Genomic DNA, 110,852 nt, shown 5'->3' on the forward strand with positions numbered 1-110,852 from the left:
AATATTTCATTTTTATTTATGAGATTAAACTGTTCACTCAAAGTTTAATACTGTAAAAAATTATAATAATAAAACAAGATAAAATTACTGACAATTAACAGTAACAGAAGTATTTGTTCTGTCAGTTGAACCAGACTTGTTTGTTAATTGACAAATATATTGTGTAATTACAGGAGGTTTCACAGCAAAAATGTTGAATAAATGTATTTTTGTGAATGTATAACATGTATAAGCACTGATAAACTGTCCAAATACAGTTTTTATCAGTGGATTGGACAACTGAGTCTCATTAAAAAAAAAAAAAAAAAAAAATCTATCTATCTATCTATCTATCTATCTATCTATCTATCTATCTATCTATCTATCTATATATATATATATATATATATATATATAAAATTTGATTGTTTTCGTACATGTAAATATTCTTTATTAAACATTAAAAGTAAAAAAATATGCAAAATCTCATGTAAAGTTAGGGCAAAAAACTGTATTTTAATTATGGAAAATTACCGTATTTTTATGAGATGGTTATTTTCCATTATTTAACAGTATTTTTTTTGGCACCCCTACTGCCAGAATAATACTGTTTTGTTATGTTTTTTTTTTTTTTTTTTTTTTTTTACAGTGTAGTGTAATGTGTTACCGCTAACATTCATAAAATGCATTTTGATAAAAACACAAAATATTTAAGTATTTTACAGTTTGTAATTCCAAATATGGGTTAACGTGGTCAGTTCAACACTTTCCAGTCGTGTCACCGTGTTTTTAATGCATTCAAACATGTTCCACAGATACTTGATGCATTCACTGACCCCGTATCCATGACCATATAGATCCAATAATTGTTCACTTCAGAAGTATGATAATCAGTACAGAACCAAAACAGAGCAAAAATGAAGAAATAATGCAAAAATATTAATGAACCACAGAAAAAAGGAGACAAAATACTAGTGATTAACATGGAAACATAAAAAACTACAAAAGAAAATGAAAAAGTATGTGTAAATAAATGATATCAAGAATCACAAATATATGAATGAAAACCTGTCAAATCTGGTTTAGTTTGAGGATCATCAGGTGTTTGAATCAGCTGATGTTAAAGGTTAAAGGTCATTAAACGCCTCGTTAACCACATGAGGAGTCAGTGTCACAGTTAAATACGAATGTTTAATTACTGAGTGATTTATTAACAACGACGATGAAAACATCAACACAGCTCATTAGTCAAACAGATGGAGGCCTTTTGTACAGCCTGACCCTGAACGCACCACACACTGCATTGGAGAGGTTCGACGAACAGCAGCTGAAGTCAGTACCTGTTGTAGATGGTCAATGCAGCAATGCATGATGGGAGGAGGAAGAGGAGCAGGCACAGAGGACCACTGACTTCAAGTCCATAGAGTGAATTTAATGAACACAGACTCATTTGTCACTAAACTTGACTCACATTCAAAACCAAACCTGTAGAATGACCTTTGACCCTGGTGTGTGTGACCTTTGACCTTGGTGTGTGTCCTTTGACCCTAGTGGGCATCCTTTGACCCTGGTGTGTGTGACCTTTGACCCTAGTGTGTGACCTTTGAACCTAGTGGGCATCCTTTGACCCTGGTGTGTGACCTTTGACCCTAGTGGGCATCCTTTGACCCTGGTGTGTGTGACCTTTGACCCTAGTGTGTGACCTTTGACCCTAGTGGGCATCCTTTGACCCTGGTGTGTGTCCTTAGACCCTGGTGTGTGTCCTTTGACCCTGGTGTGTGACCTTTGACCCTAGTGGGCATCCTTTGACCCTGGTGTGTGACCTTTGACCCTGGCCTGTAGGGGGCGCTGTCGTGGCTGTAAACGGCTGCTCTTCATAATCACCACTTTCCTCTTTCTGCCGTTTCTGTGACACGGCGGCGAACGCGGCGCTCTTAAACCTCCTGACTGTGTCCTCGCCGCCGCCGTCGCCCTGAAAGGCCTCATTCAGGAAGTGGATTTTCTTTTCACGGCTAGAACTATTATTATTTTAAAGAAAAGAAAAAGAGCGAAAATAAGAAGGTCGACACGTCTCCAACCAGGTCAGAGGCGGAGAAATGGCCCATTAGCAGACGGATGACAGCTGATGGGAGGCGGTTAAAGAGCCCGCCGCCACCGCACGCTAGCGCCATGCACGCGCTAGCAACAGGCGCGCTCTAGCAACACGCACACGCTAACAGCACACACTCAGATTCATGTCACTAATTGAATTTCATGGCCCGTCATTGTGGAGCGTTCGCCACCTTCTGTTACTGTTTTCAGTGTGTGTCTGAACATGTGTGTGTGTGTGTGTGTGTGTGTGTGTGTGTTAGTGAAAGTGTGTGTCTACGGGGGGGGGGGGGGGGGGGGGGGCAGTCTTGAAATGGCTCTTTAGCAACAAATGGCTCTTTTCAGCAGCATTGTGTGTCCATGTGTGTTTTGTGTGTCTGTGCGTGCATGTGTGTCAGTAATAGACCAGCCTATATACTCCCCAACAATAACCCCCCCCATGCCCCCCCCCCCGGTGGAGGCGGTGGATCAAGGCCTCTAAAGCCCATGAATTCATTACTGCTGTTTTCTGGCCGAGGCGGCGCGCTGCCTCGTCTTTATCGCAATGAAATGAGCAATAAAAGAGGCTTAGGGAGGTGACGGGGGGGTGTGGGGGGTGCAGGAGCCCGTGGGGGGGGGCTGGTGGATTTACAGAGACAAGAGAGAAACTTTTGTGGCTTTCAGAAAGGTGGAGTGTGGAGAATGGGCAGTGACGGGTGGTGCTAATCTGAGATCCATCTGCCGCCGCCGCCGCTCGTATTCATGACGACGGCCCAGAAAGCGCACCAGAACACAACACTAAATGTTTTTGGACGGGGGGCTTTGTCAGGAACGCCCCCCCCCCCGCAGGTTCGGGGCCTGCCGAGACACAAAGAGATGAAGCCAAAAGAGTTAATAATTAGATTAAAACTTCAACTAAATGAAGTGTGTGAGTGAAAGGAGACTCCGACCACAGAAGAGCTGTGTGTGTGTGTGTGTGTGTGTGTGTGTGTGTGTTTATATTTATGTATATACGTGGATGTATATAGTGTATATGTAGCATGTGTATATTTATTTTTATGTATATTTATGTATATAGTGTATATATACTATGTGTATATATAATTGTGTGAGTGAGTGAGTGAGTGAGTATTTATATTTATGTATACATGTATATAGTGTATATGTATTGTATGTGTATATATACTTCTATGTGTGTGTGTGTATTTATATTTATATTGATGTATATACAAGTATGTATATTGTGTATATATAGTATGTGTATATATAATTGTGTGTGTGTATTTATATTTATATTGATGTATATACGTGTATGTATATAGTGCATATATAGTATGTGTATATATAAATTGTATGTGTGTATATTTATATTTATATACGTGTATGTATATAGTGTATATATAATATGTGTATATATACCTGTGTGTGTTCGTCTGTACATTTTCACTCTCATCACCTAAACGTTCAGTCGAACTAATGATCAAAGGTTTTTCATACATTTTTTTTTTTACTTTTTTTTTTCATTTCATCAACTTGATCCAGAAACAAAAATACCAAATACACACTAACTGTCATATCTGAACCCTTTAAATGACATGTTTGTAACAGAAAAAAAAAAAAAAAAACAGATTTATTGATGCAAAAACCCACAAAAAACTTTCTCTTTCTTTTCAATAAACTCCATAAAAATGTTATTCTTCATTTCTATAGTTTAAATATGTCACCACTAACACCAGCGCTGGTTAAAGGTGCATTTGTGACTCATTTCATTTGACTGCTTTAACTGTGAGTTTGGACTCCATTAAATCCTTCATTCACTCATAAATCCTGTTCTGTTCATGTTCTCAGTGGAACTATTGACTTCTGACAAAAAAAAACATTTTTCCAGTTTCACTCCTGAAAACATCACAGACATTTGAACCAAAGGGTTTGATTTGAGGACGAAGCTGTAGTTGAAGAGTCCGTCTGATTTACAGACATCAGAGTCTGTCCTCGAACGCACCTTCAGTCCACATTCCTGCTGTTTGTCTGATGCAGACAAAACTGATGTTCTAGTGCATTCTGGGAAAAACACCGTACGAGCACTGAGTCTAAACAAACCAAAAGGGGAGATGATGAAGGCGGCGGCGTGTGAGGGCCCGCCCACTGCTGATGGAGTCGTCGTGGAGACAGAATCGATCATCTGAGATAAACTGGAGGAGATTGAAAAAGAGACGCCACCGAGATGACATCGCAGGGGGCGGAGTTTATCCCAGCGGGACGCCCAATCACACGGAATGAACCTCACATCAGGAGAACACAAACACACACAGGAGAATGTTCCACCGAGCAGACGGACAGGTTCTACGGAAGGGTTCTGGGTCTACGGTCTGGTTCTTCAGTCTGGTTCTTCAGTCATGTTCTTCGGTCTGGTTCTTCGGTCTGGTTCTTTAGTCATGTTCTTCGGTCTGGTTCTTTAGACTGGTTCTTCGGTCTGGTTCTTTAGTCTGGTTCTTCAATCTGGTTCTTTGGTCTGGTTCTTCGGTCTGGTTCTTTAGTCTGGTTCTTCGGTCTGGTTCTTCAGTCTGGTTCTTTAGTCTGGTTCTTCGGTCTGGTTCTTCAGTCTGGTTCTTTAGTCATGTTCTTTGGTCTGGTTCTTCGGTCTGGTTCTTTAGTCATGTTCTTCGGTCTGGTTCTTTAGTCTGGTTCTTCGGTCTGGTTCTTTAGTCTGGTTCTTCAGTCTGGTTCTTTGGTCTGGTTCTTCAATCTGGTTCTTTGGTCTGGTTCTTCGGTCTGGTTCTTTAGTCTGGTTCTTCGGTCTGGTTCTTCAGTCTGGTTCTTTAGTCTGGTTCTTCGGTCTGGTTCTTTAGTCTGGTTCTTTAGTCATGTTCTTCGGTCTGGTTCTTCGGTCTGGTTCTTTAGTCATGTTCTTCGGTCTGGTTCTTTAGTCTGGTTCTTCGGTCTGGTTCTTTAGTCATGTTCTTCGGTCTGGTTCTTTAGTCTGGTTCTTCGGTCTGGTTCTTTAGTCATGTTCTTCGGTCTGGTTCTTTAGTCTGGTTCTTCGGTCTGGTTCTTCAGTCTGGTTCTTCAGTCTGGTTCTTTAGTCATGTTCTTCGGTCTGGTTCTTCGGTCTGGTTCTTTAGTCATGTTCTTCGGTCTGGTTCTTTAGTCTGGTTCTTCAGTCTGGTTCTTTGGTCTGGTTCTTCAATCTGGTTCTTTGGTCTGGTTCTTCGGTCTGGTTCTTTAGTCTGGTTCTTCGGTCTGGTTCTTCAGTCTGGTTCTTTAGTCTGGTTCTTCGGTCTGGTTCTTCAGTCTGGTTCTTTAGTCATGTTCTTCGGTCTGGTTCTTCGGTCTGGTTCTTTAGTCATGTTCTTCGGTCTGGTTTTTTAGTCTGGTTCTTCGGTCTGGTTCTTTAGTCATGTTCTTCGGTCTGGTTCTTTAGTTTGGTTTTTCGGTCTGGTTCTTTGGTCTGGTTCTTCAATCTGGTTCTTTGGTCTGGTTCTTCGGTCTGGTTCTTTAGTCTGGTTCTTCAGTCTGGTTCTTTAGTCTGGTTCTTCGGTCTGGTTCTTCAGTCTGGTTCTTTAGTCTGGTTCTTCAGTCACTTTCTTTGGTCTGGTTCTTCGGTCTGGTTCTTCGGTCTGGTCCTTCAGTCTGGTTCTTCGGTCTGGTTCTTCAGTCTGGTTCTTCAGTCATGTTCTTCGGTCTGGTTCTTCAGTCATGTTCTTCGGTCTGGTTCTTCAGTCTGGTTCTTCGGTCTGGTTTTTTGGTCTGGTTCTTCGGTGTGGTTCTTTGGTCTGGTTCTTCAGTCATGTTCTTCAGTCTGGTTCTTCGGTCTGGTTCCTCGGTCTGGTTCTTCGATCTGGTTCTTCAGGCTGGTTCTTCATCCCATACTAAAGGACAAAGCATTGTGGGAAATGTAGTGTACATGTTTGTTTTAAATGTTCTAGCTGAGCCCGTTCTCAGATATTTTATTTCAGTAAAAACAAGAAGAAAATTAGGAAAAAATAATGAAAATGATTCAACAAAATAAAAATGACAGAAAAGAAGCAAAAAGTCAAAGATGCAACAGGATGAAAGTGACAAATAAACTAAAAAAAACACAACATAAAACAGGCTGAAACTGAACACGATAAAAACGACCGAAAAACGCTAAAAGATACAAACGATGAAAAGGATGGAACACACCAAACAGATTCAAAGCCACAGGATAGTAGATGTTCGAGTTGAATCCAAAAGAACCGGAGGAAACTGAAAGAACATGAACCATAAAAGCAGCTGAAACGTTCTGTTCAGGTTCTGTTCGTCTCATATTCATGTGTTTTCTTTGTAGACTCAGACCCTGTCGTTCCGCTGACGTTCCGGTGGCGGCGTCGGCGTCTGTGTGCATGTGCATGTGTTGTGTGTAATGTGTAATGGATGTGGTCGGCAGGAGGTCGTGTAATGAGTCGTCTAAAAGCAGCAGCTCACAGTAAAACACACACACCGTCACCTTCATCATCTTCATCATCTTCATCCTCCGTGGGATGAGATTCAGCGATGACCACGAACACGAGGAGAACGCCGTCAGTTCACGGACGGAGGTTTTCATCAGGGTCGACGGCACGAAACCACAGAAAATAGGAAGAAAATGACTGTGGAGTTCCAGATGGAAAAAAGGATCAATACAAGAAAAAAAACAATTATTTATATGAAGACACATCCAGTCAGATTGTATTTATATAGAGACAAATCATAACAACAGGGCACTTTACATTTAGAGCTGATATACACACACACACACACATACCAAATATAGATAATAAAAGACTCTAGTAAACACAATTACAAAAAGTATTTGTACAATATCTACAACATAAATATTATCAATATGTTAATTCAAATAAATGAGGATAAATAAGTGTAACAATACATTAAGCTCTAAATATAATATATGGCAAATACATATATTAAAACATTCTCATTATGTGTGTGTGTGTGTGTGGAAAAATAGTTTGTACAATATGTACAAGATACATATTATTAATATGTTAATTCAAATAAATGTAGATAAATAAGTGTAACAATAAATTAAGCTCTAAATATAATATATGACAAATCTATATAACAAAACATTCTCATTATATGTATGTGTGTGTACATATGTGTATATGTGTGTGTGTGTGTGTAAAAAATAATTTGTACAATATGTACAAGATAAATATTATCAATGTGTTAATTCAAATAACTGTAGATAAATAAGTGTGCAAATACATTGTATTTATATTTGTTTATATTTCGTACATATATAGAAAGTGGATTATGATGTGATGTACAAAGTAATATTTCATGAAATTATGTTTTTATAGAAAATGACAGTTTTAAAAACCTTTGAATTGAAGTCAAATAGAATTATCCAGTATCTATAACTACTGACTGATATAAACACATGTATATATATTAATATAGAAGTTTGATGTATATTGTGATAAAGGGCTGAATTAAATTCACTTTTATTATTATATGATATTATTATAGATATAGAAAAAACAGTCCAACTCGATGAAGGATTGATTTAGTTTAATACATTTAGTTCTTTGTTTTTGGGCTTTTGTTGATGTTTGTTTTGTGTTTTTGATATGATGAAATGAAACATTCATTTGTTTGTTCTTTCGTCCGTTCCTTCCTTCATTTATCTGTTCATTCATTCATTCATCCGTTCCTTCATCCGTTCCTTCCTTCCTTCATTCGTTCATCCTTTCCTTCCTCCATCCACTCTCAGTCGTTCATCTCCTTGTTCGTCGTCTCTCTCCTCCTCAGATCTTCCACTTGTTGAACCCTTTAGGTCTGACCCTCCTTTAGTCTGAATACATGTGAAGTCAGTCCAGCCTCTGTTGCGTTGGGGATGGTGCGTTCAGGGACCTGAACGCAAGGGGTTAAATGCAGGCCCATATGGTCCTCCAAACAGGACTCCATTAGAACAGAGGCGCTCTGAAAACCACTTAAGGCCGTTAGTGTTTCCTGTTGACGTCCAACAGCCTCTTCAGCAGACGCTCAACAGCCACTCCAGTATTTACCCATAAGGCCGAGCATCGACCGCACACACTTATGTTTATTGGTGCATTTACGGACCACCATGGAACACATATTTAGAACTAATAGGAACCAGTATTTAAAGCCACTTAGACACGTAGAAATATAAACCTGATATTTAACACAAAAAACACTGGTACTCCATTATTTTAATAAAAAGGATGTTAATGTTAATGTTAATAATGAAAATAATGTTAATATTTATAATGTTAATAATGTTAATTGTAATAATGTTAATAACGTTAACGGTAATAATGCTAAAAATGTTAACGTAATAATGTTAATAATGTTAATTATAATAATGTCAGCGATAATATTGTTAATGATAACAATGATAATATAATAATGTTAGTGTTAATAATGTTAATGATGTTGATGTTGAAGTTAACGTGACGAATGAAAAAGTTCATGTAAAACACAAAGAACTGACATTAAATCTGAAACAATAACAGAACAGACAGGTTTATTTTTCTAGTGTTTATCGATTAAAAACACTTTATTTCTTCTGATCTGGAGTTGGTCCCAAGTGTCCTCTAATGCTAATGCTAATGCTAGGTGCTGTGTATTATGGGTAAATACAGATAATAAAGGGAATTCTCCTTTAACCTGTGGACTTTCTTCTTTCAGGTCTGACCTGGACCATCTTCAAACTCCAAACCAATGGAGTGTGTGTCTAAAACTAAACCTCAACATTATTGAATCAATCATTTCTGTTTTTTCTGTTTGAGTTTAATACAGAAATGTGCATTTATGGAAAGTCAAACCTAAACATTTACAGTGTGATGATAGTCGTTAGTGTTTCTTCTATTGTCCAAACATATCAGTTTAACTTCCTCTGAACACGGGGATGAAAATATGTGGAACTATTCCAAACTAAACATCAGAGAATGTAATAATGATGTTTGTGTTGAATTCAAACGTCCACCGCTTCAGATTTAATATTATTTCAGCCTGTTTTCTCTTTGTGATTTCTGTCCAAATGATGAACAGCAACATGAGTTCAGTTTTTTTTTTTCCATCACCTGGATCATTCAGTGTGATTATTATTATTGAGCGATGGGATCAATAAGGCGAGGACGTAACCACGGCGACCCTTTCAACACCTTCAGCTCTTTGTATCTGCAGGAAAATAAATGATCCACATGATTAGACGCCACTCGCTCTGTTTTCACTTCACGGACCATTTGACTCCAATCCTCCTCTTCATCCTCCTCCTCCTCTCTCTCTGTCTCTTATCACATCCCTGCGGCGGTGGGCGAGTGAGGCCACGCCCCCCCGCTGTGATCTGCAATAAGATGCATCGACACTCAACACCGTGTGAAGAAATGACGCCGTGTGACCAGTTTATTCCAACACTGATGTGAAAAAACACAGTTTCACTGTCAATAAACCAATAATAAACAGAATAATATAATATAATATAATGTAATATATAAACAATGAAAGAGAATCAGAATCCAAACCTATAAAAACACGTCTGTATAAATATAAAACTAATATTATCTCTGTGTTTCATCTTAACAATATGTAAACTGTATTTTTGTCTCTAAAGAGATGTTTAAGACGTTTTTGTATATATGTTTATTCATATACATTATGTATGTAGGTAGGTATGTAGGTACATAGGTATGTTTATGTATGTATGTATGTATGTATATGTGTGTGTGTGTGTATGCATGCATGTATGTATGTTGTGTGTATGTATGTATGTATGTATATGTGTATGTATATATGTGTGTGTGTATGTATGTATGTGTGTATGTATGTATGTATATGTGTGTGTATGTATGTATGTATGTATGTATGTATATATGTGTGTGTGTGTGTGTATGTATGTATGTATGTATGTATGTATGTATGTATATGTGTATGTATATGTGTGTGTATGTATGTATGTATGTGTGTATGTATGTATGTATATGTGTGTGTATGTATGTATGTATGTATGTATGTATATATGTGTGTGTGTGTGTGTGTGTGTGTGTGTGTGTATGTATGTATGTATGTATGCGTGTGTGTGTGTGTGTGTGTGTGTGTGTGTGTGTGTGTGTGTGTGTGTGTGTGTGTATGTATGTATGTATATGTATATATATAGGACCATTAGAGGAGGAGGTCCAGAACCAAGGTCCACTAAGTCCACACAGTCCTGGAGGCAGCAGCTCCAACTGTGACAGAAAGGACAACAGGAAATGCACTCCACCGCCATGGCCTCTGAGCATGCTCAGTCACCGCCATGGCCTCTGAGCATGCTCAGTCACCGCCACGGCCTCTGAGCATGCTCAGTCACGTAGAAGTACCCCGGTGTGGGCCAGTTTCTGCTCTGGTGGTACTGGCAGACTTCATATCAGTGAAGGAACCATGACTGGAGCATGTGCAGGTTCCGCAGATGAACCTGCTTCCATCCACCAGGAGGCTGACAGTGACACCTGGGTGGATCTTCCAGCAGGAGATATCCTCCACCGTGGGCCAGGGCACACCCCGATGCCCTGGCAGAGCACCCCGGGGGCCCAGAGCCCCCCCCCCATCCCCATCCTCCAACCTGATGCCTGATAGGAGTGTCCATGTGGTGCTGAGGCAGGTTCTAGGTTAGTAGTTGGATGGTACTGTTCCTTCTGGGGGTCCTTCATTCTGAGGACTGTGCGGTCCAGGGTTACCCACTCTGGGTGGACTGTGCGGTCCTGGGTTACCCACTCTGGGTGGACTGTGCGGTCCTGGGTTACCCACTCTGGGTGGACTGTGCGGTCCAGGGTTACCCACTCTGGGTGGACTGTGCGGTCCTGGGTTACCCACTCTGGGTGGACTGTGCGGTCCTGGGTTACCCACTCTGGGTGGACTGTGCGGTCCAGGGTTACCCACTCTGGGTGGACTGTGCGGTCCTGGGTTACCCACTCTGGGTGGACTGTGCGGTCCAGGGTTACCCACTCTGGGTGGACTGTGCGGTCCTGGGTTACCCACTCTGGGTGGTTCCACACATTATCAGCTGGTTCATCTGTGCTTCTAGGTGTTCATGGAGTGCACTCAGCTCCTTAGTCCAGTAGGTGTGGACCACGTCGGTCCTGGTGCTGTCCAGATCTTCATTCTGGACACTCTTGTTTGAACGTCTGTTGGGTTCTGACTACTGGTTCTGGATCTGGACGTTGGCTGTGCTCTGCCTGTAGGTCCGTCACCCATTGGGCATCAGTGTTCTGTGTTTCCTCTTTGTCCCAGATCCTCTTCAGTCTGGCTCAGTCTCAGTCCTGGGGGGGTCTGTCCTGTAGACCTGATCTGGGTTGGGGGTCTGTCCTGTAGACCTGATCTGGGTAGGTGGAGAACACCCTGTTTCTTCTCCTTGACTCTCCTTCTCTTGTAGACCTCTTTGGGGGTAGGGCTGTGAACCGGATCAGTGTGCAGGTCCTCAGCTGTGGACAGTTTGTTAGATTTCCAAGAAACCAAGAAAATAACCAAGAAAATGAACAAAAATTAACAAAATAATCCTAAAATGAATAAAATAATCAACAAACTGAACAAAACACAACAGCATAAAATTATATATAAAAATATGTATAGATATAAGCAACAACAAACCAGTCCAATGACATCTACAAACACAACAAACAACAAACAACAAACACAACAAACAACAAACACAACAGTCCATCGGAGAAATTAAGGAAACAAAGCTTCGATCCAGGAAAACTGGAATCGAATAATGTTTTTTAACTGATAAGAGGTTTCAGTTGTATGTTTTCTGTCATCGTATCTTCAGGACGTTTCATCTAAACATTAGATTTGAGACATTTTACTGTTTCAACATCTGACAAAACCAGGAAATACAAAATAAAAGCCTGTTTTAGTTGAAACTTCACTGATTATTTAATAAGAAAAGTGCAGTCGTGTTAATATTCACAGAATAAAACGATGACGCTGAGTTGCATTAATATTTGTACAATTTGAATAAATACAGCAGTGACTCATAAACGTACTGACTGATTTTTATTGAATAAACCTCTGAATCCTGTTTAAATATTTAAAGTCTTTTAGTCTTAAAACTATAATGAATGAACTGTAGAAATAATACATTTATTAATACGATTATTGACACTGACTGATCATTAGAAACCATTGATATAAAAGACCATAATGTTATAAGACTGGAACTGGAGTCCACTCATTCATTATTGTCATTTTAAAATCATTTTAATCTGGTTTTGTCTTTATTTTTTGTATTTTTGACATTATTGATGCTGTTTCTGTTGCATCTTTTACATCATTATTGTCACATATTTGATGTTTTCTGTCTTCTTCTTTTTTTTTTTTTTTTTTTACCATATTATGTTTTTTTCTGTCTTTTCCGCCACTTTTTTGACTTGTGTCTTTTAGTCTTTGTTATTTTCATCTTGTTGCTTTTATTTCATTTTGTTTTTAATAAAACTTACTGTTTTCCATTAGTTTTTAGTGTTTCGTTAAATGTCAAACTCATCTTTTCTCCATTCGTTCACTTTAATTCAATGTTCAAAGACTCAGAACAAACTGTTAAAGCTGAAGAATCCTACAGAGGTCAGAGGTCACAGGAGGCTCCGCCCCTCCTCCGCCTTCTTCTTCTTCTCAAACTTCTCCGTCCTCCACCTGTGGAGCTGGCTGGAGCACGTGACTCAACGCGGAAGCGGAAACGGAGCCGCGAGTTGCCAACAGCTGAGCCGCCGCAGAGATCATCTCATGAGAAGAAGAGTCACTCTGAGGCTGAAAACAAACATAACAAAACAAGTACAAAACCGCCGCTGGTTGTCGAGGTCAAAGGTCAAATACCGCGAAGAGTCTCTGAACTAACAAGAAAATATGATCCACCACAGTTCACATAGTCTGAAAAATGACAAAAGTAAATAAAACATTGTATTAGAAGAAAAGTCTGGACATGAAAAATGTTTAAAAAATAAAGAAAAAAGACCAAAACTAAGAAAGTAAAAGTTGTTCAATGTAGAAAATCTGCAAGTTCTGATATAAAGAGACAGAGATTACGATCAAATGAGAAGAGACTAATGAGGAAAACAAGACTTTTTGATGCAGTGGGTTAAAAAAACACTAAACTAAACTAAATCAAATGTGGAATAACTGACTCTGACAGATATAAACTACTATATATATGGTGTTAAAAGCAGGAATGTAGTGATTTTAAAATTATTGGCTGATACTGATACCAACATTTCTTCTCTGTTACTTTAATTTTTGTTGTTATAGATCCCCCTTAATCAATTCACCTTAATAATAAATATAAAATAGTTCTGTATTTGTCTATGACTTGATCGTCACATTATCTATGAACAAACAGATCAAAATGGACACATTTATTAAAATAAAATTGAAAAAAACTTGAACAAAACACAGCAGATAAACATCAGACACAAATGGGTGGAAATCCATCAGATTAGTAGAGCTTCTGTATCAGCTGATATCACTGATTATTGGCTCATGTATGGATCAATCTGATGTAAAGGACGGTTTGGATAGACCCTGACCCCGGTCTGACCCAGTCCTGACCAGAACCTGACCCGGTCCCGACCGCGGCTCCTCTTCCTCTCCGTCCCCGGTTTTGTCCGCAGAGTGAGCCCTCTTCTCGGCGGCCCGTCTCTGATTTAGCCTGCTCGGCTAATCCTGCTAACGGCTAACGGCTAACGGCGCTATGATGGCGGAGCTGGTGCAGGGACAGGCCTCGATGAACCAGCCGGGGCTGAAGTCAGACGGCCTGGCCGATGTGTTACAGAGGGCCCGGCAGGTAACAACTACAGCGGGGCTCAGCACACACCCGTTCCGAGCCGAACCGGGCCGTTTGGGTCGAGCCGAAGTACTTTTGTGCGGTTTGTCCGTGTTGAGCCGCTCGTCCAACTTGTTTCGCTCCGCGGACTCGATGCTAACTCCAACTAGCACCAAAGCCGCAAAGCAGCGCCGCGCCGCCGCTTTGGCGCACTTTACCCGGGCCGCCGCGGTCCCGGACTTAGTTTAGGGGAGTTTGGGGAGCTGTCACCCGGAGGGGAGCGCGGTGGGACCGGCGGCGGAGGTGGAGGAGGAGGAGGAGGGGGGGGGGGGTCGGACTGAAGTTTGGACACACGTGTCACTGAGGCGGCGGACAACCTGTTGACACACGGACACGCAGAAAAACGGAACCGTAACTGCATTAAGTGTCCCGAACGGGCCGAGGGGGGGCTTCATCCGCTGGAACGGCCGAGTTAGAACCCCCCCCCACACACACACACACACACACACACACACACACACACACACACAGCCCTCCCCTATAGACTCCTGTTTACTGTAAGTTAGACAGAAAGTAGGGCTGGGGTTATGCAACTGTCTATAACCTATAAGAGAGACAGACAGACAGAGAGACAGACAGAGAGTGAGAGAGACAGACAGACAGAGAGAGAGAGACAGACAGAGAGAGAGAGACAGATACACACACACACACACACACACACACAGACTGGTGTCCTGCTCTGTTGTGGTCCGGTCCAGTTGGGTCCAGTTCCCTGTTTATGGACCAGAACATCAGACTGTGGTTCATGTCATTATTTCACTAAAAACAACTGGATCCATAAAAATAAACCCAGACCACAGCCCAGATCCACCTGGGCCCTGGAGACCTGGTCCAGACCTCAGCCTGTAGACCAGGACCTGATCCCATAGACCAGGTCTGATGGTGGTTGTTATCTGCTCACTGTCTCGTCTGTGCGTTTGTGTTTATTTCATCGTCTGTGATTCCATCGTTTATTTCATGGTTCGTATTAAATGCGTTCACATCTTAAAGCCATTGATTAAAGACTCAGACCAGAACTAAACCTGGACCATGGACTGAGTCCAACAGAACCAGGTCAAAGGGTCAAACATTGATGATGTCATCAGTGTGCGTCCTTGTGTTGTTTTTTTGCTTGAAACTGGAATTGGTCCAGAATCAGATTCAACTTTTACGTCTGTTTCATCTTTTATGTTTCATTTGTAATTTTACATCATCTTTTTTATTTATTTATTTATTTTTTAAAATAATTTCTGGTCTTGTTTTGTCTTTATTTGGTTGTTTTCCTATTTTTTCTTCTACTCTTTTTTATTTTTTCTCCCATCCTTTACATCGTCACATATTTCATGTTTTTTCTTTTTTTTGGTCCATATTTCGCTGTTTTTAAGTCAGTTTCTTCATTAGTTTACATCACTTTTGCTTCGTCTTTGACTTTTTGCTGCTTTTGTTTTGTTTTGTTTTTTTTTGTGATAAATTTTTCACTTCACTTTTGTCGCGTTTCTTCTGTTGTCGTTTTGCTGCGTCTTGTGTTGTTTTTGTCTTGTCATTTTTTTGCTTTTATGTCATAGTTTTTTCCTTTTTTTGCATTATTTTCTGACTCTTTTTGTCACATTTTCTTTCTTTGTGTATCTTTTCTGTTTCTTCCATTTTGTGTTGTTTTTATTATGTAGTTTTTGTGTTTTCATCGTGTTGTCGTTTTTCCTGGTTATATTCGTCTTCGTTCACCAGGATGAAACTGACACTAATAACATTTCTTCATTATTTTCTGGTCCTGTCGTGTGTCATGCGACCGTCGCTCTTTGATGACATCATGTTTCTTCTTCTGCTGTGAATTGAGTGTAGAGCTTTGACCTGTTGTAGTTTTTCCTTCATGGTTCACTTTAATGTCCATAAATGTCCAGTTTGTGTCAGTGAAAACACTATTTGATTGTATTTATAATCGTTTGGAGGTGTTCGAACCAAACTGTGCCTGTGGTTCAGGAGGATGGAGTTGGGTGGATTTTCTTCTTTGAATTGTCCTGAAGGTTCAGCTGATGTTTTGGATGAACGTCTGAACCTGGTTGTTGGTTTGTTTTTGTTTACTCTGTTTCTGTTGGTTTTATTGGCTTTAACCTGCAGTAGGTGTTCTTATCGGTCTGTGATGAACCGCATGGTTTTTGGTTTTACATCAGATTCATGTTCCAGTTTATTCTGTCTAAATGTGTGTGTGCGTGTGTTGTCAATCAGATTTTATTTATGTCTCATCGCATCATAACAAACATGATCTCATATTTTACATTTAGAGTCAAAGCAGTTCCCAGAATCCACTGGTACTAGTAGTACTACCAACAAGTAGTACAAATACACACAACTGTTAATACTACTACTACAAATACTAGTATTAACAGTGGATATACTACTACTGCAAATACTAGTATTAACAGTGGATATACTACTACTGCAAATACTAGTATTAACAGTGGATATACTACTACTACAAATACAAGTACTAACAGTGGATATACTACTACTGCAAATACTAGTATTAACAGTGGATATACTACTACTACAAATACTAGTACTAACAGTGGATATACTACTACTGCAAATACTAGTATTAACAGTGGATATACTACTACTACAAATACAAGTACTAACAGTGGATATACTACTACTGCAAATACTAGTATTAACAGTGGATATACTACTACTACAAATACTAGTACTAACAGTGGATATACTACTACTGCAAATACTAGTATTAACAGTGGATATACTACTACTACAAATACTAGTATTAACAGTGGATATACTACTACTGCAAATACTAGTATTAACAGTGGATATACTACTACTGCAAATACTAGTATTAACAGTGGATATACTACTACTGCAAATACTAGTATTAACAGTGGATATACTACTACTACAAATACTAGTATTAACAGTGGATATACTACTACTACAAATACTAGTATTAACAGTGGATATACTACTACTACAAATACTAGTACTAACAGTGGATATACTACTACTGCAAATACTAGTATTAACAGTGGATATACTACTACTACAAATACTAGTATTAACAGTGGATATACTACTACTGCAAATACTAGTATTAACAGTGGATATACTACTACTGCAAATACTAGTATTAACAGTGGATATACTACTACTACAAATACTAGTACTACCAGTGGATATACTACTACTACAAATACTAGTACTAACAGTGGATATACTACTACTGCAAATACTAGTACTAACAGTGGATATACTACTACTACAAATACTAGTATTAACAGTGGATATACTACTACTGCAAATACTAGTATTAACAGTGGATATACTACTACTGCAAATACTAGTATTAACAGTGGATATACTACTACTACAAATACTAGTATTAACAGTGGATATACTACTACTACAAATACTAGTACTAACAGTGGATATACTACTACTACAAATACTAGTACTAACAGTGGATATACTACTACTGCAAATACTAGTATTAACAGTGGATATACTACTACTACAAATACTAGTATTAACAGTGGATATACTACTACTGCAAATACTAGTATTAACAGTGGATATACTACTACTGCAAATACTAGTATTAACAGTGGATATACTACTACTACAAATACTAGTACTACCAGTGGATATACTACTACTACAAATACTAGTACTAACAGTGGATATACTACTACTGCAAATACTAGTACTAACAGTGGATATACTACTACTACAAATACTAGTATTAACAGTGGATATACTACTACTGCAAATACTAGTATTAACAGTGGATATACTACTACTACAAATACTAGTATTAACAGTGGATATACTACTACTACAAATACTAGTATTAACAGTGGATATACTACTACTACAAATACTAGTACTAACAGTGGATATACTACTACTGCAAATACTAGTATTAACAGTGGATATACTACTACTACAAATACTAGTATTAACAGTGGATATACTACTACTGCAAATACTAGTATTAACAGTGGATATACTACTACTGCAAATACTAGTATTAACAGTGGATATACTACTACTACAAATACTAGTACTACCAGTGGATATACTACTACTACAAATACTAGTACTAACAGTGGATATACTACTACTGCAAATACTAGTACTAACAGTGGATATACTACTACTACAAATACTAGTATTAACAGTGGATATACTACTACTGCAAATACTAGTACTAACAGTGGATATACTACTACTACAAATACTAGTATTAACAGTGGATATACTACTACTGCAAATACTAGTACTAACAGTGGATATACTACTACTACAAATACTAGTATTAACAGTGGATATACTACTACTACAAATACTAGCATTAACAGTGGATATACTACTACTGCAAATACTAGTACTAACAGTGGATATGCTACTACTACAAATACTAGTATTAACAGTGGATATACTACTACTGCAAATACTAGTACTAACAGTGGATATATTGCTACTACAAATACAAGTACTAACAGTGGATATACTAAGACTGCAAATACTAGTACTAACAGTGGATATACTACTACTGCAAATACTAGTACTAACAGTGGATATACTACTACTACAAATACTAGTATTAACAGTGGATATACTACTACTACAAATACTAGTACTGACAGTGGATATACTACTACTACAAATACTAGTATTAACAGTGGATATACTACTACTGCAAATACTAGTACTAACAGTGGATATACTACTACTACAAATACTAGTATTAACAGTGGATATACTACTACTACAAATACTAGTATTAACAGTGGATATACTACTACTACAAATACTAGTATTAACAGTGGATATACTAATACTACAAATACTAGTATTAACAGTGGATATACTACTACTACAAATACTAGTATTAGCAGTGGACATACTACTACTACAAATACTAGTACTTACAGTGGATATACTAATACTACAAATACTAGTACTAACAGTGGATATACTACTACTACAAATACTAGTACTAACAGTGGATATACTATTACTACAAATACTAGCACTAACAGTGGATATACTACTACTACAAATACTAGTATTAGCAGTGGATATACTACTACTACAAATACTAGTACTAACAGTGGATATACTACGACTACAAATACTAGTACTAACAGTGGATATACTAATATTACAAATACTAGTACTAACAGTGGATATACTACTACTACAACTACTAGTATTAATGGTAGATATACTACTATTACAAATATTTGTATTAACAGTGGATATACTACGACTACAAATACTTGTACTAACAGTGGATATACTAATATTACAAATACTAGTACTAACAGTGGATATACTACTACTACAACTACCAGTATTAATGGTAGATATACTACTATTACAAATATTTGTATTAACAGTGGATATACTACGACTACAAATACTAGTACTAACAGTGGATTTACTAATATTACAAATACTAGTACTAACAGTGGATATACTAATACTAGGTGGTTGTTCCAGTGTGTTTCAGGTGTTGTTTCAGGTCGTGTTTCAGGTGTTGTTTCAGGTGTTGTTTCAGGTGTTCTTTGTGGTGTGTTTCAGGTGTGTTTCAGGTGGTGTTTCAGGTGTTGTTTCAGGTGTTCTTTGTGGTGTGTTTCAGGTGTGTTTCAGGTGGTGTTTCAGGTGTTGTTTCAGGTGTTCTTTGTGGTGTGTTTCAGGTGTTTTTTCAGGTGTTGTTTCAGGTGGTGTTTCAGGTGTGTTTCAGGTGTTCTTTCTGGTGTGTTTCAGGTGTTGTTTCAGGTGTTGTTTCAGGTGTATTTCAGGTGTATTTCAGGTGTTTCAGGTGTATTTCAGGTGTTGTTTCAGGTGTATTTCAGGTGTATTTCAGGTGTTTCAGGTGTATTTCAGGTGTTGTTTCAGGTGTATTTCAAGTGGTGTTTCAGGTGTATTTCAGGTGTTCTTTCTGGTGTGTTTCAGGTGTTGTTTCAGATGTATTTCAAGTGGTGTTTCAGATGTATTTCAGGTGTTCTTTCTGGTGTGTTTCAGGTGTATTTCAGGTGGTGTTTCAGGTGTTGTTTCTGGTGTGTTTCAGGTGTTGTTTCAGATGTATTTCAGGTGGTGCTTCAGGTGTTGTTTCTGGTGTGTTTCAGGTGTATTTCAGGTGTATTTCAGGTGTTGTTTCAGGTGTGTTTCAGGTGTTGTTTCTGGTGTGTTTCAGGTGTTGTTTCAGGTGTATTTCAGGTGGTGTTTCAGGTGTGTTTCAGGTGTTCTTTCTGGTGTGTTTCAGGTGTATTTCAGGTGGTGTTTCAGGTGTATTTCAGGTGGTGTTTCAGGTGTTTTTTCAGGTGTTGTTTCAGGTGTATTTCAGGTGGTGTTTCAGGTGTGTTTCAGGTGTTTTTTCAGGTGTTGTTTCAGGTGTATTTCAGGTGGTGTTTCAGGTGTGTTTCAGGTGTTCTTTCTGGTGTGTTTCAGGTGTTGTTTCAGGTGTTGTTTCAGATGTGTTTCAGGTGTTGTTTCAGATGTATTTCAGGTGTTGTTTCAGGTGTTGTTTCAGGTGGTGTTTCAGGTGTATTTCAGGTGTATTTCAGGTGTTGTTTCAGGTGTATTTCAGGTGTGTTTCAGGTGTTGTTTCAGGTGTATTTCAAGTGGTGTTTCAGGTGTATTTCAGTTGTTCTTTCTGGTGTGTTTCAGGTGTTGTTTCAGATGTATTTCAGGTGTTCTTTCTGGTGTATTTCAGGTGGTGTTTCAGGTGTTGTTTCTGGTGTGTTTCAGGTGGTGTTTCAGGTGTTCTTTCTGGTGTATTTCAGGTGGTGTTTCAGGTGTTCTTTCTGGTGTATTTCAGGTGGTGTTTCAGGTGTTGTTTCTGGTGTGTTTCAGGTGTATTTCAGGTGTTCTTTCTGGTGTATTTCAGGTGGTGTTTCAGGTGTTGTTTCTGGTGTGTTTCAGGTGTATTTCAGGTGTTCTTTCTGGTGTATTTCAGGTGGTGTTTCAGGTGTTGTTTCAGGTGTTCTTTGTGGTGTGTTTCAGGTGTGTTTCAGGTGTTGTTTCAGGTGTTGTTTCAGGTGTTCTTTGTGGTGTGTTTCAGGTGTTTTTCAGGTGTTGTTTCAGGTGTATTTCAGGTGGTGTTTCAGGTGTTTTTTCAGGTGTTGTTTCAGGTGTATTTCAGGTGGTGTTTCAGGTGTGTTTCAGGTGTTTTTTCAGGTGTTGTTTCAGGTGTATTTCAGGTGGTGTTTCAGGTGTGTTTCAGGTGTTCTTTCTGGTGTGTTTCAGGTGTTGTTTCAGGTGTTGTTTCAGATGTGTTTCAGGTGTTGTTTCAGATGTATTTCAGGTGTTGTTTCAGGTGTTGTTTCAGGTGGTGTTTCAGGTGTATTTCAGGTGTATTTCAGGTGTTGTTTCAGGTGTATTTCAGGTGTGTTTCAGGTGTTGTTTCAGGTGTATTTCAAGTGGTGTTTCAGGTGTATTTCAGTTGTTCTTTCTGGTGTGTTTCAGGTGTTGTTTCAGATGTATTTCAGGTGTTCTTTCTGGTGTATTTCAGGTGGTGTTTCAGGTGTTGTTTCTGGTGTGTTTCAGGTGGTGTTTCAGGTGTTCTTTCTGGTGTATTTCAGGTGGTGTTTCAGGTGTTCTTTCTGGTGTATTTCAGGTGGTGTTTCAGGTGTTGTTTCTGGTGTGTTTCAGGTGTATTTCAGGTGTTCTTTCTGGTGTATTTCAGGTGGTGTTTCAGGTGTTGTTTCTGGTGTGTTTCAGGTGTATTTCAGGTGTTCTTTCTGGTGTATTTCAGGTGGTGTTTCAGGTGTTCTTTCTTGTGTATTTCAGGTGGTGTTTCAGGTGTTCTTTCTGGTGTGTTTCAGGTGCTGTTTCAGGTGTTGTTTCTGGTGTGTTTCAGGTGTATTTCAGGTGGTGTTTCAGGTGTTGTTTCAGATGTATTTCAGGTGTTCTTTCTGGTGTGTTTCAGGTGTTGTTTCTGGTGTGTTTCAGGTGTTGTTTCAGATGTATTTCAGGTGGTGTTTCAGGTGTTGTTTCAGATTTATTTCAGGTGTTCTTTCTGGTTTGTTTCAGGTGTTGTTTCTGGTGTGTTTCAGGTGTTGTTTCTGGTGTGTTTCAGGTGTTGTTTCAGATGTATTTCAGGTGGTGTTTCAGGTGTTGTTTCAGATGTATTTCAGGTGTTCTTTCTGGTGCGTTTCAGGTGTTGTTTCTGGTGTGTTTCAGGTGTTCTTTCTGGTGTGTTTCAGGTGGTGTTTCAGGTGTGTTTCAGGTGTGTTTCAGGTGTTCTTTGTGGTCTTTTTGCAGATTGTGGGTAAGATGGGTGGTGAAGCCATGTCTCACATGAACAGCTCGTCGGCCAGTGTTGAGTCTTCGCTGTATTACACCGGACAGAAACGACCAGGAGACGACGGAGGTGAGGAGCGTGCTTTAACAGAACCAGAACCAGCCCACACAGAACACAACACAACCTTTATCCTCAGACAATAACACAAAGAACCCAGTCCATCAAACCAATAACCTGAGTCATGACCTTTGACCTCTGATGGAAAAACATCCAACCCAAGCCCAGAACCTTGACCCGGATCAGTTCTGTTCTGGACCTAGATGGGTCTAATGTGATTTCCATTTTATGATGAACCGTTTCTGTGTCCGTTTGTCTCAAGTGCATGTAAACACATCAGATCTGATCATTACAGTAATCTGATTACTAGCAGTTATTGGATTTATATCGTCATGGAAACGGGTTCATTAACATGGAGTTTTTTGTTGCATTGGATTTTATTGGTTTGTTGTCATTTTTTTTGTTCTGTTGGATATTTTCCCAGTTACTGACTCTGTTCTTCTGTCATTAAGCTCTGAGGCTCCGTTCAGATGCAGGTAAATGAGTACATATGTGACCTGGATCTGATCTGGTACCGACAGTCTGAACAGCACTAATCTGACCCAGACCACTTTCATATGCGGTCCTAAATCTGACCCGGACCACTTTCATATGTGGTCCTAAATCTGACCCAGATCTGATATTTTCCAATGTGACTTCAGTCTGAACGTCCAGGTCGCATTTATCCGACCTTTCCGTCATTGAAATGTGACAAACGTCCCAGTTGTTGGTCGGAGCGGAGGAAAACCAGATTTCCTTCTGTAAACACAGTGTGTGTCTGCGTGGTCTGGTATTCCATCAGGACCTCTTTAGTGCATGTTGGTCACTTCAGGACCTCTTTAGGGCATGTGGGTCACTTCAGGGTCACATTCAGTTCAGACTCAAAACTGATGGAAGTCGCATTTAACGTGGAATATGAACCAACACACAAACAAATCGAATTTCACTCAAAAATCCGATTTGTGCATTCAGACCTGCTGTGGGTGGAGCCTGAGTGAAAAATGTTAACGTTGGTCATAAACAGATTTAACCCTGTGGTGTCCAGGTGAGTATATTAAACATACGTTAATTTTATATATTATTAATGTTCAGATTATTTGACAGTTTGTTTTTGGTCTGAATTCAACAGTTGTTCATTTTTGTCTGATTTTTGAAAAAAATTCTGATCCATCTACTAAAACCATCCCATAATAAACAGTTTTAAATTCCTCCGCTAACACTCTTCTACCAAGTGAGTACAAAATACACACTGACACATTTAACATTTGACCTGGAACCAAAAATAATAATAATATGAATCAATGTTGGTGTGAATCACTGACGGATGATAGAAGGAACACACACTAATCCAATTCTTATGTGGAATATTTAAAAAAAAAAACTTAAATATTTTTTACACCAAAAAAAAGTGGTTTGTTTACATTTAAAACATGACATTTAAAGGGTTAAAAATATGACAGTGTGTTAGTTTATGAGCAGGTTACTCTGTAGGTGATTAAAGGACCTCATTCATTGCGTCAGGAACAGGCTTAATTCTTCATCTGCCACATTTCATTTGTTTCCGATCCACTGATTTGTCAGTGGGTTTTAATTGTGTACTTCCTGTCTGTTGCCATGACGACAGCAGACAACGCTTTTCCCATCTGAGCCCGTTTGTGTGTCTGTGTTTGGGCTGAGTTGTGCGTCTAACCCCATGTTTCTCTGTGTCTCAGTAGGAAACCAGCTGGCCGCCATGGGACATCAAAGGTACCGCCCACCTCGTATTGATTAACGCCTCTGAGCTCATCACGCCGTTCGCTCGGCATCTCAATAGACGCACATTCGTATCAGTAGATAAACGCTATAGATCTGAACTCCCGCTGCCTTCGCATTAATCATGTGTTTGTATTGCAGAGTAATCACAGAAGATTACAAGGTCCCCGACAGGATGGTGGGCTTCAGTAAGTATTACCTCTGACCACCCCCACCCCCCCACACCACTGGCCAATCACAGTTCAGCTCATTTACATACAGGACAGAGCCATTAATGTCACCAAAAAAACACCAAAATGAAGAAAATCCATATTTATTCCTGATTATCCATTATTGACTGATGGTTTATGCTTGTTTATTTGTTGTTTTTTATCTCCATTTTTTAAATTTATTAATGAACAGATGCAAATGTCGCCAGAGCAGAATTAAAATGACCAAAAACAGACTAAATATCCAAACACATTAGATAAGATGGAGTCGCAGCAGCCGCCCTGAAATCTGAACCAAAGTTCTGACCAAAAAAAACAAAAAAAACAAAAACACAAAAATCAGCCTTTATATGAACAATAAATGGGGTTTATTTCTACAAATAATGTGAATATGAAAGGGTTTTAATAAAAGGAACGGATGAGTTCAAATACATAAAGAGAAAAACAATTAAAAACAGTCAAATATGGAATAAATGAACATCTGTTTTATTAAATAGTAATAATGGTTTAGAATTTAAACGACATTAAAATGAAACAAGTCGATAAAAAGTCACAGAAAATGGACCGATGATGATGATGGTGGTGTTTATGATGATGATGATGATGATGATGATGGTGGTGGCGGTGATGATGATGATGATGGTGATGGTGATGATGATGGTGGTGGTGATGGTGGTGGTGGTGGTGATGATGGTGTTTATGATGATGGTGATTATGATGATGATGGTGATGATGATGATGATGATGGTGGTGATGACGATGGTGATGGTGGTGATGATGATGATGATGATGGTGGTGGTGGTGGTGATGATGATGATGATGGTGGTGATGACGATGGTGATGGTGGTGATGATGATGATGATGATGGTGGTGGTGGTGGTGATGATGATGATGATGATGGTGGTGGTGGTGATGATGATGATGATGGTGTTTATGATGATGGCGATGATGATGATGGTGGTGGTGGAGGTGATGATGTTACCTTTGTTCTGGTTGTTCCTTCAGTTATCGGTCGGGGGGGTGAACAGATCACCAGGATCCAGTTGGAGTCCGGCTGTAAGATCCAGATCGCTGCTGGTGAGACCCAGTTCTGTGGGTACTGTTTCCCGTCTACGTCCAAACAGAGCACTCCAGTTACTTTGTTTGTTTTTGTGGATTTTTCTCAGTTATTCTCTTTGTGTTTTGCTAATTTTGGGTTTAATGTCATTTGTCAGTAAAAACATATGAAACAGCCCCGATCATGTCAGAGGTGTTCAAAGTCTGATCAATAATGTTCTTTAAAAACGGGTCAAAGCAGAACCTGATTCAGTCCGTTCTAAAACCATCTGCATCTACCTTTATCCTCTGTTTATGTTAGGTCTGGTCTGATCCAGATCCAGGTCTGATCCAGATCCAGATCTGATCTGATCCAGGTCTGATCCAGATCCTGATCTGATCTGATCCAGGTCTGATCCAGATCCAGATGGGTCATAAACGCTGTTATTTTCATAAAACCTCTAAAATACAGTGTGTGATCAGAGCTGAGCAGCAAATGGAATTAATTCAGTTTATTATATTTTTTCTTTATGGAAATGATGTAAAATGTTTTGGTTAGTGCTTCATCCTAAAGACTGGACTGATTTCATACCTGATCAAGACTCGTTTGACCTCAGACTGTGTATGTGAATGCACTTTGACCCCTTCTGCTGTTTGTCATTAGTATTATTGGTTAATATTTCACATAACCAACATGTTGAAGTAAATGAACCTGTTCCTGCATCCGTCACCACAGCGTCAGCCAAGTAAATAATACGTGCATGTACAGTCCGAGGTTTTCTACGACAGCGTATCAGGACCACGTAACAAAATAAAAACACCTGTAACTACGAGAATAAAGTTGTAAAATATGTAGATAAAACCAGTAATTTTATGAGAATAAAGTCGAATACAAAAAGAGTCATAATTTCACAAGAATGAAGTTGTAATATTGTGAGAATAATGTCGTCATATTTCCAGAATAAAGCCATAATATTATTAGAATAACGTCGTAATTTAAAAACAGATGGAAAAATATCATAATTTCTGAGAATCCAGTCGTGCCCACTGGTCTGATCGTGTAGAACTGGAACATTCTGTGAGGTTCAACTTTCATTTGGGATTTACGCACAAAGGCCAAATACTGAGCCTATTAGCCCCGCCCACCATCACTTTGTTCGTTGTGTTAGCTGTAACCGTAAACTTCGTCATCAACAAGGGTTAAGGCTATCAATTTATAACTTACGACTTTTTATCGCACTGTTACGAAATATTTATCAAAATATTAGAACTTTAAGGATTACAGTATTTTTGTTAAATTATGAGTTTTTTTAAACCATGACTTTATTCTCACAATATTATGGTTTTACTTTTGAAATATTACGACTTTATTCCCGTAGTGACCGGTGTTTTTATTTTGTCGATGTGGCGCTAATACGCTGCTGTACTTTTGAGATGGACTGGAGACTGATGATCATTGTATTTTGGTTGATGTTGCCTGTTAAATTTAAATTTAAGTGATATGGTTTAAAAAAAAAAAAAAAAAGGTCATGAGCAGGGATGTCCGATAATATCGGCCCACCGATATTATCGGCCCGATATTGGCATAAAAATGTAATATCGGTGAATATCGGTATCAGTTTTTTTGCCTATCATTAAAACCGATAAAATAATGCCTTGATCTCACCGGCATTTACCGACGCCTAAATGAAGCATTGTTTGTAGCTGAAAGAAATGTGCAGTTTTCAAAAGTGTACAGTAGAGTTACCACACTGTAATAGACTCATGGAGGGAGAGAGAGAAAATAAATAAATATGGCATTTTTTCCACAACTTAACTCTTTCTCCGCCAATGACGAGATTTTCCGTCACTCCGTGTTTTCACTGTTAGACTGTAGTTGAAGCTGTTGCGGATCGTGTGAATTACTTTCCTTAGTCCAAAAACAAACAATTAAGCAGCTTTTTTGGAAAAATGACGGACCGGGTTTAACGTTTTCGCACTGGAGTCTCCGTTTCCCATGGCAACGCATCCAGCGTCAGTCACTGAATGAGGAAATGCAGACTGTGCAGGAACCGCACACAGTTTCAAAAGCCTTAAAGATGATTATGGAGACAGAGTCTGACAGTTCAATATGTGATGGAGCTACAGAAGAACCATTTAGAGACAGGAACGGAGAAACAGAAGGTGAGGGAGACGGACACGGAACACGGGAAACACGGAGCGGCTCAAGTCCGACACCAAGTGTGTGTGTGTGTGTGGGGGGGGGGGGGGGGGGGGGGGCACGGAGCAACACGGAGACAATGACAGACAGGAGGAAGAGAGAAGAGACATTTGTAGAGGACATTCAAGGAGAAGACAGACACACAGACATGGGACAGACAAAGGACAGCTAGTGTTCATCTGTTAGAGTGAGTTCAGATTCAGACTGAGGACACAGAACAGATTCAGCTGTAGAATGTCAGCAGGACACAGGGAAGACACTGTGGGATTTGGCTGGAGTGGGAAAGAAATAAATACATAAATTCATACAGAGATAAATAACTAGATGTCCATATAATTATTTCCAGATCAAACACAGCAGGTGGTCCAACAGGAGGACCTGGTGCAGCCAAGGAAAGGCCCGAAATCTACAGTATTTAGTGCATTTGTTTCTTTTTTTCTTGAAAATGAGGAATACTGAAGTGTTTATATCAAAAAACTAAACTACTATGTGGAAGACTTATAACTGATGTATGTAAATGTGATAAATTTAGAAGGAACCTGATGCTTTAGAAGATGTTTGGTCTAAAGTTTGGTGTAGATTCCTCTAATATTTTGTGGAATGATGGGATATCTTAGAGCTATTTGTTATTATTATTGTTGTTATTATTATTTTATTTTGTGATTTGGAATACAGTGTTACTGTTTGTAAATGAGAAAGAGTCAAAAATGTAAATAGGAAATCAGTTTTATCTTGAAAATCAACATGTAATGTTACCTAAAATTAGTTTAATATCCCACATATATCGGCAGCGATATCAGTAGATATCGGAATCGGAAATTAAGCTTTGGACAATATCGGCATATTGGTTTTTGGCAAAAAAGCCAATATCGGACATCCCTAGTCATGAGTGAAAGCGGTTGACGTTGAGATGTTGGACTGCGGTGCAGGTCCCTGAAGGTGTCACTGATGGTGCGTTTGTGTGTTTGTTCAGACAGTGGTGGTCTGATGGAGCGTCCATGTTCCCTGACCGGGACTCCAGAGAGCATCGAGTGAGTCCAACCCCCCCATACACCCCCCGCTCAGACGGTCATGAGTGGGCGGTGTCCTTTTATTGACATGAATCCACTCGTTCACTTCAGTTCTTACTTTTCCTTCTTTTGATTCTTTTCATTTTCTGTTTGAACCCTCATTTGTGGATAAATGTTTCCTCTTCATCTGCATCATTTCAGTTCATAAGAGACAGTTTTTACGACAAACTCTGTATCTGGACTAGGGCTGTAAGAAAATATCGGTTCTGCAATATATCGCAATATTTCATTTCATGATACTGTATCGATATTAAAAAGTACTGTATCGATATTTTTAGGTATTTATTCAAATGCACATATGGCCGAGGTTCATTTTTGTTTTTCTTTATTGTTTATATTTTATTTACTATTATTTAACACTGTTTTATTAAATAATGGTTATTTGAAGCATTCTAAAAGCACTTTTTACTGTCTGACAGGCAGATGGTAGTTTTTTTGGGGGGGATTGAACTCAAATCCTGTTCTGATGTTAGTTGTGAACTAATAGAATCTGAACATTTGAACAGGATGTGAAACTGTAATGTCTGTGAAACAGAATTTCAGTTTGAACTCAGGAACATTTTGTGATAGAACATTAGAGCCTGTTGGGATCAAATAAAAATGTGTTTAGTATTTGTGCAGATTTCTGGTGTAATTCCATTCTTCCAGGAAATAATCATTGAAAGTACAGAAACAAACAAAAAACTTGCCTATTTAGCAGTATCATGATATATTGTGATATATCGTATCGTGATCCCAGTATCGTGATTTCTATTGTATCGCCAGATTCTTGCCGATACACAGCCCTAATCTGGACACAGTGTATAATTCTAATTTTCACTTTTCTATTAAATCATCAGAACACTCCAAAATACCCACTTACAAAGTTTTTCTTACATTTTATTTATTGTTTATTTTATTTGTATTTTCTTTTACTCATATTTTATGGATTTTAACCTCTTAAATGTCAGTTTGATGCTCGAATTCACTTAAAAATACACAATAAATTTGGTTTTTTCCATAAAACAAACGTTATATTTGTAGCTGCTTTTATATCCATTTTGGGACATTTTTGTCCTGAATGAATACAGAGTTCAATCTGATTCAACACTAAAATGGATATTGTACTGACATCAACATTTGGGCTCATGTTTGACAAATCCAAGACTGATTTAACAAGTGGTTCCAGGCACAACAAACCCCGCCCCTCTTACATATTACAGGTTATTTTTGGCATCGATCCAGCTGATGTCAGCATAGACAGACAGATTTCAGCCATTGTAAGTAAATGGGGATTTTTTTTTTTTTTTCAATTCATAAAAATGCGAACTTTGACCTACTTTTCCCAAAATGTAATCACATCTATTCTGTGTCACTGGTAATGTATGAAGCCAATTAGGTCTGAATTCAACCAATAGTTTTGCTGCTAAAGTGTAAACAAATAAACAAACGGAACCAAAAACAATAGCCCCTCCCTCCCCTTCAGGGGGCGGGGTCATAAAAAAACATCCCAGACACCAAACATTTGTTTTATGGAAAATAATGGATTTATTGTGTATTTTTCAGTGACTTCATGTAATCGAACTGACATTTAAAGGGTAAAAATCCCTAAAATGATTGGATGTTTGGTCGTTTTGAGCTGAAGTTGATGAAGGCGTTCATACAGAAAAACATACAGTACAGGCCAAAAGTTTGGACACACCTTCTCATTCTTTGCATTTTCTTTATTTTCATGACTATTTTCATTGTAGATTCTCACTGAAGGCATCAAAACTATGAATGAACACATGTGGAATTATGTACTTAACAAAAAAGTGTGAAATAACTGAAAACATCTCTTATATTCTAGTTTCTTCAAAGTATCCACCCTTAGCTCTGATGACTGTTTTGCACACTCTTGCCATTCTCTTGATGAGCTTCCAGAGGTAGTCACCTGAAATGGTTTCCTAACAGTCTTGAAGAAGTTCCCACAGATGCTTAGCACTTGTTGGCCCTTTTGCCTTCACTCTGCGGTCCAGCTCACCCCAAACCATCTCGATTGGGTTCAGGTCCGGTGACTGTGGAGGCCAGGTCATCTGGCGCAGCACTCCATCACTCTCCTTCTTGGTCAGATATCCCTCACACAGCCTGGAGGTGTGTTTGGGGTCATTGTCCTGTTGAAACATAAATGATGGTCCAACTAAACGCAGACCGGATGGAATGGCATGTCACTTCAGGATGCTGTGGTAGCCATGCTGATTCAGGTTGCCTTCAATCTTGAATAAATCCCCGACAGCGTCACCAGCAAAGCACCCCCACACCATCACACCTCCCCCTCCATGCTTCACGGTGGGAACCAGGCATGTAGCATCCATCTGTTCACCTTTTCTGCGTCGCACAAAGACACGGCGGTTGGATCCAAAGATCTGAAATTTGGACTCATCAGACCAAAGCACAGATTTCCACTGGTCTAATGTCCATTCCTTGGGTTTCTTGGCCCAAATAAATCTCTTGTGTTTGTTGCCTCTCCTGAGCAGTGGTTTCCTAGCAGCTGTTTGACCATGAAGGCCTGATTCACGCAGTCTCCTCTTAACAGTTGTTGTAGAGATGTGTCTGCTGCTAGAGCTCTGTGTGGTATTCATCTGGTCTCTAATCTGAGCTGCTGTTAATTTGCGATTTCTGAGGCTGGTGACTCAGATGAACTTATCTTCAGCATCAGAGGTGACTCTTGGTCTTCCTTTCCTGGGGCGGTCCTCATGTGAGCCAGTTTCGTTGGAGCGCTTGATGGTTTTTGCGACTGCACTTGGGGACACATTCAAAGTTTTTGAAATGTTCTAGACTGACTGACCTTCATTTCTTAAAGTAATGATGGCCACTCGTTTGTCTTTACTTAGCTGATTGGTTCTCGCCATAATATGCATTCTAACAGTTGTCCAATAGGGCTGTCAGCTGTGCATCAACCTGACTTCTGCACAACACAACTGATGGTCCCAACCCCATCAATAAGGCAAGAAATTCCACTAAGTAACCCTGACAAGGCACAGCTATGAAGTGAAAACCATTTCAGGTGACTACCTCTGGAAGCTCATCAAGAGAATGCCAAGAGTGTGCAAGGCAGTCATCAGAGCTAAGGGTGGCTACTTTGAAGAAACTAGAATATAAGAGATGTTTTCAGTTATTTCACACTTTTTTGTTAAGTACATAATTCCACATGTGTTCATTCATAGTTTTGATGCCTTCAGTGAGAATCTACAATGAAAATAGTCATGAAAATAAAGAAAATGTGAAGAATGAGAAGGTGTGTCCAAACTTTTGGCCTGTACTGTATGTGTGTGTTTAGTTTTTATCTGCGTTTTTGGAAGTATTGATGGGACTAAACAGTAGTGTTTCCTCGGCGCTGGGTGGTGTTTCCAGGCAGGCGAAGCGGCTGCTGGTCCAGATCGTGGAACGCTGTAGAAACGGACCAGGTTTCCACGGTGACGGAGAGGGCGGAGCCTCGGTGCAGGAGATGCTGATCCCGGCCAGTAAGGTGGGGCTGGTGATTGGCCGAGGAGGAGACACCATCAAACAGCTGCAGGTGAGTCGGGCCGGACCCGGGTTTTCACGGGTTTACAAGGAACCAGAACCTGATCATGTGACTCGCTGTTACAGGAGCGGGCGGGCGTAAAGATGATGATGATCCAGGATGGGCCGATGCCCACAGGCGCCGACAAACCCCTGCGCATCTCAGGAGACCCGTACAAAGTCCAGGTACAGGATCCACCTGAACCCAGTCTGAAGTGGATCAGTGAAGGATCCGGGTCCACTTCCTGTTTCCTTCATCTGGCATCCACAGTCGTAAAAACTTTTCAAAATATTTCATGATGACATGAAGCGGTTGTTGACGGACGGTGGATTGGATGTAAATGCTGACGTATTCGACATCTAATGTGTTTCCTCCTCCAGGCGGCGAGGGAGTTGGTGTTGGAGGTGATTCGCGAGAAGGACGGAGACTTCAGGTCAGGACGCAACGACTTCACTGCCCGACTGGGAGGAGCCAGCCTCGACGTAAGACGCACGGACACGCTAACGTTCACGGATTAGCCTTCCATAGTTGTTAGCATGTCAAAGCTAATCTGAATGTGTTTGTCCAGGTTCCAGTTCCACGGTTCGCAGTCGGCATCGTGATTGGACGGAACGGAGAAATGATCAAGAAAATCCAGAATGACGCAGGGGTTCGAATTCAGTTTAAAGCAGGTCTGTGTACGCTGCTTTGATCCAGTTTAAACTGGTCTGACTACACCGCTTTAATCCAGTTTAAACTGGTCTGTTTACACCGCTTTGATCCAGTTTAAACTGGTCTGTTTACACCGCTTTGATCCAGTTTAAACTGGTCTGACTACACCACTTTAATCCAGTTTAAACTGGTCTGACTACACCACTTTAATCCAGTTTAAACTGGTCTGACTACACCGCTTTAATCCAGTTTAAACTGGTCTGTTTACACCGCTTTGATCCAGTTTAAACTGGTCTGTTTACACCGCTTTGATCCAGTTTAAACTGGTCTGACTACACCACTTTAATCCAGTTTAAACTGGTCTGACTACACCACTTTAATCCAGTTTAAACTGGTCTGACTACACCACTTTAATCCAGTTTAAACTGGTCTGACTACACCACTTTAATCCAGTTTAAACTGGTCTGACTACACCGCTTTAATCCAGTTTAAACTGGTCTGACTACACCGCTTTGATCCAGTTTAAACTGGTCTGTTTACACCGCTTTGATCCAGTTTAAACTGGTCTGTTTACACCACTTTAATCCAGTTCAAGATGGTCTGTTAACACCACTCTGATCCAGTTTAAACTGGTTTGATTACACCACTTAATCCAGTTCAAACTGGTCTGATTACACCGCTTTAATCCAGTTTAAATTAGTCTGTTTACACCGCTGTAATCCAGTTTAAACTGGTCTGATTACACCGCTTTGTTCCAGTTTAAACTGGTCTGTTTACACCACTTTAATCCAGTTCAAACTGGTCTGTTAACACCACTTTGATCCAGTTTAAACTGGTTTGATTACACCACTTAATCCAGTTCAAACTGGTCTGATTACACTGCTTTAATCCAGTTTAAACTGGTCTGATTACACCGCTTTAATCCAGTTTAAACTGGTCTGTTTACCCTGTCCACCCTATGAACTTTGACCTTTATCATTCCTGCAGATGACGGCATCAGTCCAGAGCGTGTTGCCATGGTGATGGGTCAGCCGGACCGCTGTCAGCACGCCGTCCACCTCATCAATGAGCTCATCCAGACCGCACAGGTAATGCACCATGGTGTTTGATCAGTGCGCGGATCGGACACAGAGGGTGGAGTTTTCTGTTGTCCTATTGTTTACTGGTGACAGTGAAGGTAACAGTGGTGTGTTTGTGACCCGTCCGTCCGTCCACAGGAGCGGGATGGCTTCGGCTCGGCACTGCGCAGTGGGAGGGTCAGAGGTCGCGGTGACTGGACCATGGGGTCCCCGGGTCCGTTACAGGAGGTGACCTACACCATCCCTGCAGACAAATGTGGCCTGGTCATCGGTAAAGGTGAGCGCCGACGTCCACGGGGTCTGGGTTTAATGGACGGTTCAGACCAGATGAACGACCACATCATTTTATTTAAAGTATCAGAACCATGAGGAAAATATGACAAAAAGTCCGGTGGAGTCAGTTCACATGTGAATTCATCACATCTTTGAGTCTGAAATCATCAGTTTAACTTCCAGATGGTTCCACTCTTCAAAGACAGTCTAGAGATTAGGACTGAATTAATTAAAGCTGAAAGTAAATTAAATCGTCCATTATTTGTCTTCAGTGAAAACCTCAGGAATCACAACAGATGACATAAAAAAACCCACGAAAATGAAAACCTACCATGTGTCACTGACTGAAATAACCGATAGATTAATGGAAAATAAACATGAGCATTTATTTCAGTTCAGGACAACGTCGAGAGAGAAAAGGTCAAAGGACGGAGGGAATGAATAGAGGAGATGTGGGCTTTGAGTCTTTAAAAGGCTCTTAAAGCCGTTGTCCATTCAGCGCTGCCGTCTCGGAGGTTGAGGGTCGAGCTGCCGTCACCGCCACAAAACAAACGTTAAAAGAAATGTCAAGTATGAGTGTTGAGTCCATATGGGGCGACGGCGTCCATTAAATCCAGCGGGTCCAAAAGACGTCCAGCCAGTCCCAGGATGTCCAGGCCATTTGGGTTTAGTCAAGGTTCTGGTTGTGGTTCTGCTGGAGTTGTCGCGTTTCTTGACTGTGATTCTCGGTTTATGGAGACTGATGAAGACGCCGTGGGTTTGAGTTTATTCAGACCATTGTTCTGTAAATCAGCCTCGGATGTGGAATGAAAACAGACGAGCCCAGCCTTTCACTGCACTAATGGGCTGTTAATGGTCTGTTCAGAGGGTTAACAATGGGTTAACAATGGGTTAATGACCTCAGCTGGGAGGATAACCTGAGGAAGAGGAGGAGGAGGAGGAGGAAGAGGTCTGGATCACATAATGGACCTGGATCCTTCAGCTCCAATAGAAGCATATGAACAGAACAAGACAGACAGACAACTGACACATTTGAACATGTTTGAGAAACATTTAACAGTTTCTGCATGACGTAAACTAAAACGAAGAGGAAAGTCTAATGTAGAAAAAAGTCTAATGTCAAAAAAGTCTGTCAAAAAAATTGTCAAAAAATTCTAATGTAAAAAAAAAATTTAAGGTCAAAAATGTCTAACGTAGAAAAGTCTAACGTCAAAAAAGTGTAATGTAGAAAAAAGTCTAATCTCAAAAGTCTAATGTAGATAAGTGTAATGTAAAAAAAACGTCTGTTAAAAAAAGTCTACTGTAGAAAAAAGTCTAATGTCAAAAAAGTAATGTAGGAAAAAGTCTGTCAAAAAGTCTAATGTCAAAACCAGTCTGGGTTTAGGGTTAGGCTTAGGGCTAACACTGGGGTTGGACTCATGTGGACAAACATCTGGGACCAAAGGCAGGCGAGGATTTAATGTAAAAAAAGAAAGTGTCATGTTTGTCATGTTGCGTGTCTGTTGTGTGTCTGTTGTGTGTGTGCAGGGGGGGAGACCATAAAGAGCATTAACCAGCAGTCGGGGGCCCATGTGGAGCTGCAGAGGAACCCCCCACCCTCTACCGACCCCAACACCAGGGTCTTCACCATCAGAGGCTCCGCCCAGCAGATGGACGTGGCCCGTCAGCTGATCGACGACAAGATTGGGGTACGCAACACGACAACACAACAACAACAACACAACATCAACAACAACACAACAATACAACAACCACACAGCTCCTGTCACTGGGACCTGTGGTAGTGGGTCTGTGTGTAACTGCTGTTGTTGTTGTTTTTGTGTGTTTGTGTGTAACTGTTGTTGTTTTTGTGTGTTTGTGTGTAACTGTTGTTGTTTTTGTGGGTCTGTGTGTAACTGCTGTTGTTGTTGTGTGTTTGTGTGTAACTGTTGTTGTTTTTGTGTGTTTGTGTGTAACTGTTGTTGTTTTGTGGGTCTGTGTGTAACTGTTGTTGTTTTTGTGTGTTTGTGTGTAACTGTTGTTGTTTTTGTGGGTCTGTGTGTAACTGCTGTTGTTGTTGTTTTTGTGTGTTTGTGTGTAACTGTTGTTTTTGTGGGTCTGTGTGTAACTGTTGTTGTTTTTGTGGGTTTGTGTGTAACTGTTGTTGTTTTTGTGGGTCTGTGTGTAACTGTTGTTGTTTTTGTGTGTTTGTGTGTAACTGTTGTTGTTTTTCTGGGTCTGTGTGTAACTGTTGTTGTGGTTTTTGTGTGTTTGTGTGTAACTGTTGTTGTTTTTGTGTGTAACTGTTGTTGTTTTTGTGTGTTTGTGTGTAACTGCTGTTGTTTTTGTGTGTTTGTGTGTAACTGCTGTTGTTTTTGTGGGTCTGTGTGTAACTGTAGTTGTTTTTGTGGGTCTGTGTGTAACTGTTGTGGTTTTTGTGTGTTTGTGTGTAACTGTTGTTGTTGTGTTTGTGTGTAACTGTTGTTGTTGTTTTTGTGGGTCTGTGTGTAACTGCTGTTGTCGTTCCTCCAGGGTTCAGGGATCATGAGTAACGGAGGGTTTGGATTCAGCCCCTTCACCCAGGGTCCGGCTACACACCAGAAGTACGACGCACACAGACACACAGCCCCCATCATCTGCACTGTGTGGTGTGTGTGTGTGTGTTGATCAGTGTGTGTCTTTGTGTTGTTCAGCTGTGGCAGTGGACAGACCTTCCTGACCGGGGTTTGGGGAAACACCTACCAGACCAGCTGGCAGAACCCAGGCCAGCAGGACCCAGGTAACACAAAAGACACACAACAATACAACAGACACACAGTGGATACACAACATGATGACAACACACGACGGGTTAGTTGGATCGGTGCTCTGTGTGTGTGTGTGTGTGTGTGTGTGTGTGTGTGTGTTCAGTACTATCAGACGTTAGGACAGTTACACACAGAAACGACAACACAGACGTTAACTCAGGTTTGAGGAGACTCGGGTCCAGGAGGTGACAGAGGAGGTCCTGGTCATGGTCCCGGTCCCGGTCCTGGTCCACCAGATCAGTGGTCCAACTCTGGAGACCAGATGTTTGTAAAACTGAAGAACTGGTTCTGGACCTGACCCTGGTCCATCAAGGATTTGGTTCCAGACCTGACTCTTGTCCGTCAGGGGTTCAGTGAGGTCCAGGACCTGAGGTTCTTCAGGGTCCAGTTGGACTCTAATGGAGGTTTTGTGTTTGTTTGTAGGTCAACAGAACCAACCACAGAGTCTGATGACGGACTACAGCAAGGCCTGGGAGGACTACTACAAGAAACAGAGTAAGACCTGGACCCACCAGACCTGGACTAGGACCCACCAGACCGGGACCCACTAGACCTGGACTGGGACCCACTAGTCCTGGATCCACCAGACCTGGACCGGAACCCACTAGACCTGGACTGGGGCCCACGAGACCTGGACTGGGACCCACATGACCTGGACTGGGACCCACATGACCTGGACCTGGACCCACGAGACCTGGACCGGGACCCACTAGACATGGACCCCCTAGACCTGAATTTATTAGACATGAACTCACTAGACCTGGACCGACTAGACCTGAACCAACTAGACCCTAACCCCCTAGACCTGAACCCAGTGTGTGGTTCTGTTCCAGGTCAGTCGTCCCAGAGTTCGGTTCCAGATTACACTGCAGCGTTGGCAGAATACTACAGACAGCAGCCCTACATGTGGAACCCCGCCCAGATACAGGTACTGGCCCCGCCCACCTACACCTGTAGGCTGTTAACCAAAGTTAGCCCCGCTGTGTCCTAGTTAGCTAAGGTTCGACCCGCTGTGTGCTAGTTAGCTGTTAGCTAAAGTTAGCCCCACTGTGTGCTAGTTAGCTAATGTTAGCCCCGCTATGTACTAGTCAACTGTATCCAGTTTCATCTGAACAAACTGAGCTCCGCCCACTTGCTGTCGTTTCTCTCCTCAGGATCACTAGAGGCCCCTCCTTCGCTGGTGAAGGCCTTGGATGGTCGTCGACGGCAACCGAATCGGGGTTTCCTAGCAACGCTCTGCCGCTTCCTCCTTCCTTTTGTAGAGAAAAACTAAGGATTAACTGAAAATCACGAACTCTTTTCTTTCTGTTTTTTAACCTTCCAGAGCTGATATTTTGTCGGGCGGATGTTTTGGACGTAGCCTCTGGTCTCCAACGCGTAGACCTGGTTTTTCTTTACGTTTTATTTTTTATCAAACTTGAACTTAAAGATGTATCAGTGTGGCTTTGAACAAAAAATCCAGTATAATCTATATTTTGTCTAGTTTTATTTTCCAATAAGAAAACGGTGTAAGGCTTAGCAGTCTTGAGTCAAATCAGATATTATATTATTATTTTGTTTATGATGTTTTAAAGCATGCGTCAGATTGTGTGTGTTGACTCAGTTATTTTTTTTTTATTTTGGCATAGAAATATTTTAATAGCGTCGGATGGAAATGTAATGTTTTACCATCAGAGTCACATGTTTTTGTACTAAATCTGTCGTTGCTGGGTCGGTTTGTTTCCATCTAATTTTACCTGTTTAGTCGCCGTCTTGGAGGTGCAATGATGCGTTTGTTTGTTTTTGGGTTTGATGAAACTTCTTATTCCTGTAGCTCTAGTGATTCTTTAGTTTTTACAATGTAATGAGTAAATGAGGATATTATTGCGTTAAAGCCAGATCTCTCTGTGGTCAAACACGTGTCGAACCTCCATGTTTTTCCACTTCAGCTTTTACAAAACGTGAGAAAAAAAGACTATTTTCTTACAGTGTGAAACTTTATTATTGTTGTAACAATGTTTTCTATGTTGCCGATTTGTTTGTAGAAGTGTTTGGATCTGAACAATGAAGTTTTCCATTCTATGTGTGTTAGCTAAACCAGCACGTTCGCTAAACGCACACGTTAGTTAAATGTGATGTTTGTAGCAGATGAGTGTGTTACTTCGACTGTGTGTTTGTGTACATGTGTGTATGTGTGTGTTTTTTAGCCAAATGCTAGCAGAATGAATCTGTGTTTTTTCTGTTAGTTCTAGGGCAGCGGTTGTTAGCTAAACGGTGCCTGTTAGCTGTTCAATTGTGCATTTAATGTTGAATGTGTGTTAGCGTCACTAACATGTGGGTATTTTTTTTGGTTGTTTTCCTGAACATACATGTTTTGTTAGCTGGCGGTTAGCATTTAGCAGAATGTGTAACCGTTGGTTTTAGTTGAACATGTGTCTAATGTGATATTTCCAACGCATTGACAAATTCACACGTCGTTGGTCGTTTCGCTTTGATGTGACACTAAGGATGAAAGACAACCTAGATGGAAATTGCACCATATTTTGTAGTAAAACAACAGCTAACAGCTGATGTTAGCATGATGTTAGCATCCAAACGCTGTCTAATGGTGTTACATGATACAGCAGGAAAAGATGGAAATTAATTCTGAAAACTTTTAGAAGATATTAAGATGGATGTTTCAGAATTAGCTTCTACTTTTATTACTGTAACCCACCGTAGCTGAATGCTAACGTTAACTGTTGGCTAATGGATTCAGTCACTGTTTTGATATGGGTTTGTATCTGTCTGGATGTTCGAAACCCACTGATCTTGCAGTGCTTTGTCTGATTTTCTCTGTTTATGTGACGTAAACAGATTAGTCTGGACGTCAGAGGAAAATACTGATCGTGTGAATGTGGTTTATTAACGGTGAATTAGTCGTGAGTGAGGAAAAAACTGTTGACCTCCTCATTTAAAGTCCAAATTGGAAATATCGGACACTTTTTACAGCTACTTTTTACAGGATTGTCTTGAAAACATACATTGTTAGCATAATGTTTAGCTAACGGGGCTGTATTGAACTGACGTCTGACACTTAAACTAATGTTTTTGTTTGATTAAATATGATCCGTACTGTTTATGTTTGTGTTTCAGTAGCAAAACCAGCTTTTAATTTAGTCCTGACGTCCAGCTGCGACTAACGACGTTCAAATGTTTTTCATTTTCTGCTGACATGGTGTTAGCGTAGCATTAGCCGTTAGATAGAGTGGTCAATACGGGTTAGCTAAACTGTGTGTGTTAGCTCAATGGTGCTCAGCGGCTGTTAGCTCAACTGTTGTGTGAATGTGTGCTGCTAAATTAGCTGTTAGCGCTAACGTGTTGAGCCTGGATTGTGTTGAACATGTGCAGTCAACGTTCTGGTTGTTTTATTTATATATATATATACATATATATATATATATATATATATATATATATATATAAATGTTTTGTGTTTTTCAGTCGAATCCACCTGAAACTTGTGTTGCTCATGTTTAGATGGAACACCCTGTTTTTTTTTTTTTTTTCTTCCAGCCTTAGCTGTTAGTGCGTTTGTCGGTGTGCGTGTTAGCAGAGGGTTGTGTGTGCGTTGCGTGTCGGACCACAGAGACGTTTGTCTTGCATTGAGGGAGATGTGGCTGTTGTTGAGTTGTTCTGCTTCGTGTATGTGTGCGATGATGATGATGATAATAATAAGAGTTCTCCTGTACAGGGGTCTATTTAAATCTGTTTATCCTGAATATTCATTTGTCCATAATATGGTTTTTGTGTAAATTTCCACTCTGGCGGGTTTCTGTCGTTCAGTTCTTTATCCTGTTCAATGATATAGTTTAATTCACATGTTGTCGAAACAGAAGCTGAGTATGTGTTATATCCTCAAGACTGCTAGGCTAACTGCCCTCCCATCCCAGCATCATGGTCCCACAGCTACCCCCCCCCCAAATGATTGAATACACTGGAGTGGAGGTGGACCGGCATCCGGGTCCAGAACTGGATTGTCGGCCTCTGAGTCCCTGGTCCGGGTCTGGGTCCGGCGTCTCCAGTCCACTCCGGTTTGGATCTTCCGGGTCCGGAGCCCCCCCCTCCCCTCGTCCTGGAGGGGGCGCTGGACTCTTTGGTTTGATGGTTTCTGTTGTTTTTCTAACTGTAACCTGCAGATTTTTCTATTAGATTCTATTGATGGAGCTGAGTTTGAAACCGAGCCACGACTGTCTGTGGCCGAGGAGGAAGACGACGATGATGATGATGATGATACTGATTAACATGAGGGCTAATAAACAGGCTCATTCTTTCTGACTAGTTGGGTTTTTGTTCATAATTTACAGAAAAAACAAGCATTTACGACCAGAACCAATGACTTGACCTTTGACCTGGTCTCCATGGCAACTAAATCTGATCCCAGCTCAAACCTCATCCAGGGACTGAATTTATCAGATCACTGACAAAAATTATTGATCGGTTTCTAAGACAAAATGCATGAATTTTCCATTTTTATGCAGAAACAGGAACCGGTTCATGAAGCAGGAAGTGGACATGTTGGACTTCCTGTTGGGTTCAGTTTGGACCTGGTCCAGGTTTGGACCCGGTCCAGGGCTTAGGGTCAATGTCCTGGTTTCCTCCAGACGTGAGTCTCGGTCAGTCCTGGTTTCAGTCCACAGTCCTTTTGTCCAGTGCAGGTGGTGTCATGTACCTTTTCTGGAGGAGGGGCTTCCTTGTGGCCACGCCCCCATACAGGTCTGATTGGTGGAGTTCTGCAGGAACGGTCATCTGTCTAGGAGGTTCTGGGTCACCTCCCAGACCCCCCAAGACCAGAGCCTCCGTCCTGTCCCTACAGTCAAACTGAGACCATATCAGCTATTGCCCTTGTATGGACAGGGGCGTGTCCAGATCAGGTCCAATCAGCTGAGTCACTGAAAATTCACCGACATGTTCGTTTGGATTTGAGTTAGAAGGAAGAGCAGAAGGTTTGAACGAACTACTGTCACCTCTGTGTGTGTGTGTGTGTGTGTGTGTGTGTGTGTGTCATACCACCTCGTCATGTACATTAAATATGGTTTATTATTTATTCATGTTCGGGGGGGACAGATGGTCTGACTAATGTAATGTGTCATTCAGACGTTACTGTAATTACACATTAACCCCCCCTCAGCCCCCAAGGGGTCCATAAACCTCTGATGGGTCCACATGTGGAGGTGGATCAAGACTCACTGTATGACATCACATGGACACACCCACCACATTGACTCTTGGACCCTCGGACACGCCCACCACACAGACCTTTGAACACGCCCACCACAGACCTTTGGACACGCCCACCACACAGACCCTCGGACACACCCACCACACAGACCCAGGTTTATCCTTTTTACTGATAAATGTTTAAACCTGTGAAACGTCTGAATTGAACTATTTGAATAAAGTGTGAACTGATAAAATCTATCAATAACCTGATGGATCAGATTATTGATAAAGACATCAACTAGTAAGTTCAGAACGCAATCAAATCAGACTGTGTGTGTGTGTTCATTGTGTATTAATGCGTGTGGTCTTTAAGTACAGCTGAACTGTTGAACTGTTTGTGTGTGTTTGTAATTGTCTGGTCTTGAAGTACTGTTGTACTGTGTGTGTGTGTGTGTGTGTGTGTGTGTGTACTGTTGTGTATTTAATGTGTTTCAGACTCCTATTAAACATTGATGTGATGGTTGCTGTGGATCAGGTCCAAGTGTTTCAGATGAAGTTCAGGGGACCCATACCCCCCCCCCCCCCATATCATCCATCCTGCCTTCCATCCATCTGTGTTGCCGTGGAGACCAGCCTGGTGCTACGTCATCCATGTTTCCTTCAAAGGTCACTGGGATACCTTAAACTGGTTCTGTGTCATGTGACCTGAAGGAGGCGTTGTGGCTCATACGAACTCTGTCGACTGATCGATCAAAACCAGAAAAAAAAAAAGTCAAATAATGAAAACAATGAACAAAACTAAACAACATGAGTTAAAGACAATAAGGCAGTTAGATTCTACGTCATTATATATGAACGAACTCTGAAATAAATCCAATAATGGACTGAAACGACTAAAGCAGGGTGTATGGATTATCCTATTTACGAAGGGACTGTAAACGCATCACATCTGATTATTATAATGATGCGATTATTATGGATATGAATCTGATGACACTATAGACACAGAGGAGGAGCAGAGAGGAGGACAGACAGGAGGAGGAGCAGAGGAGGACAGACAGGAGGAGGAGGAGAAGAGAGGAGGACAGACAGGAGGAGGAGCAGAGAGGAGGAGGACAAGAGAGAAGGACAGACAGGAGGAGAAGAAGAGAGGAGGACAGACAGGAGGAGGAGCAGAGAGGAGGAGGACAAGAGAGAAGGACAGACAGGAGGAGGAGCAGAGAGGAGGACAGACAGGAGGAGGAGGAGAAGAGAGGAGGACAGAGAGGAGGAGGACAAGAGAGAAGGACAGACAGGAGGAGAAGAAGAGAGGAGGACAGACAGGAGGAGGAGCAGAGAGGAGGTCAGTGTATCCTGCTTAGTCTAGTCCCAGTCTAAGTCTATCTGAGCTGAACTCAGATCAGTCTGGTCCGTCCTTGCTCTAGGTGGTTCTACAGTAGAGGTCTGGACACATGAAGGTTCTAGCTCCATCCTGTTCCTCCTGTAGTTCACTAAAGTGTTTAAATGCTCCTGGTTCCTCTGGTTCTTCATCACATGGAGGTGGAACCACCAGGACCAGGACCAGACTGAATCTGGACTTGTCTGGTCCAAACCCAAGACATGAAGAACAGCAAGAATCTGAACCTTGAAAGGACATCTGACCTGCTGAGGATTCTGGGAAGTGGAGTCCACACCAGACCAGGTCCACAACAAGGCCATCATGGGAAATAAGCGCATCACATGTCATGTGGACTGAAGAACTAGAACCTGGACCAGAACACAGTGAACCTGACATGTAGACCTCCAGAACCTCCAGGACCCAGATCATGGTGATCAGACCTGAGGGGTTCTGGTTCTTCTGGTTCTTCTAGTGCAGTTCGGTTCTCTTAGACTGGACTGGGTGGTTCTGCTGAGGCCTCAATGAGCTGCTGCTGATCAGGTCTGGTGTTTGTGTGTGTGTGTGTGTGTGTGTGGGGGGGGGGGGGGGGGTCCGCGCGCAGCTGAGTCTATTTGTGCTCGTGCTGGTTCTTACAGGTCCGCATGAATACTAATGAGGCGGTTCGGCCTGTTTCCCATCAGCCCCTGCGGTCGCCGCGGACCCGGCTCTTGTCTTTACGCGTGCCAGTCACCTGCCGCTTCTCCGCCGTGACTTCCCGGCGTCCTCTGGGGTTCAAGTGTTTCTCATCGGCGGCAGTGAATGGGGGGGCGGGGGGGGGCGCACTCACTGAAGGTTTTGTTGGAAAAGCCCATTAAAGCGTGTCCTCTCCCGATAAAGACGCGCTCGACCCGCGTGCGTGACGCCCCCCCCCCCCCCCCCCCCCCCCCCCAAAGAAAAAGCGAAAACCCCGCGTTCATTGAGTCAAATCTACTGAAAAACACTTGCAAATGTTCCATTATGTCCGGATTTGGGTTCTTTTCTTTCTGCGGAACAAAAGATGCGCAGGTTCTATTACTTGCGGAGCTCCGGGGGGACAGCGGGGCGGAGCGGCCGCCGAGGCCGACGAGGAGAGCCCGAGAGGCGGCCGTTGGACGCGCCGAGCCCCGGGGAGGATGGAGGAGAAGAAGGAGATGAAATGAGAAAAAAGAAAAAGACGCAGATTCAGAGACAGTTTAGACCGATTTAAGAGAGAAAAGAGGATTTAACACGAAAATACTAAAACACAGGAAGCGGTTACAAATAAAACCAAAGCCAAAAGTCCAAAAACTGAAACACAAATGTTTAAATTAAACCAAAAGACACGAAACATTGAACAGTTTTATAGATTTAAAAATAAAAGTAAATATGCAGTGATGAAGAATCTTTAATATAAGATATATTAAAACATTTTTGACAAATATCACAACGAAAGATAAATATCAGATAAATGTTTGATTCACTTCATGTTTTGTTTTGTTTTTTTTCTGTGAATCAACAGTTTTTATTTCAGATTTAATTCTATAAAGAAATGAACGTTTTCATCCGTTTATTGGATGAAACGTCTGTTTGTTCCAGGTTTTAGTCGCATCCATCCGGACTCTTTTATTCTATAAATCTGACCCAGGACCAGGAGGGGGTTTGGGGGTCTGGGGGGGGGGGGGGGGGGGGGGGGGAGACTCATAATGAATGTTTAAAAGCTCATAAATACGGATCAGGGACCAGATGATCCTGATCCGGACCAGGCAGCTGCCGCTCTTTATAATCCCGTTTCCTGCTCCGTCGCTCAAACCGAAACCCGCGTCGCATTCCTCCGCAAGTCCACATGGACCAGACCCGGACCCCCAAGACCTCCCAAAACCCCCACCTAGACCACGGCCATCATCTGGTCCAGGGTTCTCATCCACTGGCTTCAGTTTAAACCCGTCTGAGTTTGAATTTCCACAGATTTTCTGCTTTTTCCGCTTCAGTTTCCTTCTGTTTGGGTTTTGAACAATCAACAGCTGTTCGATCGAATCAATAACCGATCAATAATGATCAGTAAATGTCCGACCAGTTTGTATCTAAAGGTGTTTGTTTCCGAGTGAAAGTTGAAGAAAGAAAGAAAGAAAGAAAGAAAGAAAGAAAGAAAGAAAGAAAGAAAGAAAGAAGAAAGAAAGAAAGAAAGAAAGAAAGAAAGAAAGAACCATCAGATCATCTGAACCTCGTCCTGGTCCTGGTCCTGGTCCTGGTCCTGGTTCTTTTTCTGTCTCAGTCCAGTTTGGGTCCAGATCAGGTCTTACTTTGTTTGGGATCAGTGTGTGGACCACGTTCAGATTCTGGTCCTGGTCCTGGTCCTCATGTTCAGATGATGGAATGTTCTGGATCCGCTGAAACCGGATCCACCTGGTCCACAATGTTCTGCAGAACCGGAACAGACTGGACCCTCCTCCAGGTGTTTTCAGCAGCACCTGGGCCTGACCCGGTCCGGTTCTGGGCATCTGGACATGGGACGAAACCAGACGGAACCACCAGGTGAGCACGGCCCCGCCCCCTGCACAGGTATGACGCAGAAGAACCAGAAACCTGTGGGTCTGCAGGACCAGGACCAGGACCAGGACCAGGTGCATCTGCCGTTGTTTTATTCTACCTGAGGGTCTGGAGCTGTGAGTGGCTGCGCGTGCAGGACACACACGCACGCACGCGCACACACTCCTCCCCCGAAGGAGGAGGAGGAGGAGGAGGGGGGTCTACAGGAGTCTATAAGAGCCTCCTCTGAGTCCAGCTCCGGTTTCAGCTCCTCCAGCTCCTTCACTGACACCCAGAAGAACCGAACTTCCAGACCCGGACCCCAGACCCGGACCTCAGTTCACCGGTGGATCTGAAAAGTTCAGGCCCACCTGCAGGACTCCACTCCGGCTCCTCCGGCCCCTGTGACTCGGTCCTCCTTCCCCGGTCCCGCCATGGGCTCCGTGTTACCCGGGTCCTCCCTGGGCCTGAAGCCGGCCTTTAAGCCGCAGCAGCCGCTCTCCCTCGCGGACATCATCACCTCGGACATCCTGCACAGCTTCCTGTACGGCCGCTGGAGGCACGTGCTGGGCGAGCAGCAGCACCACCACGCGCACCCGCATCACCTGCAGCACGAGGACCGCACGGCGCCGAGCGCGAGCCCCAAGACCGCGTTCACGGCGGAGGTTCTGGCCCAGTCCTTCTCCGGAGGTCAGTCCACACAGAAACCACCAAGAAAAATACAAAGAAAAAAGTAAAACCTCAAACTAATGGATGCGAACACATTCAACCTTAAAACCTTTGAAATATTAAAACTATAAGAATCACATCATGTTAACTTGTTAAACTCTGAATTTTACAATTAAAGTCACATTTAGGTTGAATTTTACTTGAATTAAACATACATTTAAAAAAAATAAAAAAATTTACGTCTGTTTTTTTCGCCGCAGAAACAAGTTCAAAGTTTTTTTCCGCTGAAAAAAGTTGAAGCTTTTTTTTTACCAAAAAAAAAAAAAAAACACTCGATGTTCCGGACTTTTCACTCATTAAACTCTTGAGTGAATGAACCAGTTGCATAAATTCATCAGATTTTAATCCGTTTATTTCTCCTATTTATGCGGATTTTTAAACGGAAATATTTGGGTTCAATTCAATTTATTAATTGATTCGTTGTTTTTCTTTCTCAAAGTTTATTTAAATGGTTGTCGTTAAATTATTTCATTGGTGAGAGCCAAAAATAAAAACAACATGATTTAAATTTTTATTTTTAATATGAATGAATCCTATTTCTTGATCCTTTTTCTATCCGTGTTAACTTCAGTTGCGGCCTGTTGGTTCCGTCTTTAACAGTTAGTTTCCGTCATTTTTCCGGTGAATTCGTTGCTTTTTTCGCATATTTCGTTCGGGATAATTTCGTAGAACCCGTTCCATCTGATCCCGGTGGTTCCGTTTGGACCGGGTCAGATTCCGCGGATTATTTCACTCCACGGGTGGATTTAATCTGCGGCTCCTCCTGGTGTGAACATCCTCCTCCTCCTCCTCTTCCTCCTCCTCCTCGGGTCCTTTATGTCAAACCCGGTTTCACGGTCCGACGGGACCGTGAAACCGGGTTTGACATAAAGGACCCGGACTCCTGATCCGCCTCTGCTCGTTCTTATTTGACACTTTTATTCCAGTTTTAATTCTTTATATTTTCTTCTTTTTCAGACTGTGCGTAAAATCGTGTTGAATTCCTGAACAAAACTCAAATGAATCAGATTATGTTCAGTTTAACCTCGTTTTTTACGCGTCAAAATTCCAAATATTATGATTTTTAACAGAAAAAAACGCCTTTAATATCCTGTAAAACATACTGATGTTCTTCACATGTTCTCCAGAGGTGCAGAAGTTGTCCAGTCTGGTTTTACCCAGTGAGGTGATCATCGCCCAGAGCTCCGTTCCAGGTAATAATAATAATAATAATAATAATAATAATAATAATAATAATAATAATAACGCATTGTTTGACTGATTTTATTAAATATATCACTTGTAAAATATTAGAAAACACTGAGAGAAAACTGATTATGACGAAAACTTTCGTATTAAATTGATGTTCACAGTAAAATACATTTGGTTTTGATGAAGAAAAACCTGCAAAATAGAGCGACATAAAAAAAAGAAGACAAAACCAAAAACTGCTGTTTCTTTTTTTTTTTAATTTTAACATATGAAAAAAGTAACAAAAACCACGAGGAAAAACCGACACAATCTAAACTGTAATGAATGTTTAATTAAAGTTAACAGTAAAATATTCCGTTTTTTCATGGATTTGACAAAGATCAATTATACCAAAAAAAAAAAAAAAAAAAAAGCAAAATTTGAGCTTTTTTCTTTACTCGAAAAATAAACAAACAGGTTCTATTTCCATTTTAATGAACATATGAATAAAGTTTTGTCCTTTTAATGATCTTATAAATTAATGCAGTTAAATGTTTCCTTCACTGTGTTTGACTCATTTTATTAAATATTTCACATGTAAAAACAACAACAACAACAACAAGAACAACAAAAAAACAGTTCAAACTCAAATGTATGTTTAATGTTATTTTAACAGCAAAACATTTTTTTTTTCTTGGATCTGGTGAAGAAAAACCTGCAAAATCTGAGATTTTTTACTTGAAAAATAAGACAAAAAAGCAGTCGTTTGGATTTTGAATGAATTTCTTAATAACTGATGCTGTAATTAAGGTGGTCAGCTGATTAAACTATAAACTGTTTTCTGCTGCAGCGGTTCGCTTCCTTCACTGGGTTGGATTCATTTATTGAGTCAAATGCAGGTTTATTCTCATCCACAAACAAAACTCTTCCATTTATCAACATTTTTAATTCAACCATCCTTTAAAAAAACACAAAAGCTTCATGAAACAGAGAAAAATGTGAGCATTTAACGGCTGAAGTTAGTTTTTTCAATAAAAACTCTGACTGAATGAACCCTTAAACACCTAAAACCATCTACTGATCTAAACATGTCAATAATTGGTGTCAAATACAGTTCTTCATCTTTTCATGGTCATCAGATAGGACCATATTTGGACGTTTAGAGGCTCTGTACTTACCATGGAAACACCATCATCTTCTACAACATTGATTCATGTACAAAATAATAAATAATGTGGAAAAAAAAATAAGCGAAAAGATTAATTAAAGTTATGTGAAAAATGAATAAAATGGCAACAAAATGAAGAAAAACAGCTAGAGCAGAAAAAAAGAAAAATAAATCAACAAAATAATAAATAACATGAACAAAATAAACCACAAACTGAAGAAAAATGGAAGAAAAAGTCAAAATGGGGGGGGGGGGGGGGGCAAAAACAAATGAGTCAGGTTTTATTTATAATGTGTCAGATCATAACAAAAGAGTAAAATAACATTAAACATAGAATTAATAAAAATGAATTTAACAATGAACAAAACACAGTGGCAGATGTTAGTTTTTATGTGCAGTTAGTGATAGATTTGATGTAAAAGTTCAGTTTTCTGTTTTTCTTTTAATAACCTTTGAATTTAATCTGAGTTTTTCATGAACACTAACATGATCAGAGAATTAAATATAAGAAAAAACAGGATTTACACTGAAAAAAGGAAAATATAGAGAAGAATATAAGAATAAAGGAAGAGAAATCACTTTGTAAATGCAGATAAATATTATAGACGAACCTGTGGGAGTTAACGAACTGAGTTTGTGTTTGAATTATTTTAGTATTAAAGTTCAATCCTTCATTAAAACACAAACACTGTCAGAGAAAACTGAAGGAACCATTTCACATATTAAAAAAAAAAAGATCCATCAGATTCACTGATTCATATTTTATTGTAATTTTTAAAAAGAAAAAAACTAAATCTGCACATTTTAACAGAAAAAAACTTGCACAAAAAAAAGATTTTTACTTGAAAAATCCCAGAAAAACAATAAATCTGTGATAAAACAAATGCACTTTATGTGTTTTAAAAGTTCTGAATGAATGAGTTTGTGTTTTTTTTTAACCTTTAATGAAAACACAAACACTGAATTAAAGGTCCTTTCATCACACATTTCAGATCTAAAATAGTTTATTGGTTTAAATCCATGAATAAGTCCACCTTCAGTCATAAACCAGCCCATGGTTTTACACCATTTGATGCGTTTTATTGGAAAAGGGACTGAAACTGGACAGAACCAGTCTGTGAAAGGGTCCAAACAGGTTTAGGTCCTCTGGTTCTGACCCGGTTCCAGGTCCAGGTTCAGGGTTTTCATTGTGGGTCTTGTGTCCAGGTGAAGGTCTGGGTATTTTCTCCAAGACCTGGATCAAAGCCGGAACCGAGATGGGTCCGTTCACGGGTCGCCTCATTTCCCCAGAACACATCGACCTGTACAAGAACAACAACCTGATGTGGGAGGTACCAGCAGCACAGGGGGCGGGGCTACACACATGACACACCCCCACAACATGACTGACAGATCAGGTCCACAACCAGGTCCACAACCCGGTCCACAACCCGGTCCAGATCATATCTGTACAGACATCTGGTTCTTCATGTTTAGACCTGATGGGTCTTAAACCCGGGTCCAAGTCTATACTTGGTCTCAGTGTAGAGACTAGACTAGACTAGACTGGACTGGACTGGACTGGACTGGACTGGACTGGACTGGTTGATGGACTGGATTGGACTGGTTGATGGACTGGATTGGACTGGTTGATGGACTGGTGTCCCTGTGTCCGTCAGGTGTTCAACGAGGACGGCTCGGTCCGGTACTTCATCGATGCGAGTCAGGAGGACCAGAGGAGCTGGATGACCTACATTAAATGTGCCCGCAATGAACAGGAGCAGAACCTGGAGGTGGTCCAGATCGGCAGCAGCATCTTCTACAAGGCTGTGGAGGTCAGTGAACGCCTCACAGCAGGGGATCAGCCTCTGGGGTCCAGGGTCTGGGTCTGTGTCTGGGTTTGGGTCCAGGTCTGTGTCTATGTCTGGGTCTGGGGTCCAGGGTCTGGGTCTGGGTCTTGGTCCTGAACCCTGCTGGTGGGTTTCAGTAGTTCAGTGGACTGTGGATCAGTTGGACTCTGGGGTGGTGGTGCCCTCTGCTGGTCCAACTCTGAACCTGCTCCTGAACCTGCTCCTGAACCTGCTCCTGATCCTGCTCCTGATCCTGGTTCTGAACCTGCTCCTGAACCTGCTCCTGAACCTGGTTCTGAACCTGCTCCTGAACCTGCTCCTGATCCTGCTCCTGAACCTGGTTCTGAACCTGCTCCTGATCCTGCTCCTGAACCTGGTTCTGAACCTGCTCCTGAACCTGCTCCTGAACCTGGTTCTGAACCTGCTCCTGAACCTGGTTCTGAACCTGCTCCTGAACCTGCTCCTGAACCTGGTTCTGAACCTGCTCCTGGTTTTGTTTCTCCTCAGACCATCCCTCCAGACCAGGAGCTCCTCGTCTGGTACGGAAACTCCCACAACACCTTCTTGGGGATTCCAGGGATTCCAGGAGGAGACGAAGAGCACACCAAGAAGAACAAGAACGGTACCAGCACCAGCGCACCTACACCTGCACCTACACCTGCACCTGCACCTACACCTGCACCTGCACCTACACCTGCACCTACACCTACACCTGCACCTGCACCTACACCTGCACCTACACCTGCAACTACACCTACACCTGCAACTACACCTGCAACTACACCTACACCTACACCTACACCTGCACCTACACCTGCAACTACACCTACACCTGCACCTACACCTACACCTGCACCTACACCTGCACCTGCACCTACACCTGCAACTACACCTACACCTGCAACTACACCTGCAACTACACCTACACCTACACCTGCACCTACACCTGCAACTACACCTACACCTGCACCTACACCTACACCTGCACCTACACCTGCACCTGCACCTGCACCTACACCTGCACCTACACCTACACCTGCACCTACACCTGCACCTACACCTGCAACTACACCTACACCTGCAACTACACCTGCAACTACACCTACACCTGCATCTACACCTACACCTGCACCTACACCTGCATCTACACCTACACCTGCATCTACACCTGCATCTACACCTACACCTGCACCTACACCTGCATCTACATCTACACCTGCACCGACACCTGCATCTACACCTGCACCTACACCTGCAACTACACCTACACCTACACCTGCAACTACACCTACACCTGCACCTGCACCTGCACCTACACCTGCACCTACACCTACACCTACACCTACACCTGCACCTACACCTGCACCTACACCTACACCTACACCTGCACCTACACCTACACCTGCAACTACACCTGCAACTACACCTACACCTACACCTGCAACTACACCTACACCTACACCTACACCTGCAACTACACCTGCACCTACACCTACACCTACACCTGCACCTACACCTGCAACTACACCTACACCTGCACCTACACCTGCACCTACACCTACACCTGCATCTACACCTACACCTTTATCCACATCTTCATTCTCATCTTCATCCTCCACTGATTCATGTTCATAGTTTTAGTTTCAGTTTCATTTCACTAAATGAAACATTAAGAATAAAATCAATCATCTGTTTATGTTCAGAAAAACAACAGTGTTTCTAATCCGTCATCTCCTCCTCTTCCTCCTCCTCTTCCTCCATCTCCTCCTCCTCCTCCTCTTCCTTCTCCTCCTCCTTCTCCTCTTCCTCCTCCTCTTCCTCCTCCTCCTCCTCTTCCTCCTCCTTCTCCTCTTCCTCCTCCTCCTCCTCCTCTTCCTCCTCCTCCTCTTCCTCCTCCTCTTCCTCCTCCTTCTCCTCTTCCTCCTCCTCCTCCTCCTCTTCCTCCTCCTCCTCTTCCTCCTCCTCCTTCTCCTCTTCCTCCTCCTCCTCCTCTCCTCCTCCTCCTCTTCCTCCTCCTCCTCCTCCTCCTCCTCTTCAGATGACTTCCACCCCTGTGATGGCTCCTCCTCCTCCTCCTCCTCCTCCTCCTCCTCCTCCTCTTCGTCCTCCTCTTCGTCCAGTCTGGGTCGGATGCGGTGCGTCATCTGTCATCGTGGTTTTAATTCCCGCAGTAACCTGCGTTCTCACATGCGTATCCATACGTTGGATAAGCCCTTCGTGTGTCGCTTCTGTAACCGCCGCTTCAGTCAGTCGTCCACGCTGCGGAACCACGTGCGCCTCCACACCGGCGAGCGGCCGTACAAGTGTCACGTGTGCCAGTCGGCGTACTCGCAGCTGGCCGGCCTCCGTGCCCATCAGAAGAGCGCCCGCCATCGGCCCAGCGCCGACGCCGCCGGCGCCGGGGGCGTGGTGGTGGTGGGGGGCGGGCCGGGGGTCCACGCCGGCCACTCCCCTCCCCCTACCCACCCCCCTCAGCTGACCGCCGTCCCACACCCGGCCTCGCTGGTCCACCACATCCCCACCATGGTCCTGTGACAGAACCAGAGGAACCAGAACCAGAATGGTCCATCCTCCATCAGGACCAAAGGGTGGAGTTTAGTGACACCTGGTGGGGGCCCAGACTGTGACTGACCCCCTCTCAGCCCCACCCCCCCGAACCACCAGACCTTCATTCATCTACAAAGACCTGAAGACGCCTCCAGGTAGAACATCTGACAGAACCTGAACAGCCATTGGTCGATACAGCTGTCAATCACACTGACCTGTTTACACGACCACATAAATCCAATAACTGTCAGAATCAGATGTGATGCGTTCACAGTCACTTCGTAAATAGGATAATCCATAAACCCTGGTTCAGTCATTTCAGTCCAACTTCCTGTCGTCATCGTCTCCGTTCTTCTGTTTTCTGTGATTTCCTGGTTTTTCCACATGTTCAGATGAACCTGGAAACATGTATGAAGACAAACCCAGGGCTGTTCATCTGACTGTAATCAGATTACTGCTGTTATCTGACCAAACAGATCAGATTAGACTGTTTACATGATCAGTAATCATCAGATTTTGATCAGAGGATCAGTGTAAACAGTGTCTCTGCAGCTTTAACATCATCCCTCAGTGATTGTGATGAACTTTAACGACACTGGTTTCAAACCGTTTCAACATGGCCACAGACACGAACCATTATGACCCCTCCCCTCAGTTGTTACTTAGGCAACCAGGTGGCCAATCAGAGCCCTGCAGCAGCACCAGAGATGTTTCCAGGTGATTTTAATCTATTTCTCAACTCGACTCGTCAGATTCTGGATCAGGTTCAGGGTCAGGTTCAGGATCAGATTCTGGATCAGGTTTTGGATCAGATCTACATTAAAGAACAAACTGGGTGTTGACATTAAAACTCATGTGTCTGTTTTTAGCACTGCTGGTTTTCCACATGCATGAAGAGACGCTGTCGGTTTGTTTACATCAGTATCATATGTTTGACACGATGATGATGATGTTCTTTTGCTTTGCATGCACATGTCAAAGGTTGTAATGTATGTGTTAAAAACAGGTTCAGAGGAATTCACAGAGTTTAACAGAGTTTAACAGATTTTAACTGAGTTTAACAGATTTTAACTGAGTATCTGATGGTTCATTCATATTAATACAGTTTAAGGTCCTGGTGAGTTTTCTAAAGTCACTCTAATATTATCTTTCGCGTCTGCAGAACGTCGCTAACACTTCCATCTGGATCCGTTCCTAATTGACTGACTGATCTGTGACCTTTAATCCACTCAGAATCATTTGGAGCTAATTCAAATTCTGCATTATTTTCCACACAAACCTTTTAACGTTGTGAAGAACCCCAAACTAACGGTGTTTAGCTAAAACTAGCGCTTACGTTCACTTTAACTTAACACTTATTTACTGGAGTTTTACAGTTTTTACAGATGTTAAGTCATTTGTATTGAACGAACACACCTTTTAAACAGTAGATTTATTATGATGCTAGCAGTAGAGCTAGCAAACTAAAGGCAAGATTAAGCTAATATTAGCATGAATTCTATTTCATTTCATGCTTCTCTGCTGGTAAATAATGCAGTTATACAAAACATCTTTTAAACAAGTTTTGGGGCTTTATTTCAACAATTAGCAGCAGCATTTGCTAACAAAGGTAAATGCGATGATGTTTAGCCCCTCTGTGTCCGTGTGTTTCCACACTTTAGTCACAGATTAGCGTATTAGCTTTGACCTCTGTTTAAACAGTAGAAATGTTTAAAAGGCTGCGTAAGAGTCGAACACAGTATTAAAAACTGGATCTAACAACTTGACTGACATGAAGCTACAGGCTAATCTGTTAGCTTTACTAGTTAACGTTAGCAGTATGCTAGCCATTAGTAGTATGCTGATCTGTTAGCGATGTGCATCTGTCTGGTCAGTAAACGGACTAAAAACTCTCTGGATTCCTCTGAACTTACTTACCATGTATTGAAAATAGGCGGAGCCTGAAAAATCCAACAGATTTTAATATTGATATTATGAATATTATGGATATTATGAATATTATTGGTCTTTGTGTCTGTTATCAGTGGGTCTCAGATTATTACTGACCCTGTTTATTCAAAAAAATCCACATGTAAAGGTTTGTGTTTTAAATGATATTAAATATTCAGAAAAAACAGGAGGACGATGAAAGTGAAGAACAGAGCGTCTTTATTTGACGCCTGTTTTTGTAAATAAGTTCAAAGACTGTGAATATGAACATGAGATGTGTTTATGGCCAGAATATAAGGGACTTTATTCCTGTATATGTTTATGTACCTGCTCATATATGACGTATGTCCACTGTGGATCTGAATAAAGGATGAACTGACCATCACCGTCGTGTCTGTGTGGATCAGACTGATCTGAGAACGAAGAGACGACACACTGAAAAACACTGGACATCTGCCGGTCAAAGGTCAAAGGTCAGGTTAGCCAGGGTGACCTCATGTGTTTATTCAGTGCCCGCCTTAATGTCAGAAAATTGGATTGGATCTAGTTGATCATTTTAACCCTAACCCCCTAAGCCCCTTAACCTTTACCCTAACCCCTAACCCCCTAACCCCCGAAGCCCCTTAACCTTTACCCTAACCCCCAACCCCCTAACCCCCTAAGCCCCTTAACCTTTACCCTAACCCCCAACCCCCTAACCCCCTAAGCCCCTTAACCTTTACCCTAACCCCCTAACCCTAACCCCCTAACCTTAACCCCTTAAGCCCCTTAACCTTAACCCTAACCCTAACCCCCAACCCCGTAAGCCCCTAACCCCCTAAGCCCCTTAACCTTAAACCCTAACCCCCTAACCCTAACCCCCTAACCTTAACCCCTTAAGCCCCTTAACCTTAACCCTAACCCTAACCCCCAACCCCCTAAGCCCCTAACCCCCTAAGCCCCTTTATCCTTTACCCTAACCCCCAACCCCCTAACCCCCTAACCCCCTAAGCCCCTTAACCTTTACCCTAACCCCCTAACCCTAACCCCCTAAACCCCTAACCCCTTAAGCCCCTTAACCTTAACCCTAACCCCCAACCCCCTAAGCCCCTAACCCCCTAAGCCCCTAACCCCTAACCCCTAACCCCTAACCCCCTAAGCCCCTTAACCTTAAACTCTAACCCCCAACCCCCTAACCCCCTAAGCCCCTAACCCCTTAAGCCCCTTAACCTTAACCTTAACCTTAACCCTAACCCCCAACCCCCCAACCCCCCAACCCCCTAAGCCCCTAAGCCCCTTAACCTTAAACTCTAAGCCCCTAACCCATTTCTGACTGACAGGTCTTCTGAACACAGGCTCCTCCCATTCATTCATTCTTATGGACGTGATTCCATCAAATATGACACAAATACTCACTTACAGACAAGGATGGGAGTAAAACAGTGGCCAAAGGTCAAAGGTCAAGGCTGCTTGTGTCCTAGTATGGACATAAGGTCACTGACAGAAGGACAGTGGACGCAGATGAACATGAATAAATAATCCAACCTGGTCCAGCGCAGCTGACGTTAGCGTCGCTATGATTCTGTCGACAAATGCCGGAGGGAGTTTGGTTTCAGTTTTCAGATTGGATTATTTCTAAAAAAGTCAAGGCTTGTTCGACCGCTGAAAGTATTTAGACTGAAGTCCAGGACCATTTCAGAGCCTGGACCTGGTCCCTTTAACCCTGATAATCAAACCTCAATAGTGTCTTTTCCATTGACCCTCAAATTCAACTCGCACATAAAAATGTGTCTAATGGATCATTTTGCTAAAACTCTTGTTTTGTTTTTGCTCTTAACTTCTCCTGACTACATGACTAGTGTGAGCACATGCACAATAAATGCTTTTGGAGACATATTTTATGGTGTGGACTCAGTTTTTAGTTCTTTAATCTTATTGTTACAGTTTACCCCAGTAGTGGGGTAAGTTGGAACAGTAGCCCTCCTTGCCTTTGACATTGAATAATGCATTCTGTGATGTGGGAGGAGCTAAAGGCATTTCTATTTGAAGTTTATAAGTGTGGTACGTAACCTTCTGCGAGTTATAGGAGCTGAGACAAACAGGGTTCCAACCATCCCCGGTCTCCCCTACAGTGTGTAGTTAGTTGTGCTTATTTCTGGGTTTTTGTGTGATTATTTGACTGGTCTAACCCACTGTAGTCCACAGGGGTTCTGGATGTGACCTGTGACCTCCGACCCCTGGCTGTGCTGTGTTCAGGTGTTCTGTAAACAGTCGGTGTTGTGTAAGATCTGAAAACACAGACTGAACAAACTCACCTTTGACTCCGACCTGTCGGACAAACCTGTGTGTGTTAACGGTGGAGTTTCCATCTGAGACGTCCACAGGCTTCAGGCTCTGGATCAGGTTCTGAATCAGATTCAGGTTCTGGAGGCTCAGTTTGTGTCTGGTCCTGTCCAGGATGAAGGTGTGCGTGGTCCTGCTGTGTTTGTTGTGTTGGTGGAGGATCCAGGCTCAGGACAGAACGTAAGTAACTGCACTTCAAACTGGAACCAAAGCAGTTTAACACAATAATAATAATAATAATAATAATAATAATAATAATAATAATAATAATAATAATAAATGTCACTGTGAAGAGGATGGCGGACTAATACTTTGAACCATCAGTGTCATTAGTCTCTTTTCCTTTGACTCTTAAACTGTGTGAATTGAACTCGTTCATATAAATTTGTTTAATGGAAAAACAACAATTTCGCCCAAACTCTAGTTTTTCTCTGAATAGTTGTTGTTGTTCTAGGTGTTTTGTTCATAGTTAAATTGGTATCTGACCCAAAACTGTAATGGAAAGACCTTTGAGTCAAACTAGAGTCACATGACCAAAACAAACAGATGTTACATGTTAGAACAAGAGAAGAAGAGTTTTTTCTTTTCTTTTTTTTTTTTTTTTACTTGTCTTGTCCAGCATCATAACAGTAGAATGGTAGTCTGGCATGTGCTTCTGTACATATTTATGTTTATGGAACGACTTCTACATGTGACGATAATAAAAATAGACTTTGAATAAATAATTTATATTAGGAATAAACTGATAGAATCTAAAGTGTACATGTGGATAGTGGGACAGGAACAGTTATTGTGTGTTTTTTCAGACCTGGAGAATAAGGACGGACTCATTCTGTCATATTTACATTCAGATGTTCATTAATATGCACCGTATGTTCGTATGTTCACTTTAACACAACATTCACACTAAACTCATCAGTTTTTTGATCTCATTATGTTCATCTCCTCCAGTGTCCACATCTAAGCTGGTCCAGGTCCAGGATCTGATCTGGGTTTGACTCATGGTCTGAGATTTTAAAAAAAGAAAAACAGCAGTAATCTGATTACAGTCAATCAGATGAACCCCCCTGGGTTTTGTCTTCATACATGTTTCCAGGTTCATTTGAACATGTGGAAAAACCAGGAAATCACAGAAAACAGAAGAACGGAGACGACAACAACAGGAAGTTAGATTCTACGACACCAGACTCAAACAAAACCAAACAAAAGTTGAATAAAAGAATTAAAAATTAACAAACCAATTAAAAACTGAGAAAAATAATGAATAAAATGAACAAAATTGAACACCATGAGTAGAAGATAAAAACAGGAAGTTGGATTCTACGTCTGAAATAAATCTGATATTGGACTGAAACAACTAAATCAGGGTTTATGGATGATCCTATTTACGAAGGGACTGTGAATGCATCCCATGTGGTTTTTTATAGTGCTGTAAACTGGTTCTGTTGGGTTCTGGTAAATATTAGAACAGATGAATGACCTTTGACCCCGTCTCCCACAGGTACCTGGTCACCGCTCCTCGCCTGTTTCGTCTCGACGCCGTGGAAACCGTGGTCCTGCAGTTGTTCGGTTTCTCTGATAATGTGAACGTCTACGTCTTCGTGAAGACCTCCATGGCGCCGGATCACGTGGTTTTGGCCAAGGAGGTGGTGACCCTCAACGCCCAGAACAACCACCAGGGTGTCGCACAAATCCGGGTGAGTGGGACCGGTTCAACAGCTGGTCCCAGTCCACGTTTGACTGGTGATGGACTGTCGTGTAAAATTTACGACCACAAGTGGGAGACATCCCAGGTGTCTTTGACGCTCTTCCCCAGTTTATATTTATGTCTGTACTCCCATCTACGTAGTGGAACTTTGTCCAGTAACAGTCACACAAAGCCAAAGACAAACTCACAGATCGAGCAGAATTGGAGCTGCATTAAGTGTTTATTCACACAAAATAAACACTGAGTTGACATCTGCAGAAACAACGGACTTGTGGCTCTGGGAGACCGCTTTTATAGCGTCAAAAGTAGGTTGGGTTTAGCTACAAACTATACCCATTTTTATCATATTTTGAACATTAATCTAGTCACGTCGGAAACCCCCCTTTTTAGCTTGTCTCCGATAAGGTAAGGTCTTTTTGGTGTCTGAAAGAATTGGTCAAAAATATACATATGCAACTAACTCCCAGTATTTGATTATCATATATAAATATGTAACTTTTTGAATGTTCAAAAATTTCCACTCATGTGTACTTCTTTTGTACACCACGTTTTCTGAAACTTTCCATGAGCTCACATGTTCTTTCTTCCCATCCCATTTTATAACTTTCCATAAATTCACGTGTTCCTTCGATGGCTACACGTGTTCGTTCTTTTGTGGGTCTCCCAGGAAAAAGTCAACTACTCTGTTACAACCGTCACATTACACTGAAACTGAACTTCAGGCATGCAAATGAATTCTTTTGAACATAAAATGAATACTTTGATTAAAATACTGTTTTCTGAGACCAGAGGACCAGGTCTGGACCAGGTCCGGACCAGACTGTGGTCCATGTTTCCTGTTAGCTGAAGGTTGACCGTCGTCTCCTGTGTCGGTCTTCATGCTCGTGTCCTCGTGTCCAAACCCATGTGACTGTCCTGTTCCGTCTGTCCAGCTGTTCCCAGGTCAGGTGGACAAGACTGTGGATCATGTGATTCTCCACGTCCAATCAGCAGAGATCAACCAGCACTTGTCCGTCCCCCTGAGCAGAGACAACGGCTTCCTGTTCGTCCAAACTGACAAATCGCTGTACACGCCCCTGCAGAAAGGTGAGACTCACTGTCCCACACTGTACGAAAAATCTGTAATTTAACAGAATTTTCACTGTTTATTTTACAGATTTTTCCTGGTTTTTTTTTTTAAGATACAGGAAAATATCAATGAAATGACAAAAACAGACTGTGATTTTACGCGTCAGATGTAAACTAACACGAAAAAACTGTCACTGTGAATAACCAAAAATTTCAATTTTTTAAAATATTTTTTTTCTTTTTTCACAGAAAAATACAGTTAAAATACATTTGCAAATGTATCATAATTTCGCATATATTTCTTTTCTATTTATGAGATTAAACTGTTAATTTAAAGTTTAATACTGTAAAAAAAAAAAAAAAAAAAAAAGAAAACGACATAAAATTACTGAAAATTAACCGTAAAAGAAGCATTAGTTCTGTCAGTTGAACCAGACTTGTTTGTTAATTGACAAATATCTTGTGTAATTACAGGAGGTTTCACAAAAAAAATGTTGAATAAATGTATTTTGTGAATGTATAACATGTATAAGCACTGATAAACTGTCCAAATACAGTTTTTATCAGTGGATTGGACAACTGAGTCTCACTGAAAATTATTTATATATATATATTTATAGGTAATTTGATTGTTTTAATACATGTCAATATTCTTTATTAAACATTAAAAAGTCAAAAAAAATGCAAAATCTCATGTAAAGTTAGGGCAAAAAACTGTATTTTAATTATGGAAAATTACCGTATTTTTATGAGATGGTTATTTTCCGTTATTTAACAGTATTTTTTCACCGCCCCTGCTGCTGGAATACCACCATTTTTTTTTACTTTTTTTTTTTTTCAGTGCACAGTGCACCTGTTCAGCCCCATCACAGCGGCAGGTCTGGATCAGCTGACCAATCACATGGTCTGGTCACCAGTAAACCCCAGGAGGTTGGACTGGACTGGTTTGTTTTTGAAAATGTTGACACTAGTCTCTTTTCCATTGACCCTTAAACTGCGTGAATTTAACTTCTGCATAAAATTTGTCAAATTGAAAACGACAATTTCACCCAAACTCTTGTTTTTTGATGAAAACTTTTTGTTTTTGCAAGAGGTGGTTTTTTTGTATTGCGCAAAACTATAATGGAAAGACCTTTGAGTCCAACTAGAGTCACATGACCAAAACAAACAGATGCTGACGGATGTTAGAACAAGAGAAGAAGAAGAGTTGAACCTAAACATGTGGTTCTGGATAGCTGTAAATCAACGTGATTTTTATGTTTGTCGACATGTTTATGGAATGACTTCTTGCAATTATAAATAAACAAATCATTGTATTTGTGATTTAATGGACAAACCAACATTACACACTTCTGTTTTGAATACGTTTAGTAAATATGGCTAAAGTTTTGTGCAGATGTACAATGGAAAAGAGACTATTGACAATACTGACCAACACCCTGAGACCAGCCCTGAACCCCCGTCTGTGTCCACAAATAAAAATTATAAACAGAAATGTGATGACGATCAGACGGTTTCAGTCGTTCCTGTCGCTCTTTTGGGGTCAGAGGCAAGGTTATTATTGTTAATGAAAACTAACGAAATGATGAAAACTAGAATTGAAAAAACATTTTTGTTGACTAAAATAAACGAAAACTATAATTAAAAGACAAAAACGATAACTAACTGAAACTGTATTGTGTGTTTACAAAACTAACTGAAATATATAAAAATTATGGATAAAATTCCCTTCATTTTCATCTTTGTCAATGTCGGATTGATATGAAATTGATTTATTTCGCACTAGCAATTTTATCTGCTGTCACCATCCAACACTTTTTGCTCCGTCACTTGTGTTCACTGTGGTTTCCAGTCGTCTTCTGGTCCCCACTCTACCTGGAAACATGGAGACTAAAGCAGCAGAGTCCTGTCTGGGACTGATTTGAATACGACGGAGAAGAAGAGAAAAGAGACCACTGAACTACAACTAAACTAAAACTAAACTACAACTAAAATAAAACTAAGCATTTAGAAAAAATGAAAACTAATAAAAACTAGCAAATCTGCTCTAAAATGAATTAAAACGAACTGAATTAGAGAAAAAAAAGTCAAAACTAAATAAAACTAAACCAGAATGAAGTAGAAAAGCACTCGGAGAGCACAGACCTCCACCAAGGCAGATCAGTGCCCCCCCGATCACCACCAAAACGTAATCATTTGTTCCTTGTGACAGTATCAACATTTCCTGAAATTTTCATCCAAATCGGTCCAGAACTTTTTGAGTTATCTTGCACACAGACAGACAGACAGAAGGACAAACCAACGCCGGTAAAAACAGAACCTCCTTGGTGGAGGTAAAAACCCAAAACTTTTCGAACCTTGGTCAGAGGTCATCGGTTTGATGAAGCAGACTGTGTTTCCTTCAGATTCACCGCTGACTCTGATCCCCTGTCTGTGTTTCCAGTCAAAGTCCGGGCCTTTTCCCTGAACCAGGAGCTCAGACCGGCCAATCGCAGCGTCTTCCTGACCTTTAAGGTGAGCGTAATGACACACACCCCCCCCCCGAGCCAACAAGGGGGGCAGCAACACCTCTGAACCCACCTGGACCCACCTGGACCCACCTGAACCTGGATGTTTGTCTCCTGCAGGACCCGGATCATGAGACCGTGGACATGGTGGAGATGATTGATGCGAACAACGGGATCCCCTCGATGCAGAACCCCTTTAAGATCCCCATCAAACCCAAGTAAGACTCAGACCAGGTCCAGGATCCCTGAGGTCCTGGACCAGTCCTTCGGGATCCAGATGGAAGACACTTTGGACATTTCTGATTCTGTAACCTTTGACCTTCTGACCGACACTGAACAGTTTTCTGTGTTGTTTCCTGAAAAGTCCCATCATGAAAATGACCTGATGGAAGACGGATATGGAAGGAAATCTGTCTCATCAGATTTGGAATTAGAAAAGCCATTGAATTTCTAGCAATGAATATTTTTTTGCACTGAAATTAAGTATCATAATTTTTTGTCTCTCAATTTTACTATGTTCATAAATTCAGAATTAAAAAATTCAGTTGCAAAAAATTCAGATGCAAGAAATAACGATCACACATCCGGGACACCGAGGATAAGCACTGATTCGATCTCAAGTCCAACCGACAGCCAGCCAATCAAGTTACATTAGGTTGGTCATGTGACGCCGAAAAAATTCAGGTACTTAATTTCAGTGCAAAAAAATCCAGTGCTAGAGATTGAGTGGCTTTTATAATTCAAAATCTGATGAGAAAGATGTACTTCCATAGATGGAGCCATCAGGTGGACGTGACCTTCAGGGTCCAAACGATCGTTTTATTGTTGACTTTGTTGCTTAATTTGTTCGTCCGTGTCCGTCATCTTTGTTCTTCAGGTTGGGGATCTGGTCCATCGAAGCTTCGTACTCAGATGATTTCACCACCAAAGCCACCGCCGACTTCGAAGTAAAGGAATATGGTGAGAACTCGTCTGGTCCTCAGAGTCTGAGGGAAATATTTAAGCCTCAGAAAAATGAATCGCTTCTGTTTCTCCGTTCTGCTTCAGTTCTGCCCAGTTTCTCCATCAACATCCAACCAGAGTCGACGTTCATCAGCTACAACAGCTTCAATCATTTCAGCTTCAAGGTTTCTGCTAGGTGAGTGCCAAGGTTATTATCATTAACGAAAACTAACGAAATGACGAAAACTAGAATTGAAAAAACATTTTCATTAACTGAAATAAATAAAAACTATAATTAAAAGAAAAAAACAATAACTAACTGAAACTGTGTTGTGTGTTTATAAAACTAACTAAAACGGATAAAAATTATGGATAAAATTCCCTTCGTTTTTGTCGATGTTGATATGATATGAATTGATATGAAATCGATTTATTTCGCACTAGCAATTTTAGCTAGCGGCACCATACGACACTTTTTGCTCCGTCACTTGTGTTCACTTGTGGTTTCCAGTCGTCTTCTGGTCCCCACTCTACCTGGAAACATGGAGACTAAAGCAGCAGAGTCCTGTCTGGGATTGATTTGAATAGGAGCACAGAGAAGAAGAGAAAAGAGACCACTGAACTACAACTGAACTACAACTGAACTACAACTGAACTACAACTAAACTACAACTGAGCATTTAGAAAAAATGAAAACTAATAAAAATGATCAAACCTGCTCTAAAAAACAAATTAAAACGAACTGGATTAGAGAAAAAAAAGTCAAAACTAAATAAAATTGAACTAGAATGAAAAATCCAAACCTATTCGAACCTTGGTGAGTGCACAGCGCCACCCGCAGACCGACGCCTGAACGTCAGCTGACCTGTGCGTTCACCTGTCAGGTATCTGCACGGCGCTCCGGTGGTGAACGGCGAGGTGTTCATCCAGTACGGATACGTCAGCGGGAAGGATGCGCCGGTGGTCGTGTCCAGCTCCCTCACCAGAGAAAGAGTAAGAAGAACCGTCCCCAGGTGGATTCACTGGTTCAGTTCAGTTACCCTAACCCTGACCACAAGGCTCAGATCTGGACATTCATCTGCCAGCGTTTGTCTGTTTTATTCCTTATGTTGTTCATCTAGGGCAGTGTTTACTGATTTTGTAGCATAATGTTTGGGGTTTTTTTTTCAGATTTTTTTAAATGAATATCATTCATTGTTTTTGCTAATGTGTGTCATTTTGCTGCTTAATTGGTTAGTTTTTGACCATTTTTTGTACTTTTTTTTTTTTTTTTTAATTTGGTTGATTATATTTGATCATTTTTGACATTTCCCATTTCGTTGATTACCCCTCACTGTCAGATAAAGACACCATGGTAACATGATTTTCTTGTAGAAAATAAAAAAAAAAAAAAAAATTTATTTATTTATTTAATTTTATTTTTTCTTAATTTAAAAAAAAAATATTTTTTTATTATATTTTATTTTATTTGTTTTTATTATTTTATTACCTTTAATTTTTAAATTTTTATTTTTACTTATTTAATTTTTATTTATTTTTTGTTTTTATTTATTTTTATTTATTTTCTAATTTAATTTAATTTAATTTAATTTATTATTATCATTATTATTATTATTATTATTATTATTATTATTTTTATTTTTTTTTTTTTGTAACATGGTAACATGATGGCCTGAGCAGGGCTTTGTCTGGTTCAGTTGTCTCCCACAGGTGAACTGGACGTCATTGTCAACATGGAGGAGGTTCTGTCCAAACACGACGGACCCTCTGACCTCAACAGTCTGGTGGGGAAGTACCTGTACGTGGGGGTGCTGGTGCACGAGAGGACAGGTATGTACGTATCTGGATCCAGACGGACTGAAGCGTTAGTCTGATCTGTGACGTTCAGTTCGGACTGACCTGCAGGTGGGATCGGTGAAAGGGCGGAGTTTGCCTCGGTGAAGTTCGTCAAATCTCCGTACAGTCTGAGTCTGGTGTCGACGCCCAGGTTCATCAAGCCTGGACTTCCTTATAACATCCAGGTGAGGAGGTGTGACGTGTGACGCACCGCCCTCAGCGGTGTTAGCAGTTTCTGTTAGTTGGTTTTGTTCATTTCCTCTTTTATTTTGGTGAGGGGTTTTGTTGGTCTGTGTGCACGGTGTCTGTCTGGTCTGCGTCCTCCCTGAGTCCCTTCATCGTCTTCACCTGGGGCTCATCAGCTCTGCCTTTCTATTCCCTCCTCTCTGTTGTCAGAGCGTCTTTCATGCCATGCCGAGAGCTCCCTCGACCTTCTCCTGTTCCTCTGTGTTGCCTCGTCTCTCTCTTATTTTAAGTTTATTGATGTCACGTTTGTGAAGACCTTTTTGTTAATTTTGATTCCACATTTGTGAAGATATTTTTGTTCCCTTGTTTTTTGAGTAAATAAATACTCAGACTAAGTTCCAGCGGTCTCAGTCTTGTGCATTCAGGTCCAAGCCTTGTGAATTGGTAACATGGCGCTGTTTAAGGCCCATGCGGAGTATCGGTTGTGGGTGTGCTGACCTGTGTTTTGGCCCAGGTGTCGGTGAAAGACCACCTGAACAAACCTGTGAGTCGGGTGCGAGTCCGTCTTCTGGAGCGTCTGATGTTCAGACGGGGGCGGGACGGCGAGGACATGCCCTGTCAGCCCGACAGCGCCACCAGCAACGCAAACGGCCTGGCGGTGTTCGTCTGCAACACGCCACAGGAAACCCTGAGGGCGGAGCTAAAGGTGAGGAGGAGGAGCCAAGAGACCAAGGAGGAAGAGGAGTAAGGTGTTCAACCATTCATGACCTTTGACCTCTCCTGTTGTTGTTTACAGTTCGTGACCTCTGACCCCTCCCTCCCTGATGCCAGTCAGGCCACTCTGACTCTGCCCGCGGTGACGTACTTTTCTCCGAATCAGCGTTACCTGTACATCGACCCGCCTGCTCTCGGACGCCGCCCTGTTGTCGGACAGTACGCCAACATCAAAGTGTACTCAGCCACGCCCTCTTTCCTGTCAATCAGAACCCTCAACTTCCTGGTGAGTTCAGGACACTGGAGGACAGGACTGTCAAACTCATTCTGGTTCAGTTCCATATTCAGCCCAGTTTGATCTGCAGCGGACCAGACCAGTAAAATAATGACTTAATAACCTATAAATAATGACAAATCCAAGTTTTTCTTTCTGTTTTAGTTCAAAAAACCCAATTAAATTATGAAAATGTTTACATTTTACAACAAATATGTGAATAACCTGAACAAACAGGAATTTCATTTGAAAAATTAGTGCAATTTTAACACTATTCTGCCTGGACGTCTTATTTCTACATGTACATTTACACACAGTGTTCCATAAACATTTGGGAACAGGCAGAATATTGTTCAAATGTTGGAGTTTGGAACTAAAATTTAAACAATTTCTACAATATTCCATCTGTTATTATAAACACAACTCCAGATCCTAGTGGATCCATAAATGCACCAAACATTTAGGAACAGACAGAATATTGTTCAAATTGCACATTTCAGGTTGTTCATCTTTGTTTTTATTTATGTATTTATTTGTGTTTTATTGTGAAACAATAGTTTTGTAAATGTAAATATTCTCACAGCGTAATCTTATTTTTTTCACTTCAATTTTTTCCACATAACATTTTACAAAGAAAATTTGTAGTTGTCATTATTTCTGGGTTATTGTGTTGTTATTTTGACTGTAGATCTCATTGGTCTGTATGTGGAACCTGAACCAAAAGGATTTGGAAAACCTGGACTGTTCAGGTTCATTTATGCACTTTCATCCTGTGGGAATGGAACCTTTGGTGGGCCAGATTTGGCCCCCGGGCCGCATGTTTGACACCTGTGCTGTAGGAGTTTCACTGCTTTGACTCTTCTTGCCGATGTTGGTGCTCGTCCTGTTGCCGTAGTAACCGCTGACCTCTGACTGATGCGGCGGGCATCTTTTCAGGTTCTGTCCAAAGGGAAGGTGGTCCACTACGGCAGTCAGAACTTCGTCCGTAGCTCCGACAACAGTCAGAGTGTGAGCTTCATGGTGACGGAGGCCATGGTGCCGTCCGTCCGCCTGCTGGTTTACTACATCGTGGGCGGAGAGGGGACGTCTGAACTGGTGGCCGACTCCATCTGGTTGGATGTGGCAGGAACATGCGTCAACGGGCTGCAGGTACAGGAAGTCCACCCATTCTCTGTAAACTGCTTCATCCATCAGGTCAGACTTTTCTTTATTTATTTTTTTTTCAAATTATACATTTACATAAACATGTACTTATACATAAGGAACCACACAGACGTACAGGGTGGGGAAGCCAAATGTACACTGAACATTTAGTTGTTTTTTCTCAGCAGACACTACGTCAGTTGTTTTGAACCCAAACATATACTGATGTCATAATCATACCTAACACTATTATCCATACCTTTTCACAAACTTTTGCCCATATGAGTAATCAGGAAAGCAAACGTCAAAGAGTGTGTGATTTGCTGAATGCACTCGTCACACCAAAGGAGATTTCAAAAATAGTTGGAGTGTCCATAAAGACTGTTTCTAATGGAAAGAAGAGAATGACTATGAGCAAAACTATTACCAGAAAGTCTGGAAGATACTATTAAAGAAGAATGGGAGAAGTTGTCACCCCAATATTTGAGGAACACTTGCGCAAGTTTCAGGAAGCGTGTGAAGGCAGTTATTGAGAAAGAAGGAGGACACATAGAATAAAAACATTTTCTATTATGGACATTTTCTTGTGGCAAATAAATTCTCCTGACTTTCAATAAACTAATTGGTCATACACTGTCTTTCAATCCCTGCCTCAAAATATTGTACATTTTGCTTCCCCACCCTGTAATACATACAAAAAATTATACAACAAACCTATTAAAACAGTGGTTTCCAACAGTTTTTGGTTTGTGACCCCATTTTAACATCACAAATTTCTGGCGACCCCAGACATTCAAAATGGAGACTTTTTTTTTTTTTTTTTAACTAAAATTAATTTGTTTTGGATCATGTAATAGTTTGCTATACTATGTTGCAAATAAATGTTAACATTAGAAGACATTTAGTCTATATAATGCATATTATTGTGGACAGAGGCAGTAAATCCAGGTGTAGATTACTGCACAAAGGGAGAATGTTATTTTCCTTGGTCAGGATCTGTCCAGTCAGTCCAGCTGTGATTTACAAGGAGGACAATTAATACTGAACAAACAAGAACTGAAACTATGAATTATGAAAGAGCTGCAGCATCTGAAACTGACCACAATGAACATTTGACACAGAAACAGAACCACAGTGCTGCAGTTTCAACTTCAGAGTTCGTCATGTCTTTTATGGATTGGGATTGTCTCTGTCAACTCACCATATATTTGTTATTAGTAAGTTTATTTTAATTTTTAATCAATTACTAGAAATTTCAGGCAACCCCACAGGGGGCCCGACCCCAAGGTTGAAAAACACTGTATTAAAACCCCCCAAAAAGAAGAAAAAAATCCAAAAACAAACCAAAAAAACAAACAAACAAAACCCCAACAAGCTAAATAATGTCATCAACTCCTCTTTCCAATAGTCAGGGCTGATTAGGAATTAATATAATGTAAACTAACAACACATTTGTCCATGAAGAGGACATAGGAGACAGCAGGACACTCTTGTTGACAGTAGAGAAAAAAGGATTCCATTGTTGATAAAACAAATTAATTTGTCCACGAACGGAAAACTTAATCTTTTCCAACTTTAAAAAGAAAACTAAATCATGCACCCATTGCACAAAAGTGGGTGTCAGAGGTTCCTTCCACTTAAAGAGAATCATACGACGGTTCAATAGTGACAAAAAGCTATGGAGTCACTGTGGATTTTGGACAATCCCAGTGCAGGAGAGGAAACTCCAAAAATGACCAGTAGGGGGCGTGGTTTCACTGATTTACCCAAAGCAGTGCTAATCAAAGCAAAAATGTTATTCCAAAGAGTATTAAGTTTTGAGCAAGACCAAAACATGTGAACATGATTAGCAGGAGCAGCACCACACCAGGTAGAGTTTGGATTTACATCAGAGAAAATCTGCGCCGTCTTTTGGTTGGCCCAAAAACAGCGATGTAAAATTTGACACTGCATAAATGACTGTTTAGCACAGACAGACAGACTGTGCTAAACAGTCCGATCAGACTCTGGTCTTCAGGTAGAACCTCTCTCTTCTGTTCTGGTTGAATCCAAACACATGTTTAGATCCTTGAACATCTGGTTTGGACGTTTCTACCCATCAAAGTCTCATTAACACAAAGGGTTAATGTTTCACGTCCACGTTTCAGACCGAGTTGACCTATCAGGGTCAGGACCACAGACCGAAGGACACTCTGCAGATGACCATCAGGACCAATCAGAGGGGACTGGTGGCGCTGTCCGCTGTGGACTCAGGCGTCCTCACGCTACGACCCGACTACAAAGATCCCATTTCCACGGTAACCGGCTGACACATGCTCAGTGCGATGCTCACCGACACCTTGTCGTGTCTTTGACATCCAGGTGTTTCCTGCAGGTTCTACGTCACATCGAGAAGAGCGATCAGGGCTGTGGAGGAGGCGGAGGCAGAGACAACGCAGACGTGTTCCGATTGGCCGGACTCACCTTCATCACCAACGCCAACGCACAGGCGTCGACCAGCAGTATGTAGACGACTTAAGACAAAAAAAAAATTAGAAATGAGATTAGATGTGACGTCACAATATTTTAATTTTTTTGTTTTTTAATCTTTTTTGACTAAATAGTTTTTTTCATCCCCAAATTTCCTGTTTTACTCATTTAAAACAAAATTCTTCAAAAGAGGACCATCGATAACCCTGGTGTATGTTTGTGTTGTGTTCATGTGCAGATGAGGCGTGTACTGTGGCCGTGCGTCCAAAACGAGCCGTGAGCGACGAGTGCACAAAGAGAGGTAAGACACACAACTAATACACAGAAGTTGTAGAAGTCAGTGAACTGTCAATCAAACCCAACATGGTTGATGTCAAAGGTAGGTCTTAGGATGTTTCAGAATGTTTTAGGAAGTTCCAGGAGGTTTTTGTTGAGGTTTCTGAAGGTTTTCGGAGTCTTACTCAAGTGTTCATTCCTGGGCAGCGGAGCGTTTCTCAGTTGATTTCCTCAAAAACTGCTGTCTCGAGGCTCTGAAACACAGTCCAAAGGGACTGACCTGCCAAAAGTTTGCCGAGCAGAGGTTTGCAGGAAAACTCCTGTGCCAAAGGGCCTTCACCATCTGCTGCGAATGCGTCCAGAGGAGCCTGGATGGCAACCAGAAACTAGCCAGAGGAGGTGAGTCTGGACCACATCCCCTCCAACTGAAGGAAAACAGGAGGCACGTCTTAAAGTCGGATTCAGAGGACGCTGAGACACTGAGGATCTGACAGTTTAACGTGTTTTTGCAGAGATGGAAAACGACTTTGACGACATTCCGATTCTGGTCAGGAGTTACTTCCCAGAGAGTTGGTTATGGGAGGTTCAGCGCAGCAGGTGAGTCCGATCAAATCTACCAAAGACCAGGAAGTACCCACAGCAGCAGAGAAGTACCAACAGATGTGTAGACGTACCAACAGATGTGTAGATGTACCAACAGATGTGTAGATGTACCAACAGATGTGTAGAAGTACCAACAGATGTGTAGATGTACCAACAGATGTGTAGAAGTACCAACAGATGTGTAGACGTACCAACAGATGTGTAGATGTACCAACAGATGTGTAGATGTACCAACAGATGTGTAGAAGTACCAACAGATGTGTAGATGTACCAACAGATGTGTAGAAGTACCAACAGATGTGTAGACGTACCAACAGATGTGTAGATGTACCAACAGATGTGTAGATGTACCAACAGATGTGTAGACGTACCAACAGATGTGTAGATGTACCAACAGATGTGTAGATGTACCAACAGATGTGTAGAAGTACCAACAGATGTGTAGACGTACCAACAGATGTGTAGATGTACCAACAGATGTGTAGATGTACCAACAGATGTGTAGATGTACCAACAGATGTGTAGACGTACCAACAGATGTGTAGAAGTACCAACAGATGTGTAGACGTACCAACAGATGTGTAGAAGTACCAACAGATGTGTAGACGTACCAACAGATGTGTAGATGTACCAACAGATGTGTAGAAGTACCAACAGATGTGTAGATGTACCAACAGATGTGTAGATGTACCAGCAGAAGTTCTGTGTGTAGTGTCAGTATCAGTCCATGTTAGTTGTGATGGAGGTGGAGTTGGGTGAACTCCTTTAGATCCAGTTAAAAAACTGAAAATCCAGATAAACCTGAGTCCTCTTGACAGATTAATGACAGACACTGCTCTGACTCTGTTTTCACTTTGGTTTTTGGAGAGAATTTGCACAATTAGTGGGAAAACCCAGTATTTGGTGAAGCGATTCCACACTACTTTAAGATATCACAAGAAAAGAAACTGCTTCTATTTTTCATTCAGTTGTATCTGAAGATCTGCTATTGAAGGTGCTAATACTAATGGAGTCAAAGGTGATGCTAACAGTGGCTAATAGAAGGCTAATGGTGCTTTGTGGATGGATGTTCTGTGGAGGTTGATGTCATCATATTTGTATAAATCTGTGTTTGCGTGTCCAGTCCAGGTCAGCTGACCCTCAGCAGGACTTTACCGGACTCATTGACCACATGGCAGATCAGAGCGGTCGGAGTCTTCAACAACGGTCAGTTTTCTGGTGCCGAGGTCCTGGTTGGCTTCAATTAATCCTCAACTAATCCATCATTTCAGTAAAAACGTGTGATTTCAGTTCCATTAGTTCATATTTTAAAGGATCCTGTGCTTCATTCTGTCTGTTTCTGGACCTGTCTGTCAACCTGTTGACCGTGTACTTCCTGTCAGGTATGTGCATTGCGGACCTGGTTCAGGTGTCGGTCCGCCTACCGCTCAGTGTGGACGTACCGTTGCCCTATCAGGTGGTCCGAGGTGAGCAGCTGGAGCTCAGAGGCTCCGTGTACAACCAGATGGTCGACAGCGTCATGGTACGAATCCACCGCCCATCAGACACCACATATGTAACCAGTGGGGGTGATTTCCCATCTGCGTTGTATAAATTGTTCAGTGTTGTCCCACGGGGTGGGAGAAGGAGGAGTCTCAGGTAGACCTCGAAGGCAAATTAAGTCTGAACGTAAAGAAAATACAATAACGTGGTGGATCAGTCACGACTGGTAGTTCTGCTCAGTGTCCATTATAAAAAAAATTAGCACAGTTAGCTTTAGCTTAGCACATCACAAACGTCATGGAAACTTAGAATCCAGAACTATCAACTACAACAAAATGGCTTCAAAGGAATCACTGTGTCATATTGTACAAGGTGAAAAAAAACATTCTAACAATTACAATGAGTTTCTGAAACTGTTCATGTGGAGGACCGAGCCTATAAACCTGAGCTGCCCTCGTAGGGCGGACTAACCTCTAGAGGGAGGAGCCCCTGAACCAATGACCACCACATACTAGTGACGTATGGAGGCAAGTGGAAGCACACAGCAAAGCCTTCTGGGAACTATCAGGGTCATTATTAATACATCCGTCAAAGGACCGTCTATAAAATGTCCACACTGCTCAACAAATGTGGCTATGCTAATGAACACCTCAGTCACCTCTCTCAAAAACAAAGTATTAACGCAAATTTGTGATCCGTAAATGTCCTATCTGAGGTTCCAAAGAATTATCTGAAACAGGTTCGTCCCATTGAGTCAAAAATCCATCAAGATATTCAGAAAAGATGGTTCACACAGAAAAAAAAACCTAGAAATGGACGTGGAACTGGAGGATCTGAACCAAAGTTTTATTATTACTCAATTAAAGTCATATTCAGTCACATTCATTGTAGTGACCCCGTGTGGTTGACATGATCTAAAGACAGTTTTTGATCAGTTTTGTTTTTAAAATATCATCTTTGCACCATGTTCCGTCTTTTCTCCACATCTGATTTTACTGGAGTTTGATGCTTTATGAAACCAGAAGGCCAAATACAAGCATTAGTTAGCATTAGCATTTGTTAGCATTAGTTAGCATTAGTTTTTCATGTGGTTTGTCGTCCTCAGTTTTGCGTGACGCTGACGGTCGGTCCGGAGGTCTGTTTACTCCACTCTCAGCCGGATAACTCGGGGGCGGGGCTTCGCTCCACTTCCTGCAGCTGGAACCCACTTCCTGCCGATGGGAATCGTCCGGTGAGCTTCATCCTGATGGGTATAGAACCGGGAGAACACACCCTGCGCTTCAGCCTGAAGACTCAGCAGGGAGTCCAGGATGTCCTGGAGAAGACGCTGCGAGTGGTGGTAGGTTCTGACCCTTCAGGGGTTTAACCCTTTATCCACCAGCCACCACCACCACAGGGTCTCCACCGGTCTAGAACACCACCACAGGGTCTCCACCGGTCTAGAACACCACCACAGGGTCTCCACCGGTCTAGAACACCACCACAGGGTCTCCACCAGTCTAGAACACCACCATAGGGTCTCCACCGGTCTAGAACATGACCACAGGGTCTGCATGATGTTTCACATGAATAAAGCTGACTGACGTACGAACATTTATCTGAACTGGAAACAACCACAGTACAGACCACCTCAGATCTGTGTGAAAACAGGCATGTGTTCAAACAAACACTGATGGATTCTGATGAAGACGTGTTTGTGTTTTCAGCCTGAAGGAGTGAAGACGGTGGGGATGATCGGAGGAAGACTAGACCCCCAGGGTCTGTACGGTACGGTACCCACAGCTCACCTGTTAACACTACTTTACTACTACCTTACCTGTACTTTACCTGTTTATTACCTTTACTCTGTTAACTCTGTTAGGGAGAGACGTGTGTGTTTGTGTTGAAGGTTCAGAGAACCTGGTGCAGCTGAAGACTGTTCTACCTTTACCTTACCTGTTTATTACCTGTTTGTTACCTGTTTATTACCTGTTTTTTACCTGTTTATTACCTTTACTTTACCTGTATATTACCTGTTTATTACCTGTTTGTTACCTGTTTATTACCTGTTTGTTACCTGTTTGTTACCTGTATATTACCTGTTTATTACCTGTTTGTTACCTGTTTGTTACCTGTTTATTACCTGTTTGTTACCTTTACTTTAATAATAATAATAATAATAATAATAATAATAATAATAATAATACATCAGTTTTATATAGCGCTTTTCTAAGTACTCAAAGACGCTTTACAAAAAACAACCAAGGGACAAACATACATCCAACGGGTAAACAGATACAAAGTTAATGCTAAATGGTAATCGAAGAACAAATACAGAGACAAATATTGATTAAAGAAAAACACACAAAAGAAGGTATGTGAGAGTGGAGGAGGTTGAGTGGGCGGTCAGTTTTCGAATGATGATCTGAAGAGGTGGGATTTGAGTTGGCTTTTGAATGAGGTGACTGTGTCAGAGTTCTGGATGTGAATGGGTAGAGAGTTCCAGAGGGTGGGGGCGGCGATGGCAAAAGCCCTGTCACCCAGGGTACGGAACTTAGTCTTGGTGATGGGGGTGAGAAGGTTAGCACCTGCAGAGCGGAGGCGGCGAGTAGGGGAGTGGCGGTGAAGTAAATCAGTCAGGTAAGGGGGGGCAAGGTTGTGTAGGGCTTTGTAGGTGATGAGGAGGATCTTGAAGTTAATGCGTTGTTGAACAGGGAGCCAGTGAAGTTGACGGAGGATGGGTGTGATGTGATCTCTGGAGCGGGAGTGGGTGAGTAACCGGGCGGCTGAGTTCTGAACATACTGTAATTTTTGGAGGGCAGTGGAAGGAAGGCCATAAAGAATGCTGTTACAATAATCTAGTCTGGAGGTGATGAAGGCATGGATGAGTGTTTCGGCAGCTGAGGGGGAGAGGGTGGGGCGGAGGCGTGCGATGTTGTGAAGATGAAGGAAGGAAGTTTTGGTGACATGACTGATGTGTGATTTGAAGGAAAGGGTGGGGTCCATGATGATGCCGAGGTTTCTGGCCAGGGGAGAGGGGGTGACTGAGTGACCATCGATGGAGAGTGAGAAATTCTGGGAGGAGGGGAGAAGAGATTTTGGTCCAAAAATGATGATTTCAGTTTTATTGCTGTTGAGTTTGAGAAAGTTGTTTGTCATCCAGGTTTTAATGTCGGTGAGGCAGTTGGTGATGGTGGAGAGAATGGCGGGGGTGATGGCTTTAGTGGAGATGTATAGCTGGGTGTCGTCAGCATAACAGTGAAAGTGGAGACCATGGTGACGGATGATATGACCGAGCGGAAGTATGTACAAGATGAAGAGTATGGGGCCAAGCACAGAGCCTTGAGGGACACCATGTGATACTGGGGTGGTGTGCGATTTGTGGTTGTTGATGGAGATGAAGTGAAATCTGTCGGACAGGTAAGAGGTGAACCAGGAAAGGGCAGAGTCAGTGATTCCAATGGAGTGCAGACGGCGGAGGAGGATTGAGTGATTGATGGTGTCGAAAGCTGCACTGAGGTCGAGGAGAAGGAGGATGGTGAGGGAACCGGAGTCAGAGGAGAGTAAGATGTCATTGGTAACTTTGAGTAGGGCGGTTTCAGTGCTGTGATGTGAACGGAAACCAGATTGAAATGTTTCGTACAGTTTGTTGGAGAGGAGATATTGCTTGAGTTGAGCTGCGACAACTCTTTCCAGTATTTTTGACAGAAATGGGAGGTTGGAAATTGGTCTGAAGTTATTGGGGTCATTGGAATCTAGGCCGGGTTTCTTAAGGAGGGGAGTGATGGCAGCAGTCTTGAGAGGTAGGGGGACTGTACCAGTGGTTAGGGAAGAGTTGATGGTCTCAGTGATGAGTGGGGCGAGAGGGGTGAGACAGGCTTTGATAAAGGGGGAGGGGATGGGATCCAGAGGGCTAGTGGATGATTTCATGCTGGAGAGTAATTCAGGGAGTTCGTCAGAAGTTATGGTTGAGAAGAGGGAGAGCCGTTTGTCTGTGGGTGGGGGAAGAATGGGTTCTGGGTCAGAGGTGATGGCGGAGGAAGAGGCAAGCTGGTCGTGAATATTGTCAATTTTGGAGTGAAAAAATGATAGAAAGTTATTGCATTTTTCAGGGGTGAAAGATGATGGGATGTTGTCATGAGGTTTGAGGAGTTTGTTGATGGTGGAAAACAGAGAGCGGGGGTTGGAGGATCCAGTGTGAATGACGCCGGAGTAATAGGCGGAGCGGGCTTTGTTAAGTGAGGTTTGGTACAGGTGCATGTGTTCTTTGTAGGCGAGGGTGTGTACGGTTAGTCCTGTTTTGTTGTGAAGGCGTTCAAGCTGTCTGAGTTGTTTTTTGAGTTTGTGAAGTTCCGTGGTGTACCAGGGGGCTGAGTGAGTGAAAGTAACAGTTTTTGTTTTCCTGGGGGCCAGTTGGTTGAGGGAAGTGGACAGTGTGTTATTGTAGATGTTGACGAGGTCTGTGGGGGTTGGGTTAACAGGGAGGGTGGAGTCAGAAAGAGCATTAGATATGCAGGTGGAGAGAGAGGCTGAGCAGATGGACTTAAGATTTCGGAAGGTTATTGTGCGGTCTTGTTTGGGCTGGGGGGTGGGTATATTGATATCCAATGTGATAGCCAGGTGATCGGAGATGGTGAGGTCTGTGCTGGAGATGTTATGGATGTGAAGGCCAGTGGAGCAAACCAGGTCAAGGATATGTCCGCGGCTGTGGGTGGGGAAGGTTATGTGTTGGGTGAAGTTGAGGCACTTGAGTAAATCCAGGAAATCATTTGCATTTTTACAGTCAGGGGAATCAATGTGGAGGTTGAAATCGCCAAGCAGTAGGACAGATGGTAAGGTTGATGACAGTACTGTGATAAATTCTGAAAGATCTGATAGGAAGGATGGGTTGGGTTTGGGGGGGGCGGTAGATGATGGCGATGAGGAGAGGTTTAGGGACCAGGCAGTTTAAAAGCCAGGTGTTCAAAAGAAGAAGCAGTGGGTATGGAGAGAGGCCGTGGAGTGAGGTCATGATGGTAGATAGCAGCAATACCTCCTCCACGGCCCTCAGGGCGTGGGTTGTCCAGGTATGAGTATCCAGCGGGGGTGGTTTGGTTTAGTGCAAGGTAATCCAGGGGTTTTTGCCAGGTTTCGGTGAGACAGAGGAGATCCAGTTTATTGTCAATGATGAATTCATTAAGAATGAGGCTTTTATTGTTGAGGGACCGTGTGTTGAAGAGGGCGAGTTTCAGGTGCTTTTGTTTTGAAATCGATGATGCGGAAGTGGGGATAGGGCGGAGGTTGAAAGAGTTAGCGCTGAAGTCGTTCTGATGACGTAATGCGGAAGTGCGGAAGCCGGTGTACATGCTGCGGTCGGACCAGAGAGAGGGAATACTGTTTATTGTGGTGAAATGGTAATTAAACTTGCGACATGAGCTTCGGTGGATGTAGCGGGGACGGAGAAGAAGTTTGGAGCTTTTTAGTGAGGCTTTGAGTTCCATGGAAGGAGGCGTCTGGTGGTTTAACTGGTGGAGTTGCATTGATGTGTAGCGTAGTACCATGGCTGGGGCTGTGACGGTGCCGGAGGTGGATGATGGAGGTCTGGATTTGTTCAGGGGGTTAACACCAGGGGTGGTAGCTGGTTTGAGTCGGCGGGGTTGCAGGATGGAGAAACTGAACGTGCTGACCACGGATGGATGTTTCCAAGCCCCTATGACTGCTAGCCAAGCAGCGCTAGCACCAGGCAGCAGCCGGCTAGCCGTTGACCCGCTAGCTTGTAGCCGACTTGTTTACCTGTTTATTACCTGTTTATTACCTGTTTTTTTTAACTGTTTATTACCTGTTTATTACCTTTACTTTACCTGGTTATTACCTGTTTATTACCTTTACCTGTTTGTTACCTGTTTGTTACCTGTTTATTACCTGTTTATTACCTGTTTGTTACCTGTTTGTTACCTGTTTGTAAACTGTTTGTTACCTGTTTGTTACCTGTTTGTAAACTGTTTGTTACCTGTTTATTACCTCCCTAACTCTGTCTGTTGTGTTGTAGGTTCAGAGAAGCGGCTGGTGCAGCTGAAGACTGTTCTACCGTCCAACGTGGTCCCTCACGCCCCCGTACACAGACAGCTGACCATCAACGGTAAAACCAGCAGAACCACAGACACCTTCCATGTGATGACCACACCTGTCTGGCACCGCCCCCCTGATGGGCCAGCGCCACCCTCCCGGTGTCCAGCTCTGCTCAGTCCATGTGTGTGCTGTGTTTCAGGGGAGGTCCTGGGGGACGTCCTGTCGGTCATTCATAACCCTGAAGGTCTCCAGAAGCTCATCAACCTGCCGGGGGGGGTCGGCGGAGGCGGAGCTTGGAGGAGTCCTGCCCCTCATCCACGTTTATCGCTACCTGGAGACAACGGGACGGTGGGACGTCCTGGGAGCAGACATCCAGAAGAACTCTGGAGACCTGAGGCAGAGGATCAGAGAGGGTCCGACAGTCCTGGATACTGTTTACTGTTTACTGTTCTGAACCATGTGTTTACTGGGTTTGTTTGTTTATTGTGTTTGTTTGTTCAGGTCTGATCAGCATCAGCTCCTTCAGAAAAGGAGACGCCACCTACAGCATGTGGAGGAGGAGGGAGTCCAGCACCTGGTCAGAGCACACAACAAACAAACAAACGAACAGAGAGACAGACAGGCAAACAAAGAAACAAACTAGAAGCACTCGGAGAGCACAGACCTCCGCCAAGGCTGATCAGTGGCCCCCCCCCCCACGCCAAGGAGGTTATGTTTTTGCCAGGGTTTATTTGTTTGTTTGTCTGTTTGTCTGTCTGTCCGTTAGTGTGCAACATAACTCAAAAAGTTATGGACAGATTTGATGAAATTTTCAGGGTTTGTTGGAAATGGGCCCCCCTGTGGGCCCCCCCACCCCCGATCACCACCAAAATTTAATCATTTCTTCCTTATCCCATTTCCAACAAACCCTGAAAATTTCATCAAAATCTGTCCATAACTTTTTGAGTTATGTTGCACACTAACGGACAGACAAACAAACAAACAAACCCTGGCAAAAACATAACCTCCTTGGCGGAGGTAACAAACAGAAAAATAAATAAACAGACAAGCAGAGAGACAGACAGACAGACAGACAGATAAACAAACAAACAAACAGACAGACAAAAAGACAGACAAACAAAAAGACAAACAAATATACAGACACAAAGAAAAACAATCAAACATAAACAAATAGACAAATAAACGAAGATAAACAAACAGACATAATGACAGGATGTCATGGATGTTGTGTCAGATCCACTGGTTATTTGAGGTTCTTCTGTCTGCTCTGACCTCTGACCTCTGAGTACAGGTGTACCTAATGAAGTGGCCAGTGAGTGTCTGTTTGACTGGATAAGTATTTGATGTCAGTAGAGGCTGAATATAAACTGAACTGAACTGAATATAAACTGAACTGAATATAAACTGAACTGAACTGAATATAAACTGAACTGAATATAAACTGAACTGAACTGAATATAAACTGAACTGAATATAAACTGAACTGAACTAAATATAAACTGAACTGAATATAAACTGAACTGAATATAAACTGAACTGAACTAAATATAAACTGAACTGAACTGAATATAAACTGAACTGAACTGAATATAAACTGAACTGAATATAAACTGAACTGAACTAAATATAAACTGAACTGAATATAAACTGAACTGAATATAAACTGAACTGAACTGAATATAAACTGAACTGAATATAAACTGAACTGAACTGAATATAAACTGAACTGAATATAAACTGAACTGAACTAAATATAAACTGAACTGAATATAAACTGAACTGAACTGAATATAAACTGAACTGAATATAAACTGAACTGAACTGAATATAAACTGAACTGAATATAAACTGAACTGAATATAAACTGAACTGAACTGAATATAAACTGAACTGAATATAAACTAAACTGAACTGAATATAAACTGAACTGAATATAAACTAAACTGAACTGAATATAAACTGAACTGAATATAAACTGAACTGAACTGAATATAAACTGAACTGAACTGAATATAAACTGAACTGAATATAAACTGAACTGAACTGAATATAAACTGAACTGAACTGAATATAAACTGAACTCAGTCCCTAAATATGAAAGTGGAGACTAAAGGACAAACAGCAGAGGTCAGTGTTTGTGTGTCTGTGGTTTGAACACAAAACCCCTGGACACGTGTCCCCTGGTACCACTGGTCCAGCTGGTCTTCAGGTAGGGTCCAGGTTGTGGTCCAGGTTCTGTTTGACCCGTCCTCCATTGTGTCCCAGGCTCACGGCTCAGGCGGTCCAAACTCTGGCTCTGGCAGACGGACTGGTCCCCGTGGACCACCAGTCCCTTTCGGAGTCGGTCAACTGGCTGATCCAGCGAGTCCAGCAGCCCAACGGGTCCTTCAGCGAGACGGCCTCCTACAGACCCAACAGACTCATGGTCCGTGGCTTCAGCCCGAAGGTCAAAGGTCACAGGTCAAAGGTCATGTTTCACCTGTGGTTTGGCCTGGTTTTGACACTTCAACATTTAAAGAGTCCATGTCCACTCTGTCCTCTACAGGTTGGACTTCCTGAAACTCAGAAAACAGAGCTTCTGACCTTTGACCTCTGACATGTCACAAACTAATATTTGAAAATCAGGTTAAAACTGAAAAAAGAGTTCCTCCGTCTTCTTCCTCTTCGTCTTCTTCTTCTCCTTCTTCATCTTCCTCTTCTTCCTCTTCTTCCTATTCCTCTTTGTCTTCTTCTTCATCATCATATTCGTCTTCTTCGTCTTCTTCTTCTGTGGTTTCATTTCCTGTTGATGTGTTTTTCCATTGGCTGCAGGCGGGGGGCGCTGATGCTCTCGACCAGTCGGTCTATCTGACATCCTTCGTGTTGATTGCGTTGCATAAAGCCACCAGGATCAGAGACCGGCACCTGCAGGTCCAGGTGAGACCACGGCATCCCCCATGTCTTCCTCATCCTCATCTTCATCCTCATGTGGTTGTTTGACTGACAAACAGTTCAGTTTCATCCTGTTGTCTGGAGGCTCCGACAGACTGGGAGGTTTTGAAAACATTACAAACACTTTCCAACAGAAGCTTCATTCTTCAAAATTATCCTGATATTCTGTTAAATGTTTCAGAATTCATCCATAGTTTTCATTTGAATTCTTCTGTTTTCTCTCAGTTCCAAAAGGACAGCATGACCTCAGCAGCAGACTACATCTCCCGTCATGCCCCGAGTGTGAAGAGTGTTCATGTGCTCGCCGTGGCGACCTACGCCCTGACTTTGAATGACCCCAACAGCATCGCAGCCAATCAGCTGCTGAGCCGCCTGGAGGGGCTGGCCCGACAGAAAGGTGCATGAGGCGGAGGAGGGGCAGAGGTCAAAGGTCAGTGGGGGTCAATTCAAGATGCAGGCAGAGGTCAAAGGTCAGTGAGGGTCAATTCAAGGTGTGGGCAGAGGTCAAAGGTCAGTGGGGGTCAATTCAAGGTGCAGGCAGAGGTCAAAGGTCAGTGGGGGTCAATTCAAGGTGCAGGCAGAGGTCAAAGGTCAGTGGGGGTCAATTCAAGGTGCAGGCAGAGGTCAAAGGTTAGTTGCGGTCAATTCAAGGTGCGTTTGTGTTGACAGGAAACCCCGTTGTGCTGCGGTACTGGCAGGAGGCAGGTGTGGCTTCTGATTGGTTGAGACCGGACGAGGCCAGCGGAATGACGGTGGAGACGACGGCGTACGTCCTGATGACAGTTCTGCTCAAGGTTCGGTCCAGGCTCAGATATGAAATGTTAAATATGAAATATTAAATGTTCATAAACTTAACACCATGACATTGTCTTTTTAGTGCTGATTATGATTTATGTAAATATTAAATATTTCTGTGATTCTTAAATGAATTCAAAACATAAACAAACCTGAACATTAAACATGTTTTGTTGAATCAGAGCTTGTACCATTTCATCAGGTCATTCATGTCCCATAATGCACCCTGTTGCTGCCATCATGTTGGAGATGTGTCGTTAGCTTTAACGTCATGTGAATAATCATCAGTTTGATCCATTAGAGCCGTTTGTTGTGTTAAAGGGGCGGATCCACTACAGTAACCCCATCCTGACCTGGATGATGCAGGACCAGCACTACGGACAAGGGTTCAGCGCCATCCAGGTATTCACTTCCTGTCCGGTTGCTAGGTTTCCTCCGTTCACTTCCTGTCTGGTTGCTAGGTTTCCTCTGTTTACTTCCTGATGCTGTGCGTTGCTAGGATACCATCCTGACTCTGGAGGCCCTCACTGAATACTCTAAAGTCGTCCCTCGAGCCAACCTGGACCAGACCATCAACGTCCGCTTTATACGGGGGGGCGGGGCCAGGCAGGTCCAGCTGAGCCAGAGCCGCCCAGTGGCCACGCCCATCCAGGTAATATTTTATTCCTATTTTCCGCATAAACGTACCCTTTAGGTGCTGTCGGTGTGAATGTCGTACCTGTATTTGTTCGGTTCTGTCGTGTTCGGCTCCAGTTTCAGCTTCAGTTTCTGCTTCCTCAGCTTCCTGTTTGTGTTTTCTAGGTAACGCAGAATGGTGACATCACTGTGTCCACAGGTTATGGGAGAGGTGTGTCACATGTCAAGGTGGGTGTGGTTTAATCCAGCTGATAATGTATTGACTTAATATCTCCCAGAATGCACTTGAACGCCCGTCCTGTGTTTGCAGCTGAAGACGGTTTTCTACGAGACGACACCTCGTCCTAAAAACTGTAACTTCGACCTGACGGTGGAGATGATTGGACCTGACACCACCAACAGTAAGCACAGCCCACAGTGGCATTACAGGCCACGCCCCTTTCCATAATAATAAGAATGATAATAATAATAATCTCGCAATAGATTTTCTGTTAATTTTGTGACATTTCTTAAATCTCAGACATGAACAGTTCTAGTTTCACTTGTCGTCCTCAGATCGAAGCATCCAGGATCCACACCTGGTGGCCTGTGCCAAGTAAGACCAGCACCAGGACTGGGTTTACTGGGTTTACTGGGGTTTACGGGGGTTAACTGGGGTTTGTTTACTGGGGTGTACTGGGTTTACTGGGCTTTACTGGGGTTGGTTTACTGGGGTTTGCTTACTGTTGTTTGCTGTTGTTTGTTTACTGTTGTTTGCTGTTGTTTGTTTACTGTTGTTTGTTGACTATTGTTTGCTATTGTCTGTCTACTGTTGTTTGTTTGCTGTTGTTTGTTTGCTGTTGTTTGCTGTTTGTTTGCTGTTGTTTGTTTACTGTTGTTTGCTGTTGTTTATTTACTGTTGTTTGCTGTTGTTTATTTACTGTTGTTTGTTTACTGTTGTTTGCTGTTGTTTGCTGTTGTTTGTTTACTGTTGTTTGCTGTTGTTTATTTACTGTTGTTTGCTGTTGTTTATTTACTGTTGTTTGTTTACTGTTGTTTGCTGTTGTTTGTTTGCTGTTGTTTGCTGTTGTTTGTTTACTGTTGTTTGCTGTTGTTTGTTTACTGTTTGTTTACTGTGTCTTACCATGGTTTCAGGTTTCAACCTCCTCCCAACGAGCTGTGGACTGAGTCTGGTCTGACTGTGATGCAGATCCAGCTGCCGACGGGCGTGGACGCTGTCCTCGAAGACCTGAGACCGGTGAACTCACTCATGACTCCGCCCCTTATGACGCAGTTCCTTTGTTTTGTTTATTTTTGGACGTTCTAAGCTTCTTCAGATTGTCATGTGATTCAACGTCAACTCAGTGGATGATGTTTGTTTTCAGTTCAGAGACCTGACGAAGCCGCTGATCTCACACTACGAACTGGACGGAAACACCGTGGTCATCCAGGCGGACAGCGTGAGTCACACCCAGACCTGTTCACTGTCCATCTGGTTGCTAGGTTACCTCTGTTCACTTCCTGTCCAGTTGCTAGGTTACCTCTGTTCACTTCCTGTCCGGTTGCTAGGTTACCTCTGTTCACTTCCTGCTCCGTTGCTAGGTTACCTCTGTTCACTTCCTGTCCGGTTGCTAGGTTACCTCTGTTCACTTCCTTTCCGGTTGCTAGGTTACCTCTGTTCACTTCCTGTCCAGTTGCTAGGTTACCTCTGTTCACTTCCTGTCCAGTTGCTAGGTTACCTCTGTTCACTTCCTTTCCAGTTGCTAGGTTTCCTCTGTTCACTTCCTGTCTGGTTGCTAGGTTCCTGTGTTCACTTCCTGTCTGGTTGCTAGGTTCCATCTGAGTACTTCCTGTGTGTCGGGTTTCGGGTCCGGATTGGGTTCAGGGTGGGCCGGACCAGTGAGTCCCTTTTCAGCGTCTACGAACCTCAGGACAAAGGTGAGATGCTGAACCTGCACTGGACGCTGGGATTTGTAGTTCTCTTGGTGTCTGTAGTTTCAGCAGACGGTTCAAGTCATGAACGTGTCATTTGTTTTTTGTTTTTTCTCACATTTAACTCTGTACATTCTTTCTGTTTCTTATATACTCCTTAGTGATATTGAAGTATTTATTTGATGTTTTTTTTCAAATTGTCAGTGTTACTTTATCTGAACTGTTTATTCAGTGAATTTGCAGAAAATGTTCATTTTGACATGATGTCTGTTAGCGTAGCTTAGCATAAACACTGGCAGTGGGTGGAAACTGTTAGCATGTCAAGCTCTGGTCTAATCTGATCTTCTGAAGTTTCCTGTTAAACCCTCAGCATCAGGGTCATAGGTCAGCATCAGGGGTCATAGGTCAGGGGGTCAAAGGTCAGGGCCAGTATCAGGGTCATAGGTTAGCGTCAGGGGTCATAGGTCAGCGTCAGGGGTCATAGGTCAGTGTCAGGGGTCATAGGTCAGGGTTAAGAGTCAGGGGTCATAGGTCAGTGTCAGGGGTCATAGGTCAGGGTTAAGAGTCAGGGGTCATAGGTCAGTGTCAGGGGTCATAGGTCAGGGTTAAGGGTCAGGGGTCATAGGTCATGTTTGGTGTGTGTTCTCAGGCAGCGTGTGCACCAAACAGTTCTCGTACGAGCAGCAGAAGCTGCAGAGCCTCTGTGTGGACGGACGGTGCCAGTGCATGATGGGTAAGGCTGCCTCTGATTGGCTCATTCTGCTCATGTGACCCATTAAAGACGCTGTTTCGCTGTTGTTGTGTTTCTGTTTAGCGTCATGTGCCGTGTACAGAGGGGACGTGGACCTGAGTCTGACGGCGGCAAAACGGACCGAGGAAACCTGTCGACCCCAGATCAAATACGGTCAGAACCAACACCAACGCAACGAAAAAGACGAAAAACAGAAGAACGCTGAGTTTCAGATGGTTACCACTGTCCCAGACTGGGTAGAACCGGGTTGAACCTGGGTTAACTTGGTTTAATCTGGTTTAAACTCATACTGTGGCTTAGTCTGGTTTAGTCTGGTTTAAACTCATATACTGTGGTTTAGTCTGGTTTAACCTGGTTTAAACTCATATACTGTGGTTTAGCCTGGTTTAACCTGGTTTAGTCTGGTTAACTTGGTTTAGACTGATTTAACCTGGTTTAGTCTGGTTTAGTCTGGTTTAACCTGATTTAGTTTGGTTTAACCTGGTTTAGTCTGGTTTAGTCTGGTTTAAACCCATACTGTGGTTTAGTCTGGTTTAACCTGGTTTAGTCTGGTTTAAACCCATACTGTGGTTTAGTCTGGTTTTGTCTAGTTTAACCTGGTTTAGTCTGATTAACTTGGTTTAGTCTGGTTTAACCCAGTTTAGTCTGGTTTAAACTCATACTGTGGTGTAGTCTGGTTTCGTCTAGTTTAACTTGGTTTAGTCTGGTTTAACCTGGTTTAGTCTGGTTAACTTGGTTTAGTCTGGTTTAAACTCATACTGTGGTGTAGTCTGGTTTTGTCTAGCTTAACTTGGTTTAGTCTGGTTTAACCTGGTTTAGTCTGGTTTAGTCTGGTTAACTTGGTTTAGTCTGGTTTAAACTCTACTAACTTTCCTTCTGTTTCAGAATCGTTCGTCACTAATGAACCGTTTGTTCATTTGTTTGTTTGTTTGTTTGTTTGTTCGTTAAACTGATCAGAGGTTTTGATCAGTTTCAAACGTTGTGAATATTGTTTATTTGTTGTTTTGTGAATGTGGTTGATGATGGGATGTTTGTTTGTTTGGTGCTCAGATGTTTCCTGTTCATCAGTTTTTTTATATTCCTCTCGTCTGTTCTTCTGACCTTCTCTGGGTTTTTCTTTTCTTTTTTTCATCTTTTCATCTCGTCTCTGGTTCTGATAGTTCGACCTTGTGCTTTTGGGATTTTTGTTTCTTTATGTTTGAGTTTCATTTAAAAACACTTTGTAAAAGTCTTTCATATAAAGTTCTGATGATTATTAGATTGAACTTTAATGAATGAAGACTGTTCAGAGTAAACGAACCGTCAGTAAAGAACAGCCATGATCACATGACTCTAAAAAGTCACAATAAAAGACTAATAATGAAAACGACCAGAATAAAAGTGTTTCAGAGTCAGTCCGGTCTGGACTGGATTCAGTCCATTTGGGTTTTGGTCCAAATGACCAGAATCAATGAAGGAATAAACACAGTTAAAAACAGAACCAGGTCTGTTAAAGGTCCGACCTCCAACCAGAACCATCAGAACCATCTGTGCATGTGTCTCTGACATTTGTCTTAAAGATCAGGCGTGATCAAGCACCTGGTTAAATGTGTCACCGTAGCTCCGCCCCCACGGTTCTGCGTCCTGTTCAGATGGTTCTGTTGGACCCTGGGCGGTCCTGTGCTGGGGTCCACCTTAACCCGGTCTCCTCTGTTCAGCCTTCAAGGTGTTGGTGACGTCGACCTCAGCAGAAGGAGACTTTGTGTCCTTCACAGCCACCGTAGATGAAGTCCTGAAGAACACGGACAGAGGTCAGTTCCACACCTTCTACTGACGCAGTCACATGTTTCTCAGACAAACCCACTCAGGTCCAAACACCGACCACGGGTCCAGGCTGGTTCTGACAAACAGAACCTTCAGTAGTAGAAAATACTGATAAAGAAAAGAAAATGGAAACTTTAGAAATAAAAACTGATATTTGACATAAAAATACTTTTATAAAGTTAAAAAACAGGTGCGTCTTATCTGTCCACTGTTAATGAGTATCAGCTGGTACTGGCTGGTATCGGCTGGTACCGGCTGGTACCGGTTGGTACCGGTTGGTACCGGTTGGTACCGGTCCATCCCCATAAACTCCTGGTCCTCTTTGTTTCAGACTTGGAGGCGGTCAGTAAAGGTACCGAAGTGGACCTGGTGAAGAAAACCACCTGCAGCTCCATCATCATCCAGAACCAACACCAGTACCTGGTGATGGGAGGAGGCGGGGCAGAGGTCGCCCTTGGCAACGCCTTCAAGTCAGTGTGTCCACCCGTAGATTTGACCTCTGACCCGTGGGCCGGTTCTGGTGCTCAGTGTGTTCTTTTCTGCAGGTACCGTCTGCCTCTGGACTCGGACGCCGTGGTGGAGGCGTGGCCTACACACTGTAGTTCCACCGCCTGTCAGGACTACGTCACCCAGCTGAACGACTACGCCCTGGACCTGGAGCTGTTCAGCTGCCCAGACCCGTCCTGAGCCGGTCCCACTGACCCGTCTGTCCTGTTTGTATGTGTTTGACTGGTACCGGGACCGGTCCGGTGGTTTCACTGTGTCTGTGATGTTCAACCATTAAAGGGATGTTTCACTCAACTGGTCTCAGAGTGTCCAGTTCCTTCAGAACCTCAGCTGGTTCTAGACCTCTGGTCCAGAACAGACGGATTGGACTTCAGAACTCAGGTTTAAACCAAACTGGTCAATGAGTCGAGTATTTATTAAATATGGAACTGAACCAAACTGAGGAAACCATTCAACAGATGAAAACCACAGCATCCATGACAGAAGTGTTCATGCTGGACCAGTAGAACCTCCAGGACCAGGACTGGTCCAACACCTGCAGGTCCAACTCATCCAGAACCTCTGAACACCGGATGGGTTTCATCTGAAAAACAGCTGATCTGGACCTTCACTAAAGCTCACTGGTCCCTCTCAGGTCCCTCTGTTTCAGGCTGTTTCAGGTGTTCATGACAGTTTTCATTTATTCACTGACGTTGAAGAGTTTCAACTAAATCAAATATAAATATTGATGCTGAGGAAGTTTTCACACGTTTCTAAGGAAGAAGTTTAATGACAGGGTCCGATCGGCTTTCAGGTGGTCTTTGACTCCCCCTGGTGGAAAAACACACTTCAATAGTAATTTAAAATAATAATAATAATAATAATAATAATAATAATAATAATAATAATAATAATTATTATTATTATTATTATTATTATTATTATAATTATTATTATTATAATTATTATTATTATAATTATTATAATTATTATTATTATCATTATTATTATTATTATTATTATTATTATTATTAATACTTCTTTCTGCACTGACAGATAACTGTAGTTAAAATAAGACATTTAATCCAATATTGAGTTGAACTGTCTCATTTTTGTTCAGTTATTGAATGAAACTTCTGGAGGTTTTTATGAAACAGTTTCATGTGTTTGAACTCATTTATGTTTAGATCAAAAAACGGGTGTTCTGTACTGGCTCCTGGAGGAGGAGGAGGAGGAGGAGGAGGAGGAGGAGGAGGTGGTCTCATGGTTCTTCAGAACTCTGGATGATAAGTTTAAGAAGAAAAGAAAATGTGGTTTCATCTTTGAGGTGTTTGGACCAGAGCTCACCTGTGGGTCCGGTACCTGTGGGTCCGGTACCTGTGGGTCCATCCGCTGATTGGCTCAGAGTTAAAGGAGGCAGAAGTGCGGAACAGACATGTGGGTCAGACCGGCTCCGAATCCACGGGACCTGAGAGTTGGACCATGAGGGGTTCGGATAAACCTTTTCACGGGACCCGGGATGTTCCACGGACTCCGACCCTGGACCCGAACCGGTACAGGTGAGTCCAGAACCTTCACTGATCCTGAACAAGTAGAAAGATTTAACACTGAACCGAAGTCAACATCCGGTACCGACCCAAACAATAAGCAGGTGAACAGAACTACAGTAGATCCAACAGTTCTTCTGGTTCTGCTGAAGCTGACGTTTAATAAACTCAGTGTGAATGTGTTGGATCTGTAGAACCGAACCTTAGATGTACCATCAGTTTAATTACAAACAACATTAAAGGTTATGAGGTCACATGTCTGTCACGTGCTCAGTTGTGTTTATTCTCTGTACTTGGGTCCAGTTTCTTGTCCAGCTGTTGGAGCAGACACAGGTGTAGAACCACAGCAGAACTGCTTCTGCTTGTCCTCTGTGCTGAAGGTTCAGTTCAAATCAGTGTCAGTGGATCTGGGGTCAATGGGATGAAACATCTGGAAATAAATTTGTCTGATTTTATTGTAGATTCAACTTTGAAACTGTTAAAGTCACTGTAGACCCAGATTTGAACTCAAACAAATTTCTATTCAGGGCAGATTTAGAGGGAGTTTAAGAGCGGCCTCCTTAGATGTGTGTGGATGTGAAGGCCCAGTCCTAATTCAGATACAGACAGACAGACGGACAGCTCAGAGGCCTTGGCTGTTGTTGCTTGCTGCATAAATCCTGTAAATAAACCAGTTGTACTCTATCAGTGGTCGTTATGTTTCTGACTGTAAACAAACCCATGATGCGTTCACTGCTTATTTAGGTTGACCTCTTCAGTTCAGGGTCAGTTGGACCTGTACCTGTTCCACTTGTGATGTCTCCAACGGTCCGGGTCTCTGTGGATGATGTCATACTGAGTTAGTCTGGTCTGTGTGGGGTCGTTTCACTAAACTGTGGTCCGTTTGTCAGATGGTCACCAGGACAGGACTGACCTTTGACCTCTAAGTACAGACCATTAAAGGGCTTTGGTCCAGTTTCCATGTGTTTGTGCAGATGTGGGTGCCAGTGGTCTGCAGGTCCTTCACCTGTGGATAAACTGGAAGTCATGTGACCACAGTGGACACAAGTTCACACCAGGTTGGATGGTCTGAACCAACATCATCATCATCATCCTAATAATAATAATAATAATAGTTCTGACAATAACAGTTAATAATTAGCAGTTCTGAATTCAAATAAACCAAAGACCAAATTAAAGCAAAACAGTCAAGAACAAATCAAAGCCAAAGAGAAGGAACAGGTTTTAATAGAGGATTTAAAAACAGGATTACAATACAGTATTAGCCCACACAGCTAAGCTAATACTGTATTAGCTTAGCTCCAACAGCAGATCTTCAGACAGGTTTGGACAAATGTTGGTGGTAAGCCTTCATCTGGTTCAAGATCAACCATCAGATGTTTGTTTGACCTCTGACCTCCACCCTGAACCTGTAGACCACATGACCTCTGACCTCCACCCTGAACCAGTAGACCACATGACCTCTGACCTCCACCCTGAACCTGTAGACCACATGACCTCTGACCTCCACCCTGAACCTGTAGACCACATGACCTCTGACCTCCACCCTGAACCTGTAAATCAGAGTTGTGACACTTCCACAGACTCCTGTTGTCAGTGAAATATGTACCTCCTTCCTGGTTTTGGAGGCGGGGCCAATAGTTCCTCCATTCAGTGTTCCACCGTCTGAACACATTCATTTGTATTTGTGCTGATCTACCAACTCCAGCTCTAAGGTGATCAGGTACGGTCATCTTTCCACTGGTCCAGTCTATTTCCTGTATTAGTGACCTTTCTGATGTAAATTCTGTTTTCTTTGGTCTGTGTTGGTGTTTGGATCCAGTTCTATCTGATCCAACTGTTCTGTTGGGTTTTCAGCTGGAGTCCATATGGAACCACTAGAACTACAATGATGGAGGTTCACATGGAACTACTAGAACTACAATGATGGAGGTTCACATGGAACCACTACAACTACAATGATGGAGGTTCGAAGGGAAGGGACCGTTCGTCCAAATGTGGTTCTGTGGGTTGGATTGGAGTTGTTCTGTTGAACCTGCTGGTGTTGGTTCAGTTTGTCAGCTGAGGTCATGTGACCATCAGGAGGACAGTTACTGTCGATCTGAGCTCTGAGCAGTAAAAGTTCATTCCAGTTCTAATTCATGAGATAAAGGAGGACAAACTTCTGTCACTGCGTTTGGAAGATCCGACTCACTGAGTTTATGAGCCGTGCTAACGCTAACATGCTAAGTTAGCCTGTATGCTATCGTGTGGTTAATGCCTTATTGTGTGTGTTCTCAGAGCAGAGCTTGGCAGACACACAGTGTTCACAGGTAAATACTGTTTTCTGATTGAACCACAGTCGTCCAATAGGAGAACTCAAATGGTCCATTGTTTATCTCCGTACCAGTCCAGTCCAATGACAGAATGAATGAACTGGTAAAGTTAGCACCACTAAAGGAAGTAGCCTATCCAAGCTAACACCAACCTTTAGCCCTAAATGTGCATTTTCACAGTAATAAAGTCAGTCCTTTCAGTGGCCACGCCTACTACTCAAATGTAGAACACACACAACAGTACACACAGTAGAACACACACAACAGTACACACAGTAGAACACACACAACAGTACACACAGTAGGGACACAACAGGTGGGTGGGGCTTATGTTAGATTTAGCGTCAATAACACACTCACTGCTGTTTGGAGCACTTAGTTCATTAGGATCTATTCAGGCTGACATGAACCATGTGACCACCGGAGCAGACACATCACAGTGTGTCATAACTCTGGTTCCATGGCTCTGGTGTGGACCACAGCAGCTGCAGTTCATCCAACAGACACCAGAGGTCAGAGCAAAGGCACGGTTCTGCATCTGCAGGTTTAAAGGGTGGAAACAGGAGGACGGTCCTGGACCTGGTTCTGGGTTTATTTCAGTCTGTTCTACAGTGTCAGCTCAGAGCAGGTGTGTTCTGATCCGCTCCTCCTCCTCCTCCTCCTCCTCCTCCTCCTGCTCCTCCTCCTCCACAGTGTTTCCTCCTCAGTCTGTGAATCTGAAAAAGACAAACAGAAAAAATAGACTTTAACTGAGAATGAGTTCATACCTGTGTGTGTGTGTGTGTGTGTACCTGTAGGTTAGTGTAATGTGTGTTTATACCTGTAGGTTGGTGTAGTGTGTGTGTGTCCTACAGTGTGTGTGTCGGGCCGTTGTTTCTCGGTGGTAGAACTTGTTGCACAGTCGACACATGAACCCAGACACTGGAACCACAAACCCAGCTCCTGCTCAAACAAACACAGACATTAAATGAACCTGAAGGAACCATTCAAACATGTTCATGTTCTGTGGACAAAGGCTTTGAAGACACTTTACTGTTTTTAAAACACACCAGTTTTCCTTTGTCTAACTGGAAGTGAACGCATCGTCAGCTCTATCAAATATTTAAATACAGTTGAATTCAACTCATTAATCGTCTGTTCACAGCAGTTTGACGTCGTACGCTTCGTTTCTTTGACTTGGTCTGATCTGGTTTCATCTTGTGTCTCGTTCACGTCCTTTTACATCGTTATCATTGTGTTTTGTCGTTCGTTTGAGTCAAGGTTCTAATAGTTTTGGATTTTTTATTACAGTTTAGTTTTAGTTAGTTTTGACTTTTTTTTCTCATTCAGTTCATTTTAATTAGTTTTTAGAGCAGGTTTGATAGTTTTTATTAGTTTTCATTTTTTTCTAAATGCTTAGTTGTAGTTCAGTTGTAGTTCAGTTGTAGTTCAGTTGTAGTTCAGTGGTCTCTTTTCTCTTCTTCTCTGTGCTCCTATTCAAATCAATCCCAGACAGGACTCTGCTGCTTTCGTCTCCATGTTTCCAGGTAGAGTGGGGACCAGAAGACGACTGGAAACCACAAGTGAACACAAGTGACGGAGCAAAAAGTGTCGTATGGTGCCGCTAGCTAAAATTGCTAGAGCAAAATAAATTGCTTTCTTATCAATCCGACATTGACAAAGACTATAACTAAGGGAATTTTATCCATAATTTTCATCCATTTTAGTTAGTTTTATAAACACACAATACAGTTTCAGTTAGTTATCGTTTTTTCTTTTAATTATAGTTTTTATTTATTTCAGTTAATGGAAATGCGTTTTCAATTCTAGTTTTCATCATTTCATTAGTTTTCGTTAATGATAATAACCTTGGTTTGAGTTTAATATTAACGAACATTAAGTCATGTCTTTGATTAATGGGTATTTAATTCAAATATTTATGAAACTGATTCACTGAAGGCTGTTGTATTCATGTTCGATTTGGAAAATCTGTTTTAGATTTGAGACGAACAAAGGATCTGACAGGTGATGGACATGATGGTATCCATGGATCCAACAGGAAAGGGGCATGGCCAGCAGCTGCTCGTTTGTATTAAAGTGACAGACACTGAATCATCCAGTTCATCTCTTTAACCCTGGTTCCACTCTGACATTCTTCTATTAGTCCTCATGATGTGGGCGTGGTTGACCAACAGCAGAACGTTGTCAGTGCTGTTGCCATGGTAACTACGTTCTACGTACCATATGTGGTGTTGGGGTCATAGTCCTCTGTCTGCGTTTCTTCAGCATCAGCGATCTGAAACACAAACGCAGTTTCAACACCGACATGATGGTCCACAGAACCAGCGCCGTCCAGTTCCATGTCCCGTCTGTGTGTTTAGACGGTACTTTTATCTTTGTATTTTCAGTCAAATCAGCTGATGTTAGTTTTCTACTGAAGTTTCACACAGTCCTAAACTCAGACTAATTAAACTGAGTCTGTTCAACGTCTGATGAATAATAATAAAAAAAATAAAAAAAAACACCAATGAAGCCAAAGGATTTACAGAACTGAACCTGACAGGAAGTCAAAGGTCAAAGATGAAGATGTCATCGTAGTAAAACTGAGCATAAATTCAACCCTCGTCCTTTTTCCTTAAATGTTAACGTCCACTTATTTGCACACACTCCATTCATTCTATTTTCTTCACGCATGAGCGTCTTCAGCGTTGATGATGTCACAGTTTTACCTTTGACCTTTCCGGTTCGGCTGCTTCTTCATCTTCTCCATTCTCTTCATCTTCGTCGACCTCCACCTCCTCCACTTTGTCCTCTTCGCCCTCGAAGCAGCCAACAGCGTCCACGGTGATAAGCTCCTCCTCCTGCGCCTCCTCCAGCAGCACCTGACCGGATGACACACAAACTCAGCATCCCATAATCCCCTTCTGCCTCTTCTTCGGGTGGCGGCGGCGTCGAACCCACCTGCTGCTTGTGTTCAGGTGACTTCATGTGTTCCACAAACTTGCGCGGCGTCCTGAAGTGGCGTTTACAGACGGGACAGAACGGACGGGAAACCTGTTTACACACCTGGAACCACAGAGACCAATCAGGTTTTGGACCGGGGGCGTGTCCCTGAACACGGAGCTCCGCCTCTCACCTTGTGCTGCTTCGTGCGTCGATGCAGGATGACGTCGCCGCTGAAGTGCGTCTGACAGGCGTCACACCAGCGCTGCGGGTCGGGCCGACGCCCCCTGGAGGTCAGAGGAGGAAGAACTAAAACCACTGTGAACTCAAACTAAACCCCGCCCCCTCCCGGTCACGTGACCCGTGAGTCATACCTGTCCTGGGTCTGAGTGTCGAGGCTGACGGACCGTGTGATCTGCTCCAGCCTCCTCAGGTGATCCGCTCCAGACATGTGGTCCCGAAACACCTGCACCAAACACCACCACAGAAACGTCAGCGTCGCATCATCAGAGGAGCCTCGTCTCCATGGTAACAGCAGGTAAACAGGCATCACCTGCAGGGAGCGACAGGTGATCCGACAGACGTGACAGTGAAGGCCGGCGCTCGGACGCTCCGTCGACCTGAACTCTCTGCTCTCACTGCTTCGCTGGATGGTGACCTTCAGCGACCCCACGGTCTGCAGCTGGAGCAGGGGTCAGAGGTCACAGGGTCAGAGGTCACAGGGTCTGGATTCACAGGGTCAGGGGTCACAGAGTCAGGGTCAGATGTCACAGAGTCAGATGTCACAGGGTCAGATGTCACAGAGTCAGATGTCACAGAGTCAGATGTCACAGGGTCAGGGGTCACAGGGACAGGGTCAGGGTCAGATGTCACAGGGTCAGAGGTCAGGGTCACAGGTCAGAGGTCACCATCGTTACACAGATTCATTCAACAGACTGTGCGTTTCCTCACCTCGGCGGCCCGGCTGTCCTCGCCACCCTCCTCCTCCGCCTCCTGCTGGTCTGAACCGTTGCCATGGCGACCACTCTCAGACTCACCCTCGTCCCCTGACAGACCACATGACCCCGGGACTCTCCGTCTATTAGTCAACGCCTCATCGGTCCTGTCAGAAACAAACCAATGAGCCTTCAATTGAATGCAGATGAGGGGGCGTGTCCTGTCCTGTGGGTGGTGCCATCAGAACCACTGACCCGTCCAGTCTCCGCCTCTTCACCTTCGACCCCTCTGGACCTCTGTCCGAACCCCCCGGCTCCGGACCGCCCTCTGTCCTCTGACGTTCTTCTTCTTCTTCATTGGTGGTGGAGCTGCAGTGTGGCTGACTGTCGACACTTCCTGTCCCTGGCCCCGCCCACTTCCTCCCTGCCACCTGAATAAAACAAACAGAACCGTGAACAGACGACACAGACTAGCGGTGGTGGGATTAAAGCCACGGGGGGGTGGGGGTCGGTACCTGTGGTGTGGGAGGCGTCTTCCTCTGAACGGGGAATCGAACCGCGGTCACGCCAAAAGACCTGCACACGCCACAGTCACGTGACCCGCCTTTAATTTAACCTTATTTATTAAACCTTATTAATTAAACCTTATGGACTGTGTCCTACCTGTCCGTCCTCCGCTGTTTGACCATCCTGGTGGACAAAAGACAAACAGTTAAACATTTTTGAAAAACAGAGAAATGTGACCAAACAGATAAAGATGAGATTAAAAAAAACGGTGAAAATCTAAAAGTCCAACATTAAAAGTCATTTTCTCATTATAAAGCAGTAAAAGTATCTTTCAGATAAATCCCAGTATTTCCACATCAGACAAACTGGTCCAGTGTTTAGAACAGGGTCTGGTCCAGTGGTGACCCGGGTCCATGTGTGGTGTTCAGTGGGTTCTACCTTAGTTCATATAGAACCCATACCAGTGTATGTTCCGTATGTCAGTAGGTGTCCAAGTACTTCAACATAGTAAGGATGACGACCGCATCAAATAAGAGTTTTGACCATAAATATTATAAATGTGCTCAGTGACACGGTTTCATCCAAATGTCACTGATTTGGACCAGGTTTAGGCTAAAGTGCAGAACATGTGAATCCCACAGAACATGCACTTAAACGTTCCTCTGATGAGTTCAATAACATATGAAACTATACGGAGGTCAACGTTTAGGAAAATCTATCGGAAACTTTTGGACGGTTTCGATTCTTCTATTATCCCATAACTGGGTGTTATAAAGATGGACAAGTATGTGTATGTATAGGTGTGTATGGGTATCTATATCTATCGATCGATAGATGTAGGTATATATGTATGTGTGTGTATAGATCTGTGTATTAGGGATGTAACGATATGAAAATTTCATATCACGGTTATTGTGACCAAAATTATCACAGTTTTCATTATTATCGTGGTATTATTGAAATTGTGCTCAAACTGTTCAGAAAGTACTAAAACGTACACTGAAATAATTTAACCAAGTTGTATTTAAAAAAAAAACAAACAAATAAAATAATTGGCACAATGTCCCTTCTGTTGCAGAAACATTCAAATATTAACCCTTAGTGGTCTGAGTCTATTTTGTCTGTTTTTCAGTCCTTGTGATTTTGCCTTTATATACTATATAAACAAATGTTCACTATACCCATGTTTGGGATCTGTTTTTTTTTTTTTTTTTTTCAGCACAACTTCATCTATATCATCTGTCTATTATTTTTTCACTTTAACCTACTATAAAAACATAAAAGGACAAAAACACACACACACACACAAAAAAAATCCAACTTGAAAAATGTATATAATTTATTGCATAAATAACACACAGATGCTTAACGAACCTTTTCAAAGACTTTAAAAGTGAATATTGGTTCCAAATATTAGGTATAGAAAAATTAAAATTGTAATACATTAAAATTATACTCAAATATTTGACATAAAAGCAGATCTGTACATTGGGGTTTTTCCCCTAAAAGTGTGGTAATCAAACATGGTTATCATGAGAATTAGAATTTAAATGGTAATACTAACTGTTGGCAATTTTACCGCCGTTTATCGTTATACCTGTAATCATTATACACCTTGTGTGTATGAATATGTATTTACATATTTGTGTTATTGTATTGTGTTTATGTAAATCATATTATATTTGTTCATCATAATATAAAGCCAGAAACCAAATTATATTTAATAATATGTATCAGTCATATTATAGTATATAGTATAGATCTGCTTAGACTAGGAAGGTAATTATTGTTAATTATATAAGGAGAAGGTGTGGAGTTCATAAGTTGTACTTCTTCTCACTCCTTTTTGAATATGTATTATATGTCTTATGTTTAGGTGTTTTGTTTATTTATTTTTCATAGTTCTGAGATTCATATTTGAAATAAATACATCAATCAGTAATGATTTAATTAAGGACCAATGTGTCTAGAAAAGAAGTCAAATATATTTAATGCAAACATTTATTCTTCATCACAGTAATAAACTAACAGGTGAGTGCAGACAGAACAGGATCAGATGTGTGTCCCCTGGACCTGACCCTTTTAATCTTTCACTTTTCACCGGAGTTCATTAATCAGAATTAAATCATATTTAATGAAATGAGACGAGTACAACGAATGTTAGTTAATCTGTCAACTACGTTTTATCTGCAACGAACTTCGTCAACTTTTCATTAAATTTAATATCTTTCGTCCACTGTCTTTCATAACATGTTCCGAGATTTTTTGACCCCAAAAATCTAAACCAAAACTGCTTAAAACCGCTCTGAGCACGAGACAAATATACCCGAATTCAAAATTAGTTTAAGAAGATTCAAGATCTTTAGTAATTTTATCAGTTTAATTAATGTTATTTAAATTGCGGCTAAATGGACACTAAATGATCATGTTTCTTCAAAGGGTTTGGCGGGTTTCGTAGATCAACAAACATTAGCGGAACTAAGCGCTTTTTCCGAACAAACAGAACCTGGTTTTAGTTCATTCACCGGTGAATCAACATGAAGACACTTTAAAGACAGAAATAAGCACAAATATAGGTGTAATTTGTGGTTAAAATGGATAAAAATCTCTCACCTCGTTTGCTAACGCTAAAAGTCAAAGCTAATCCGGAAGTAAACACACAGCCTGTGGTGTGCGCGCGCGCGCCGCTCCTTCGCCCCCTGGCGGTCAGGAGGAGACACTGCGGCCAGAAGAGGAACTGCAGCGGAAAGAAAGGGATTAAAGAAGTATATACACAAACTGGAGAGAAAACCGGAGGGGAATACACTATAAGAAAAAAAAACGAGAACAGCCCAAAAAATTATCCAGTATAAGAAAAAAAAAAAAAAAAAACGTCATCCACCTTTTCAGTTAAAGGGGCGCTGTTTACCCAAAAGGAGGGCGACGGTGCGGTGCAGTGGATAGCACTGGTGCCTCACAGACAGAAGGTTGTGGGTTCCATTCCAACACCAGTCGACAGGGGGTGGGACCTTTCTGTGTGGAGTTTACATGTTCTCCTCGCCCTGTGTGGGTTCTCTCTGATCCTCTGGCTCCTCCCACCATCCAAACACATGCTCTGATAGGTTAACTGGTTCGTCTAAATCCCCCATAGGTGTGAATGTGACGGTGTGTTTGTCTGTATATGTTCAGTCTGGGATGAACTGGTCACATGTCCAGGGTGAACCTCGCCTTCACCTGTAAGTAGCTGGGATAGGCTCCGCCCCCATGACCCTAGTGAGGATAAAGCAGCTTCAGAAAATGAATGAATGAATGAATGAATGAATGAATGTTTACCCAAATGTCTCTTGCTTTAAAATTAAGGCCACCAGAAAAAATAAAAGCATAGGCTGAAAATTTTTAAGGCCTTCAGCTAATGTGGCTAATGTTAAGGAAGTAACCCACAGGAAGTGGAGGTCGGTGCGCTAAAAAATAACTTATTTTAAAAAAGATATAGTAGATAATTTTAGGGCTGTTCTCTTTTTTTCTTATAGTGGATAAGTTTTTGGGCTGTTCTCTTTTTTTCTTATAGTGGATAAGTTTTTGGGCTGTTCTCTTTTTTCTTATAGTGGATAAGTTTTTGGGCTGTTCTCTTTTTTTCTTATAGTGGATAAGTTTTTGGGCTGTTCTCTTTTTTTCTTATAGTGGATAAGTTTTTGGGCTGTTCTCTTTTTTCTTATAGTGGATACGTTTTTGGGCTGTTCTCTTTTTTTCTTATAGTGGATAAGTTTTTGGGCTGTTCTCTTTTTTCTTATAGTGGATAAGTTTTTGGGCTGTTCTCTTTTTTCTTATAGTGGATACGTTTTTGGGCTGTTCTCTTTTTTTCTTATAGTGGATAAGTTTTTGGGCTGTTCTCTTTTTTCTTATAGTGGATAAGTTTTTGGGCTGTTGCACCTCTGGGCCACTGTAGAAAATAAAGGGTAGAACTGAAGGAAAGTGAACTGATGTAAAGGAAATGAAACATAATGAAAAATAACATTAAAGCACATGATGAGAAACTGTTTTTTGTCTGAGAAAATGGAATAAGAATCAGTTTAATTCAATAAATAAATACACTATTATTTGCTGGTTGTTGTTTCTCTTGTAAGTTATATGTAGAAAATACATTTAAAAAATCTGTAAAAAGTAAAATAAGATTTAAAAAAAAACTATATACATATGAAATCTAAACAAACATAAATGATTAAATCAGTGTATTTTAGCTTAGTTCTATGAGTTGGACTTTGTATAGATGTTATTATTTTGCTTTGATGACATGTTTTTTTTTTTTTTGTTCATTTAATGAATCATTCAAGGCTGTGATCTAAACCATCCCAGCTGGTTGTGCATTTGTTGCAGTTCATTCTCTGTGACGTTTGTCGGTTTAATTATGATAATCTGGGTGTGGAAGCATCCGCATTCGGCTCAGCGTGACCTGCTTAGAGTGGGGGATTCTGGGAGGGGGAGGGGCTTAGGAACACTTCCTTTCCATCAGTGAGACGTAAATAAAACCAGGTTGGAATGAACGGTGTCAGCGTTTTTTCCACTTCCTGTTTTAAAACAGGTTTAATTTCCTCTGACCCATCAGTGGGTTTGTGTTTTGTTTTGTTTTTGGTATTTTACAGGTTTTCATTCCAGAAACATTCGGTCCCACATTAACGCCACAGCACCGTCTCACTTTCGTCTTTTATTAATAACGTCCGCATATATTTTTCATCCCTTTTAAATGTATGAACCCGGTTTGTAAATATTAAAACTCTGCAGTGAAATAACCCGACCACCAGTCATGGACCTGTCGTTAATGTTTGTATTTCAACAAGAAACCAGGACAGAAAAAATCAAACGTCCTCTGCTTTAAGCACAGGTGTCATTTTAGATGAAAAACAGGAAAGTTTCTGCAAGAAATCTGTCAAAATTTTCATGTTAGAGACTCAACTGTGGAGAATCTAGTGTAAGTTTATTTTATAGCTTTCATGAACAATAAGAAAGAATTAGTGACAGAATCGCATGGATAATGATGGAAGATGACAGGTCACATGACGGGTCACATGATAGGTCACATGACAGGTCCGTTCCATCATTAATTGCATTCCTTTTGTTCAGATGAATCCAGTTCAAAAATGACAAACCACAAATATGGGACACAGGTGAAGACGTGGGGACCACTTTCATATGTGGTCCTAAATCTGACCCGGAACACTTTCATATGCGGTCCTAAATCTGACCCGGAACACTTTCATATGTGGTCCTAAATCTGACCCGGAACACTTTCATATGTGGTCCTAAATCTGACCCGGAACACTTTCATATGTGGTCCTAAATCTGACCCGGAACACTTTCATGTGTGGTCCTAAATCTGACCCGGAACACTTTCATATGTGGTCCTAAATCTGACCCGGAACACTTTCATATGTGGTCCTAAATCTGACCCGGAACACTTTCATATGTGGTCCTAAATCTGACCCGGAACACTTTCATATGTGGTCCTAAATCTGACCCGGAACACTTTCATATGCGGTCCTAAATCTGACCCGGAACACTTTCATGTGTGGTCCTAAATCTGACCCGGACCACTTTCATATGCGGTCCTAAATCTGACCCGGACCACTTTCATGTGCGGTCCTAAATCTGACCCGGACCACTTTCATGTGTGGTCCTAAATCTGACCCGGACCACTTTCATATGCGGTCCTAAATCTGACCTGGGACCACTTTCATGTGCGGTCCTAAATCTGACCCGGACCACTTTCATGTGCGGTCCTAAATCTGACCCGGACCACTTTCATATGCGCTCCTAAAACTTACTGGGACCACTTTCATATGTGGTCCTAAATCTGATCCAGATCTGATATTTTAAATGTGACTTCAGTCTGAACGTCCAGGTCGCATTTATCCGACCTTTCCGTCATTGAAATGTGACAAATGTCCCAGTTGTTGGTCGGAGCGGAGGAAAACCAGATTTCCTTCTGTAAACACAGTGTGTGTCTGCGTGGTCTGGTATTCCATCAGGACCTCTTTAGTGCATGTGGGTCACTTCAGGACCTCTTTAGTGCATGTGGGTCACTTCAGGGTCACATTCAGTTCAGACTCAAAACTGATAGAAGTCGCATTTAATGTGGAATATGAACGAGCACACACACAAAAAAAAAAAAACAGATGTGACCTAAAAACCATCCATCCCAGAAGATCATCAAGGCCCCCAAGGAAACCCTGGCTGACCTGGACCTCACAGACCACATAGACCTGATATGAGACCAGACCACATAGACCTGATATGAGACCAGACCACATAGACCTGATGTCAGACCAGAGTTGGAGTCCAGGTGGAATGGTGGAACCAGACCTACAACATCCAGGAGTTTAGACCAGTGAACACTAAAGGGGGTCCAGAGGTGGACTTCAGAGACCTGCACAGACCACGACACAATGGAACTGAATTGAACTGATGTATTCAGTTTAGTTTAATCTGAATTAAACCATAAAAATAAGACGAACATGAGACTGGGCTGGACTCAATCTCAGATTTTTTTTTTTTCTTTTTTTTCCCCCAGTGAATGTCCAGGTCCTTGAACGCCTCATCGTTCAGCTCAGCTCCTGAACTTTAATGAGATCAAGCGATGATGGGACTAAATCAGTCCCTGAACACACCCTGACACGACTCCTCACCCTCTGATTGAGCCATTACCCATGATGCACTTGTGCAGTCAGTTCTAATGTAAGGGTGAATGTGTTGAGATGAGCAGAGATGCATGATGGGACGCCTTTGTAGCCGGTGTCTCCCTGGAGGCGTCGGTGTCACTGGCATTCAGTGTGTGTGTGTGTGTGTGTGTGTGTGTGTGTGTGTGTGTGTGTGTGTGCATCCACTGGCCTGGAAGCTGAATGAAACCCTTGGTCACATGAGACTCTGTCCTACTTCCCGTCCACAGCTGAGACCTGGATGAGACCAGGACCAGGTCCAGTTGAACAGGTGTCAGTGAACGCATTGTCATCACTACCACACCCTGAACAGTGTAAATGTATGAAGAAGTGACCAAAAACACAAATAAACAACACTAAACACACACAGATTTATTAAATAAATGATGGAAATCTGAAAAACGGAGGTGAAAATAGGATTAGGTCGAACGTTGTCTCATTGAGTTAGGTTTTTTTATGGTAATGTTTACTGTCACAGTACTGAGGCGCCAAGTATGGGCGTGTCTGTTGGCTCAGAGCCAATCAAATGTTAGCATTTATCACACATACTGTTACATGAACCATTAACCTCCTGTTAGTGATAGTTTATAGAATAGAATAGGAATTATTGTCATAAATACTCTATATGTTATAATTTGTTATAATATACATTATAATATGTAGGCATATTAATTTAAATTGGTTCATATAAACTCAAAACATATAGTAACTGATACAAATACATTATTACAAATATTAAATAATTTAACTCGTATTGTGGCCTCCTCCGCCGCTACCGCCGCCACAATAGTACCAGTAAATTAGACTACTGGTATTATTATTATCATTATCATTATTATTATTATTATTATTATTATTATTATTATTATTATTATTATTATTATATTTTATTATATTTTTGTATTATTACAACTATTATTATTTTCCCCCTCACTCTCCCCTCTCTCTTTCTCCCTTTCATTCACCCCCCCTTCCCCTTTTCCCTATTGCCCCCTAACCAACCTATACTGTTTAGTTGCTCTTTACATTTAAGATCTTTTCCATTTTAATATGATGTTGTCGTTGTTGTTTGTCACTACTCCGTCATTGTTGTTGCTGTTGTTGCTTTTGGTTTATTTGTTTGATTTTCCCTTTGTTTATGTGTTGTTGTTGTTGTTGTTGTTGTTGTTGTTTTCTGTCCACAATGTCTTGTTAACTATCACTGATTTAAAAAAAAAAAAAAAAAAAAAAAAAAAAGGAATTATTGTTGTAAATACTCTATATGTTGTTTTATGGTGTCCTATAATCTGGAGGCTGGAGTAGGTGGGCAGAGCTACATGTTAGATGCAGCAGTGTACCATGTGACTTCAGTTCGGTGTCAGTTCAGTGCTTGGTCTGAACTCTGCACTCGGAACGATGTCCCAACAGCTGATTTATGTCAGTGTTGGAGTGTTGGACCCCCCCCCCCCCCCCCTTTGTAAATCTGCAGAAAAACAAATGCTCCTTTGACCATGAATTAACCCCAGTGTTCCACAGAGTGATCTGAAGTGTTACTAACGGAGTTAAACCTCCAGTGTTTCTAACTCTGACCTGTTTACTGTCTTTGTACTCTGGTACTTTTTTCAGGATGTAACACGTTTCCAGTCTAGACCTGATCTAAGGAGGGCTCTGATTGGCTCTGGGCTCATAGACACGCCCATATTTGGTTCCTCAGTTCTGCGTCAGTAAACAGTTTTTTTTATTCGTGTGTAGGGCTGTAAGAAAATATCGGTTCTGTAATGTATTGCGATATTTCATTTCACAATACTGTATCGATATTAAAAAGTACTGTATCGCTATTTTTAGGTTTTTATTCAATTGCAGATATTGTGGAGGTTCATTTTAGATTTTCTTTTTTGTGTATTTTATTTATTCTTATTTAACACTTTTATTCGATAATGTTGGTTCCTTTGTTGGATTGAACTCAAATCCTGTTCTGATGTTAGTTGTGAACTAATAGAATCTGAACATTTGAACAGGATCTGAAACTGGAATGTCTGGAAAACAGAATTTCAGTTTGAACACAGTTTGAACATTTGCTGATAGAACATTAGATCCTGTTGGGATCAAATACAAATGTGTTTAGGATTTGTGCAGATTTCTGCTGGAATTCAATTCTTCAAGGAAATAATCATTTAAAAAAGAAACAAACAAAAATGGCCTTTTTAATAGTATCATGATATATCGTATTGTGATCCTAATATTGTGATTTGTATCGTATCACCAGATTCTTGCCGATACACAGGCCTGTTCATGTGTTTGTGTTTGATAATTCATTTCACAGTTTGGACCTGTTTGGGAAAACCAGTGGAGACAGTTCCAGATGCTGCTGTTCAGTCAATGTTAGGCGTGGCCACGAGCATGACGGACCATCAGGAGAACCAAAGCTGGTACTGCTGCGGAGACGGACCGTCAGGAGAACCAAAGCTGGTACCGCTGCGTAGACGGACCGTCAGGAGAACCAAAGCTGGTACTGCTGCGGAGACGGACCGTCAGGAGAACCAAAGCTGGTACCGCTGCGTAGACGGACCGTCAGGTCAGTATTGAACACCTCTGCTGCCTGGCATTTTCTCCCCCTCCACTTGAATATACCTGCGGTTAAAATCTCGCGAGAAGGTCACCTGAGCCTGTCCGGCCAATCAGTACTCAGAATTTAGTGACGTCACATGATCACATGACACGGCACACCCAGTTGCGTTTCCCGTATTATGACCCCTGCGGTGGTTCAGTCATTCAGATGTAGAGTTGACGCTGGTGGAGAAGCAGCTGGAGGTCGGTTTAAAAGGAATTATTAAAAACAAAACAAAACCCCAAACAGGAGTGCTTAAAAGGGTTAAATAAATCCAAGTTCTGGTTTTAAAACTGTATTTAAGTGAAAGACCTTAAGTATTATCAGCAAAATGTACTTAAAACTGAAAAAAAGTGTTTTCCTTTTGTATCTGTTGGTTTTGATTCAGTATGTGTTTAATTTAATAAAGTGTTTTTGGTTTTTCATTCATTTTCTGAACCCGCTTTATCCTCACTAGGGTCATGGGGGCGGAGCCTATCCCAGCTACTTACGGGTGAAGGCGAGGTTCACCCTGGACATGTGACCGGTTCATCACAGGCTGAACATATAGAGACAAACATTCACTGTCACATTCACACCTATGGGCAATTTAGATTAACCAGTTAACCTATCAGAGCGTGTGTTTGGATGGTGGGAGGAGCCAGAGTACCAGAGAGAACCCACGCAGACACGGGTAGAACATGCAAACTCCACACAGAAAGGTCCCACCCCCCGTCGACTGGTGTTGGAATGGAACCCAGGACCTTCTGTCTGTGAGGCACCAGTGCTAACCACTGCACGTGTTTTTGGTTTATTCTACATAAAGTCATCAAATTCTATAGTGTCATTATGTTTGAACCTGTTTTCAGCTTCGAGTCCAAGTTTTTATCGTTATCTTACTTAAGGATTAGAATTTTTTCCAACATAGAATAGAATAGAATAGAATAGAAGAGCCTTCACTGTCTTTGTGCTCCTCCAGTCACTGCAACAATATGAATAAAAAGCAAACAGCAGAAAATAAGACTAGAGTGAATATTATATAACAACAACTAAAAATAAGAAAATAGAATAGAAAATTTTACAAAAGTAAAATAAGAATAGAGTTAAAAGTAGAATAAAAAAATAAAAATAGACATAAAATATAAATAGACACAATATTTACAGTATATGTATCTATGAACTAAAGTCTATATAAAACATTTAATTTGGATAAATATTGCATTGTTTTTGAAGAAGTAAAGCTTATTATTATTATTATTATTATTATTATTATTATTATTATTATTATTATATGTGTGAGTGGGTTAGAGTGGGGGCTGATGTGAAGTCTAGATGAATTGGGATTATGGGTGTGAAATTATGGAATGGACCTTATGATGCACTTAAGTTATCAACTCCTTTGGCAAAGTTAAAAAGAAAAATAATGATAATAAAAAAGAGTACTTTAAGTTTAAATTATTCAGAAATATTGAATTGAGATGGTAGATGTGTTTTTGTTGCTGACTTTTTTTATTTCTTTATTTGTTATTATTCTGGTGTAAATGCTGGATGCTGTACACATTTAAGTTGATGTATGCAGTGTATTAGTTGAAAAGGATAGGCAGAAAAATAAGCTTTTGCTTCTAGCCTATTTCTTTTTTTGGTTTTTATGTTTATTATAATTGATGTACTGAGTACAATGATTGATGTAGAACCAAAAATAAATTCATTCATTAATTCATTCATATTCATTCATTCATTATTACTTCATCCTTTGGTTTAACACAAATTTACAATATCAAACAAACTGTTCTTATTCTGCAGGTTTTTACTAAATTAAATTGATTTTATAGTTTTCTCTTGAACACGAGCTGAGAAAATACAAATGTAGACTGATGTTGAACGTTGTTTGATAATTAAAGCTGTCGGTTTCTGTTTCAGCTTTATTTTCTGACTCTTCATCCTTTACATAACAGACACCAGGAGCCGACACCGACCAATCAGGAGCTGGGATTCGACAAAGCCTCCTGCACATGCTCAGTGGCGTCTCCCTCTGACTGTAATAACCATAATGATGATATTATTAATAAACGTGACGTCGCTCTGTGTGTTTTCGCTCTCAGGCGGTGATGAGACTGATGCCGGTTTCCATGGTAACGTCAGCAGGGGCTCCGCAGAGGCATCCCTGTTGCCGTGGCGACCGTGCGTTCAGGCAGGCGGCGGGCGGCATGACGAGCGGATCTGAAACAGAAACACACACATGTGGACGTGGACACGCCGACATGTAGGTCACATGATGAGCTCATGCACGAAGCTCGGGTTCGACGCTTTAATGTGTTCCGACGTCTGATTGGTGGAAAACACACGGGTCACATGATCTGTTTATTTACAACCAGATTTACAGATTTAATCCGACTGATTTTTACGACAAAGACTGAAAATCATCCATGAATTTGAAAAAAAACAAACAAAAACCCACTGGTTCAAATCAGGAAACATTTGAGTGGTTTGTTTTTAATGAATTTAATTTAGTTTAAACTCAAATAAACCTTGAATATTTACAATCACATGGATCTGATTTGTTTCTACATAAACACAAACTGGATTTAATTTCCATAAAAATGAATAATTAGACATTTTCAACAAAATAAATCTTATTCAAGATAAAAATTAAAGTAACGAATAATGACGAATAAACGTAAAAGGATCAGATTCACATTTAACTTTAATGTCATTAAACTAATAAATGAACAATTAGATGAAGAGGTTTAACATCTGATGGATATTTAATGAGTTTAATGAGTTTAATGTGTTTCATGCGTCTAGTTTCATCTTTAATCTTGTTTTCTTGTTTTTCTTCAGACTTCCTGATTTGTCTGTAAACTCAACACAGACATGACTGTTTCATCACTTCCTGTTCTGATTCTACTTCCTGTTCTGATTCTACTTCCTGTTCTGGTTCTACTTCACGTCTGGACTCGTTCACATTCAGATCAGAAACATCAGACTCAGATCTAATGACAGAAGGAATGAACTCAAACCAATAGAATCTCATCATGTAAACAAACACATCGACCAATACGTGAAAACGTCACTTCCTGTTTCATTTCCAGGCGCCGTCTGATGAACTTCGTCCATTTTCCGTCAACAAACACGACTGAATATTAGTCAAACATTTACAAAAGATAATTAAAATAAAACCTGTCAAAGATGTGCAGATGTTTCCTCAACGGTCCAACCAAACAGAAGAACTGTAGAGAGCTGAGGCCCCGCCCCTTCCTGTTGTACCCCATCGGTCATTGTTTTAGGATAAAACATCACAACCTCAAACGGACGTTGTAGACAGACCTGGACTAAGACTACCGGACATGTGGGCCGGGACTAAGACTACTGGACTGGACTACGTAGGTACGTTCCCATCTTTCCCACAGATGTTGTGTTCACAAACACGTACTGCAGCCTGTGTCGTAGCAGTGGGTGTTCAAGATGTTCCAGGTGTTCCAGATGTTCTAGGTGTTCTTGGTGTTCCAGGTGTTCCAGATGTTCTAGGTGTTCCAGAACCATTAAACCAGACCAGAACTGGAACCATTAAACCAGAACTGGAACCATTAAACTAGAACCAGAACCATTAAACCAGACCAGAACGGTTAAACCAGACCAGAACGGTTAAACCAGACCAGAACCGGAACCATAAAACCAGACCAGAGGTGGAACCATTAAACCAGAACCACAACCATTAAACCAGACATGTTTATAAACTCAGCAGTTGGATGACGATTCCACAGCTTTGAGTTTTTCCACTTGATGAGAAGTTTGTGATGAAATGAAAGATTCACAGACAGACTGAGTTTGATCCAGATGAGAGAAACATTCTGAGATGAGACAGAGCTCGCAGACGGTCCAGTAGAACCCACAGTTCACAGACGGTCCAGTAGAACCCACAGTTTACAGACGGTCCAGTAGAACCCACAGTTCACAGACGGTCCAGTAGAACCCACAGTTTACAGACGGTCCAGTAGAACCCACAGTTCACAGATGGTCCAGTAGAACCCACAGTTCACAGACGGTCCAGTAGAACCCACAGTTTACAGACGGTCCAGTAGAACCCACAGTTCACAGATGGTCCAGTAGAACCCACAGTTTACAGATGGTCCAGTAGAACCCACAGTTCACAGACGGTCCAGTAGAACCCACAGTTTACAGACGGTCCAGTAGAACCCACAGTTCACAGACGGTCCAGTAGAACCCACAGTTTACAGACGGTCCAGTAGAACCCACAGAGCCCCCCCCCCCCCCGATGAGGAGACACCTCAGATACAGATCACACACACTGGACCAGGGACCTGGGCGGTCCACATTGCGGTCTGGTTCAGGTCCTGGACCCTGTCGGACCAGATGACGTGGACCCAGTCATGAGTTGAAATTACGGATTATTTCACTTTATTAATGTAACAAAAAAAAAAAAAAAAAGAACAACAAGTATTAAACTAAAAATAGTCTGTACATCAGTGGATAGAAGCTCAGATACTGACGAAAGAAAGAAAGAAAGAAAACATGGATGACTAAACTGAAATATTCAACGACTGTATTTGTTTTTAAATTATTTAATTAATAATAGTGGAATGTTTATTTATACCAAAATTTTATTTTGTATTTCAGTTTGTTTTTTAATTTCATAGGATTTTTTAAAATTTGATTTAATTTTTTTTTTTTCTGTCCTATTTAAGTAAAATATGACATTTTGTGTATAATCTACAGTTTTCATATTTTTATTTTACTTCTTAGTTCAGAAAACAGAACTTTTATTTTATTTTATTTTATTTTATCGGACATCCTCGTGCCCGCCGCCTCAGAGCTCAGCGGACGCGCGCCTCCTCCGTCTCTGAGCGCGGGCACGAGGATCCAAGGACAGACCGCGGGCTCGCGAGCATCAGGTCATCTGGAAGTCCGCGAGCATCTCCATCCTGTAACGAACGGAACCGGGTCCAAGACCGGGACCGGAGCATGAACACAGACCCCAGAGACCGGAACCAGGACCAAGACCGGGACCGGGACCAGGACCGGGTTTAATGACGGAGCCGCGTGAATCAACAGGACGAGGCGCGAGGCGGATCAACAATGTCCGCGGGTTCAAAGTGGGTCTGAAAAACCGGAACCAGAACCGACAGAACCCACCCGGGTCCGAGTCTCATCCTCCTCTGAGAGTCCGGGACGAACCGGATCAGGACTAGACAGTCCGGGATTTAGTCCATCATTTAACAAACGAACCCTTTAAA

General features: G+C 41.9%; 3 protein-coding genes across 3 annotated transcripts; 2 read left to right on the plus strand and 1 right to left on the minus strand.

The window, feature by feature from the left end:
* The first annotated feature begins 13,710 nt into the window (after positions 1–13,710).
* On the plus strand, positions 13,711–39,890 carry LOC115425763 (far upstream element-binding protein 3-like). Its single transcript, XM_030143511.1, has 18 exons — positions 13,711–13,843; positions 22,139–22,247; positions 23,927–23,960; positions 24,108–24,154; positions 25,181–25,252; positions 28,384–28,441; positions 31,853–32,015; positions 32,090–32,188; positions 32,384–32,485; positions 32,572–32,674; positions 33,642–33,742; positions 33,872–34,010; positions 35,534–35,694; positions 36,518–36,588; positions 36,679–36,764; positions 37,216–37,287; positions 37,626–37,720; positions 37,947–39,890. Exons 1-18 carry the CDS (start codon positions 13,751–13,753, stop codon positions 37,953–37,955), a joined length of 1,614 nt encoding a protein of 537 aa, XP_029999371.1. The 5' UTR covers positions 13,711–13,750; the 3' UTR covers positions 37,956–39,890.
* A 6,418-nt stretch (positions 39,891–46,308) lies between these two features.
* Positions 46,309–88,413, plus strand: c5 (complement component 5). The gene is given in 48 exon segments (XM_030143158.1): positions 46,309–46,564; positions 47,731–47,796; positions 50,148–50,272; positions 50,600–50,793; positions 50,908–51,182; positions 51,278–51,392; positions 59,070–59,265; positions 60,209–60,362; positions 62,788–62,858; positions 62,972–63,069; positions 63,729–63,811; positions 63,899–63,989; positions 64,678–64,786; positions 65,491–65,623; positions 65,699–65,814; positions 66,330–66,521; positions 66,612–66,815; positions 67,740–67,952; positions 70,094–70,243; positions 70,321–70,447; positions 70,654–70,716; positions 70,899–71,090; positions 71,204–71,288; positions 72,418–72,500; positions 72,677–72,816; positions 73,882–74,115; positions 74,483–74,543; positions 78,784–78,873; positions 79,003–79,073; positions 79,075–79,216; positions 79,305–79,380; positions 81,069–81,228; positions 81,615–81,719; positions 81,960–82,131; positions 82,404–82,528; positions 82,851–82,931; positions 83,029–83,181; positions 83,331–83,393; positions 83,476–83,566; positions 83,721–83,760; positions 84,300–84,402; positions 84,530–84,604; positions 84,977–85,082; positions 85,726–85,809; positions 85,891–85,980; positions 87,525–87,617; positions 87,962–88,100; positions 88,176–88,413. Coding segments are annotated over 48 exon segments (6,027 nt in total). The 3' UTR covers positions 88,318–88,413.
* Positions 88,414–90,866: 2,453 nt separating this feature from the next.
* On the minus strand, positions 90,867–103,324 carry ciz1b (cdkn1a interacting zinc finger protein 1b). Its single transcript, XM_030143159.1, has 14 exons — positions 103,232–103,324; positions 98,956–99,079; positions 96,499–96,525; positions 96,351–96,439; positions 96,091–96,266; positions 95,852–96,002; positions 95,454–95,582; positions 95,275–95,366; positions 95,094–95,187; positions 94,919–95,023; positions 94,687–94,839; positions 94,199–94,253; positions 92,799–92,920; positions 90,867–92,694 (listed from the first exon to the last, which is right to left on the minus strand). The coding sequence occupies exons 1-14, from the start codon at positions 103,322–103,324 to the stop codon at positions 92,593–92,595; spliced, it is 1,512 nt and encodes a 503-aa protein (XP_029999019.1). The 3' UTR covers positions 90,867–92,592.
* Between the last annotated feature and the right edge of the window lie 7,528 nt (positions 103,325–110,852).

This window comes from Sphaeramia orbicularis, chromosome 9 (genome assembly GCF_902148855.1).
Source record: "Sphaeramia orbicularis chromosome 9, fSphaOr1.1, whole genome shotgun sequence".
In the NCBI taxonomy this organism is placed as follows: domain Eukaryota; kingdom Metazoa; phylum Chordata; class Actinopteri; order Kurtiformes; family Apogonidae; genus Sphaeramia; species Sphaeramia orbicularis.

Excerpts from the sequence above, each read along its gene's own strand:
- LOC115425763 (XM_030143511.1), top strand. The coding sequence starts at position 13,751 with ATGATGGCGGAGCTGGTGCAGGGACAGGCCTCGATGAACCAGCCGGGG. Across the intron at positions 25,253-28,383 it reads TAAGATCCAGATCGCTGCTG|ACAGTGGTGGTCTGATGGAG; the intron begins GTGAGACCCAGT and ends GTGTTTGTTCAG. Across the intron at positions 32,675-33,641 it reads TCGAATTCAGTTTAAAGCAG|ATGACGGCATCAGTCCAGAG; the intron begins GTCTGTGTACGC and ends TCATTCCTGCAG.
- ciz1b (XM_030143159.1), bottom strand. The coding sequence starts at position 103,324 with ATGACAATGCGTTCACTGACACCTGTTCAACTGGACCTGGTCCTGGTC. Across the intron at positions 94,840-94,918 it reads CACCTGAACACAAGCAGCAG|GTGCTGCTGGAGGAGGCGCA; the intron begins GTGGGTTCGACG and ends TCATCCGGTCAG. Across the intron at positions 92,921-94,198 it reads TGACCCCAACACCACATATG|GAGCTGGGTTTGTGGTTCCA; the intron begins GTACGTAGAACG and ends TTGTTTGAGCAG.